We start from the raw sequence: 144,179 nt of genomic DNA on the forward strand, positions 1-144,179 counted from the left end.
GTCTTCTGTTTTTCTTAGAGACAAGGAGTTCAGGGTATTAAATAAGGGCTATTAAAAAGGTATTAAGGCTATTAAATAATTACTAAAGACTATTAAAGAGTATTAAAAAATATATCTACAAGGATGCCAAAAAGATGCCCCATCATTCAGCCTCAGGAGCCTTTGTAGTTCTAGGGTTCAAGAAGAATCGTAGCTCCAAGACAGGCTATTTCCGCAGCAAAATGAAAAGTCTTCACAGCTTATTTCCTTTAATTACATCATAAAACAAAATTAGAACATACAGGAAACAATAATAGTTACATAACAATTTACTTTATATATTTATATATAAAAAAACATTTTTCTTTTAGTCCAAAGATTTTAAAGCAAAAGGAATCCTTACTGCCACCTCGGATTTTATTTTAAATAACCCTCCCTCCCCCCATCCTCAAGCGCCAAAAGTACTGGGTGCAAACAGTCACTTGGACAGCTAATGGAACCTGGTGTTAAGTCACCAAGTAGGGAACTGTGTCAGCCGCACTGGGGCAGGCCCGGTGGAGAAACCAGCAGCAGCTCCTGCACACTGAAGCGCTCCAGGGTAGGCCGAATGGCTGCCCGAGGCTTAGGCCACAGCAATGTTTGGGATCAGATCCTGCCAGTCAACCATCCTCTGCCTTTTGTCCCCTCAGAGAGAGGTTTCAGAGGGGGTTATAGTGTAGGGATGGAACAACCTGGTTTGAAGGTAAAAATTTCTCCCGCAGCACCATTTACCCACCCATCTCTGTCCTCAGGCAGAGTCTGACAGGCAGGGATAGTCCTCACAGCTCTCTGAGCTCTGCACAGGTCTGTGCTCTCAGGGTCACCGGGAGGTGGGCAAGGGTGAGGAGAGCAGCTGGGAAATGCCTGAGGCAGGTTACCTGGAAACAATTCCTGGTAGGAAAAAGGAGGTGGCCAGGGTGGGAGGCAGCTGAAGGTTTAGTCTAAAACTTGGAGAAAGGCAAAATGCAGAAGGCCTTTCTCCCCCTCCAGTAACCCTTGAGCCTGGGCAGTCACAGATCCTCAGGGGCCAGCTCTGAGAGCTGCAGCACGGTAAGAAAACACACTAGTAGCTTCTGCTAAGCCCCACCCCACAGATCTTGTGCATGTTAGAGGTTAGCATGTAGTTTGGGGGTAAGGTGAGGAGGGGAGTAAGAGAAGAAATCTCAGGCTCGCCTCTTCCTGCACTTATTAGAAATTAACAGTCATCAGAGAAGCACAGGTAAGAAATTATTCTTAAGGGAAGGAAAAAACATGTAAACCCAGAAAAGTAGCAGCAAAGGTTTCACTTATTACAGATCTATTATATAGCACTAGGAAAGAAAGTCATTCACGTCTTTGGGGGTGGGGCAGGTAAAGTATTAATCAAACCATGCCAGTTAGAGACTCCTTCTCAAGTTAAGATTTTCTAAGACTTTCGGTTGTCGTTCGCTAGTGCCAGGGGAAAAAAGAAAAACAAAACAGTGACTTCAGGGGCTGAGAAGGGTTAGGCGAAGGTAAGAAACACGTGTGTGAGCAGCAGTGCGATACAGATTTGAATTAGTAAAAGTAAGTAGTAAGCAACAGTGACAAGTGAAACTTTGTGGGGCAAAGTTTTCTTCTTCCACTTTAATAAAATACACGTAACTTCAAAGATTTCCCTGCGTTCCTGGGGTATGCGTGTGAACACCTTTCTTCTCCCATCTCTTCTTAGGGTGGGGATTCTCAATTACTGGCTACCCACTCTCACCACGGTGAAAACCATGCCCAGAAGCACTGGAGGTTCTTTCAGGGATGCCAATCCCCATCTGGAGGACTCTGGTTAGGTGCGTGGAAAACAGAAGCCCTCCTTGCCAGTAAGAAGGGCATGGAGTTCATTGAATGGAGAGGAAAGTAAATCTACTCACATGTGTGAGGCAGGATAGATGCTTGTACCTGAAGCAAAGTGCCCCAGTTCCAGACCCGAATGAGTCTTATCTACCATTTTCCCACCCTAGTTCTTCAAAACAAGAAACTTTTTGAAAAACATAGAAAATAGAAAGAGTCAGTTGATAGTTTTGGTTGTTCATGGTTCTTTTTCCTAAAAGGGCAGTGAAACATCTTGGCTGAGGAAGCACAGAGACAACATTTTTGAACCAAACTCCACTAAGGGCTTATTCAAAAAAACATAAGGCAGAGATGGAATAAACACATTACAGAATTTCTCTTAATATCCTACATGTGAGGTTGTCCAACAAATTTTTTTCTGCTGAAAATTAAGTGTAACTCTGTTGGGCTCCAAAGATTTACTCAGACTCAGGTGAGAGGTTCTTACTGACTTTCCTAAGAAGGGTCAAAGCCTTCAGAGATGGAGAGCTGACGTCCTAAGAATAAAAATGGACAAACAGGTAGACTTGCCTTGTGAGGGGAGCTGCAGAAGCTCTTCATGCAGAAAACTCACTTGCCTCAAATGGTAGTTCCTGGCAGGGAGAGTTTGTATGAAGTGAGAGGGCAAACTTAGAGCGGCATGTTCTTTGCTGGAGAACCAGATGTTAAGTTAGGGCACCTGAATACAGCAGGTACAGCCAGATGTTATTCCCAAATTACCTGGGTTAATTATACCCTACTGATATGGTCTTACATAGTTTTCTCTATCTTCCAATATTACAATTAAAATTTAGGATAGAAATAAAGCTGAGGAAAGGCTTAGATTCCATATTTCCCCTCATCCTCCTATTGCTTTGAGAATCTTTGGTTCAAGATCATTGTAAGTGGGAGGGTTGCCTCCAGACCTCCAACCAAATATCCTTCACCTCTTCTCAAACAAGACTCCACTAACTCACACTGCCTGGGTTTGAGGTGATTAAAGATCCTAGAACTGGTGGGCAGACAGGAAGGCAATCTCTTAAAAAACTGTTCCATAAGCTCAAAGCATACCACTGAAAGAATCCGTCAGCCAGGATGCGCAATGGGGCTAGAAACCTAATCTTAAACCATGCACACAAGGAGGGAAAGGCAGAACAGACCCATTTCCTTTAAACCCCTCCTCTCTCACTGATAGCAATATGCAGTTTGAAACTTTCAGCACAATAAACATTAAATGGCCAAGGGTCAACCATGATCTACAAGTGTTCCTCTTCTCCAAAACCACAGTCACCCAAGGATATGCTGCCCACACAGGCAGGCAGGAAGTCCCCTCTTCCTTCCAATGCTACTCTCACACTTCCCTACAATTTCATACCTGGACAAGTTCCACTGCACACCTTGTTTAGTGCCCCCCACCCCCACCCCACCAGGGCATTAGTGGGCTATCAAACTGGTAACAATGTATTTTACAAGACAATTAGGAGAAATAAAAGAACTTGACTGCTGTAGTATTATAGCTGTATTGAACAGTTCAAATGGTTTGGAGAGCCCCAAATAAAGCATCATAAAAATATTTGCCAGGTTTCCCTCTAAAATATGTGATATAAGGAATATGTAAAATTTCTGACTTATAGGTCTGCTAAATCAACGTAATGAATGTGGAAATTTACAAAGACCATTTAAGAAATACTTTTACATCCGCTAAAGAGCAGACTAGGAGGAGACAACATTTTTTACAAAGAGCACCAATGTGCTTTCATATTCCAAATATTAGGGGAAAAAAAGATGAAGCCAGATCTCCTTAATTCCTCATATCCAACAGCTTGATTTCAAATTTGGTGAGCAAATGTCCGAGACAGCCCAGTGAAAAATGGCCTCAGGCACACGACAGTTACTGAATTCAAAGCTGCCCAGGAGACTTTGCCTAGATCAGGACAAGGACCCAAAGAGGAAGCTAGACTGGAGACAACTGAGGCTAAATCAGCAGCATCGTTGGGAATGAGATGGAGGCTTTAAATAGAAGGATGGGTATCAGAAGAAAATGGGAGAAGTCAAAGCAAAAAAAAAAAAAAAAAAAAAAAGGCTGGAATCAGGCAGACAGGAAGTCCCTTCTTGATGGAGCCAATGTAGAGGCTATAAAAGATATCGATGTAGCAAATAATGCTGGAAAAAGGGGGGAAAGGCTGCTTTAAAAAGAGATGATCTGGGTGTTTAATAATGTTAATAATGTTCTCCACATAGACAATGATTAATTCCTCCTGGCTACCTGCAGGTTTATGCAATAGCTTTGAGGGTACCTTCTGACTTATCCCAAATCTCTCCATTCACTCTGAATTTTTTTTCATCATAGAAAGCATAAAGTTCAGGGACTTGGGAGTCAGATAAATGGACCAATAAGCTGTTCCTAGGGAGAGGTTTTCCTATACCTCTGAAGCCTTACTAAATTTTCAAAAGTGTCCCTGATATTGAGACAGGAAGCACTATGTTCAGATGGCAGAACCGTTTCCACTTATCCAAAACTTACCATGTTCTGGATTCTCAAAGTCCTGGTACATTTCATCAGCTGGTATAGGTTGCAGACTGGCATAAAAAATATATTTCCTCCCAACCTTGATGGGCCTGAAGTTTTCTTGGAAAGGAACAAGGCCTGACCACATACAAGCCAGTGCTGCACACTCCTTTTTCCTCTCACTTGATTGTTCTTGGCCCAGACGGGTAGGGATCACCCATGCAAGTCCCCAGGGACTTGCACGTGGGTACACTTTTTGGGTTGAGAAACAGCATTTCCAAGCTGTTCATGTTTTGGTGAATAGGGTGTTTTAAACTTATGTACTTTTTAAGTAAAGAGGTATTAATAGTCTCAACTAGTGGGCACTTTAAATCCATACTCACTAATCAATCAGTGTTTTACGGTCAATTTGTTCAGGCAATACAAAAAAAACAAACAAACCATAATATGTTCGAGCAGATGGTCTCTAAATATTTTCCTTTTTACTTTTGTTTTGAATGAGTGACCTGGGGATCTGAATATTATTAACCATATCTGGAAGTGTGTGTGCATATGTGTGTATTTGTATGGATGGAGCATAACAATGAGTCTCATTTTAAAAAGTATATTCCTATGTTGACTACACTCAAATAAAAAAAAATTTCAAGTATATTCCTCATATGATAATTTGAAAAGAAGATAAAGGGAAGGGGAAATGAAGAAATCTGAGCCTTTAAAAGGGCATAACAAAGTAGGATTTAAATAAATTTAACATGCAGGAGCGTCTGGATGGCTCAGTTGGTTAAGCGTCCGACTCTTGATTTTGGCTCAGGACATGATCTCATGATTCATGAGACTGAGCCCAGGGTGAGGCTCTGTGCTGACAGCACAGAACCTGCTTGGGATTCTCTCTCTGCCTCTCCCAAAATAAATAAATAGACATTAAAAAATTTTTTAAATAAAATAAATTTAACATGCAAGATAATGGTGAATCATACAGATTTCTAGGACCCTTTCATCTGATTGCTTTTGGAGAAAGAAGTTCTACTTTATTCTTACATATGCTGGTAGAGCCAGCACCTGCAGCATTACAACAAGACTTATAACAGTCTAGGTCATGCAGAAGATGATCTAAGATCATGGCAGACTGCGCAATAATGTCCTAAAAGACCCCCCCACCAAAAAAAAAGTCCTATTAAAAAAATCACACAAGATGTTCAACCTTGGGGTTTAGAAATCTACTTCTCATACTTGAGAAACTCATCTTATTTCCCTCATCCTTTATGATTTTTTGAGGGGGAGGAAGGAAGAAGAAAGGAAGCCTCTTCTTTGAGTCATGGACACTGATTACCTGCCTTCGGCTCTGGTGACTATGCTGGGCAGAGACACTGAACCCCCTACTTCCTCTCAATGTTTTCTTTCTCCTGCCCCAAAGCCTTCACCTGGTTACCCCCCTATTTCATTCACAGGAAGTCTGGAGCACAAGAGAGATATGGTTGACAGGTTTTGAAGTGGTTCTGGCGCCAACATTTGAAATACACCACCAACACTGACATATAGTTGACCAGCTATTCTAGGGTCATTCTTGTGTCCCTGATAGGCTGAAATGGGGGGGTGGGGAGAGAAACTGACCAGCTAGACTGCACAGCAACTGTAGCAGCATTCGTACTAAAGCCAACAACTTCACAGACACAAATCAGGGATGATACCACTCACACCTCGATTTCAGTGAACATATGACATGTCTGAGTGTGGGTAGGGGGGCCTTCAGGCTCAATTTTGGGATTCACCATTCCATTCTTTACTAATAATGCATTTCTCTCTCCTTATTAAGTTAGTGGAGTTTGATGGAAGGAAAAGTGTGCAGGGGGATATTGGGTATATCATGCGTATTATTATATATCACAAGGTATAACAGAAACCAAAAGGCAAAGTTTGTTTTCGTCAAAATAGTTTTAGCTCAATTTCTTCTCATAACATTTCTTATTTTTGTTATAGTTTCTCTTCAGGTTGGCAAAGATTCAGGCAGGGTCCCCTAATGGTAAAATTTAGAATTAAAAAAATATTTATTGATACTGTCTTTTTAAAAAATGTTTGGTAACCCCAACTAATCATCCAAAATGCACACTGTAAACACAACAGCAAAAGAGTAACAATTGAGTGTGAGTAAGCAGACTATGAACAGGTGACAGACTGAGCAAGAGTGCAGGAGGGAGCAACAAAGAACGAAAGACAGGTGCACAAGTGTGCTACCGAGAGTGACAATTTGAGTGAGTAAGCACATTTGGACCACAGCGATTTCAGCGCAACCATTTAGGAAACCTCTGGGCCAAATACTTAAACACAGGAGGAGGAATGGATGAGCCTTCTTTGTGAGCATGCTCAGCATGTTGGCATGGGAACAAGGAAGCAGAGAAGCTCTGTAGTCATCTCACGATGGATGGCTATCATTTATAGGATGCAAAGAAATTTTCTTTCTGGTCCCTGGATATAACATATACTGTTTCTCTATGCTTTCCTTGACCCTGGAGGACTGCAGTTGCTGTTCCAAAATCACCAAAGAAACCCCTTAACAAAATGAAGAAACTGCAATAGCAATAACACTGGGTTTGCTGGAATGCCCCCTTCCCTCTACCTTGCCTATGATTTTCTTCTTGGCATGTCCAACAGGAATGGTTAAGTTTCACCAATCCACTTGATAAAGCCGGCATGGGCTTCAGTCCCCTGGTCACAGAACTAGAAGGTGGGGGTGAGGATGGGTGTGCATGTTATGTGTGCCTCAGGGATCTGGACGCTGCCCTCACTTTGTAACCCTTGCCCAGAACACTGGGGTTGCTTCCACTGGAGACTCCATTGTAACTCTAGAAGTGTCATTAAATACTCAGTTCACCAAGGTTGACCACCTCCATTGTCATAGGATGATGCAGCATCTGCAGAATCGCTGTCTGCTGCCCCCTACTGACGGGGGTGGAGTGACAGGTGCGAAGTAGGCGTGGACTTTAATATTGGGCAAATGGGTCTGAAACAAGACAGAAACATTACTAAGAGAGAGGGCTTAAACAGAAGGAGCAATGTTGCTTTTCAGAAAAAACGTTGAGGGGCTGAGTGAACATGAAAGCAAGGCAGAGGCTAAGTACCAGTCGGTCAGGATGTTGAGAGGCCTGGGTTCCGCTTTGTAGTATCCCATGTTATTCTAAATGACTAAACAGCTCACATAACCTTGGTACCCGTTTCCATAATAGTAAAACTGGGGAAAAACTTCATACTAATCTCTTAACCTGTCCCAAAGGGATTCCCAAAGTTGAAAGCAACTATATAAGCTTAAAATAATTTTTTTCTGGGGCGCCTGGGTGGCTTAGACGGTTAAGCGTCAGACTTCGGCTCAGGTCATGATCTTGTGGTTTGTGAGTTCTAGCCCCATGTCAGCCTATGTGCTGACAGTTCAGAGCCTGGCGCCTGCTTCTGATTCTGTGTCTCCCTCACTCTCTCTGCCCCTCCCTTACTCATACTCCATCTCTGTCTCTCAAAAATAAACATTAAAAAAATTTTTTAAAATAATTTTTTCTAAGTCATTGGAAGTTGATGGATGTTTCTTCTGATAAAACCTCACTATCCTCTTTTAACAAAACACTTCCAGTTTTTACTACATAAATAATTTCTGAATTGCTGCCATGTTCAAGATACTGTGCTAGTTAACATAAGAGGGATACAAAGATGGTCAACATGGAGATCCTGCTCCTAAGGAACTTAACAGTCTAGACATAAATAGCTAAATTAGGGGTGCCTGGGTGGCGCAGTCGGTTAAGCGTCCGACTTCAGCCAGGTCACGATCTCGCGGTCCGGGAGTTCGAGCCCCGCATCGGGCTCTGGGCTGATGGCTCAGAGCCTGGAGCCTGTTTCCGATTCTGTGTCTCCCTCTCTCTCTGCCCCTCCCCCGTTCATGCTCTGTCTCTCTCTGTCCCAAAAATAAATAAACGTTGAAAAAAAAATAGCAAAATTAAAGTACAAAAATGCTAAATGATGATTTGAAGAATAGACAAAAAAAGTCTTGAGAACTCAGAGATGGAAGAGATTTTGGACAGCCAGGCAGGTCTAGGAACCCTACTGTAGGGAGGCCATAAAAGAGGCTCTGGTTGGTCTGTGGCTCTCTCCTTGTGGTGTAGAAGGAATATGGCTGCCAAGGCCTCCCCATTGCGGTTATGCTCTCAGTCCTCTAGGTCTGAAGGGAGAGGAGGAACTAAGGCCAACTGGATCTCAAGATGAGGTTTGGTCTCCTTTATGTACTCAGATGCCATATGGCCAACATGGATGTTTTTAGACATTGGCTGTAAGGGCCTAACTAAGCACAGTGCCCTTCCCACAGCAGGTGTGAAACAGATGTTTCAATAAATGTCTGTTGAGCTGAATAATCTAACATATAGATTCATCCAGCCTTTTATAACCTCCTTGTTAGCAACTTGTCTTCCAGTCATTTGGCTATGCATGGGTCTCTTTATTATGGAGGATGGGGCTAAAAGAAAAGGTGAGAAAAAAAAACCTCTTAAATCCACTTGTCTTAAAAAATAAGAACACCAGAAAAAGGGTTTGATGTGAAAGAAAAATACAAATTAAATTCTTAAATCCCATCTAACTAAATATTTTATGTTATTCCTTTCTTTCCTGACTGTGGCACGTGTTTTTGACTCTGTATGTTATTGAGCCCTGGACATTATTGGAGAAACTATGCTGGGAGGAGACCTACTTTTTTATCCCTCAGTGGCTATTTTCCTACTAAATTTCCATCTAGAACAACAGGTAAAAACTATCTATCCTTGCATTTGCTCTCCATTTTTTTCCTCTTTGCTAAATGTCCAAGTAAATATAAAAATCACAGAAATCTAAATCTAGAACAAAAACAGAAAAGGAAATAAAGGAGGAAAAAAAAAAAAGAAACAAAAGAAGGAAAGGGTGCGGAGAGCACTAGAGCTGGAGAGTGTGCAGCCATCTTTACCCTGAGTCTCTTGATCCCAGCCCGTGTGATTTGCTGGCAGTCATAGAGTTCTATCCGCTCAAGGCTGTGACAACTCTTCAAGTGCTCCAGGGAAGCATCTGTGATTAGTGGGCAGTTGTCCAGTTCAATCACCTCCAGCTGGTCATGGGCGCAGGCTCCATTCCCCAGGTGACGAATTCCATCATCTGTGATCAGCTCACAGTGAGACAGACTCTGCAGCCAAATAGAGCAAGGAAGGTCACTGAAACATCTCATGGTGTTTTTCTAGCCATTGGCCTGTGCACAGTCGGGAAGGAAACCTTCTGGGTTGGATTTTGATGTATATGGAGCCATCACTAGATCCATGTGGTAAAATGAGAGCAAACTAGAGCTGCTGGGGTTCTGCTTTTCACAATCAATGACTGACATTTCTATGTGTGATTCTAAATACACTGTGTGAGTGCATGCAACGACTGTGAAATAGTTCATAAACAAAATAACATACGCACCCCCATACACAAATGAACACTTTTCTACAGAGGCAAAGGGGCCTCAAGCTTTTCTTGAATAAAATTTTCTGGAATTTGGACTAAACACTGAATATCTGATACAGGGGAATGCCCAAGCAGCTAATTAACTGAAGATGATTCGTACACCTGTTAGGTGTGGTCATCTCTTCACATAAGTCTCTTTACCAGTTTTCCTTAAATTCCTGGTTCCTCCATGTGAAACTCAGAACCCCTTATCCCAATTTTGGATAGTAATATGGCACTAAGTACACACAAAAATGAGCCTGGACACAAACTAGTCAAGCAGAATGCTTTCCCACAGTATTACTGGAAACAGTAGCACAGAACACCCCTAGTAAAGCCTTGATTGGTTCTGTTTTATACGACCTATTAGTCTCAAGTGAAGCAAATTGAATTTGGGGCCATTTTGTCCCCTGGATCTCTGAAATTTAGCCATCATTCAGGCTGAAGTATAATTCACGTGGGAGGCAGATTTCATACTCTTCATGTCACTTTTCAATCTCTAAGTACTGATAACATAATCCTTTGGTCCTCTGTAAGTTGGAAATTTGGAGAAATATGCTTTCCCACAATGGTAGCCAGACACCAAGAGTAAAGTAAGAGTTGGGTTTTGATTGAATCCAATGAACACAAAACTTTCGAAAAGTCAAACTCACCAATACTTGAAGTCGAGGACAGTGTATAGAAAGTTGGATTAATGTGCTATCTGTTATCTGAAAGAAACACAGAAGTTTATTATAGGTATAATTCCAAAAAAGCCTCATGGCTGTACCTCATTCTTGAGTACACTTGTATTCTAGACTGATACCCGCCCCCCCCCCCCCCCCCCCGGGCTTTTTTAAAGTAGGCTCCATGCCTAATGTGGGGCTTGAACTTGTGACCCTGAGATTAAGAGTCGCATGCTCTACTGACTGAGCCAGCCAGGTGCCCCTAGACTGATATCCTGATATTAATCATCAAATAACAGAACCTAAGGTTGAAATCCCATCAGCTACCTGAACCTGTTCTTTGAGAATCTATCCAGGCAGGTTTGAACACATCTAGTCATCTCTAATTTTCATCTTTGACTATTCAAATAGTCTATTGAAAATCCTTTGTCTCTGAAATGAATGAAAATCTGTCCCCTTGTAGTTTCTATCCATTGGACTTTGTTCTACCTCCTTAGAACAACCACAAAAAAGAATCAGAAGACACTGCTCCATAAAAAAATTTAATGTGGGAATATCCTCAAATTTTTAAGAATATATATTTGGCTTATTTTGTAAGTCATGCCATTAACTCTGAATTGATAAACTGGGTGTCAGGTATTTTCCCAAAGGTGGCAGAAGGGGGCTGCGGGACTCTGGGTTAGCTATGAACATTCAAGAAGCAGAACTCTTGAAGGAAGAACAGTCTTTTATAGTTATCTAAGGCTGGAAAGTAAATTAGTGCTTCTTTTCAAACGTCCTTCCAACTCTGAAGTGATGATGATGATGATAACATACAGAGCTTCACAGGGGTTAAGAAATGGTGGGGGGTGAAAGGTTGGGGAGGGCAGGCATGTGCACATCACTCAGAAGGAGCAACACTGGGGGGACACATGGGACACTCAGGCAAGTGCAAAAGATAGATGGATGTGAACAAGTTTTAGTTTAGTAAGAATAGCTGCTAAGTAGTGTCTGGATAACAAGTATTTTAGAAAAAACTGACTTCTATAATTACTGGAGTCTCTTTCCTTTATTTTTACTATAAAAAAATTTATTACTCTATCTTCTTTTTTAGGAGTAGGAGTGCCCCTTCAAAATTTCTCCCCAATCAATTAATAATCTCAAAGCTTTAAAAACTGGTAATAAAAGAAATTGTTCGTAAGGCAGTATCTGGTCAGTCTGTCTGCCCAATGGGTAGAGTCAGATTTCCAGGGCTAATGATGTAAGGGCTCCAGGGTCTCATTAAGCTTTTTTTTAAAAAAAAAAAAAAAAAAAAAGGCAGTGCTATATTGCCAATGTGATGGGAGCTTTAATTATTTACTAGAATTACAACCCTGTAGGTCTAAGGAAACATTTTAACATCTTTATGGCCTGAATACTTGGGTCTTCTTTCTTTCCACTGGTAACTATATTGATGGCATGTATTTTTCTAGTTCTTTACCACATATACCACAGTACCTCTGCCTGGTATGCCTAGAGGACACCACAATAAATGGAGAGTCAGCAATGCTGCAGGCACTCCATGACATTAGGGTAAGGAACTGAAAGTTCTGCTGTGCACATATTATGTAAGTTTCTATCATACTGCATTTCTGAGTAAAAATCCACATTCTTACCTGAACACACTCTTCCAGGTCCATCTTTTCGAGCTCATGGCAATTCTACAAAATACAAAACCAAACATTATAGCTCAAACATTTAAAACATGGGAAAATTTAAGGCCAGAAGTCGTATTAAATACACCGACAAAATCTTAACTTTCAGAGTTATTCCTATAACAACCTCCTATAACTCAGAGGTGTCATTCTAATGACACTTTCTGCCTTATTCCATTAATTACACATTTTAAAAGGCCTCGATCACAGTGAAATTTCTTAATTATTCTACATTTAAAGTATCTAACACCTTACAAGTCCACGGGAATAAATTCCCTGAACATTAATACCAAGCTAGTACAGAGCCTTCTAACCATAAATAATTTGATGAAAATTATTTTCTTTGGAAGACTGAAAGGTAAGCTTTATGTCCCGATTTAGTTATCCCATATGTTGCCCCCGACCAATTAATGTTCCATCAATCTGCCTGAAAGCAAAGGTCCTTCCCCATGTTCCATTATACTGGTTAAAGACAATATAATTTTAAATGCTATTATTATACATACAGTGATTTATAAACCATTCCAAGGATTAACATATTCTGGAGAACACAAAAAATCTTAAGCCACCTCCATTTAAAATTGGGCTTATCCATTTCTTTCAACAACACTCTCACCCACCAGTCGCATACCAAGTAACCAAGAATTTCTTTCATGAAGCATGAGAAAGTCCCTGCTTAGTTTACCATCTAATGAAAATGTGACAAATCAAGTCTCATGAAGGAGCATCATGTCCTCCAACGCACGTCTGTATTTCCAGAGCAGTTTGTATTCCACAGGCCTATAGCTGCAGCATGAGAATGCTCAGGAACACCAGCCACAGAGAAGTTCCCTCACATCCCACACCCTCAATTCTGCTGCCTTTCTTCTTTTCCCTCATTGTTCACTCCTCTGAAAGAAAAATCCCAAACCAAACCTACAGAACCTGGAGAAAATACTTACCCTAGCCAGAGTGGTAAAGCCTACGTCTGTTAATTGAGAACACCTTGCCACTTCTAATATTCTGTTATAAAAAAAAAAAAAAAAAAAAGTGAAAGTCAAGCCCTTGTTCCCTGAAAACTGGGTTTATTAAAAACAGCAAGAATTTAAGAAAACAACCTCCTATTCCCTAGGCACTGCATACTATAGTGACATTAACAGCTAAGCAAGTCTGTATACAGATCTTGCCACTCATTTTCATGGAGTCATCATAAAGTGGTCCTGTAAATACCACAATTCAGGGTGATGCAATCAGAAGAATATAATAGAAGCTTGTAGTTAATGCCAAAATGCATGAAAAACGCATTTAAAAGCCTTCTTGATGGCATACTGCTTACCCCCAGAGGGCAGCCTGCTCCTAGAAAACAAAGGAAATGGAGATAAATACTCTGTTTCAATTAATCTGTTGCTCAAGTAAATTATTCTCTTTCCCTATTTTACATGTAGGTTCACTCAGATTTAAATAGCTTTTAAAAATTCTATGAAGGGACTGGTTAATTACAGGCCTGTACCAAGTATGAAATTCCATACTTATGAAAAAATACCCTTAAGCTTCTTGCCTCCTCCCACAGGCTCCCGGGGAGGCCCAGAGGAGGGGGAAACTGAGCTGGCAGACAACTCTCCTACTCAGGAACTGCTAAACACCAACCTAAATGCCAACCACAGGACTGGGGAATCAAAAGTAGCTCCTTTCTGTGAAAACTTTGGTGGTGCCTGTGTGACCGTACCAAAGAATATTTTTATGTCTGCTTACAAATTACTTACTACATAAGTTGAAACAAATAAAGCCACAGTATAAGAAATCATTATCAAAAATCAATAAGAAATGAATGCTATATATATCTAATGGGAAAACATGATCTGACTGAACTTTTGATTATCATATTTGAGAGCTTTTCTATTCGAACAATAAAATAAGCCATGAAGTAATAAGGAGCTGAACAGTCCTCTCTTCAAATGAGAAAAAGGTAAAGTGTAAGATTTTTAGGGAGAAGTTTGGCTACCTCCTTAGCTCCAGGCCTCTGACATTATTAATTTTGACCAAGTCTATGATCTATCAAGGAATTTTGATAATCTAGGCAAATTTTCTTTCAATAATGATGGTCAGGCTCCTGGCCAGGTGACTACAAAAAGCTTTAATGAAGTTATATTGGTTTACAATGATTATTATATGTAAGACAAGAGGTTTTCTGGGTTCTGGAGCCAGGCTGCCTGGGTTTGAATCTTGCTCTTGAACTCACTAGCTGTGAGACCTTGAACAGGTTATCTGACCTCTCTGGGCTTCAGTTTTCTCATCTATATTATGGAGACAGTAACAGTGCTAATATGGTATTCTGTGGATTAAACGAATTAATATTTGTAAATCCCTTACAACAATGGTCAACATGTCTAACATATAAGTAAAATAAAAGTTTTGTTTTAAAAACAAAACAGGTATATGGGGATAATCCCTATTTATTATGAAACAGTGTGTTGTGGGCTTTTACAAAATCAATATGGGTTTGAAATCATGTGTATGCTAACAGCATTCTTAGTAAATATTCAGCCAATCCTATATTTTGGCAGAAAGGAGGAACCATAGAGAAATAAGCTTTGCTCTAAAAGATCTTGAGCACAAAGGAAGTTTTCCTGTAGGGCTTTTTTAAAAAATACTTTCTTCTATGTACTGGGCATCATTACCACAATACAAATAACCACAGGGGTAGGCCTTTAAAAACTTTCTTTAGAAATGAATTATATGAAAGTTTAATAAGACAAGTAATGAAATAAAATGTTTTTGTTTTTTTTTTCTAGTGTAGATAGCAAGAAGTAGGAAATGGGGACTATTACCCTTTGGTTTAGGCCAATTACATGTAATCGAATGAGGTACAAAGCAAGTAGCTGGGCATCTAAAAGGGTAGCCTTGTAGTATCTACCTTAAAAATCTCAAAGTTCCAAAGAAATAAATTTGGGTGAAGAAGGCCTTTGTTCCTTTCCCATGATTTTTTGAGCTAAACAAGAAATGTTTACCTAAGCCGTGGACAGTTCTGACCTAGAGCATTCAGGATGGCATCTGTGATGTTGGAGCAGCCGGAGGCACAGAGGGACTGTAACTTATGGCACCCTCTGCATATAGTAATGAGACCTTCATCTGTGATTTGCTAAAAAAATAAATAAATAAATAAATAAGAGCAAAAAAAATCCCATAGATATTAGTTATTTAGCAGAAGAAAAGGAAAAAAATGTTACCTCTGAAAATAAGCACCAAAAAGAAATAAAATAGAGCTTAATATTAATTAGGTAGTAGACCTAAAAGAAAATGAATACGTTTTGTTTCTCCTTCTCAGTTCCTTTTGATTTAGTTTGTGAGAGAATCTGTGCTCATTTTTTTCATTTTAATTTATTTTAAGTAGGCTCCATGCCCAACGTGGGGCTTGAACTCACGACCCCGCGATCAAGAGTTATATGCTCTACTGACTGAGCCAGCTAGGCGCCCCAGTGCTCATTTTTGGTGTAAAAGGAGGAAGCTATAATGGGATTCTTGTAACCTAACGGGATTGGGAACGGCATGAGGTACATCGTGGGGTAGATTCAATTACATGACTTTAAAACCTAGGAAACAGGCAAGCACAGCAGTATAAATGTATTTGTAAGTTCAAAATTGACACTGATACTAAGTTACTGAAAAAATAAAACAACCTATGGATGACAGTTGCAACTTCATATCAACCACAGATCCATTTATTTATGTATTTATTTTAGTTGTATAATATAAAGAATATACTCATTTATGGAGATAAACAGCTGTGATCAACCAAATGTAATTTTGTGTGTTTTAAATTATTCTAAAATAAAAAGGACACAGCAAGATGTTACACTAAAAAAAAAAAAAGATGCCATATATAAACATCTTAACATGTAGGATATGATTAGCACTTCAATTTGTCCTGTTAGTTTCACAAATTTTGTATAAGCCTCAGAATAAAGCTCTCCTGTCATCTCTGTTCAGTCAGTGTCCTTAGGTTGCCAGGACAACTGAAAAAAAAATCAAGCTTTAAATATTCACTGCTTAAATCAGTATATTCTCAATATTGCATAATTGAAACAAGATACAGATAAAAAATGGATGCTAAGGCAGATATAAGATTTATCTTGAGGATAAATTAATGAAGATCAACACATGTGGAAGTAACTTTCATACAAGTGTGATGTATGTTATTACTAAACAAGGATAATTGAAGTGTAAAGGGGAAACAGCAATCGATAAACATGCATATTTACCAGGCCAATGAGAACTTGTGTCATATAATATTAGGAAAGTTTTATAGGGCTGTGCTGCCTTTTCCTTCTTAACGTTTTAAAATCTATAAGGGGTTACTGAGGAAGAAAGTTGAGGAAAGTCATATGTACCAATACTTCAAATTTTAGAAAGAATAGAATTTACTAAACTTTTATGTTTTCAAATTAGTCCAGAAAAAGAGAATGGCTCAAGAATGTACTTTGGTCACTTCAACAGTTTTGGGCAGACACATGAAGTCTTAGGAATGAGAATCATTTCATCACATTCTACGGAAGGGATGACTTATGCCCTAAGACCTGGGTGAAGGGAAAGAGTAAAATAAACTGATGACAGAACTGGTTCTTTACGCTTACCACCTGCACTTTCTGCCTGCTGAAAGGATAAAGGAAGTGAAACTAAAACAGCAAATGGTAGGTAGGGTATGTATTTATATGGTTGTGTGAATGTGTGTGTAACATATATCCACACAAATATCTATGGAGTGTATCTCTGTGTATCTGTGTGTACAGAATCTGAAGATGCCTAAGAACAGTTTCTTCCTATCACTGTAAGGTGATGGTTTCATGTTTACAACAGTTGTATAAGCTCTTCTTGTCAGGCCAAATATTTTGGTTTCATAAATGAAATTAGGCAAATTCTATAGTAACTATGACAGTCAGAATTAAAAGGAAGGGGTGATCAGAATTAAAAGGAATGTCATTCCTTTAACTCAGTCTTCAGGAGCCTCCTGAGCAGATCATTATCAGAACCATCCCTTAAGGGCTTGAAAGGGGAGGTTGCTTCACTTGCACAAAATATGGCCCTTTATGTGTCACCTTTAAACTAAACAACCACTATGCTCTCAAGTTTCAGGTAATCAAACAAGAGAAGGGTATAATGAGAAGAAGTTTTAGTAAAAACAAGGAAAGCCCTCATCAACTCTTTTTCATTGCAACGAGAGGCTCTCATTCCAAGGCAACACATGTATGTAATTTTCCAGGCAAGAGAGAAAGGCTAAATATGTACTGTCAATGTTGTAGGAACCTGAGTGGTTTCAGCAAATTCTCTGAGCAAAATGCAGGGGGGTTTGGGGATAGACACAAAAAAAAGCTGATAGTCTAAACAAGCCAAATGTGAACTACGAATACTACTTGGAAATTAAAAATTTAAAGAGTACATTTTGCTTGTCATCTGTTTGGATCAGTGGTTCCCAATAGTTATGACCCAATGATAGATGTTAATTGATCTAACTGCAGTTAATTTACCAAAAATATTTTAAGTACTGAAGTTTGTGAATAATTCACTTTGAAAAGAAAAAAAGAAAAGGGGTGGAGTTACAGTTCGCTTATTTGGAAGTCTGCAAGAGCTACCTTCTATATTATCTCTGTTAAAACCCTCAGGAGTGACTATTGTTAAACATGCAAAGAATCATCTGTGTGTTTACAGTGTCCCCAGGATTGAAGTAGAATAACCACTGGTCTTGATGACTAAAGCTCTTACAATATTACTGATATGAATTACTAATACAAAAGAATTGTGGGAAGGACTGCTTACTAAACAAGTCTGCAAGTTCAAAGTCACCAGTTCAGGACAGTGTGCACCTATGTACTTGAGAGCTTCGTCTTCTAGCTAGAAAGATTAAAAAGAGAAAATATGATTACTAACATTATTTCAAGGGATAAAGATTTAGGAATGTATACATTCATTAATACATTCTAAATACAGCCAACCAAATTTCAAAGAACAATGAATCAGAAACAATGACCTGTGATCACAGAAAGGTGGACTTCATATCATTAGTATGGTTATCAGTATTTTTCATCAGTTCCAACCACATCAAATTCATATGATCACCAAATCAAGGAAAAGATAAAATAAACACTGCCTAATGTTTATGGATTTTTCTTCTGATAAATTAAATATGCCTCACAGCATTTTGTTCAGGGATTATGAAGCTAAAATAATTTTCACACTTCTATGCTTCCTATATAAAGTTTTTTAAAAACAAACTTTTTGGGAGCAGGAGCTGAGAAAGGAATCCGGTTTATCTGCTGCTGGAAGATCAGTGCCATGTGTACAGTGCTGAGAACAGATGGCAAGTAATTGATTATAATGTATAATGGTGCATTCCAATCAATATTTTCCAGGATTCCATAAATAACCAGAAGCTCAAGCTGTTGTTTTAAGGCAGTCTCACTTTCAAAGCGCTGTTTCAAACAATGGAACTCGTCCCATCACGGTCAAAGAGTAAGGGCACTTTTAACGGCATCCAAGGTATGGTTTCAGTAAGCATTAGTAAAATAATTTCTTAAGAGCCTAGCCCTACTTTGTCAATCACTTCTAAACTCACTTTTGATTATTTCCTTCCAGACACTGCCATGTCAATTCCTTATTTTTTTTCCACAGTAAAATATGAAGATAGCAAAAATTTTTAATGACAAAATATGTTGGGATTTGTAATGTGACTGGCAGGAAGTAAACATCAACACTATAAAACGTAGGTTCTGTATATTTGGCACATTTAACCTGGTAGTTAAACAACCAGCGAAATTGCTAACTAAGCTGGCTTCCTTGCCTCTCCAGTTTAAGGTCTCAGACAATGACAACATGGCAAGTTTCCTTTTCAGATTAAGTTGCAAGAGACCCTTCTTGCCTGAGGTGGATGTGTGGTGTGATTTTTTCTCCTCATCTTGCCTCCCCTCATAAATTTCTTTGGTCAGATGTTAATTCTTAGGTTTTTTTTACTCTAAGGAAAACATTTTAGTATTTGGTAAGTATGTATCTTTGGCCAATAATATACAACTACATGTTCCTCAAGCCAATATCTTTGGACTGCCTACAAAGTCCATGGTTCTTCTAACATTCACAAGCACTACATGGAGTATTACCTGTGTGCAGCCTTTTAAGAATAAGGCCTTGAGACCCCCACAGCCTCTCACTAGTGCTTGGATGCCATCCTTGGTTACTTGGTCACACCAGGAAATGTTTAATTGCTCCAACAGTGGACATCCCTCACTTAGGACAAAACAAAATGAAACAAACATATGACTAAACCCAATTCCAAAGGTACCAAAGTCTCATTTTATTGGCTATTTAGTCAGGGAATGGCTACAGTCCCATGTTCTCCCCTAAGAATATATTTACTTAACATAGACTTAGAATATAGTCAACCAACAACAACAACAACAACAACAACAACAACAAAAACAACAAAGCATATTTATCAACACTTGTGGTGTTCACGTGGGACTATATCACTACAGGGGCTCTCTTAAATCCAGCTAAACTAGTAAGCACAAAGCACAATATTGTTTTTCAGATATGTTAGACTGTTATGGAGGTTTATCCTTTCCAAACATATTCTTTTTGCACTTATCACATCTTTAAAAGATCTGGAAAGTAAATGGGAATTAAGTGACCTGTTCAAGTTAACAGAGTAATTAGTGAAGAGTTTAGATTCAGATTCTTTATCAAATAATTCTATCACTTATCAGAGTAATAATGAGGATATTTACATTTTTATGTAAAAAATACAAAAGATCTATAAATTTTCCTTATCTGTGAAGTATCTGGAGTACTGCTTCCACAGGCTGAATTTAGGATATGTTGTGTTCGATCTCTGCCTTATATCAAATATTAGTTTCGTCTTTCATTTCTCACTTGAACTATGGAAGAATCTCAACTTCTAGGACATTCTTAGGAAAATACTGCTTTAATTGTTTTATAAAACGAAGGCAGAGGATCTTGGTTCAAGTTCATTCCTCAGCATTAAATAGTGTGACTTCAGGCAAGTCACTTTAGGAAACCGGCCTGAACTCCTCTTAATCTAAGATCAGCCATAGCCCCTCCTATGTTCTCCTCAAATGGATGCACTCACTTCTATAACAGAACTTATCATACTGTTTATTTTTTCTCCCACTAGGCTCTGAGCAGCTTAAGGGCAGCAACGATACCTTATTTACTTACATCTTATGGTTAAATCACAGTACCTGGCATTAAAAAATGTTTTAAGACTTTCTTAACTATAAAGTGTGTGTCCTATCTGCCCCACAAGGTTTTGAAATAAATGAAATCATTTATGTGAAAATATTTTGTAAACTGTAAGTGTTGTTACATTATCCTATTTATCACTCTACATGGCAAATGGCTTTAAATGCATATATTCAATATTCATAAGGAAAACTCTAGAGGAAGTCATATTTTTAGATTACTTACACTCAACTAAATCTACATTTCTTTTAATAGCTTAATTTTTACTATTCATGAACATAACCAATACATGGGGCTATAATTATTTATAAAAGGCTGATAAAAAAGTAAAATTACAAAGAGAATGAGCATTTCACCTTCCTTTTAAGGTACATTTTCTGTAATGTACTTTAAAAATACATTAACATTAAAACAAAACTTATCAAGCGCTTACTGTATGCCAGAAACTCTGCTAAGCGCTTTATATATATTAGGTTGAACTATATGAGGCCGTCATTTTTATAAGACAAAAGTTGTTAAATACTGGCAACTTTTACACGATTTGGCCTAATACTATCAAATAATAATAATACTGTTTAATCCTAACAGCACTATGAGATAGAAAGGAACAACTCAGGAGGGTTATATTTGTTTGAAGTACTTGGTTAATCACCTGGCTCCAGAGTGCTGCTTTAATCACTAAGCCACTAAGCTATAATGATATGTGGCATTTGGGGGGGGGGGGCGGGAATCAAGCCCTCATAAAAATCAAATCATTCATGTAGAAGTTGTGCCAGTCTGTTCAGAAATCCTAGTTACCTCTAGTCATTTCACCTGGATGTGTCCTGTAATTTGGGCAAGTGATAAAACAAAAAATCTATTCTGAACTATAGTACATATCCATAAAACATAGTTTCCTTCAATTCCAATTTAATTCAGTTATTTGAAATAAAAAAATAAGTATATTTGTTCTGATTATTGGACATTCTTGGTAGAAGACATTTACCTCAGAGCTTTAAGAGACATGTTTGTTATTGATGTACAGGAAGCCAAGTCAAGGTGCCTGAGTTTGGAACAGAACTTGCTAAGGCTAGTACATGTACTGAAAAATGGAAAAAGGAGAAAATAATGAATAAATAGGAACGCATCTTTAGTAAATCATGCACGATTCTCATAAACATGTGTCTGTACATAAGAACTATAAAATTTCCATACCCCAAATAAAAGCAGCTGTAAATCCTGGGCTCTTTCATGCTGAGGAAGAGGCAGGTGCCATTCGCAAAGAAGAAAGGCTGTGCTGTGTATGAGCGTTTGCATGAGGGGATCATGGTGCTTGATTCTCATTTGGAAATGTTTAACAGCAAACTACTCTGTGCTGATAAGAGACCTATATGCATTTGGCAAATACAGAAATACCAGAAAGCTAGCTAGTACTTGCCAGCAAGTGGTGCAACATGAAGACTGAAAGCTGTGTCTCTGCTCTTTCACTTAAATCTCTGCTTAAGATAACCTTTTACATGGCAGTATGAAATGGTTGGATTTTTGCAACTGTAAAGGACCAGTATTGGGCTCAAACAAGCTAAGTTATGTAATATTATTACCTACTTGCCTTTATGTTTTTTTGAAAAAGTAATCTCTTCCCTCAATGTGGGGCTTGACCTCATGACCCTCAGATCAAGAGTCACATGTTCTACTGACTGACCAGCCAGGTGCCCCTTTATAAATTTCTTCCCCCCCCCCCGCTTTATGAATTTCTTAAAGGCTCTTTTTCCACAGTAGTCAAGTTCTCAGTTTAATTTTTCTAACTTCTTATGGAAAATTTCAAATATACACAAGAGTGAATACAGAATGCACTTGTACCATTGTTAAGCTTTGACATTTATTAACATTCTACTATTCCTATTTCATCTATTTTCCTCTGCTTTTTGTTTCAGTATTTTAAAGCAAATCCCAGGGGCACCTGGGTGGCCTAGTCGGTTAAGCAGTCCGACTTCGGCTCAGGTCATGATCTCATGGTCTGTGAGTTCGAGCCCCGCATCGGGCTCTGTGCTGACAGCTCAGAGACTGGAACCTGTTTGAGATTCTGTGTCTCCCTCTCTTTTTGACCCTTCCCTGTTCATGCTGTCTCTCTCTGTCTCAAAAATAAATAAACGTTAAAAAAAAAATTTAAAAATTAAAGCAAATCCCAGACTATTTCACCTGTAAATATTTCAGGACATCTTTCTAACGGATAATGACTTTAATTCCTTAATATCTGATAACCTGACTGTCCAAGTTTCCCTAATTGTCTTATAAATGCCTTCGTCAACGTGACCTGTTCAAATTAGGACCCAAATAAGAGTTGTACATTCTATTTGGCAGATATGTGTCTTAGGTCTTTGTATGGACCTGTGTTTCCATTTTTTCTGGGTAGATGCCTAGGATTAGCATTGCTAGGTCCTACACTATGTTTATGTTTGACTTTTTAAGAAACCACCACACTATTTTCCAAAGTGGCTGTACTATTTTACATTTCTACCAGCAATGCATGAATGCCCCAGTTTCTCCACATCTTTGCCAATACCTGGCACTCTCTTTTTCATTATAGTCATGTTAGGGGGTATGGATTGTAATCCCACTGTGGTTTTATTGTGCAATTGTGCAACAAACACCCTTTCCTGTGCTTATTAGCCATTCATCTCTTTCCTTGGTGAAAATCTACCCAAATGTGTAGCCCAATCTTTAACGGGATTGCCTTATTATTGATTGTAAGAGTTCTCTGTATACTTTTAATACAGGTGTTTAATTTCTTTCAGTAATGTTTTGCTGTTTTCAAGCACTTCTTTTAGAATTATGTTATCTGTGAATAAACACGGTTTACTTCTTTCCTGTCAGTTTTCTTTCCTTCCTTCCTTCCTTCCTTCCTTCCTCTCTCTCTCTCTCTTTCTTTCTTTTCTTTCTTTCTTGTTCTTTCAAGCTTACTGCATTGGCTAGAATCTCCAACAGAATGTTGGCAGAAATGGTGACATGGAACATCTTTACCTTGGTCTTGACCTTAGGGTAAAGTCTTTCATCATTAAGTATGATGTTAGCAGTAGGTTTTTCATAGATGGTTTTGATCAGATTGAGTAAACTCCCTTCTATTTCTAGTTTGTTGAGAATTTTTTTTATCACAAATAGGTGTTGGATTTGCCATGTATTTTTTTTCTGTATCCGATGATGTATTAATTATCTACGATTACTTAACAAATTACTCCCCAAACTGAGCAGCTTAAAACAACATTTATTATCGCATGGTTTTTGTGGGTCAGGAATACAGGCACAGGCAGCTTTAGCAGGGTGCCTCTGACTCAGGATGTCTCACAGGCTGCAATTAAGGTCTTGGTCACAGTTGCATTCATCTCAAAGGTTAACTGGGTGCAAATTCCCTTCCAAGCTTATTTTAGGTGGCTGTTGGCAGACCTCAGCAGATCCAATTCCAAGCTCACTCATTTGGTTTTTGATAGGTTTCAGGTCCTTGCTGGCTGCTGGCCACACCTTAAGTTCCTTGCTACATGGACCTCTCCACAGAGCTACTCACAACAGGGCAGGCTGCTTCCTCCAGAGCCACAGCCCTGAGAGAAAGCAGAGCAAGACAGAATCACAGTCTTTGGTACTTAACCTCCAAAGTGACATCCAATCTCTTTTGCAGTATTCTATTGTTAGAAATGAGTCACTAGGTCCAGTCCACGTTCATGGGGAAAGATTACATAAGGGTGTGAGTACTAGGAGTCAGGGGTTATTTGGGGGCCATTTTAGAGGCCACCACACACTGAGATGATCATGTAGTTCCTGTCCTTTATTCCAAGGGGCAGTAAATCTCACCAGCTGCCTGTTTTTATATGGCTCACAAGTCAAGAATGGTTTTGATGTTTTCAAAGGGTTGAAAAAAATTTTTTAAAGATCTTGTGACATGTGAAACTTGCATGAAATTCAAATCTCATTGTACAGAAATAATGCTTTATTGGAGCACACTTATGCTTAATTGTTTATGTATACTCTATGGCTGCCTTTGTAAAACATATTGGCAGGGTTGGGTGCTGTGACAGAGACTGTATGGCCAATGAAGCCCTAAAAATATTTCCTTATCTGGCCCTGTTCAGAAAGTCTACTGACCTCTACTTTATTCTACTAATTATTATGAGATATTATATCTAATTGATTTTCAGATATTAAGCCACACTTGTATTTCTGGGGTAAATCCTGCTTGGTTATGATTCCAAATCCTTTCTTATGTTGCTGGATTTAGTTTGCTAAAATTCTGTCAAGTATTTTTGTGGCTCTGTTTCTGAGAAAGAACAATTAGTAGATTTCCTTTTATTGTGATGTCTTTGGTATCAGAAAAATACTGGCCTCATAAAATGAGTTATGAAATATTTCCTATTTCATTTTATGAATCAGTTTGAAAACTGCTATTATTTCTTCTGTAAATATTTTTTAATGTTTATTTTTTTAAATTTATTTTGGGGGGTGGAGGAAGGAGAAGGAGAGAAGGAGAGAGGGAGAGAGAATCCCAAGCAGTCTCCACGATTAGCATGGAACCCAACGTGGGGCTAGATCTCACCACTGTGAGACCATGACCTAAGCCGAAATCAAGAATCAGATGCTTAACCAAATGAGCCATCCAGGTGCCCCTCTTCTTTAAATATTTGATGGAATTCACCAGTGAAGACATCTGGGCCTGGGCTTTTCTTTATGGGATTCTTTTCAATTATTCACTGAACTTACTTGTTACTGATCTATTCAGATTGTCTTAATCTGTCTTTTGGGTAAAATATTTAGTGCTCTCCTTGATAATCTAGGTCTTCTCTTTTATTTTCTTCGTCTGAGTCTGTCAATATGGGTTTTTTTTTCCCCCCAAGAAACCAGCTTTTGGTTTCAGTACTGTTTTTGTTTCCTATTTTGTTGATATCTCATCTAATTTTTTAAAAAGTAATCTCTGTACTCAACGTGAGGCTTGAACTCACCACCCCGAGGTCAAGAGTCACATGCTCTATCAGCTGAGCCAGCGATGAACCCCTAGATCCTCTATTTTAAACCTTTCTTTTCTAACATAAGCATTTGAAACTACATTTTTCTCTAAAGTATTGCCTTTGGAATAGCCCACAAGTTTCAAATATTATGTTTTAATTATCACACAGCAAAACATATTTTCTAGTTTTCTTTGTAATCTATTCTTGGACCCATGTTCTCTTTTTTTTTTTCCAATATATGAAATTTATTGTCAAATTGGTTTCCATACAACACCCAGTGCTCATCCCAAAAGGTGCCCTCCTCAATACCCATCACCCACCCTCCTCTCCCTCCCACCCCCCATCTACCCTCAGTTTGTTCTCAGTTTTTAAGAGTCTCTTATGCTTTGGCTCTCTCCCACTCTAACCTCTTTTTTTTTTCCTTCCCCTCCCCCATGGACTTCTGTTAAGTTTCTCAGGATCCACATAAGAGTGAAAACATATAGTATCTGTCTTTCTCTGTATGGCTTATTTCACTTAGCGTAACACTCTCCAGTTCCAACCACGTTGCTACAAAGGGCCATATTTCATTCTTTCTCATTGCCACATAGTACTCCATTGTGTATATAAACCTAAATGTCCATCAACTGATGAATGGATAAATTGTGGACCCATGTTATTCTGAAGGATAATATTTAACTTTCAAAATTTCAAGAAATGTTACTCATTTCTACTTTAATTCTGTTGAGGACATGGCACTACACTCACTATGATTTGAATCCTAAATTCACTGAAAAATTTTTTATGGTTCATTATTTGGTGTGTCTCACTAAATGTTCTAAGTGCACTTGAAAAGAACACTTACTCTGATGCTTTCTGGTATAGCATTCTGTTTAAGTGTCAATTAGGACAAGTTCATTGACAGTGTTGCTCAAGTCTTCTAGAGCTTTACTGTTTTTTGGTCTACTTGATTTGTCATTTACTTTCTAGTATCTTTTCCATCTACACTTTTCCTGAAGTTTACATCATCTCATGTTACTAACCATTCCAAGTTTCCTGTGATTAGTGATTGTAATAGTATATCCTCTCTCATCCTTTTACTTCAATCTCCATAATATCTTTAAGTTTTTGCACAAATTCTTGAGCATGTTTCTACTTGCTATTTTTAAACCCTTTTTATTGGTCAATTTTATAACCTCTGTCATTTCTGGACCTGTTACTATTGACTGGTTTTTCTTCTGGTATCATTTCATGCTTTTTTGCATGTCTTGTAATTTTCATTGAATGCTGAAAATTCTGTATGCTGAGTGTCTAGGCTTTGTTGTCTTTATTTTTAAAGTTTATTTATTTTGAGAGAGACAGAGGGAGAGAGGGAGAGAGGGAGAGAGCATTCCAATGCAGGGCTTGACCTCACAACCATGAGATCATGACCTGAGCCAAAATCAAGGGCTGGACACTTAACCACTGAGCTACCCAGGCACCCCATGCTATGTTGTCTTCTTTAAAAGAATGTTAACTTGGCAGGCAGCTAAATTAGGTATGGATCAATTTGACCCTGAATTTTTTCTTTTAACCTTTACTGGGACAGGTCCAGTCTAGCTTTACTACAAAGGCGTGACCTTTCTGAAGTCTCTATTAAATACCCCAAGGTATTCAATGAACATTCTTCATTTTGAACTTCTCTCAGCCTTACCTAAGCTCTGGCAATTTCTCAGTTTACAGTTTCCTGGTAATTGTTCCTTCCTTTTAGATGTTTTCTACCCAGCTTTGTGGGGTCTCAATATGTCCATTTATAGATTACTATTCAGCCAGATCAATGTAGATTTCTGTAGCCTTTTTGAGTAGTTCTCCCATCTTAAGATAAAAATTCCAGCCACTTTTGTGTTCCTGAACTCTGATCTCTTATTCTTCAAATCAGCCAGAACCTTGTTCTCTGTTTGGGTTCTTTCTCCTTATACCATCTGGAAAACACCACCAGGCAGAAAGCCAGGGTGGTCATAGGGCTCACCTAATTGCTCAGTCCTGTGCTGCATATTGTCCAACATCTGAAACTGGTTCTTTGGTATGGTTTGTACAGTTTTACAGTTGTTTATGGCAGGAGGGCATTTATTGTCATGGCAGAAGCAGAAGTCTCCATTTTTGCTTTTTAAAGTTTGTGTCTTTTTTCTTATATATGATGTTTAAAATATTGTGTTTCTGAAGTCACTAGAAGCAGCAAAAATCTGAACTGGCCAGTGGTTATTTGATGATTTTAAGATATTAAGTTTTTTTATAGGAGTGATAAAATTAACATGCTTATGTTAAAAGCTTTTATCTTTTAGAAATATATGCTTACAGATTAAAATAATATGATGTCTAGGACTTTTTTCAAAGTAAGAAAAATTTGGGGATATAGATGAAACAAGACTGACCATCAAGTGGTAATTTCTCAATTATCAATTTGAAGGTGGGTGATGTGTTCAGTACACTGTTTTGTCTACTTTGGTATATATTTAAAACTTTTCATAAGAAATAAAAGTCAGGGCGCTGGAGTGGCTCAATCGGTTAAGCATTTATCTGACTCTTGATTTTGGCTCAGGTCATGATTGTACAGTTCACTTTGTGGGTTTGAGCCCCGCATTGGGCTCTGCATGGAGTGTAGAGCCTGCTTGGGATTCTCTCTCTGTCTGCCCCTCTCCACTGTGCTCTCTTTGTCTCTCTCTCAAAATAAATAAATAAAACTTAAAAAAAAAAAAAAAAGAGGGGCGCCTGGGTGGCTCAATCAGTTAAGCATCCAACTTCAGCTCAGGTCATCTCATGGTTTGTGAGTTCAAGTGCCACTGTTGACACACAGACCATATGTCTCCCTCTTTCTCTGCCCCTCCCAGCTTGTGCACTCTCTCAAAAATAAATAAACATTAACAAAACAAAAAAACAAAAAAACAAAAAAAATTACTGCTTCTTGGCCTTTAGGCTAAAATCAAGTGTAAAAAAAAAAAAGAAATCAAAAGTCAGTAGAAGTAATTTCTCTCTGTGGTTATAGCTCCAACTTGATATGATTGGGTTCATGTGTTTTATTTTGGTTTCAATTTTTAGGGACTGCTTTGATTTCTTTTTGACTTAATTCATATTTTAATTATGTATGTAAAACATTTACATAGCTATTAAAGGAAAACTACAAAACCTGATACTTCAGAGTCTTCCTTTCATCCCTGTCTCTGTGTTTATTCTCTTACCCACAGGTCACCATTTTTACTCATTTTTATAATCTTTAAATTGTTTCTTTTTGAAAATATAAGTAAACATGGGTATTTACTGGCTCTGCAAAAAGTATCTTATACAAACTCCTCTGCAGTTTGCTTCCTTAATTTAAACAGTATGTCCTAGAGATCATTCCAGAATACTATATACTCTCCTCATTCCTTTGATTTAACGGTCCTCTACTGATTGACATTTGGGTTCTTTCCCATATTTTGCTATTGAAAATAATGTAGTATTGGTTATTACAAACAGTAAAAATAAATAGCTTTGCACATAAATTATACTACATTTTTGTCAGTTTATCTTTGGTATATAGAATAGATTCTTAGAAAATTATTCTTAGTGTAAATTATGTCACTTTTATTTTTACCAAAGTAGCCAAAATTTTAATCTCTGTAATATTAAGTATTCAAAAGAAAAAAATAAACAGGTAATTTATCTAAAGTAAATGGAGGGCTACTGGTATAAAGTCATGGTTGGGGGAGGAGTTAGATATGTTACTCATGTTAAAGGTCAAATCAATCCACAGAAATAATACTTGTTAGAATAACCACAGTAGAATAACCATAGTTTTTGTCTTTCAGACATTTTTTTTTAGTAAAAGTTAATAATGTTGTGACCTCAAAGAAAGTACTGAAATAAACAATCTGTACCCTCTGTTTCAATTCTAAAGATCCCATCTCTTTCATGAGGCCTTTCCGAACAGGAACATTCACTAAATAATCCTGGCCCCCCTCCCTGTACAAACATGTTTCCTCAATGGCTTCACTTCATCTCATAACAGGCAACAATTTCCCTATATAATATTTAAATGTTATTTGATACATATCACCAATAGATAACCTGGGACTGAATTGGGCAGGGCAGGGCAGGGGCTGAATGTTTTTTATGTCTACCTTCCACATCTATTAGGTCTGTGACAGTAAGCTCTCAAGGATGAACAACTGTTTTATTCCATTTATACTGTACCTGACACAGACATAGCACATTTAAAGGGTCATTTAACAAATGCTCTCAGTATTGATGATCACAAGTTGTTTCGTATGTATTTAAGATTTTCTATTTTTTTACAGAATTACTGGTTTACCCTGCCTTTTGAATGAAAGCTACTAGTATCTTCTTGAAACATAAGTAGTCCTAGTAATTTCTAGTATTAGTATCCCTACTGCATATACACGGACTCCAATTTTTAAGTTTCACTTTAAATATCAAGATAGGACTTGGGTCAGATTCCAAAACTAGTTTCTTATGCCATTTCTATTTTAATGTTTTCTCCTTTCAAAATATCTTTCCTCTGTAAGGTCAAAATGAAATTTGCTAAATATATTTAATAGCCCACATTTAAAGCTAGCATAGGCGGGAAACAAGGGGCTATGATTCACCCCTCTAAAACATAAAATACTTACGCATCTGTAGTCTTCGTACACCCATTTAGATTCAGTACTTCAATGTTCCTACAATTTTGTGCAAAGGTCCTTTACAGGGAAGAAAGTTAAAGGTTTGAAACAAAATAGCCACAATTTTAAGCATTACAAAAAATAATAAAAGATATTATTGGTAATATTGGATGTTGATACAAAAGTAACTCACAATTATGAAAATAAATTCATTTTCAACCACAAACTTTTATTTTTATCTTTTTAACATGAAATTTGTCAAATTGGTTTCCATACAACACCTAGTGCTCATCCCAAAAGGTGCCCTCCTCAAAACCCATCACCCACCCTCCCCTCCCTATCACCCCCCATCTACCCTCAGTTTGTTCTCAGTTTTTAAGAGTCTCTTATGCTTTGGCTCTCTCCCTCTCTAACCTCTTTTTTTTTTTTTCTGCCCCTCCCCCATGGACTTCTGTTAAGTTTCTCAGGCTCCACATAAGAGTGAAAACACATGGTATCTATCTCTCTCTGTATGACTTATTTCACTTAGCATAACACTCTCCAGTTCCATCCATGTTGCTACAAAAGGCCATATTTCATTCTTTCTCATTGCCGTGTAGTATTCCATTGTGTATATAAACCACAAATTCTTTATCCATTCGTCAGTTGATGTACATTTAGGCTCTTTCCACAATTTGGCTATTGTTGAGAGTGCTGCTATAAACACTGGGATACAAGTGTCCCTATGCATCAGCACTCCTGTATCCCTTGGGTAAATTCCTAGCAGTGCTATTGCTGGGTCATAGGGTAGCTCTATTTTTAATTTTTTGAGAAACCTCCACACTGTTTTCCAGAGTGGCTGCACCAGTTTGCATTCCCACCAACAGTTCAGGAGGCTTCCCATTTCTCCACATCCTCTCCAGCATCTATAGTCTCCTGATTTGTTCATTTTGGCCACTCTGACTGGCGTGAGGTGATATCTGAGTGTGGTTTTGATTTGTATTTCCCTGATGAGGAGCGACGCTGAGCATCTTTTCATGTGCCTGTTGGCCATCTGGATGTCTTCTCTAGAGAAGTGTCTATTCATGTTTTCTGCTCATTTCTTCACTGGATTATTTGTTTTTCGGGCAACCACAAACTTTTAAACATTGATCTTTTTGTTGACCAAGGTTACAATTACCCTACCTTTGAGTTAACAAATTAAGAACAATTTTTACTCAAGACTCCAAAAGAACCATTTATGATATGAGGAATCTGGCTTTTGGCAGGAGGTATTTGTTCTTGTTTTATTCTCAAAACCATACATCCCAGTACTGGACATTTTTGTGCTATAAATAATATGTGTATGTTTGGCTTCAGAATAGCTTAAGAATACACAAAATTATTTTAGCTTTTTCTGGGTGAGATGGTGCTATTCTTTACTTATTCAAGAAGATCAGTTAATCAATAATCATGTTCTTACCTTAATGCATTGTCTCCTACTCCAAGACACCCACGAAGACTTAACTTTCGTAAAAAGCCCCCACATCGTTTTGAAATATTCTCCACTACCCGGCCCTGTAAAGAAAAAACAGGTAAACAAAAATAAGCCACCACATTGTTTTTGAAGAGAACACATCATTTTTAATAATCTATAAACAAAGGCTTCTACTTGATTTAAAAACTTAATTCAATAAAGAAATGTCAACTTATTTGAGAAACCTTTCCTGATTAACTTATCTACCCCAAACAGGCTCAAACCCTATTTGTTTATTTTGTTCAATTTGTAAGGCACTCTCTAGTTGAGGAAATGGTTCTCTGTAGTTCTGTAGTTTTATGCCACTATGTTAATGTAGGCTGCTCTACTGGTCAAACTGCAGCTACTGAAGGACATTAGCTTCCTTGATTATTTCTGAATCCTCTCCAAAGTGTTACTAGAGTACTCTGAATACAGCAGAGACTCAATGGACACTTATCAAAAGCTTGCTGAATGATTCTCTGGGCCATGTTGCTTTAAACATTTATATCCATGAAGAGTAGACAACTGTGAAAAATATAAGAATCCTGCATAATGTCAGTGGCTATTATTTTAAAAGCACTTTCTGTAGAAATGGAACGTTCTGTGTGTAACGGTAAATTCATGTGAGGCTTTTTAAAAACTTTTTTTTTCTATTTTTTTTAAATGTTTATTTTTGAGAGACAGAGTGGGCAGGGCAGAGGGAGAGGGGGAGACACAGAATCCAAAGCAGGCTCCAGGCTCTGAGCTGTCAACACGGAGCTGTCAACACGGAGCCCAACGCAGGGCTTGAACTCATAAACCTTGATATCATGACCCGAGCTGAAGTCAGATGTTTAACTGACTAAGCCACCCAGGCACCCCTTTTTTCTATCTTTTTAAGTGCTTGCTTGCTTGCTTGCTTGCTTATTTATTTATTTATTTATTTATTTATTTATTGAGAGAGAGAGAGAGAGAGAGAGAGAGAGAGAAAGCTTGAATGGCAGAGGAAGAGGGAGAGAAAAGTACAGAGCCTGCTGTGGGACTCGATCATACAAACTGTGAGATCATGACCTGAGCTGAAAGCAAGAGTCGGACACTTAACTGACTGAGTCATTCAGGTGCCCCTAAAAACTTCTTATATGGATCCACAAGTTTCACTGCAACGTATAAAAAAAATTTTTTTTAATCTAAATCTAAATCTTATTTTATTCTTATAACAAATGAGGAAGCTATTATTTCTCCTGACAAGAAAACCAAGGACCACAGAGCTCAGGTTCATGTTAAGATAATCTTAAGCTTAAGCCATTATCCTTCTCCAGTTTAGAGATAATAGGCTATACTAAGATGAAATACAGGGGAAAAGTGAGAAGGGGAAAAGAAAAATCTCTTCCTAGCAAAAATAATTCATTAAATGATTTGGCTTTATTCTTTTTTTGTTCTCCACAAAACTGTCTGTAGGCTCCCAAAAAACCAAAATGCTCATCTCAAGAAGAATTTATGCAAATATCATCCCCCAACAAACTGTTAAGTCTACTCATTCTTCAATAAGAAAATATAAAAAGACTCCCTTACAATGAGCAAATGTGTTCACATTTCCACCACAAAAATAAAAGCAAAAAATTGTAGTCCTATTAATACTAAATAACTTAGTATTCTATAAGTAAAACAGTTCCGCTTATTCTCAAAAACTGAGCAAGCTGTTGGGAACATTGCAAGTTCCCATGAAGTTCAGATGCACTGAAATTAATAGTTTCTCTCTCCAGGGAAAGGAGATTTATATGGTTGGGGCTAATCTGTTCCATGCTGTAATTACATTCTAACATGAGAAATGGGGCCACACACCACATAATTATACCTCAATATCCCTCTGGAAATCAAACAGGTCAATTCGCTGCCAGTTACTGCCATCCAGAGCCAGAACATTCCAGGCCTGTTTTGAAGAAAAAGAGACAAAATGAGCAGAAGCTCAAGGGGGGAAATCAACAATAGGCAAGTTCACAATTCAAACTAATGATTGAAATTGACCAAAAACTTCTCAGCACCCCCCATCCCACGCCCACCACCATTAACTCCCAAAAGGTCTGTTTTATTTCTGATTCATAGTTTACCCAATTAGATTATCTCAAAAATGAGTGGGTATAGAAACTAGCAGCTGGGGTGGGGTGGGAGGTGGGGGGAAGCTGGGAAAGGACAGGTTGTGATAAGGATCCTAATCAGAAACTCTTTTCTAACTGGAAGATTTAGTTTCTAATTTGTGTGGATCATTCCGTATTTTAATGAGAAAGCCTTTAAAAGTTTTCCCTATTAAAGTATAAACAAAAGTCTTAGTATTGTTGAGTTATAAACTTAGCATATCACCTCTTACTGGAACACACTGAAACAGAGTCAATACTGAGATACAAGAAAGGAAACTGTGCATGACAGGTTCCTTTCTAGAGTCCCTTTTTTTTTTTTTAAGTTTATTTATTTATTTTGACAAAGCAAGTGAGCAGGGGAGGGGCAGAGGGAGGGAGAGAGAGAATCCTAAGCAGGCCTAAACAGGGCTAGATTCCATGATGGGGGAGGCGGGGGGCAGGGGAGGGAGAGGGCGACAGAGGATCCAAAGCAGCTTCTGCACTGACAGCAGAGAGCCTGCGGGGCTTGAACTCACGAACCATGAGATCATGACCTAAGCCAAAGTTGGAAGCTTAACTGACTGTGCCACTCAGGCACCCCTAGAATCTTTTTTTAAAAGAACAAATTCATTAACTACTTAAAGTACAGAGAACAACAGGATAACTACTGATGTGCCAAGTCTCCATTTAATGAAAATTGGTGTTGTGCTTTCCTTTAAGTTAAAACATAATAGGGAAGAGAAACCTACAAATGAAAACAATTAAAATTCACTCAAATCAACATTTGTGACATGAGACCCTGCAACGAAACATGTTTAGACACTGGCCTGGGTATTTTGTTTCTCAATGATGACCTCAGCTTCATACGGAGATATTAAGGAAACCCTATTCATTTGTACCAGCCATGTCTAAAGCAACCACTCAAGTACAGGGGACAAAAAAGTCATGAAGAGAAAACATCAGAATACTGCTGATGGTTTCCAAAGTAGCTGATACACAGATTTAGTAGGTTTTTATGATGCAGAATTACATTAAAGTTAGCAAGACACCGTGAATTTTTGATGGTAAGTTTTATGGGTTATTTTGAGGGAAGTAGTGTTGGTTATTTGAAAACCTGCACACACCTACAAAGATAAAAACCATACTTTATAATAGAACCGTGTTATATATCCAGCACCTAGGACTGTATCTGATACATAGTAGTTTCTCAGTGTTTATTAACCGAAAAAGCAAAAAGCCATTTCCAGCTTATAAAAAAAAGATGACTGCAGGTGTTCATTCATTTTAAGTTAATCATTATATATCTGTATCACAAAAGAGAGTTGAATGGTTCATAAAACAAATTTCCCATAACACAACACAGAATCCACTCTATATTAGTAGCAGCCGGTAAGATTATGACGTTTCAGTTTTGTCAAACAATGTCAATTAACAAAAATAGATAATTAAGTGAAATAAAAAACTTAGAGAATGCCCTATAGTTTTTTAATAAATTAATTTCTAGCTATTATCTTTTGATAATATGAGAAACTGAAAACAATTGATAATTGAAAGTAATATGGGGAAAAAAATGAGAATTAGATTCTCAAGAGCCTCTGTGTGTGGGATGTGTGTGTGTGTGTGTGTGTATAAAATGAATTAGGAAAACTTAATGAAACACTATTTTGTTATAATTCAGAGGAGAGCCTAACCTTTTGATTTGCACATATAATACTTTTTTCTTGAAAATGTTTCCTGTTTACATTAAACAAATAGTCAAGAGTTCCAAAAAACTGGGGAGCTTGGGTGGCTCACTTGGTTAAGTGTCTGACTCTTGATTTCAGCTCAGGTCACGATGTCAGAGTTGAGTTCAAGCCCCGCACTGAGCTCTACGCTAGCAGAGGGGAGCAGAGGGGAGATTTTCTCTCTCTCTCCCTCTCTCTCTGCCCTCCCTCCCGTCTCTCTCAGAAAAAACAAAACAAACAAACAAAAAAACAAAAAAATTGATAGAGACATATAGTAGAATCTTACTATAGAATTATATAGGTTTGGGAATGCCATGGATGAAATAACATTCTCTGAAACATACAACATCTGAAGTAAATGATCTGCCTACTACAGATCTCCCCCATAATCACATCAATCATTCTTACCCTGGAGACCTGAGCACAGCGACACAAGGTAACAACATCCAGAAAAGAAAATATCCTAAAAAGAGAGGGAGACAAGCTTTATTATATGATAAATGAGTTTCTCTTGATTTTTACCTATAAATAACTTGGCTATGTTAATACATGCACGAAAAGAGAGAAGTTCTTCTGAACAAACACAAAAGCTGGAGCAACTTACAACTTAATACTGCCCATATAAAACATTGGGCAATCTTTTACTTGAGAATGTACGTACAAGTACCATACAAGTTCAATTACTTACATCAAGGGATGATAAAATATTTCTAACTGATATAATTTGTTAAAAGCAAAAAAATAATTTTCACACTTCTGGCTATCCAAAAAAGGGCTAGGGGAGGGATAACTTTATAAAGAATTTTATGGTTATGAGGGAAAAAAGATTAAATAATAGAGTAACTCTTAAAAAATAGTGACTACAAAATGTTAAATCTCTAATTCTAATTTAGGAAATTATAAATCTCATTTACCACATTAATGTCAAGAAACACTGCCTAGAATTTTACTCAGTCTTACAGAGGTTAAATATTTATTTTGAAGCATTGTTTTTGGAAATAATTGATTTGCTTAAAGTGTGGTGACTCCCTACACTACACTAGAAGCGACCTGTAAAAACAGGTCAGAGCATCCTGGCAATAAATGCAAGGGTCGTGTCTTTTTAAAGCCCTCCTTACTCATGAGCACCTGTAAAGGTCATTTTAATCTGAATAATAAGCTAAACTCTTTTGCAAGTGGCAACAAGTGTAATATAGTATATGCTTTAAAGGTTTACGTAAATTAAAGTTAATTTTGCTTTAAGAATTTTATAAATTCTCTGGGCACCTGGGGGGGCTCTGTCGGCAATATTTCATGCATATCGTAATCTTATATGTAAATCAGTATGTCAGCTATAACGCTGGAATCCATTTTATTTTTATTTATTAAATTTGTCTCCAGAGTACTTGAGATGGCTTGGATCAGGAGCAAATAATAATAAATACAAACAAACTATGAGGACCATGAAAAATATTTTTTAAAGTAGAAAACCAAAGCCAGAAAGGAAACAGATGTACCCTTGGAAGAGTTTACATAGTTTCTATAGAGAAGTCTCACATTTAGTTTTAAATTTCTTGGTAGCATAAACAAAATAATATTCTTAACAGGAAAGAAGAAACATATACATTATACCATAAAATCAGAGCTCTTTCTAGCACTACTTTTTTTTTTTTTAAGAATTTTTTTAAATGTTTATTTAATTTTGTAAGAGACACAAAATGTGAGTGGGGGAGGAGCAGAGAGAGAGGGAGACACAGAATCCGAAGCAGGCTCCAGGCTCTGAGCTGTCAGCACAGAGCCTGATGTGGGGCTCTAACTCACCAACTGTGAATCATGACCTGAGCCAAATTCGGACACTTAACCAACTGAGTCTCCAGGCGCCTCTCTAGCACTACTTTCTAAGAGAAATTTCTCAAAGGAGTCTACTTAGATTTGGTGGATAAAGTCCCAAAGCAAATTCAGTCACAGATTTCATATGGTCACATCTTGTAGCACCTTTATAATAGTTAAAAACAGGGGCGCCTGGGTGGCGCAGTCGGTTAAGCGTCCGACTTCAGCCAGGTCACGATCTCGCGGTCCGGGAGTTCGAGCCCCGCGTCAGGCTCTGGGCTGATGGCTCAGAGCCTGGAGCCTGTTTCCGATTCTGTGTTTCCCTCTCTCTCTGCCCCTCCCCCGTTCATGCTCTGTCTCTCTCTGTCCCAAAAATAAATAAACGTTGAAAAAAAAATAATAGTATATAAAAATGCATGCTTCTGACAGTCCAATTGATCCAAGGTTGCTTTTGGCCACAAGTAATAGAAACCCTAACCGAGATGGGCTTAAACCGTAAGGGAGGTTATTTCATACAAAAGGAAATACAAAGAACAGGCTGCCTGCATCTCAAGGTTAATTGATTTAGGGGATCCACAATGTCATCAGCAATTTTCTGTTTATTCTGCTAGGAACAGCATCAGCTTGGTCCTAAAAGCTCTTTTCTTTATAGGCACAGGATGGATGCCAGCAAATACTGGATCAACATGTGTCTTTGTTCACTCTGAGGGGAGAGACGGGCAGGCATTTATACTGCAATAAAGCCTCTTCTCAGGTCTCATTAGCCTAAATTGGCGTAGGCCTTAACCAATCACTGTGACAGGTTTAAACTAATTAACTGGGCTGAAGTGGATGCTAGAAAGTCAATTACAGTGCCCACCACAGACAGAATATAGCATACTTAAAGGAATCATGAATGTCCTTCAGACAATCTTCTATAAATATCACTTCTCTTAAGTTTTCGTACGACTAGCACAAGGATTATATTTCTTATAAGGTCCTACAACTGAAATATCCTTAGTTGTGGATTGATGATTGATCCCTGTACTTCAAATCAGTGAACAAGTATATCTGTCATCCTTTGATGGAAAATAAAAAGGCCTAACCATGACTTCATCCCAATAAAGCACCACCCTAACTTTTGCACTGAGTTTTATTTCCTCAAGACAAAATTATAAGTTATTTCCAGCATGTCAACAAATGGTTAATGAATTGCTCAAAATTCTATACCACAGAGCATAGCTAAGATGACTTTTGTTTGGAAAATGTTCATAGAAGGTGATATGGCCTGTTGCTCAACATAGTAAAAAAAAAAAAAAAAAAAAAAAAAATCAGTCTCATTAACATTCCTATAGAGCTTTTCATTTAGAGAGACAGAACTTCCCTGGTCAACTTAGTCTAGCTAATAATTAAGCAGCTGATTACTTGTACACCTGAGGAACTCAATGGTTTAGTGTGCTACATGGGATTTCCAGATATGAGTAGATTAGGTTTGCATAATTTCTAATCAGTATAATCTTGGTTAGGTAACTGTAAGTAGTTGGATAAAAGACCAGTTGTCTGATGTGTCCTCTCCAGATCTGTAACAATAAAATCATTTCAAAAACACATGAGATACTTGTTTTTCTATTCTTTACGGCCAGGGGTATGCATCTGGCTTATTTAAGAGCAGTTTTGCATTGAGATTCAAGTCAAAAAGGAGACAGGGGCGCCTGGGTGGCGCAGTCGGTTAAGCGTCCAACTTCAGCCAGGTCAAGATCTCGCGGTCCGGGAGTTCGAGCCCCGCGTCAGGCTCTGGGCTGATGGCTCGGAGCCTGGAGCCTGTTTCCGATTCTGTGTCTCCCTCTCTCTCTGCCCCTCCCCCGTTCATGCTCTGTCTCTGTCCCAAAAATAAATAAAAACGTTAAAAAAAAAAATTTAAAATTCAAAAAGGAGACAAAAAGCACAGCCCTAATTTCAGATGCTGAAGATGATCCAATCTTGTGGAGGTTGTGTCTGCCAACTCTGACCCACTTATTAATGTGGAATGTATGGTCTTTACGTTCACATTAATAACCAAATATGTATAGAGAGCTCTTATAGTTTAATCCGTAACAGAATCTAAACCAAAGAGTCAAAGCTCTTGTCCATGATAGCTACAGGTAACATATATTGCTTTTAGCAGAATTCTTCACAAGATCATGAATAACCAAAATGTCCTAATTATACCTAAAGTCCTCTCACTTACAACAGGGGTAAAACCTGTATCTAGTAAACCTACATCTGTAGTTTGACAATAAAAGACACTAGCATACAGCTTTAATGAACCATTCCTGCAAACTGATGGTCTCTCGTGAGGAATAAGAAGGTTGCAATTTTGAAAATGTGGTGTAGTTTCCACCTGACAGTAGACAAGTATCAGAACTTTAAATTCGGAGCAGGCCTTAACACATCATGTAGCCAAAGATCTTCATCTTTGATGAAGAAAAAAAAACTTTTTTCTGAAGTTTTTTCCTTCAAAAACTTTTTTTGAAGAAAAACACTTTTTTTAAAAAATTTATTTATTTTGAGACAGGGGGAGAGAAAGAGAGAGAGAGAGAGAGCCAGGGAGGAAGGGAGACAGAGGATATGAAGCGGGCTCTGCATGGACAGCAGAGAGCCCGGTTGTGGGGCTCGAACTCATGAACCGTGAGATCATGACCTGAGCCGAAGGCAGACACTTAACCCACTGAGCCACCCAGGTGCCCCTAAAATTTTTTTATTTTTTTAAAGGTTTTATTTATTTTTGACAGGGAGAGAGACAGAGCACAAGTTGGGGAGGGTCAGAGAGAGAGGGAGACACAGAATTGGAAACAGGCTCCAGGCTCTGAACTGTCAGAACAGAGCCCAACGCAGGGCTCAAACTCATGAACTGTGTGATCATGACCTGAGCCGAAGTCAGATGCTTTACCAACTGAGCCATCCAGGTGCCCCCAAAACCTTTATTAACAAGGGGCGCCTGGGTGGCTCAGATGATTGACTGAGCGACTCTTGATATCATCTCAGGTCATGATCTCACAGTCCAGGACTATAGAGTCCTGTGTTGGGCTCTGAGCTGACAGCACAGAACCTGCTTAGGATTCTCTCTCCCTCTCTCTCAAAATAAATGATAAACTCAAAAAAAACAAAAACAAAACAAAACAAACACTTAGAAAAATACAGGGGCGCCTAGGTGGCTCAGTCAGTTAAGCCTCCGACTTCGGCTCAGGTCATGATCTCACGGTCCATGAGTTTGAGCCCCGCGTCGGGCTCTGTGCTGACGGCTCAGAGTCTGGAGCCTGTTTCGGATTCTGTGTCTCCCTCTCTCTCTGACCCTCCCCTGTTCATGCTCTGTCTCTGTCTCAAAAATAAATAAATGTTAAAAAAAAAAAAGAAAAAGAAAAATACAAAGTGGTAAACAAATGGCTTTCTTATCCCTGCTCTCTCAATACCCCCTGCCAAAAGCCTATTCTTCCCTCCAAAGGTAGCAGATGTAGGGGCGCCTGGGTGGCTCAGTCGGTTAAGTGTCTGACTTCGGCTCAGGTCATGATCTCGCAGTGTGTGGGTTCGGGCCCCGTGTCGGGCTCTGTGCTGACAGCTCAGAGCCTGGAGCCTGTTTCGGATTCTGTGTCTCCCTCTCTCTCTGCCCCTCCCCTGCTCATACTCTGTCTCTCTCTGTCTCTCAAAAATAAATAAATGTTAAAAACTGAAGAAGCAGGAAGAGTAAAAAAAAAAAAAAAAAAATTAAAAAAAATTAAAAAAAATTAAAAAAAACAAAGGTAGATGTATCTACTTATATCTAGATATATAATATGTACAGTACTTAGCACGTCTTCATGTATGTGTATTTTATATTTTTCAAAAATGAAAACATGATATAAATATGCTCCCACAACTTGTTTTTGTTTCTGTCATTTAATAATTTGACATCTTGGGGCACCTGGGTGGCTCAGTCATTTGACCATCTGACTCTGGATTTCGGCTCATGTCATGATCTCACAGTTCGTGGGTTCAAACCCCATGTCGGGCTCTGTGCTGACAGCTTGGAGCTTCCTTGGGATTCTCTCTCTCTGCCTCTCACCTGCTTGCACTCATGCGCACACTCTGTCTCTCTCAAGATAAATAAACTTAAAAAAATACATAATCATTGACATCTTTTTAGGTCAGCTCATGTAGCTCTACCTCATTCTTTATTTATTTTTAAGTTTTAGTGTTTATTTATTTTTGAAGAGCAGAGAGACAAAGCGTGAGCGGGGTGGGGCAGAGAGAGGGAGACACAGAATCCAAAGCAGACTCCAGGCTCTGAGCTGTCAGCATAGCACAGTTCAGGGCTCAAACTCATGAGTGGTAAGATCATGACCTGAGCTAAAGTCGGAAGTTTAACCGACTGTGCCACCCAGGCGTCCTCTTTACCTTATTCTTTTAAAAGGCAGCTAAGTACAATAAATAGTCCAATCACTGACTGAATATACCATAATTTATTTAAGCATTTTTACTTATGTATATTAAAACTGTTTCTAACTTTTCATAATTTCAAATAATGCTGCCATGAAAATTCTGCAAACCATTTTTACTCATATGTTTGCTTCTACCGGTTATAATATGTGTATCTCTTAAAGTACACTGTCAAATTACTCTCCAAAAAAGTTGTACCTATGGACATGCCCGTTGTATGACTTGAATTATCCAGTTATACCCTCTCCAGGACCACTCTGTTTTTTAACTTTTTTAATAAGAATTATGTTAAGAGGTGCTGTTCAAGAAGGTTTGGGATATTTGTCATAAGACTGAAGCCAAAGGAAGGTAGGAATAAATCCTTTTTACAGAACCATACTATAGGTAACCATATCCCAAAATCTACTTTCAGTATTGATTTTATCAGTCCCATGTTCTCTACCAGGGATTTAGTATTAAGGACTTGGGCTTTCTTTTTTTGTACCATAATGAGTTTTATGTATAATTAGACCCTATCTTCTTCCACATGATGTCTCAGTTGTCTTTTTGTCTCTCGGTATTCTTTATCAGGAGTGGGGAAGGTGAGGTCTACTTTGTTTAAACCTGGGCAGCCTTGGGGAGCCTGGGTGGCTCAGTCAGTTGAGCATCTGACTTTGGCTCAGGTCATGATCTTACAGTTGGTGAGTTTGAGCCCCACGTCGGGCTCTGGGCTGACAGCTCAGAGCCTGGAGCCTGCTTCAGATTCTGTGTGTGTGTCTCTCTCTCTCTGCTCCTCCTCCACATGCTGTCTCTGTCTCTCAAAAATAAAAGTTAAAAAAGTTTTTTTTTAATCTGGGTAGCCTAAAGCCAGGCCAGTTTTTCAACAGTCTATTGAGAAGAAATGGGGAAAGACTTTAATTGAAGCAATCAAGAAGATCCTTAGACAACAGCAGACCCTTCATTCCATCTCAGTCTTCCTATCTCTTTGATCTTAACCATTCTAGCTATCAGGGCATCTGGCTGGCCCAGTCTGTACAGCACACAACTCTTGATCTCAGGGTTGTGAGTTCAAGCCCCACACTAGGCGTGGAGCCTACTTAAAAAAAGAGTACAACACAGTGATTTGCATACATTATGAAATGCTCACCACAAAAGTGTTGTTATCAGGCGTCACTTAACCATTCTGGTTACAGACATGGGTATTTCAGAATGAGTTATGTAAAGCGTTAAAGTGTAGAGAAAAGGACCACTGTCAACATGATCTTAGGTACTTAGCCTGAAGATGATGAAAAACAGGAAGGTGCTAAGTATAATGTAGTTTATTATTCTGGCTTATTATAGAGATAACAATTTAATTTCCTCTTGATTTATGCTATAGATCTATATTTATAACTCCACTGGTTTTTTTTTTCAAAAAAACCAATATTTATTTTGAGAGGGGGAGAGACGATGAGAGTGAGAGAGGGGCAGAGAGAGGAAACAGAATCCCAAGCAGGCTCTGCATTGTCAATGCGGAGTCAGACACAGAGTTCGAACCTTGAACCCATCAACCATGAGCTCATGACTTGAGCTCAAAGCAAGAGTTGGATGCCCAACTGACTGAGCTACCCAGGCTCCCTGATGTTTTAATTTAAGTTAATGTTATGATATTTGGACAAGTAAATGCTTATTGTGAGCTCACCCCCCAACAAAAAAACACTGCTCTCACTAAAACCTAGAAGCCCATCCCATCAATCTTTATATTGGGTTTCTAAAGATAATTATCTTCATTGTCAAGTACGTAGAATAAATAGAAGTCAAAATTTACAAAATAATAGTAGATATTTGGATGGACTACATATGGAGTGGAAGAAGAGATTTAAGCCCTGACATAGATCACATTCATCTTACTAGGGAGCCAAATCAGGACTGGAAAGACCAAGCTCTTATATTTGTCTTCTCTCTTTCTTTCTTTTTAATGTACTGTAATGTTAAAATCCAGGTGAAAAGCTAACTCATTTGGGATCTTGATATTCAGAACCCCAGTCAGTACATTCTAACAATGGAATTAGGATTGTTGAGACACATGCTTCAGAGTCTCCTAGGTCTGCATTTGGCCTCCAGCCATGTCTGTCTATAGTGCTTTCTTTTGTGGAGAAAAGGTTACTAAAGTCTAACTAGGATCATTATCTATAAAGTTTCTCACCTATGCCCCCCTAGGCGTAATATTATATTTATACAAATTGCTCAGGGATTAGTGATGTGTTTGCAGAAACATGATCTTTCAATTATGAAACTCCACATAAAGGTACTATACAGTAGATGATAGGAAAAAGCAGGGGCATTTTAGCAATTCAAAAATGTTTGTTGCATTAAATAAACTTATTGTTTTAGGAATTGAGGTACATAAGTTGGGGGTATCTATATTTATTTGGGAGTGGTTAGTAATCTGTACTGAAGAAGATGGGAGATTTATATCCACAGTGTTGTGCAGCCATAATCACTAATTTCAGAACATTTCATCATTCCCAAAAGAAACCCTGTGCCCACTAGCAGTCACTCCCCATCATCCCTCACCACAGACCCTGGCAACTTCTAACTCCATGGATCTGTCTATCCTAGATATTTCATATAAGTGGAATTATACAGTATGTGGCCTTTATGTCTGTCTTCCATGGAGAAAAACTCCAACAAAAAAAAATGTAAACCATAAGACGGTGCAGCTAATTACCAAAGGATTAATTTCCCTGAATCTTAGTAAGTCTTTAAGTAAACTACTATAGTACAATGTAATGCCAGTATTTAAAACATTGAAGTATGTCTTAGTGTACTCAGTTTATAATAATAGTAAAGAATATAACCCATTTAGGGGCACCTGGGTGGCTCAGTTGGTTAAGCGGCCAATTTTGGCTCAGGTCAGGATCTTACGGTTTGTGAGTTCAGGCCCCGTGTTGGGCTCTGTGCTGACAGCTCAGAGCCTGGAGCCTGCTTCTGATTTTGTGCCTCCCTCTTTTTCTGCCCACTCCCCAACTCTGTCTCTCAAAACTGAATAAACGCTAAAAAAAATTTTTTTAAAAAAGAATATAACCCATTTAAAAATATTTTTCTTTAAGATGGTGCCATTATAATTTTGCTAAAATTTGAGGGATACTCAAGATATCTAGGATACATCTCCAACAGTTCTGAGTAGCTTAGCACGTATTGCTATTATTTCAACTATAGTCAACCTGCATGTATGAATGCATTGCTTCCATGGAAAAATCCATTCCAAGTTCAATTCAGTTATTTTTTCTTAGTATCTCCATTGTATAAAGTATTACATAAAGATTTAGAAGAATACAGTCCCCGCTTGCAAAGTAGTGAAGGAGTCAGACGTGCAAATCCTTAGAAATGCCAGGAATACTTTTCTTTATCAGCAACAGGGCAAGATTATTTTCCATCGTGAGCATGGATTGGGCTGGTTATGAGCTAGACTGTGGCAGCAGCTCAGACCAAGAAATAGATGTTCCAGTACAACTTGTTAACTTCCAACATTTGCAAAAGGGAATGTACCTTTCTTTCTTTAAAAAAAAATTTTTTTAAATTTATTCTTGAAGGAGAGAGAGAGAGAGAGAATGAGTGGGGGAGGAACAGAGAGAGAGAGAGACAGAGACAGAGACAGAGTTTGAAGCAGGCTCCAGGCTCTAAGCTGTCAGCACAGAGCCCGATGTGGGGCTCGAACTCACAAACTGTGAGATCATGACCTAAGCCAAAGTCAGACGCTTAACAGACTGAGCCACCCAGCCACCCCTAAAATGTACCTTTCTTTCTAAGTCACGATATTCAACATAAGTGAACAAAGAATGGGATGATTAAGTACCCAAATAATGGGCACTGAAAACAACTCCCCTAGTTTTTTCCTAGGTGATTCGTAGGTCAGATGCATGTAAATTAGGGGTTTTGTGTTTTATGTTGTGGGTGATCCCAAATGTAATTTCTAGAGAACTAACTAAAAATAAGGAGGGTAAAATTATAACTGTAATAGAAGGAAAGAGTTTAAAATCACTTTTACCTTTTTATCTTTAAAATAAAGGTCTGTAACTCTTCTTTACAGTACCTCAATATACGTAATATTTTGTTGCAAATACAAGTTACTTCATGGTCATATATGACTTTAGGAATAAGAAGTGGGGGCAAGGGATGGATCAGAATCACTTCAAAAAATCAGCACTGGGGGGGCGCCTGGGTGGCGCAGTCGGTTAAGCGTCCGACTTCAGCCAGGTCACGATCTCGCGGTCCGGGAGTTCGAGCCCCGCGTCAGGCTCTGGGCTGATGGCTCAGAGCCTGGAGCCTGCTTCCGATTCTGTGTCTCCCTCTCTCTCTGCCCCTCCCCCGTTCATGCTCTGTCTCTCTCTGTCCCAAAAATAAATAAACGTTGAAAAAAAAAATTTTTTTTTTTTAAATAAAAAAAAAAAAATCAGCACTGGGGTACCTGGGTGGCTCAGTAGGTTAAGTGTCCGACTTTGGCTCAGGTCACCTCATGGTTGGTGGGTTCCAGCCCTGCATCGGGCTCTGTGCTGACAGCTGGGAGACTGGAGCCTGCTTTGGATTCTGTGTCTCCCTCTCTCTGCCCACCCCCCTGCCCCCCACTCCCCGCTCATACTCTGTCTCTCTCTCAAAAATAAACATTTAGGGGCGCCTGGGTGGCGCAGTCGGTTAAGCGTCCGACTTCAGCCAGGTCACGATCTCGCAGTCCGGGAGTTCGAGCCCCGCGTCAGGCTCTGGGCTGATGGCTCAGAGCCTGGAGCCTGTTTCCGATTCTGTGTCTCCCTCTCTCTCTGCCCCTCCCACGTTCATGCTCTGTTTCTCTCTGTCCCCAAAATAAATAAAAACGTTGAAAAAAAAATTAAAAATAAATAAATAAATAAATAAATAAATAAACATTTAAAAAAGATGAGCACTATAATAAAATAAAATGTATTATCTCCTTCACATTCTATCTAAGAATAGGGCAAAAAAACCCCAAGTAAACAAAATCATATATAAGTACAAATCAGGAGAGAACTGTTACTAAACATTTAAAATTTTGATTCATATCTAGAAAACAGAGTTAAGATTAACAAAACAACCAATAAATTTACAAATTCAGATAATCAGATCCTATACATACATGAAAATTATCAACAAGTCTAAAAATTTTTAAAGAGACAATATGACACACACACAACCAAACTAAAATCAGCATTCAGACTTACCGTAATAGGAGTTCTTTGGGAAGTTTTTTATTGATTACAGCTTCATCACTATTTGAGAACATCTGCAAAAACAAAATCAGTTAGTGTTACTTAACATTTTATTATGTTCAACTCAAAGTTTAGAGGCAATCCTCTAAAGAGAGGGGTGGGTAAGTATAGTGGGTATAATAAGCTAAAGTCATATTTTCAGAGACTCTTTAGCCTGAAAAACATCTGAGACATTTAATTTGTTCCTTGTCTGTAGAAAAAATTAATAACAATCAGAGGGATGACATTATGTGGCAGTTATTATTTTAAGTGTTTTTCATGTATTAATGTACTGAATCTTCATATTATCCTTAATCTTCATTTTCCACACAAGGAAACCAAATTGCAAAAGGTCTCATTGCTTAAAATCACATTACTGTACAGTGACCATTTAAAAGTGCCATTAGGGGCGCCTGGGTGGCTTAGTCGGTTAAGCGTCCGACTTCAGCTCAGGTCACTATTTCGCGGTCCGTGAGTTCAAGCCCCGCATCGGGCTCTGGGCTGATGGCTCAGAGCCTGGAGCCTGCTTCGGATTCTGTGTCTCCCTCTCTCTCTGCCCCTCCCCCATTCATGCTCTGTCTCTCTCTGTCTCAAAAATAAATAAACGTTAAAAAAAAAAATTAAAAAAATAAAAAATAAAAGCGCCATTAAGAGGAGTGCCTGGGTAGCTCAGTCAGTTGGGTGTCCAACTTCGGCTCAGGTCATGATCTCGCAGTCTGTGGAGTTCGAACCCCGTGTCAGGCTCTGTGCTGACAGCTCAGAACCTGGAGTCTGCTTCGGATTCTGTGTTTCCCTCTCTCTCTGCCCCTCCCCTGTTCAGACTCTGTCTCTCAGTCTCAAAAATAAGTTAAAAAAACAACCAAAAAAACAACAAACCATTAAAAAATAAAATAAAAATGCCTTGCTACCAATCCAAAGTTTAATTTCCTTATGTTTCTCTTCTCTACAGGATTGTTTCAAATTTCTAGCTTGATATACAAGTCTCCTTCATGACCAAACCCCACTATCCACGTAACAGTTCATTCATTAGATTTATTGAGTTCCTACCATGTATCGGGCTCTGTGCTGATAAGGTAATTCTCCAAATCTAAGTCACATTTACTTGTTTAAGCAGATGATCAGAAACTGGGATAGGGAACATTCTCTTCTGAGTTTTATGTAACATGCAGAAAATCGGTAATGCTTCATAACCACATGCAATTTTGATGCACACAACTGATCATTTAACAAATTAATCAAATAACCCACAATGGATACTTTTTAAAAAATGTTTTATTTATTTTTGAGAGAGAGAGAGAGAGAGAGCAAGCGAGGAAGGGGCAAAGAGAGGGAGACAGAAAAGCCAAAGCAGTGAGCTAGATGCAGGGCTCGAACTCACGAACTGCAAGATCACGACCTGAACCAAAGTCAGATGCTCAACCAATTGAGCTATCCAGGCGCCGTCCACAATGGGTACTTTTTTTTTTTTTTTTATGAAATTTATTGACAAATTGGTTTCCATACAACACCCAGTGCTCATCCCAAAAGGTGCCCTCCTCAATACCCATCACCCACCCTCTCCTCCCTCCCACCCCCCATCAACCCTCAGTTTGTTCTCAGTTTTTAACAGTCTCTTATGCTTTGGCTCTCTCCCATTCTAACCTCCTTTTTTTTTTTTTCCTTCCCCTCCCCCATGGGTTCCTGTTAAGTTTCTCAGGATCCACATAAGAGTGAAACCATATGGTATCTGTCTTTCTCTGTATGGCTTATTTCACTTAGCATCACACTCTCCAGTTCCATCCACATTGCTACAAAAGGCCATATTTCATTTTTTCTCACACAATGGGTACTTTTAAACAGAGCCACCATTTCTTCCACAAAGGAGATCAAGACTGTAAGCTTGTGCAGTAAGCCACATAAAAAACCAAACACCTATACTCAATAAAAAGCAGAGTAAAAACAGCAAACACATGTCACTGAGGCTGAAATATGTACAGTCCCTGCTATTAAGTATTACACAGATGTCTCCTGACTTCAGGCAATGAACATCTACTGAACACCCTGTCAAATCAGGCACTTTTCAGCGCAACGAGATCCAAGGAAAAGGAGACGTTATCTCTGTAATTCAGGAGCTCTGGCTCTACAACGAACACAGAAATAAGTAAATACTTTATTAATTATTAGAGATAAATGACAAGAGGTATCTGAGAGCAAGGGAAAAAATAACTAATTCTGCCCACAGAGGACATCTAAACTGGGTCTTAAAGGAAGGCCAGAAGTTAATTAGGAAAAAGGGGGAGATAAGATGTATGAAAGCATGAAGGCCTTAGCATTTCATGATTCAAAGTAGAAAAAGTAATGGAAGGGAAGTAAAGAGGTAGGGTAAAGTAGTGGAAAGAATCCCAGACATCCAGAGTAATTACAATAAATATTTTCTGGTAACTCTAACAACCTATCTTCTAGCTAAATAAATGGAAAGCTCCATGAGGGTAGGGGCCATGGCTTTCACATTTGCTCATGATATTTCCAGGATTGAGCACAGAGCCTGATACATGGTAGGAACTCAATAAATCTAATGAATGAACTGTTACGTGGATAGTGGGGTTTGGTCATGAAGGAAACTTGTATATCAAGCTAGAAATTTGAAACAATCCTGTACAGAAGAGAAACGTAAGGAAATTAAACTTTGGATTGATAGCAAGGACATAAACTAATAATATATTGAAATTATAGTTCAAATAAAAGATGATGAAGGTGTCTGTGATATTACAGGGCTGGTGGAAATTAAAAAAAAAAAGACACCGGAGAAAAGAAGGATTTTTGAAGAAGCAAAAAGACTTGGTGATGGAAAGTTGGACTATCAAGTTTCAGTGTAACAGATAATCTTATAATAAGAGCAATGCTATTAACTGACAATAACATGTTTTAGGAAATTATCTGACATCAAAGAATAATCTACTTCCTCATAATTTCTACCCATTAGTGGAAGCTATTAAAAAATCATCTTTCTTCTATAAGGCAATCTTTCAAATGAAGCCATCATATTCCCTCCTAAACAAGTTTAAGTTCTTCTCAAATGATACAACTTCTAAAACGCTATGTCATTATGATCATTCCTCTCTGGGTACTTTCATAGAGAAGAATGCATGAAGGAGTTATAATGCATTTAAAAACTGGAATAATCAAGGGTTGATGACATAAATAACAATGTCATGCAAAGAAAGCTAAAGTATAAATGGAGACCTGGGAGCCTTTTCAGAGTAAGCACACAACATATATCTTAAGCTTAAGATCTTTGGGGAAAAAAAGCTTTTAAGTACAAAACAGACTCACTAAACACCCAATCTACTATACTCTGCCCAACTCAAATCCACAAAAAGACAAACATTTATATATTAAAAATGCTAAACTCTTTATCTTGTGTACTCTAAGTGTTTATTAAATGCTACATATCTCACTTAGTAAAGCATTTTGCTCTCTTGAATATACACAATAAAATTGACTAAAAAAACCCCATACACCTGCCATATGTTATTCACAGGACTTCTAGAACTCTAGATATAAAAAGGAACAAAAAATCACACCCAGCAGTAATTTCTTTCCTTGCATCAGTTTATATAGACTGAATGGTGTTGTCTCTGTGGGAGCATGAAGGTAAGCAAAGGGAAAAAAGAATACAGTGTCCTGGGAGGATTTGGGAAACACCAGGCTTAGAGGACATCTGTCCAGATTTACATATTCCTCCTCTTCCTTCTGTACATATATATTCTACCTCAAGTTTGCAAGAAAGGATAAAATCAGTGGTTCACAACCTGTGGTCATCTGACCAGTAGCATCAACATCAACTGGGACTTTGTTAGAAAGGTAAATTCTTGCGCTTTACCCCAAACCTATAGTAACAGAAATGGGGTGAAGAGGAGATGGAGAAAAATAAGGGTAGCTGTATTTTTTATTATAATTTTTTTAAGTTTATTTATTTTGAGAGAGAGAGAGAGAGAGAGAGCATGAACAGGGGAGGGGCAGAGAGAGGGAGAGAGGATCCCATGCATGCTCCAGGCTCAGAGCTGTTAGCACAAACTCATGAACCATAAGATCATGACCTGAGCATAAACCAAGAGTTAGAGGCTTAACTGACTGAGCCATCCAGCCGCCCCAGGGCAATTCATATTTTAGAAGCCCTTCAGGTGACACCAATGCTTCCTAAAGTATGAGAACCAATGGACCAGATGAAGCAGATTGCTGATCTCAGGACTTAAGAAATTACAGCTCTATAAGATCTATATAACACAATCAGGATATTTTATTATTTGAAGTGACACAGCAGGAGCTTAAAAAATAATCCTAGAGGTAAACATAATAATTTTAGATGTTTTCTAGGAAACCCAAATGCCTTTTCCTCCAGTTCATGGCACTGCTGGTAAAATGTTTCATACAAATGACAGAATATATGTTTTAGATATTTTACTATTAGCTGAATCTAAACTTAAGGTTTCTCATGTAAAATATAAAGGTTGTCAAAACAAGTTAGATCCAGGGCATATAATGAATTACAACAAATTTGTGAAGAATTTTAGATATAATTGTTGTAGGGGAAGTGACTGATCAAATGTTTGACACTCTTAGGTAATCTGGTTTTTAACATGGGAATATAGCATTATGTATTTTTAACAAGGGAATGTATCATTATGGATTTTTTCTAATCTATCCGCAAACAATTACAAGGATGTGGTCATGGGGAAAACATGAAAACAACTAGTTTGTTCTCTATTAATTGTTTTAAGGTAGAACATCATCCCCTGAACAAACAGACACTGCAAAAGCATTTATCTAGACATAGGACATTCTTAAATATTCAGGTTTTAAAAAATCTAAGTGACATGGTTTGTCATACACTGGCATTTATTGTTGCTGTGTATGAAGCTATAATTGTTTTTTTATAAATTATATAGTTGAGAAATATAATGGCAGATAGGTTTAACAAAGTAAATAGTAAAGAAACTACTTGCTCAACAGTGACCCCTGCTGACTAAATTAGAGTATGGTTACCATCTCCAAAAAAGGAAATCTAAAAGATCTGATTCAGCTTTATAGAAGGAATACAAAATTTAATGACTATTTTGGTAGAGAATATTACTTATCCATTCTCTTCTTTTAGAGTAACAGAATTCCCAATTTTTAGCTAGTACATGGCTATATGGAAAGAAGATTTTATTTCCCTTGCAGCTAGATAAAGCCAGCTTACTAAGTTCTGGCCAATGGGTAGGAAGAAAAAGTGATGGGTGCAATTTCAGGAATGTCCTTAAAAGAGAGAAGGTATGCCCCTTCTTACTCCTTCTTTAATTTTGCTGCTTGGAATCTGGTTATGATGACCGAACTCCATTTTGTATCACGAAGTTGAAGGCCACAATTTTAAAGATAAGCAAAAAATTAGAAAAAGTCTGTAAATGACTTACAGAGACACCATGCCTCTGGACTTTATATGACAGAAAAATAAAATTTTATCATATTTAGGCCACTTTTAATTTGGGTCTCTGATACATGCACCTAAATTTACTTATTTTAGATTTTAATTTTTTTTATTACATTTATTTATTTTTGAGAGATAGAGACTGAATGCGAGCGGGGAGAGGCAGAGAGGGGAGATACAGAATCTAAAGCAGGATCCAGGCTCTGAGCAAGCTGTCAGCACAGAGCCGGACACGGGGCTCAAACCTACCAACCGTAGATCATGACCTGAGCTGAAGCTGGACACTCAACCGACTGAGCCACCCAGGCGCCTCTACTTGCTTTAGATTTTAAAAGGCATCTTTTGGGGTGCCTGGGTGGCTCAGTTGGTTAAGTGTCCGATTCTTGATCTCATCTCAGGTCCTGATCTCAGGGTTATGAGTTCAAGCCCCATGCTGGGCTCTGTGCTGGGCATGAAGCCTACTAACTACAAACAAACAAACAAACAAACAAACAAAGTGACATCTCTTGTTTTGCAAGATGAAGAGTCCTAGAGATTAATTACACAAACACTGTTGAGTGTATTGTACACTTAAAAATGATTAAGATGGCAAATTTTAAGTTATATGTATTTTTCCAATTAAAAAAATTAAAGTTTTTTTTAAATAAAAATTTAACATTTCTGAATTTAGGACAATTAAAATTATTTCATTTTTAGAAATTTTTAATGTTTATTTTCTTTTAAGAGACAGAGAACGAGAAGGGGAGGGGCAGAGAGAGAGGGAAACACAGAATCTGAAGCAGGCTCCAGGCTCTGAACTGTCAGCACAGAGCCCGATGTGGGGCTCAAACCAATGAACCATGAGATCATGACCTGAGCCAAACTCAGGCGCTCAACTGACTGAGCCACCCAGACACCCCTAATTTTTGATTTACAATTAAATCAAAAGCATCTTTTGTGCTTTATAAAATAATGTTACATTTTTTTTTCAACGTTTATTTATTTTTCGGACAGAGAGAGACAGAGCATGAACGGGGGAGGGGCAGAGAGAGAGGGAGACACAGAGTCGGAAACAGGCTCCAGGCTCTGAGCCATCAGCCCAGAGCCTGATGCGGGGCTCGAACTCCCGGACCGCGAGATCGTGACCTGGCTGAAGTCGGACGCTTAACCGAATGCGCCACCCAGGCGCCCCAATGTTACATTTTTTAATCCAGAGCAAGTTTTAACTAAATATAGTAAAGTATAACCAATGGAGGAAAACAAATAAAATAGAACTTAAGGACCATTTGCTTCTCTTCAAGCAGGCTCTGTGCTGTTGTTTATACTATTTTCTCTAAAGCACTTGTGCAACCAAACTTGCCTATTCTATCAGCAGAAACAGACTGACATCCACTGGACATGCATAGGCCATGAAGCCTTTCCCAATCTCCCTAACAGGATCTAACTGTTTCTTCCCCTACAAAACCACAAAGCACTCCAAAGTTCAGAACACCAGTTCTGAGCTAATGTAGCACTCCTTATATCAGACTATAAAATCTGAGAGGAAAGGGGCCTTTCCTCTACATAGGGGCCACTGTATAGTCAGCAACCAACACACAGTGCCTAGAAACAGGTGAACCAGTGAATGTTATACTGTAGGGATCTGTTAATACTCCTCTGACTATAAATTCCCAGCAGGTTTCCATGATTTTATCACTTTGTATCTTTATGGTAGAGTGCCTTGCCCCCAATTTTTTAAGTAAAAATATTTAATAAATTGAATGTGACCCGAAACTTGGTAATTAAAACACATATGACATCAGCACAGTAACAAACTGATAATCATTACAACAAACGACTTAACAACTGAAATATCTGGGGAAAAAACAAAATATCTGAAGAAACAAAAGTTTGGAGACTCGGCTTATGGCCCATTTATTTCAAGGAATATGAGCTACATTAAATTTCTTGTTTAAAAAAAGTTGTTAATTACTGTTTTCACGATTATGCAATTTTATATGTATATAGTATTTATTAACAGCTTTAAATAATTCACATACCATAAAATTCACTGGTTTTAAGTGTACATTCAATAATTTTTAGTAAATCTGTAAAGCTGTGCAACGATCACATTTTCTATGAATTTCCATCATCCCCCCAAATATCCCTCATGCTTATTTGCAATCCATTCATTTGCTGATATCCAACCTCAAGCAACCACTAATTAGCTGTCTCTTTAGATTTTCCTTTTCTGGACATTCAAAAACAATGGAAACAAAAAACATCTCACTTTTGCATCTGGCTTCCTTTATTCTGCATTTCTGAAGCTCATCCATGTTGTAGCATGCACCAATAGTTCATTCCAGTATAAAAATACTGTTGAATACTACTTCAGTTTGTGAAATGCCATATTTTGTTTATCCATTTCAGCTGACAAACATCAAGATTGCTATAAATTTAATATATTTTTTTAAAAAGTTTATTTATTTTGATAAAGAGAGTGCAAGTGGGGAAGGGGCAGAGAGAGAGAGAGAGAGAGAGAGAGAGAGAGAGAGAAGGAAGGAGAGAGAGAAAATCCCAAGCAGGCTCTGCACCACCAGTGCAGAGTTCCATGTGGGGCTAGAACTCACAAACCAGGAGATCCTGACCCAAGCTGAAGTGGGACGCTTAAATGACTGAGCCATCACTCAGGTACCCCTGCTACAATTTTTTTTTTTAATGATCATGAATAATGCTTCTATGATTATTCTAAGTCTTTGGGTTGATATATGTTTTAATTTCTTATGTATAGAATCTAAGATGGAGAACTGCTGGGTTGTAGTCTATGTTGTTTGTTTAAAACAAAATTTTTTTAACATTTATTTATTTTCAAGAGACTGAGCATGGGAGGGGGAGGAGCAGAAAGAGAAAGAGACACAGAATCTGAAGCAGGATCCAGGCTCTGAGCTGTCAGCACAAAGCCTAATGCAGGGCTTGAACCCACCAACTGTGAGATCATGACCTGAGCCAAAGTCAGATGCTTAACCGACTGAGCTACTCAGCAGTGCCCCAAGTTTAAACTTAAAAAATTTTTAAGACCTGATTTTGAGAGCATGAGCGAGTAGGGGAGGGACAGAAGGGGAGAGGAAAGAGAGAGAGAGAGAGAGAAAGGGAGAGAGAGGGAGGGAGGGTGGGTGGGGGGAGAAAAAATCTCAAGTAGGCTCCACGCTCAGTGTGGAGTCTGATGCAGGGCTCTATCCCAAGACCCTGGGATCATGACCTGAGCAAAAATTAAGAGTCTAATGCTCAAATGACTGAGCCACCCAGGTGCCCCTTAAGATTTCCCCCCCCTCCCCCACTAAAGCTCTCTTTCTCAAAAATAAACTAAAAAAAAAAAAAAAAAAAAAGACATTTTTTTAAAGTAATCTCTAAACCCAACATGGGGCTCACTCACAACCCCGAGATCAAGAGTCACATGCTCACCAACTGAGCCAGCCAAGTGCCTCAGTTTATTTTAAACTTTTAAAGAAATGGGGGCGCCTGGGTGGCTCAGTCAGTTAAGCATCTGACTTCAGCTCAGGTCACTCACGATCTCGCAGTCCGTGAGTTCGAGCCCCACGTCAGGTTCTGTGCTGACTGCTCAGAGCCTGGAGCCTGTTTCAGATTCTGTGTCTCCCTCTCTCTCTGACCCTCCCCCACTCATGCTCTGTCTCTCTCTGTCTCAAAAATAAATAAACGTTAAAAAATTTTTTTTTAAATAAAAAAAAAAGAAATGGGTGATGGGCATTGAGGAGGGCACTTGCTGGGATGAATATAGGGTGTTGTATGTAAGTGATGAATCACGGGAATCTACCCTCCAAAACCAAGAGCACACTCGTATACACTGTATGTTAGCCAGCCTGACAATAAATTATATTTAAAAAAAAACTTTTAAAGAAAGCGATAAATTATTTTCCAAAGTGGCTACACCATTTTACCTTCTCATCAGTAATGTATGAGGGTTCCAGTGTGTCCACATTTTTTTTTGTTTTTTGTTTTTTGTCAATATATGAAATTTATTGTCAAATTGGTTTCCATACAACACCCAGTGCCCATCCCAAAAGGTGCCCTCCTCAATACCCATCACCCAGTGTGTCCATATTTTTGCTATCACTTGTTCTTATCTATCTTTTAAACTTTAGCCAGTTGGTATATCAAGGTTTCAATTTGCTTTTCCCTAACTACTAATGCATCTTTTCATGTTAGCCAAATGACTTCTTTGGTGAAATATGTATTCAAATCATTTGATTGATATATATATTTATTAAAGCTTATTTATTTATTTTAGCAATCTCTACACCCAACGTTAGGCTTGAACTCACAACCCCAAGATCAAGAGTCACATGCTCTTCAGATTGAGCCAGCCAGGCACCCCAAGTGTTCTTTATATATTTAAGGATTCTGTATATATAATGGGCCTATATATATATATATATATATATATATATATATATATACATACAGACCCTTTACCGACTCTATGGTCTGCAAATATTTTCTCCCATTCTGTGGGTTGTGTTTTCTATTTCTTGATGGTATCTTCTGAAGGACAAATGTTTCTAATTTTGATAAAGTCCAATTTACCTTTTTTTTTTTTTAATTTTTTTTTTCAATGTTTATTTATTTTTGGGACAGAGAGAGACAGAGCATGAACGGGGGAGGGGCAGAGAGAGAGGGAGACACAGAATCGGAAACAGGCTCCAGGCTCTGAGCCATCAGCCCAGAGCCCGACGCGGGGCTCGAACTCACGGACCGCGAGATCGTGACCTGGCTGAAGTCGGACGCTTAACCGACTGCGCCACCCAGGCGCCCCCAATTTACCTTTTTTTAATGGATCATGCTTTTTTTGATGTCACATATAAGAATTCCCTACTTTTTGAAAGTCTGTTATGTGACTTTGCTTTTATGAAAGACCTACATTTGTAGCTGTTTTTAACTAAAAAACTGGTATCATCTTTTTTTTTTTTTTCAACGTTTATTTATTTTTGGGACAGAGAGAGACAGAGCATGAACGGGGGAGGGGCAGAGAGAGAGGGAGACACAGAGTCGGAAACAGGCTCCAGGCTCTGAGCCATCAGCCCAGAGCCTGACGCGGGGCTCGAACTCCCGGACCGCGAGATCGTGACCTGGCTGAAGTCGGATGCTTAACCGACTGCGCCACCCAGGTGCCCCCTGATATCATCTCTTAACTGATAACCAAGATAACTGAAGAGGACTTTCGCTTTTATGAAAAAAGTCAAAAAGTGAAAAGAGTGTTCAGCGTTTGTTTTACGTGAGCCATTACATAGATAGTGTGCGCCTAGAGCAGTGAGAGTGGTGCTGCCAAGCTCCTTCCCCAAGAACTGCAGTCAGCATCTCAGTGTCAAGGTGCTACAACTTTGACCTGTGTCTGTGAGCCTCTGTGCTCTATCTAGATTTATTTTGTGCATCTATTAGAAAGATGTATCCTAAGACATCAGAAAAACTGAAGAGATTTTTTTGGGGGGCGGGGGTCTAGGAACACTCAATAAATTTCCCATATAGATTAATAATAATTGCTTCTTCACTTTGCACCATTTCAGTTTACAAAAGATTTCACAGGAACACTCTACTTTCAGATGGCAGAGGAAAACTGTATATGAACTCTGCCTAACCAAAGGTCATAAATATTATCTGCCATGTTTTTTTCTAGAAGTTTTATAATTTTAGTTCTTACATTTAAGTGTATGATCCATTTTGAGTTATTTCTGGTATACAGTTGGAGGCGCAGTTGTATATCTTTTATCATGAAGATATCCAATTGTTTCAATACCATTTGTTTAAAACACTATTCTTTTCCCATTAAATTGCCTTTATTGAAAATCAACTGACCACAAATGTAAGCATTTATTTTTGGATTCTCTATACTGTTACATTAATCTATAGGTATATCTTTATGCAATAACTCACTGGCTTGATTAACATAGCTTTATATCACTTTGAAATCAGAAGTGTAACTCCTCTTATTGTGTTCTTCATTTTGCATTTCCATAAAAATTTTAGAACCAGCTTGCCAATTTCTGCAAAAAAGCCTGCTGGGATTTTGATAGAGACTACACTGATTCTACGGATCAATTTGGAGAAAACTGCCATCTTAACAATACTGAGTCTTCTTTTTTTTTTTTTTAATTTTTTTAAATGTTTATTTATTTTTGAGACAGAGAGAGACAGAGCATGAAGGGGGGAGGGGCAGAGAGAGAGGGAGACACAGAATCGGAAGCAGGCTCCAGGCTCCGAGCCATCGGCCCAGAGCCTGACGGGGGGCTCGAACTCACGGACCGCGAGATCCGTGACCTGAGTCGAAGTCAGACGCTTAACCGACTGAGCCACCCAGGCGCCCCAGTACTGAGTCGTCTAAACTGTGAACTTGGAATGTCTTTTTTTTTTTTAACGTCTTCTTTAGTTTTTCTTGGCAATGTTTTATAATTTTCAGTGTCAGCGCACCTGGCTGGCTCAGTTGGTAGAGCATGGAACTCCTGATGTCAGGGTCATGAGTTCAAGCCCCATGCTGGGTTTGCAGCCTACTTAATTATAATTTTCAGTGTATTAAGTCTTTTGTTACATTTATTGCCAAGTATTTTACACTTCTTGATGCTACTGTGAATCAAATTGTATTTTTTTTATGTTTATTCATTTTTGAGAGACAGAGCATGAGTAGGGAAGGGGCAGAGAGAGAGACACAGAATCTGAAGCAGGCTCCAGGCTCTGAGCTGTCAGCACAGAGCCCGACATGGGGCTTAAACTCACGAACTGTGAGATCATGACCTGAGCCGAAGTCGGACGCTCAACCAACTAAGCCACCCAGGCACCCCCAAACTGGGGGTTCATTCTAGGATTAAGGCTAGTATGTAGTACATCTTCTATTCATTTATGTTCAACCTATCTGTGGCTTTGAATCTAAAGTGTGCCTCTTCTACACAGCATAAAGTTCAATCTTTTTTTTTTTAAATCCAGTCTGACAATCTATGCCTTTTAAGTATGTAACTCATTCACATTTAATGTAATTATTTGATTTAGTTGGATATGTCTCTCATTTTGCTATTTGTTTTCTATATGTCTCATGTCTTTTGTTCTTCTGTTTCTCTTTTACTGTTTTCTTTTAAGTAGGTATTTTCTAGAGTATCATTGTAATTTTTTTGTTGTTTAGAAAAAGTATCTTATCACAATTTTAGATTATTACTTATTTAATTCTGGCAAAATATAGGAACTTTGTTCCAACAGAAATCCATTTCATCCCTCCTCCTTTTTGCTATTATCATATGTTACATACTTATCTTAAAATCCCAATAACACAGTTTTATAATTATTGTCTTACACAACGGTCTTTTAATTCAGTTGAACTAATATAAGAGAAAAAACTATTTATAATCTTCTATATTTATTCCTGTAATTAACTTTTACAGTGCTTTTCCTTCAAGTTACCATCTGGAATCATATCTTTTCAGCTTGAAGGACTTGCTTTAGTATTTCATGTAAAGCAGTATTTCATGTCTGTTAACAACAAATTCTCGTGTTTGCTATTCTGAGAATGTCTTTATTTTGCCTGTATTTTTCAATAATAGCTCTGCTGGATATAGAATTCACTTAAATTATTTTTGAAAGGAAATTCACATAGATTACACAATTCAATGCCATTTAGTGTTTACAATGCTGTGCAACTGCCATGTCTCTCTAATTTCAAAGTTTTCATTCCCCCAGAACACCCAGTCTTCATTAAGTAATCAATCCCAAGGCCTACCACCCCATATCCTCCCACTCCCAGGACCTAGCCAACTACTATTCTATCACTATAGATTTCCTTACTCTATTTTTTTTAAGTGTTTATTTTTGAGATAGAGGCAGAGCATGAGCAGGGGAGGGGCAAAGAGAAAGGGAAACACAGAATCTGAAGCAGACTCCAGGCTCTGAGCTGTCAGCACAGAGCCTGATGCAGAGCTCAAACTCACGAACTGTGAGATCATGACCTGAAGTCGGAAGCTTATCCAACTGAGCCACCCAGGTGCCCCCAGATTTCCCTATTCTAGATATTTCACATAAATGGAATCATTCAGCATGTGATCTTTTATATCTGGCTTATTTCATTTTTATAACATTTTTGATGTTTATCCATATAGTACTATATCTCAGTGATCCATTCCATTTTATGGCTGAGCAATATTCCATTGTATGGATATACCAAATGTTGCTTATTCATTCACCTGTCAATGCAGTTAGATTGTTTCAACCTTTTGGCCTTTGTGAATACTGCTGCTGTGAACTTGTGCACTTGTGCACAAGTACTTTTATGAGTATTTGCTTTCAACTACTTTGGTATCTACCTAGGAGTTAAATTTCTAGATTGTAAAGGAACTGCCAAACTGTTTTTCACAGTAACTGCACCAATTTACATTGCCACCGACAAGGTAAAAAGTTTTAAATTTCTCCACATCGGGGGCACCTGGCTGGCTAGTCAGTGAGAGCATGCAACTCTTGATCTCGAGGTCATGAGTTCGAGTCCGTTGGGCAGAGTTTACTTAAAAGAAAAAAAAAAACAAATTTCTCCACATTCTAGCCAATACTTCTTATTTTCCTATTTTTTTCTACTTTTAATTATACCCATCCTAGTGGATATAACGTGGTATTTTGTTATGGTCTTGCTTTGCCTGTCCCTAATGACAAATGATGTTGAGCATATTTTCATGCGTTTGTTGGCCCGTTGTATATCTCTTTGAGGAAATGTCTACTCAAGTCCTTGAGTAAAACTGGGTTGTTTTGTTTTAACTGATTTGTAAGTTTTTTTTTTTTAATATTCTGGATATAAGACCCTTATCAGATATATGATTTACAAATAATTTCTCCCATTCTTTAGGTTGTTTTTTTCATTTTCTTGATTTGTGAATCTACAATTCTTAATTGGCAAATTTTACTTTCTACACTTTAATGGTTATCCAAGAGCTTTCTGGCTTCTGTTGTTTCTGGTGAAAAAGTCAGCTGTCAATCATATTGCTGTTCCCTTATATATCATGAAGTCTTTTTGTCTTGCTTTCCGTATTTTTTTTGTATTTGGATTTAAACAATTCAATAAGAACGTACCCAGGTGTAGACCGCTTTGTGTTAATCCTACTCACTCATATTTTTGTATGCATAGATATATGGTTTTCATCAAATTTGGAAAATTTCAGCTATTATTTCTTCAAATATTTTTTTCTCTTTCTCCCACCTCGATCTGAGACTTTACTGTATGTATTGTTGGCACAGCTGATGTCTCACAGATTTGAGTTCTGCTCATTTTGTTTCATTCTTTTCTTCAAATTGGATAATTTCTATTGTTCTGTCTTCAAGTTCATGGATTCTCTCTCTCTCTGTGTGACCTCCAATTTGATTTTTTGAGTTCCTCCTTTGGTAACCTTTTCAGTTGTTCTACTTTTCAACTTCAGAATTTCCATTTGATTCTTTTTTTTTTATATAATTTCTATTTCTTTATTGACATTCTCTAAGCCACTGTCATCATATTCCTCTTAAATTATTTAAATCTGATTTCCTTTAGTCATTAAACGTGTTTATATCAGCTGCTTTCAAAGTGGTAATTCATCTTTTAGCTGCATATGATAAAGGATGGTAAGAAATACACTAAAGAGGGAACTGTAGAGCTTGCAAAAAAAAAATTAGTAGAAGAAATATAGCGGGCCTAGAACTTGGCACACTGGAAAATAAAACTATTCTTTATCTGTCTCTCAAGCCCTAAGATTCTCAAAATAAGAACTACCCACAGGATAAATATCAGATCAAAGATGTGACTACAAGCTCCTTTTAAAAACCTCAGAAAATTTTATAAAAATATTATTTTTTTTTACCTTGAGAGAGGCTGAGACAGTGCGAGTGGGGGAGGGGCAGAAAGAGAGAGAGAGAGAGAGACAGACAGACAGACAGAATCCCAAGCAGGGTCCATGCTGCCAGTGCAGAGCCCAATGCAGGGCTCGAACTCACAAAACCATGAGATCATGACCTGAGCTGAAACCAAGACACTTAACCGACTGAGCCACCCAGGTGCCCCAAACTTCAGAAAATTTTAAAGCCGTGACTACTTGACTCTCTCAACTAGACAAAAAGTCCTCTAAGAAGCTTAAGGGAATTATGCTACAACAGCCTGACACAACCAAAGTAGAGAAAGGCCTGTCTTAAAAAATGAGTTCTAATGTTGTAGCTTTGGGGGACATAGTAGAACACAAATCAGATTCATAGAAAATCCTAGAAATTAAAAATTTTTTTTAATGTTTATTTATTTTTGAAGGAAGAAGAGACAGAGCGTGAGAGGGGGAGGAGCAGAGAAAGAGGGAGACACAGAATCTGAAGCAGGCTCCAGGCTTTGAGCTGTCAGCACAGAGCCCGAGGCGGGGCTCGAGCCCACAAACCGTGAGATCATGACCTGAGCTGAAGTTGGGTTCTCAACTGACTGAGCCACCCAGGCGACCCTGAAAATCCTACAAATTTTAAAGGAAGATGTACCAGCTGGATTAAAAGGGACAGAGACTATTCAAAATGAAAAGAGGACTGTGGGATTCCAATTTTCTATAGGAAGGAAGTATGCTGAGAAAGCTATTCAGCTTCATAAGACATTTCTTATGTAGAAGGAGAGACTTCTTAGAAAGCAGCATTAAGAGTCCAGAATGTGGTACCAAGAACCACAGAGAACAATGGATTAGGGAACCATTCTCATGAAGTTCCCTAGTCACATTTCCCAGTCAAGGCACATTTCCTGCTCTTGGAGTAGATGACCCAGACAATATGTGCCCAGCTAGATTTCAGAACTGATATGAACCAACAACTGCTATGTGCCACGTGCTATGTGTTATCTCCCCCTTTTTAGGGGAATGTCTATTGCCATTATTCTATTCCTGTGACAACAGTGTATACTGTGTATATGGGGCAGATAAATTTTCTTTTTAGTTCCTAGGTCTCTGGATCAAGAGGAACTGCACATGAGGACTGGGAGGGGATGTTTTGCATGTGACATACTGGAGCCAGAGGGAGACCATAGTAGAAACTCATAATAACAGCTTTCAGTAAATCTTATTTCCTTGTGGCAATGCCCTTTTGCAATGGGATTTTACTGCACCTCCCTTCAAAAGGTACAGTCTGTTTTCCCACTCTCTGTATCTGAGTTGACATGGTGACTTGATCTAACCAAAACAATGTGGTGGAAGTAACACTGTTACTTCCAAAGCTAAGCCTTAAAAGACACTGAAGCTTTACCTTCTTGAAACATTCATGCCACCATGTAAGAAAATGTCCAGGCTTTCTGAATGATGAGAGACCATGTGGAAAAGAGTACCAGCTGACAGTGATACCCAGGTGTCAGACTGTTAAGAAGCTATCTTAGACGACTCAAGTCCCAGTCAAGTCACTAGATAACTGCAGCTTCATGAATGACTTTTCCAGTGACCAACACAAGTCCTGCTAGGTGTAATTAAATGTTTTAAGCCACTAAGTTTTAGTGGTTGTTAACACCAAAAACGATTAAAAACAGGCTCTGTGTTTAAAGCTTATGACTCTTGAACTTGAGTAAAACTTGAGACATACAAGGGTAGTCCAACATGGGTCAAATATTTTGGTTGGAGGAAAATTTCAGTAAGAGAGTAAGAATGAAATTTCAGGGGGCACCTGGGTGGCTCAATCAGTTAAGTGTCCGACTCTTGATCTTGGCTCAGGTCATGATCTCACCATTTGTGAGATCGAGCCCCACACTAGGCTCTACACTGACATGCAGAACGTGCTTGGGATTCTCTCTCTCCCTCTCTCCCTACCCTGCACACGTATGCTCTGTCTCTCTCAAAATTAATAAATAAACTTGAAAAAATAAATAGAAAACAAGGGTCTTTCATGTTTAAAATAAAAAAAGAATAAAATTTTAGGATGCCGGTTGGCTCAGTCAGTAGAGCATGTGACTCTTGATCTCAGGGTCATGAGTTTGAGCCTTATGTTGGGTGTAGAGATTACTTAAAAATAATTAATTAAAATAAAATAATAAAGAGCTCTTCCTCCCCTTAAAATAATTTTCCGGGGTGCCTAGGTGGCTCAGCCGGTTAAGTGTCTGACTTCAGCTCAGGTCATGATCTTGTGATTTGTGACTTTGGGCCCCACATCAGGCTCTGTGCTGATAGCTCAGAGCCTGGAGCCTGCTTCAGATTCTGTGTCTCTCTTTCTCTCTCTCTCCTCTCTCTGCCCCTCCCCCACTCATGCTCTGTCTCTCGCTCTCTCTCAAAAATAGATTTTTAAAAATTTAAGAAATACGGGCACCTGGGTGGCTCAGTTGGTTGGGTGTCCAACTGTGGCTCAGGTCATGATCTTGCGGTTCGCGAGTTCCAGCCCCAGGTGGGGCTCTGTGCTGATAGCTTGGAGCCTGGAGCCTGCTTCCGATTCTGTGTCTCCCTCTCTTTCTGCCCCTCTCCTGCTCATACTCTCTCTTTCTTAAAAATAAACATTAAAGATTTTTATTAAAAAATAAAACAAAATAATTTTCATAAAGAAACCAAGAGTTAAAGCTACATAAGCTTTTTACTATTTTTTTCCTATAAGTAATTTTTACTGATTATGACATTCCTTCATTCAACTAACACCAGATGTTTTTCCGATTGGCTGATTTTCTTGCCAGAATCTAAAAGGAAAAACATTTTTGTATGGCTAAATAAACCTAAAACAAAGTAAGTTTGTAATTCCTCTGCCTAACATCTTGTTCCTAGTAGAAATACAATTTCATAAAACAAAACAAAACAAAACAAAACTATGGCCAATACATTACCATCTCATGAGTAAATTTATCATAAGAAAAGAAATTCCTAGATTAAAAATGCCATGGAAGGGATACACGTAGAAAACAGACACATTACTTAATAGGTCAAACTTTCTGCTTTGGACACCTTTTAACATCTGACTCAACATTCTGAGCTTTCTTTCATCCTGACTTCTGTCCTGTTTACTAACCAAAATCTATATCCACTACCACTGCTCCAGTATTCATTGCTCTCAGTATAAAATAAGTATACACTTTCATTCTGTTTCCTGTTGGTTATTTCTTTCACTTACTCGGTTTTAACTATCCCCAGCAACATTCTAGGGCCCTGAGGACTCCGTGAACTTTTGATGGACTACTGGGTATGACTGGAGCTCATTTTGGGTGCTGCTAAATCCAGGAAATCTTCCATGCCCTACCGAAAACTTCTTTCCAGGTCATGACGCGAAAGGAAAGAACGGAAAATTCAAAGTAGCAACATAATTACTTGTGCTTCTCTCTCCTCCTCCTTCACTTCCCTTAGCCCCACCCCACCTATATACACACTACAGAACTAAGAGTAGATACAGCCAGGCAATAATGGGATTTGACTCAGGATTAGCAAGTATTTAACCTCTAATCTCATATTCCAAAATGTCACAGGGGTTGGTAAATCAAGGGAAAGTAGAGTTTGATTTCCTCATGTACAAATTCTAGTCAATGTGCCAGAAATTGAAAACTGGCAGAAGCTGTGGAATTTTCCAAGACATATGTCAGATAGTAATTTTACAATTCACTGACAAACACACGTTCTAAATCATCTCACTGTTATGGAAATATTTCCAAAGCAATAGTATTTTAACATAGCCACGGTATATATTTGTAGTAAAAGCATTCCCCTGTTTTAGATAACATAGAAACAAATAAAGTACACAGCACCCTAGATATCCTAACTGCATGCCAGAAATTATATTTAAATTTAAAAAGAACCAAGAGAAACAATGTTAAATTAGAACAAAGATTTTTTAAAGAAGAAGTGAAGAAATAACTTTGCGAGAAAGTCATTAAGGGAAAGGGATACCAAGTTAATAGACCAAGGAAATGTATTAGACTTCTTAGGCCATGATATGAGCTAGACAATGGTCCTATTATGAACAAGACAGCTAAACAAAGGATGAATGATATAGCTAGATTATCTGGCTGGTATTAATTAACTGATAAATATCTGAAAAGAGGTCTCTACAATATGCCATACAATTTCACCGAACTTTTTAAATTTTTTATTAAAAATATTTTTTTAATGTTTATTTATTTTTGAGAGAGAGAGAGAGAGAGAGTGAGTACAAGCGAGCAGGGGAGGGGCAGAGAGAGAGGAAGACACAGAATCTGAAGCAGGCTCCAGGCTCTGAGCTGTCAGCACAGAGCCTGATGCAGGGCTCAAACTCACAAACTGTGAGATCATGAGCTGAGCTGAAGTCGGATGCTAAACCAACTGAGCCACCCAGGTGCCCCCGCTGAATTTTTATATAAAAAATCAACCAAGACAAATGGACTCTGGAAAAACAGCAAACTCTTCCCTATCCGTACATCTTCTAGGAATCTTCTAGGAGGTTCTTCTGGTATTTGTCTTTTTCTAAATATGCTTGATTTATCAAATTTAGATGTTATCTACTGACATCCTGCCATGGAATATAAGTATTCAGCTTCAACTTCTACCTCCCCCTCCATATTCACTGTAATTTTATCACAGTCTTTGTTTAAATGAAGAGTCAGTGTGACTATGATTATAGAGAGATACTAGTCCAAGTATTGCTAGGCCAAGTAGAACAATAAGACAATGCAATGTACTTCTGTCTACAAATTGACGTCTACCTCATTTGTTTCTACTTTCTCTATATACAGATTTTTAATGTTTATTTATTTTGAGAGAGAGAGAGAACAAACATGAGCAGGGGAGGGGCAGAGAGAGAGCGAGACAGAATCCCAAGCAGATGCCATGCTGTCAGCGCAGAACCCAATGTGGGGCTCGATCCTTCGAACTGTGAGATCATGCGTACCTTCGCTGAAATCAAGAGTCGAGCTACCCAGGCATCCCTCTATATATTTTTAACTTTTCCTCAAAAGCTCCAACATTTGTCACATGTCTATCAATATTTTCCATAAGCTCAAACACATCAGATACTGTTTTCTCCTGCAGCTGTACTTTCCCAAAACCCTTTGCTCTTTCTTCTTTTTTACTCTGTTGGGGAATTCTTCGGACTGGCTACAAAGTTGTCACCTTGGGCTCTTCCTTAGCTCTTCTCTTTGAATTCTGCTTCTTGAATCTGATTTCTTTTTCATTGCTATGTAATAAGGGCAACTTGTAAACAAAAAAAGCTCATGAGAACTGAAGTTTTGGGTGGCTCAGCTGGTTAAGCGTCCAACTCTTGATTTCAGCTTAGGTCATGATCTCACATTTCAAGAGTTTGAACAGTGTGAAGCCTGCTTGGGATTCTCTCTCCCCTTTCTCTCTGCCCCTCCCCCATGCATGCATGTTCTTGTTCTCTCAAAATAAATAAATAAATGTTAAAGATAAAGAACTGAAATTTTGGAGCCACTTGTATGTCTAAAAATATCTTTATTCTAGACTCACATTTGATTGACAATTTGGCTGGGAATAAAATTCTAGGTAGGAAATCTTTCCCACTGAAGACATGAAGACACAGCTTGATGAATTTCTTTTTTTTAAATTTTTTTTTTTAACGTTTATTTATTTTTGAGACAGAGAGAGAGCATGAACGGGGGAGGGTCAGAGAGAGAGGGAGACACAGAATCTGAAACAGGCTCCAGGCTCTGAGTGGTCAGCACAGAGTCCAACACGGGGCTTGAACTCACAGACCGCAAGATCATGACCTGAGCCAAAGTCGGACGCTTAACCGACTGAGCCACCCAGGCACCCCAGCATTTCTATCTTTCTATATTACTACTGGGATATGTAACGCCATTCTGATTGGTCCTTTGAATGTAACCTCTAGATACTCTTTCCAGAAGCTTTTAGTAAAGTCTCTCTATCCCCAGTTTACTGAAATTTCATGATCAAGTCTCTTGGTCTTTGTCTTTTTACTATTCTTTCAGCTTTTTCAATTTGCAAATCTATGACTTGGAAAATGCTTTGGATATTTTTTGGGTATCATTTCTTACTATTTTCTCTGTCCTCTCATATTTGTATTTCTATTAGTCTAATATTGAACCTCCTGGTCTATCTTTAATTTTAAAAATTAGTTTTCTCCTATTTCCCTCATTTAATCTTTTTGTTCTAATTCCTAGGAAATTGCTTCAATTTTACCTACAATCCTTCCACTATTTTGGGTGGGGGAGATTAGAATACTTTTTATTTTTAAAGGTTATTTCTTGTTGAAAGATTTTCAAAATAACATCCTGTTTCTTTTGAAGATGCAACATTCAATCTTAGAGATTAAAACACTTTTTGCCATCCACCCCAGTTTTCTCCCCTTTGCTCTCTGCCTTGTCTCTTTTATTTGTTTGGCCTCTCATTTTAGAGGCTTTCCTTAACAATCTGGTTATTCTTTGGCTGTACATTCCTATTAATGGCATTAAGAAGCTAAATGGAAGCTCATTGTGATTTCGAAGACCCACCAGTCTGTATGCAGATTTTCATTTAATTCCTTGGCTCCAAACCCCTATCCTCTTCATGCATCTGATGTTCCTGGGTCCAGAACCCTCAGCTTCCATTTTCTTGGAGAAAAAAATCCCCAGTTTCCTAGAGGGGGAAGAAGTAGTTTGCATGATTCAACCACTTCATATAAAACTTTCAAATATTACCTACTTTTTTTTTTTTTTTTAAACATTACCTACTTTTAATCTCAAGCCTCATCCTTGTCTTTTTGGAGACATTTTGTTACCAATGTTGAGTCTCTGGGGAGGTTGTGCTGGGTAAACTCACTTGCTTGTCTCTGCAGAAAACCCGGGGTGTAACTTCTTCCATTTGGCTAAATTACTTAACACTCTTCTATCCATTTTGTATCTTCTAAAAAATAGATAAAATTTCTCAACTATGGTGGTTTCTTCTTCCACTCATTTTTGTCCCTGGGGTCTTATGCCTCTTTTTATTCCTTTATTGTAAATTTAGTACTATTTGAAGAGGAAAAGAAATACATGTACTCAGTCAAACTACCATGTTTGATAAAAATTCTAGTTTGGGATGTCTAGCATAAAATCATTAAGCACATTTACTAAACTTGTGGAGACCAAAAAACCCATCAGGATAAATAAGACCTTAGAATTACGATTCAATATGATTTCTAAAGGACAGTGTCAAGAGGAAATTAAATAGGGGTAAGTTAAAAAATCTTGCATTTAGATTAGGCAATTACCAGTTACATAAATACAAAACAGGAAACCTGACTTCACAAAAAACTTAGTTTCGGTTTATTATGAGTCATTTATGTAACTTACTGTGACAAATTTTAAAAGAAAGACTGTATCTTAGGACATTAATGGGAAGCATAAGGACTATATCAAGCTAGAAAACCACCCTACTCTTTATTTTGAATGGTTATCAATAACTCTAATGTCACATTTGAGAAAGGAAACTAATTATCATTTAGAAGATGGATCCCAGGATACTGAGAGGTTCTAAAACTAAGTCTTAGGGAAAATGGTAAAAATGAGATGAATACTCAAAATCTTGAATGGAAGAACATTTACAGTTGCTATCAAATATCTTGAAGAACTGTCCCTTGGAATCAAGTAGTTCTAGATTATTCCAGATAGCCAACCTAGAAGAATGAAGGCAATTTGTATTAAGACAAACAAAGCTTAAGTAAATTTACAAAGCTATGAGCTCTCTCCATTACTGGTCAGCCCGCCTTCCCAATTTCAAGGATGTGTCACAGAGTAGATTCTCTCATTGAGAAGGAGCCACTAAAAGAACAGTAGAATTAAAGAAACTAAGAGATGAGGAAGGTCATTATACAATGATAAAGGAGTCAATTCATTAACAGGATATAACAATTGTAAATTTTTATGCACCTAAATATATAAAGCAAACAGTAACAGAAAGGGAGCAATAAACAGCAATATTCCTACTCTCACTAACAGACAGAACTGCCAGGCAGGGAATCAATAAGGAAACAGAAGATCTGACAACACTATAGACCAAATCGATCTTAGAGACATATACAGAACATTCCATCTAACAGCAGAATACACATTCTTCCCAAGCGCATACAAAACATTATCCAGGACAGAACGTGTTAGAGCACAAAACAAATACAAATTCAATTAAGAAGGACGTTATATCAAGTATCTTCCTTGATCACAATTGTATTCTGATGTGTGTTTTCCAACACTATCAAGCAATTCTCCAATCCTAGTAAACACTAACTGGGTATCCTACAAATTTAACTCAATTCTGACACTATCAGGAGATAGCATCAAATCCCACAGGTTAAGGGCTTAGTCCTATAAGACACCCCACTTCAGATGCCAACTGCGGACCTAGATTGTTACCTGTGCTCCGGACCAACTGGCTATAAATTGGTGGTCCCCATGATCCCCTCTTTAGGCTCAATTAATTTGCTAGAAAGGCTCACAGAACCCAAAGAAACATTAACTTACATTTGCCAGTTTATTATAAAGGACACAGATGAACAGCCAGATGAAGAGGTATATAGGATGAGGTCCAAAGGGTCCCGAGCACATTAAGAACTGGGGTGTGCAACGCTCTCTAAACCTCATGAGTTTTGAGTTTTTACGGAAGCTTCATTACATGGGCATGACTGATTACATCACTGGCCATCTGTGAGTGATTCAACTCCCAGTCCCTCTCTCCTCCTCATAGGTGGGGCTGGGAGAATAGACGGATGGGATTGAAAGTTCCAACCCTCTAGTCATGATTGGTTTCTTTGGCAACCAGCCTCCATCCTTAAAGGCTTACTAGAGGCTTTCCAAAAGTCACCTTATTAACATAAACTCAGGTGTGGTTGAAATGGGCTTGTTATGAATAACAACATGCCATTTCACCTTTATGGCTCTAAACTGAAGAAAAAAATCAAATATTATAAAAAAAAGATGTTTCCATTGCTCTTATCATTTAGGAAATTCTAAGGGCTTGGGGAGTTGTGAGCCAGGAATTGTGGGCAAAGATCACAACACTTATTCATTATAAATCATAATATAACAAGAATGAAACTACAAATCAGTCACAGCAGGAAAATTGGAAATTTCACAAATGCATGCAAATTAAACAACATACTACTGAACAACCAATGGATCAAAGAAGAGATCAAAAAGGAAGTCAAAAAATATTTTGATACAAACAGAAATGGAAACACAACATAACAAAAGTATGGAACATAGTAAAAACAGTTTTAAGATGAAAGTTTATAATGATAACTACCTATATTAAGAAAAAAAAGGGGTGCCTGGGTGGCTCAGTTGGTTAAACGTCCAACTCTTGGTTTCAGCTCAGGTCATGATCTCACAGTTCGTGAGTTCAAGCCCCACATCGGGCTCTGTGCTGACAGCGTGGAACTTGCTTGGGATTCTCTCTTTCCCTCTCTCTCTGCCCCTCCCCAGCTTGCTCTCTCTCAAAAAAATAAACATCTCAAAAAAAAATCTCAAGTAAGCAAGCAAAGATTATACCTGAAGAAACCAGAAAAAGAAAAAACTAAGCCCAAAGTTAGTAGAGGGAAATAATAAAAATTAGAGCAGAAATACATGAAATAAAACAAACCAATAAGGGTGTCTGGGTGGCTTAGACAGTTAAGCGTCCGACTCTATTCAGCTCAGGTCATGATCTCAGTTTGTGAGTTTGAGCCCTGTATCGGATTAAGGATTCTGTCTCTCTCTCTGTCCCTCCCCTGCTTGCAAGCAACTTAAAAAAAAAAAAAAGAAAAGATAAACAAAACTAAGAGCTGGTTCTTTGAAAGGATAAACAAAACTGACAAACCTAGACTAACCAAGGGGAAAAAAGAGGACTCAAATAAATAAAATTATAAACGAAAGAGGAAACATTACAAACGATACCAAAGGAATACAAAGGACCACAAGAGACCACTATGAACAATTATACCCTGACAAACTGGAATACCTAAAAGAAATGGATAAATTCCTAGAAACATGACAACCTCAACTGTTAAAGTAATTAAACAAGAAGGCCATTAGACTGAGGTGGCTCTAATGCCTTGGTATGGAAACCAAAACCTCTGTAGCCTCTGCATGCAAACCTGAAGCCAGAGTCAATGCACTGGAATCTGGAAAAAAAAAAAAAAATCAAACATAAGAACAATCTCAAATAAGGCAACCATTTAAGAGATAGCCAAATAATTTCTTTAATTTCCTTCTACATCTTATCTATAAAAACCTTTCCCCTGGTCCTATGGGTGGAGCACACCTAAAACATCATCTGGGTTGGCACTGTGCGATTTGAAGCAATGTTTGCTCAAATAAATTATTCAAAATTTTAATGTGCGTCAGTTTATTTGTTTTAACACTTCCATGACTAAATCAAGAAAAAGTAGAAAATCTGAACATACTAGTAACTACTAAGGAGACTGAATGAGTATCTAAAAACCTCCACCAAAATAAAAGCCCAAGACCAGATGATTTCCAGGAAGCATTTAAAGAAGAACCAATGCCAATCCTTTTCAAACTCTTCCCAACAAATTGAAGAAGAAAAAAGAATCACCCAAACCATCTCATGAAGTCAATACTACCTGGTTATCAAAGCCAGAAAACTATAGGCTAATATCCGCGATGAATCTAGATACAAAAATTCTCATCAAAATAATAGCAAACCAAGTTCAATAGCACATTAAAAGAATCATGCACAATGATCAAGTGGGATTTATCCCTGGGACGCAATGATAGTCCAGCACACCATCAGTCAGTGTGAGATACCACACTAATATGCCACATTAATTAAAGATAAAAATATCAATCTCATAGGGCACCTGGGTGGCTCAGTCAGTTGAGCATCCAACTTCGGCTCAGGTCACGATCTCACGGCTCGTGAGTTCAAGCCCTGCATCGGGCTCTGTGCTGACAGCTTGGAGCCTAGAGCCTGCTTCATATTCTGGGTCTCCCTCTCTCGCTCTCTGCTCTCTCCTGCTCATGCTATCTCTCTCTGTCTCTCAAAAATAAATAAAATAGGGGCGCCTGGGTGGCGCAGTCGGTTAAGCGTCCGACTTCAGCCAGGTCACGATCTCGCGGTCCGTGAGTTCGAGCCCCGCGTCGGGCTCTGGGCTGATGGCTCAGAGCCTGGAGCCTGTTTCCGATTCTGTGTCTCCCTCTCTCTCTGCCCCTCCCCCATTCATGCTCTGTCTCTCTCTGTCCCAAACATAAATAAACGTTGAAAAAAAAAAATGTTAAAAAAATAAATAAATAAATAAAATAAACATTAAAAAAATTAAAAAAAATCAATCTCAACAAATACAGAAAAAAATATTTGATAAAATTTAACATCCTTTCATTATAAAAACTGTCGACAAATTGGATATAGAAGAAATATACTTCAACATAATAAAGGCCATATATGACAAGCCCAGAGCTAACATCACACTCAACACTGAACAACTGAAAGCTTTTCCTCTAAAATAAAAAACAAGGGGTGCCTGGGTGACTGTCAGTTAAGCGTCTGACTTTGGCTCAGGTTATCACCTCACAGTTTGTGGGTTCAAGTCCCACATCTGTTGTCAGCACAGAGCCTGCTTCGGATTCTCTACTCCCCGCCATTTGTTCTCTCTTGAAATAAATAATACATAAAACTTTAAAAAATAATAAAATAAAAAACAAGACAAGGGTGACCATTCTCATCACTCCTATTCAGCACAGTATTAGAAGTCCTAACCAGAGCAATTAAGAAAAAGAAATAAAAGGCATACAAATCAGAAGGAAGAAGTAAGTGTCTGCTTGCAGATGACATGATCCTATATATAGAAAATCTTAAAAATTCCACCAAAAAACGATTAGAACTAAATAAATAAATTCACTGAAGTTGCAGGTTACAAAATCAATATACAAAAATCAACTGCATTTTTTAAATAAGTTCAGTTATTTGGAGAGAGAGAGAGCACACATGAGGGTGAGTAGGGGAGGGGCAGAAAGAGAGGGAGAGACTTGGGGCTGGATCTCACAAACCATGAGATCATGACCCGAGCCAAAACCAAGAGTTGAATGCTTAACTGACTGAGCCACCCAGGTTCCTCAATTGCATTTCTATACACTAACAACAAACTACCTGAAAAATAAAGAAAACAACCCCATTTACAACATCAAAAATGATATTTAGCAATAAATTTAATCAAGGAGGTAAAAGATCTATCTGTACACTAAAAACTATAAGACATTGATGAAAAAAACTGAAGCCACAGATAGAAAGATGTCCCCTGTTCATGTACTGTAAGAATTAATCATATTAAAATGTCCATACTACCAAAGTGTTCCATAGATTCAGTGCAATCCCTGTCAAAATTGCAATGGCATTCCCTCACAGAACTAGAAAAAAATAATCCTAAAATTCATATGGGACTATAAAAGACCCCAAACAGCCAATGCAATCTTGAGAAAGAACAAAGCTGGAGTCATCACACTTCCTGATTTGAAACTGCATTACAAAGTTACACTAATCAAAACAGCATGCTATTGGCATAAAAACAGACACATACACCAACAGAACAGATCAAGACCCCAGAAATAAACCCACGCATATATGGTCAACTAACATTTGAAAAGGGACCCAAAAATACTTGGGGAAAAGATAGTCTCTTCAATAAATGGTGCTGGGAAAACTGGATGTTCATATGCAAAAGAATGAATGAAGCTGGACATGTATCTTACACCCGTAAGAAAAATTAACTCAAAATGGACTAAAGACTGAAATAAACCTAACACCCAAAACTGTGAAACTCCTAGAAGAAAATATAGTGAAAATACTCCTTGACATTGGATCTTGGCAATGATTTTTTTGATATGACACCAGAAGTACAAGCAAGGAAGGTAAAAATTAACAAGTGGGACTACATCAAACTAAAAAGCTTCCAAGGGCATCTGACTAGTTCAGTCGGTAGATCATGTGACTCTTGATCTCAGGGTCATGAGTTCAAGTCCTACCTTGGGCTGGCATAGAGCTTACTTAATAAAAAAATTTTTTTAATAAAAAAATAGCTTCTATATGGCAAAGGAAATGATCAGCAAAATGAAAAAGCAAACTACAGAATGGGAAAAATTTCTGCAAACCATCTATCTGATAAAAGGGCTAATATCCCAAATATATACTCATACAACAATAGCCAAAAGCCAAGTAACCCAATTAAAAAATGGGCAAAGGACCCGAATAGACATTTTTCCAAAGAAGATATATAAATGGCCAGCAGGTACATTAAAAGGTGTTCAACATCACTAATGATCAAGAAAATGCAAATCAAAACCACAATGAGAGATCTCTCATACTTGTTTCAATGGCTATTATTAAAAAGACATGAGACAGTAAGTGCTGGTGAGGGTGTGGAAAAAAGGAAATCCTTGTGTACTCTTGGTGGAAATGTAAACTGGTACAGCCACTATGGAAAACAGTATGGAGGTTCCTCGAAAACTTGAAAATAAAACTACCCTATAATCTTTAATCCTACTTCTGGGTGTGTGTGCGTGCACACACACGCACACACACAGGAATATTATTCAGCCATAAAAAGGAAATCCTGCCTTTTTAACAACATGGATGAGCATGTTAAGTAAAATGAGTCAGAGAAAGATAAATACTGTATAATCTACTTATATGTGGTGGTTGCCAGGGTCTTGAAGAGTGGGGGAAATTGGTAAAGGTGATCAAGGGTTACAAATTTCCTTACAAGATAAGTTCTGTAAATCTAATGTATAGCATGTTATATAGTTAACATTACTGTACTGTATACTTGAAAGTCGTTAAGAGAGTAGATCTTAAATGTTTTCACCACACACAAAAATTAACTCTGTGAGGTGATGGATGTGTTAACTAACCTTATTGTTGTAATCATTCTGCAATATATACATATACCAAATCATCACACTGTAGGCCTGAAACTTACACATTTACATGTCAACTTTATCTCAATAAAGCTGGAAATTAAAAAAAAAAGAAACAAAAAGAGAACCAACAGAAATAAAGAAATGTAATTTACCTAAGGATTACAGAATGTACTAAAATATAGGTTTATATTTATGGTTATTTTTCCTAAGCATAAATGAAGAATCAAAATTAAAATCAATGACAGGCCAGTATCATTACTATATGTATGATCAAAGTAGGACTTAACCTAGATCATAAGCTTGATGACTCTGTTCTTTGGCAGTATGCTTGATCCTATCTCCCCAAACCAGTGGTGATTCCAAGGCAAAATGAAGAAAGTGAGGATGAGATTTTCCACAAATCTACATGCATTCCATTGTTAAATGTTGGGATATCCTTCATATTTTTTAAAGACATTGCTTTTTTTTAAATATTTTATTTCTGAGAGAGAGATAGAGTGCAAGCAGGGGAGGGGCAGAGAAAGAGGAAGACACAGAATCCAAAGCAGGCTCCAGGCTCTGAGATGTCAGCACGGAGCCCGATGCAGGGCTCAAACTCACAAACAATGAGATCATGACCTGAGCCTAAGTCGGTTGCTTAACTGACTGAGCCACCCAGGCACCCCTTAAGAAATTTCTTTTTAAGTTTATTTATTTATTTTGAGAGAGACAGAGATAGCGCAAGTGGGGGAGGGGGGGAGAGAGAGGGGGAGAGAGGGAGAGAGGGAGAGAAGGAGAGAGAGAGAGAGAGAGAGAGAGAGAGAGAGAGAGGGAGGGAGGGAGGGAGGGAGGGAGAGAATCCCAGCAGGCTCCACTCAGTCAGTGTGGACCACCCAAGCGCCCCTCTATGGAACAGTTCTAGGAATAGTTTGGTCGTGAATGACTTTATGAGGTTGCTTGACATCAACCACAAAGAACAAAAACATGCTTATAGATTTTTTTTTTTTAATCAACACTGATAGGCATGAGCCTGTTGATAATGTAAGCAAAATTATTAAATTCAGCTATCTTTTCTTTGGGGCCATTCTTTTAATAGGAGGAAGATTCTCTAACCCTTTACCTATTTCACAGAATTCTGGAACTAGGTGAGGGAAGGAGATTGGGAACTTCCAATATTCAATGTGGCAGATTAGTCCGATCCTCCTCTGGGTTTGGGGTCCTAGGTCCTGAACTTCTCAAATTCAATTCCTTCAAAGAACAATCTCCTGACTTCTGCAAGGCAAAGAAGTAGTCTAATTTGCCTTGCCTAGTTTCCCAACTGCTCCGGGAGAAGGGGATAAGCACTGGGAGGAGGGAAGGGAGCGGAGAGGGGTCAATTTCTCATTACAGACTTTCAGACACCCCCCCTGTTCTCAGTCTCCATCTGTGGTATACGGTACTTCCATGCTCTGAGTTTTTGAGGCAGGTGTTCTGCAGACAAATCATGATCTGCCTCTTGCCACTATTCTCCTCTGTAGATACTTGGGTTTGACCTTCCTCTCCTCTGCTACGTCACTCTTTTCTGCTTTTTCTCTTTCCATACAAGTAGGATTACAGATGTCTCAGAGTTTAAAACGTAGAGTTTATGTTCCTGTTTTTAATGTGATTTTCAAAAGAGCCTGGAAATAATTTTACTTTGCTGTCTTAAAACCAGAAAGAGGTGGGGCGCCTGGGTGGCTCAGTTGGTTAAGCGTCCGACTTCAGCTCAGGTCACAATCTCGCGGTCCGTGAGTTCGAGCCCCGCGTCAGGCTCTGGGCTGATGGCTCAGAGCCTGGAGCCTGCTTCCGATTCTGTGTCTCCCTGTCTCTCTGCCCCTCCCCCGTTCATGCTCTGTCTCTCTCTGTCTCAAAAATAAATAAAAACATTTTAAAAAATTTAAAAAAAACCAGAAAGAGGTGATTTTTATAATCTTCCAAGTCAAGTAACCTTGAAAATGAGCCAACTACTGTTCAAGTGCTAAATGTTTATGTTTGATAATTAACTCCCAAAGGATAACACAATTGAAATCAAGAATTCAAATGCTCGGTTAAATTAGACTACTACTTGTTTTCAAACAGAGCCTGTATTTTCTCATCTCTATGGTTTTTCATCTTCAACCTAGAAATCTATCCATTTTTAATGCTCTGCTCTATTCACATCCTTCATGAAACCTTCTCTGATCGTCTCTGTTCCATAGAAATTTCTCTTTCCTACTTCAGGTTTTCATGAGGAAGAACTTTTTTTTTTTTTTTTTTAACATTTACTTATTTTTGAGACCGAGCATGAACGGGGGAGGGTCAGAGAGAGGGAGACACAGAATCCGAAGCAGGCTCCAGGCTCTGAGCTGTCAGCACAGAGCCCGACACAGGGCTCGAACTCACGGAGCGTGAGATCATGACCTGAGCCAAAGTCAGCCGCTTAACCGACTGAGCCACCCAGGCGCCGCCGAGGAAGAACTTTTTTAAATGCACTCCTGGCTTCTCTATACTTCTTTACTGATAGAGATGGAGTAATTTATCTGAATCTACCTCACTAGTTAATCTTAGAAGAATGGAGAGTAAACTTGGTTCATCTCTGTGTTTCTACTTTTTTAAGGTCTGGAGTAAACATTCTCAACTGCTTTAGGGTCAGACTCTCCTCTGTGTAGGAAGGCTCAATCCAGTACAGCACTACTTAGAACCCAAGAGGGCCTACTTAAAGAACTTAAGTTAAAAGGCAAAATCTGAGGGAAGCCAGGTGGCTCAGTCAGTGAGCGTCCTACTCTTGATTTTGGCCCAAGTCATCATCTCACAGTTCGTGGGTTCGAGCCCCCACATCGGGCTCTGTGCTGACAGTGTGGAGCCTGCTTGGGATATTCTCTCCCCCCCACCCCACGCTCGCTCTCTCTTGCTCTCTTTCTCAAAATAAATAAACCAAAAAAAATGAAAGGAAAATTTGATTCACACACTGAAAGCTGTGTCCTCTAACCTGGTCTCTATTAACAATAGAAGTGATATTTTGGGCTCTATCTGCCAATCCTGTTTTCTCCATTTGTTTAGAACTTTGGCAAGGATAAGAGGGATGTTTATTTGAGACTTCTTCAGAAATCCCAATATTCTTTAAGTAGATAAATTCTCTTGCTTCCCTATAATCCATAGCACATTTCTGATAGTTCTACTATAGGGCTTAAATTTTGCTTACTGTGTTGACGGTCTTCTAACGCACTAGGCTGTATAAGCTTTTAGAAGGGAGATTAACCCAAAAAATAAATATTTGTTGAACCGACTAAAGGGGTAAATGTTTCTTTAAACTAAAAGTAAAGATGATTTTACGGTTCTTTCTATTTCAGTTTATATTCATTCTAAAGTCATAGCTAACAAACACCAGTATTGCTAGATTATAACTAATCTTATACGATTTTGATTTTCTTTGCCAAATTTTCTCTACAATATGTTGGGTCATTATCACTGTTTCTGGTTTTTTGTCTGTATTCTCTAGGATTTTTAAAAGTTAATTATACATCCTATAAACCTAAAACTAAAAATAATTCAGTTTATATTGAAGAGAGAAATTCAAATGAAATGGATGGAATCTAAGTCGCTATCACAAGTCACCTTTCTATAATACAAGACAAAGACAATAATCACCTGAATTCACTGTCTTAATATATCATCACCAGTGGCTTTAGTATTAAAAAGTAAGTAGTACATAAAAATGATTAGGAGAAGGGGCCCCTGGGTGGCTCAGTCAGTGAAGCGTCCAACTTTGGCTCAGGTCATGATCTCACAGTTTTTGAGTTCAAGCCCCACATTGGGCTCTGTGCTGACAGAGAGCTGCCTGCTTCGGCTTCTGTGTTTCCCTCTCTCTCTGCCCCTCCCCTGCTTGCACTCTGTTCCTCTCTCTCAAAAATAAATGAACATTAAAAAAATTTATTTAATGATTAGAAGACATAGCCAAACTAGCAGTTGTAGTCACTCTTCTGCAAAATAAAAATTAGAAATTGAGAAAGCACATTTTTAGTATAATTGGAGTATTTCAAAATTAGGGAGCCAGGATAGGGTCCTTTCAAAAACCTGAGATCAGGGGTGCCTGGGTGGCTCAGTGATGATATCATGGTGAGTTTGAGCCCCGTGTCAGGCTCTGTGCTGACAGCTCAGAGCCTGGAGCCTGCTTTGGACTCTATGTCTCCCTCTCTCTCTGCCCCTTCCCAGCTTGCGCCCTCTTGCTCTCTCTCTCAAAAATAAATAATCGTTGAAAGAAAACCACCTCAGATCACAAGTGTACTCAGAGGCAAGATCAGAGCCTATGGTGAATAAGGAATTTAAAAATCCCATCTCTCCATAAACATAACCAAAAAACTGGCAAAACAAATTATTTTTGAACTTTGGAAATTAACTAAAGGTATGCAACAACCCAAGGAGTGTACATGTAAGAAAAAAGGCTGAATCTCAGTAAGAACAGAGTTTTGTGTTATTTTAACTTATCCCAATCCCCAGATCAGCAGTACCTTTGAAAATAACAGTTTGCATTGTTGGTTAATGAAGAACCAGAACAGACTTCACTTTCAATGTGTTGTAATTATTTGTCTTGACCTGTCTGGTTGCTTCCTGAAAGACTGGCTCAAAAGGTTTGTCTTTATTTTGCTGGACTCAAAAGAAGCCTAGTTAGTACTAAAGAAACTACCCTACTTTGTCCAAAACTTTACAAGGCAAATGTTTTAGTCACTGCTGTCCAAGAGACAGATAACAGAGCAAACAGCAGACTAACCAAAGAGCTAAGGAGGAAAGGGTCAGAGAAAGAGATGTCCATAAGGGTGTTGAAAGCTCCAAAGTATTCCTGGAAATCTAAAGGTCCCACACATGCCCAGTGTTGTACACATGCTCAAGAAAGACCTGGGAAGTTCCTAAACTGTCCCTTCTGGCTGATCTTAAGGGTCTGCAGAAGCAGGAAGTAAAGGGTAAGGCATAACCATAAACTGTCTCAGTGTTGAAGGCATGTCCCAACATGTACAAACAGCACCTCAGCAAAAACTAAGAATTTTTGGTTGCAGGTATTTTAAGGAAATCTCTGTAATATCATTAGCTGACTACTAAACTAATGGCTACACGCGCAAAGAATACAAACTACAGAATTCGTTCAGAAAAGACACTACACAAACAATCCTACAAAAATAAGCAGGACCAACAAACCCTGGAGGGGAAAGAATGTTATTTCTAAAAGTGCCACATTTTAATATTCAAAATGTCCTGTTTTTAACCAAAAACTACGAAGCATGCAAAGAAATTATTTGTAAATCATACATATGATAAAGGTCTAACATCCAAAATAGAGAATTCTTACAACTCAACAATAAAAATATAAATAACCCAATTAAAAAATGTACAAATAGGGGCCTGGATGGCTCAGTGGGTTAAGTGTCTGACTTCGGCTCAGGTCATGATCTCACAGTTCATGAGTTCGAGCCCCACGTCGGGCCCTGTGCTGTCAGCACAGAGGCCGCTTTGGATCCTCTGTCCCCCTCTCTGCACCTCTCCGGCTTGTACTCTCTCCCCCTCTCTCAAAATAAATAAGCTTAAAAAAATGTTTGCACATTTTTTTGCACAGGGGTGCCTTGGTGGTTTAGTCGGTTGAGCGTCCGACTTCAGTTCAGGTCGTGATCTCATAGCTTGTGGGTTCAAGCACCGCATCAAGCTCTGACTGAGCCTGTTTCAAAGTCTGCGTCTCCCTCTCTCTCTGCCCCTCCCCCGGCTCACACTCTGTCTCAGAACTAAAATAAACATAAAAAAAAATATGTGCCAATAATTTGAACAGATGTTTCTCCAATGATATACAAATGGTCAAAAGTACATGAAAACATGATCAACATCATTAGTCATTAGGGAAATACAAAACAAAAACACCATGAGATAGCACCTCACACCCACTAGGATGCTGTAATTTAAAAAAGGCCAGGGGGTGGGGGGAGGGAAAAAAAAGAACTGGAACAACTGTTACTAAGGACATGGAGAAATCTGAACCCCTGTACATTGTTGGTGGGAATGGAAAACGGTACAGCTGCTGTGGATAACAGTCCAGCAGCTCCTATTTATGTTAAACATAGAATTACCACACCTTCCACTCCTATACACCCATAAGAATTGACAACAGGTTTCAAACACATATTTGTTCATATGAATATTCATTGTGGCAATTTACAATAACCAAAAGGTGGAAACAACCCAAATATCTGTCAGTGCATGAATGGATAAACAAAATGTGGTATATCAATACAATTAATTATTCTGTCATAAAAAGGAATGAAGTACCAATACACGCTACACATGCAACATGGATTAACCTTGAAAGCTACTGCTAAGAAGCCAATCACAAAAGACTACATACTAGATGATTCAATTCATTTGAAAGTCCAGAAAAGAGAACTCTACAGAGACAGAAAGTAGATCAGTGGTTGCTTAGAACAAAGGGGTTGTGGGGGATAGTGGGTAATAAAGGGTACAAGTTTCTTCCTCAAGTATAGAATATATTCCAGAATTAACTGTGGTGATGGTTTGCACATATCTGTAAATATACTAAAAGCCACTGCATTGTACATTAGAAAAGGGGAAATATATTTATGTGAATATCTCAATAAAAAATTAAAATGTGGGGGTGTCTGGGTGACTCAGTCAGTTAAGTTCTGACTCTTCATTTTGGCTCAGGTCTTGTGGTTCGTGGGTTCAAGCCCCTTGTTGGGCTCTGTGCTGACAGCTCGGAGTCTGCTTGGGATTCTCTCTCTCCTCTCTGTTGCTCCCCACCCCCTCTATCTCGAGCTTGCTCTCTCTCTCAAATAAACTTAAAAAAAGAAAGAAAGAAAAGAAAAGAAAGATAACAGGAGTGTCTTAAGGGTACTGAGGGAAAATAACTATAACTGAGACTACAACCTATAGTCCTATAAATATAACCTATAACTATAACCTAAGGTGACCCCAGCAATGAGGAGAAAAGAAAGATGTTCCCACATACTGAGTAACTAGGAGAGTTCGTCACCCATAAGTCCACAGTAAAAGAACTTTTAAAAAGGATCTACTTTCAGGGGCACCTGGGTGGCTCAGTCAGTTGAGCATTGGACTTTTGGTTTTGGCTTAGGTCATGATCTCTCGGTTGTGGGATCAAACCCTGTGTAGGGCTTCATGTGCTCCATGCTGAGTATGGAGCCTGCCTGGGATTCTCTCTCCCTCTCTTTCTGCCCCTCCCCCATGTGGGCATAGGCATATGCACAAGCGCTTTCTCTCTCCAAATAAATAAACAATAAAAAAAAGGATCTACTTTTAGAAGAAGCAAAGTATACCAGATACTTCTGCTTCTTTTTACAGTACTGATGGACCAGATTATTCTCACTCAACCTTCCTACGAAGGGCCATTAAAAAGTCAGATGCTGGGGCGCCTGGGTGGCGCAGTAGGCTAAGCGTCCGACTTCAGCCAGGTCACGATCTCGCGGTCCGTGAGTTCGAGCCCCGCGTCAGGCTCTGGGCTGATGGCTCGGAGCCTGGGGCCTGTTTCCGATTCTGTGTCTCCCTCTCTCTCTCTGCCCCTTCCCCGTTCATGCTCTGTCTCTCTCTGTCCCAAAAATAAATAAACGTTGGGAAAAAAAAAAAAGTCAGATGCAATATTAAAAATGACAGTAATAATAATAGACTTTCTTAAAGCAGAGATCAGCAAAAAAAAAAAAAAAAAAAAAAAAAAAATAGTATAAAGAATTATCAACCCAAAACCTACAATGTGAGAGCCCAAAGAAGTAAGCCCAGTTTCAAGAATGAAATTCTGTATCAGTATTATTAGATAAAATTTAATTCAAGGACAAAATCATTAAGAGTCAAAAGGGTTTTTCTTCTAAGGGCACTTGGGTGGTTCAGTCAGTTAAGCATCTGACTTCAGCTCAGGTCATGATCTTGTGGTTGGTGGGTTCCAGCCCCACATGAGGCTCTGCACTGACAGCTCAGAAATCCAGTAGCCTGCTTTAGATTCTGTGTCTCCTCCTCCCTCTGCCCCTCCCCCACTCACGCTCTGTCTCTGTCTCTCAAAAATGAATAAACATTTAAAAAAAAAATTTTTTTTTTTAAATTTTTTTTCAACATTTATTTATTTTTGGGACAGAGAGAGACAGAGCATGAACAGGGGAGGGGCAGAGAGAGAGGGAGACACAGAATCGGAAGCAGGCTCCAGGCTCTGAGCCATCAGCCCAGAGCCTGACGCGGGGCTCGAACTCACGGACCGCGAGATCGTGACCTGGCTGAAGTTGGACGCTTAACCGACTGCGCCACCCAGGCGCCCCTAAAAAAATTTTTTAATAAAAATTTTTTTTTTAAAGTTTTCTTCTAAACAGTGTGAAGGTTCCTCAAAAAATTAAAAATAGACCTACCCTATGACCCAGCAGTAGCACTGCTAGGAATTTACCCAAGGGATACAGGAGTACTGATGCATAAGGGCACTTGTACCCCAATGTTTATAGCAGCACTCTCAACAATAGCCTAATTATGGAAAGAGCCTAAATGTCCATCAACTGATGAATGGATAAAGAAATTGTGGTTTATATACACAATGGAGTACTATGTGGCAATGAGAAAGAATGAAATATGGCCCTTTGTAGCAACATGGATGGAACTGGACAGTGTGATGCTAAGTGAAATAAGCCATACAGAGAAAGACAGATACCATATGTTTCCACTCTTATGTGGATCCTGAGAAACTTAACAGGAACCCATGGGGGAGGGGAAGGAAAAAAAAAAAAGAGAGAGAGAGGTTAGAGTGGGAGACAGCCAAAGCATAAGAGACTCTTTAAAAATGAGAACAGGGGCGCCTGGGTGGCGCAGTCGGTTAAGCGTCCGACTTCAGCCAGGTCACGATCTCGCGGTCCGTGAGTTCGAGCCCCGCGTCGGGCTCTGGGCTGATGGCTCAGAGCCTGGAGCCTGTTTCCGATTCTGTGTCTCCCTCTCTCTCTGCCCCTCCCCCGTTCATGCTCTGTCTCTCTCTGTCCCAAAAATAAATAAACGTTGAAAAAAAAAATTTTTTTTTAAATAAAAATAAAAATGAGAACAAACTGATGGCTGATGGGGGGTGGGAGGGAGAGGAGGGTGGGTGATGGGTACTGAAGTGGGCACCTTTTGGGATGAGCACTGGGTGTTGTATGGAAACCAATTTGACAATAAATTTCATATATTTTAAAAAAATTTAAAAAAATAAAATAAAAAGTTTTCTTCTAGATATAGAAACAATTCACAAAGAAAATGTAACATTTGTTAAAGTTTATATGTCTAACGACAGAGCTTCAAAATGTATGAAGAACTGCACTATACAAAGAAACAAATTTAGACATGCCTGAAAATTTTTAATATTCTTTTTTTTAATGTTTATTTATTTTGAGAGAAAGAGAGAGAGCAGGGAAGGAGCAGAGAGAGAGAGGGAGAGAGAGAATCCCAAGCAGACTCCATACTGTCAATGCAGAGCCCCCCTCAGGGCTTGAACCCATGACCTGTGAGATCATGACCTACGCTGAAATCCAGAATTGGACACTTAACTGACTGAGACACCCAGATACCCCAAAAAATTTTAATATTGTTAAAACAAAGAGACAAATAGGCAAAAGACCTATAGGAGGATTTAAATAACATATATAACAGGCTTGATCAAACAGATGTTTAATGAACTGAGTCAAATAACAACAACTTGAACTTACTGATGCACATTATGCACCTGGCACCCTTATAAGCACTTTTTATATGTTACATCATTTAACTTTTACAACAACTCTGGAAACAAGGATTCTATGGCTAACTGCATTTCATAAATAAGAAAACTGAGGTGCAGAGATTAAATGTAGTCCAAGGTCACACAACTTTAAACAGTGATCTCAGCCAAAATATGAACTGATGAAAAAATCAGCTTTACCATTATTAGTGTACTGCATGTCAGCAATTAGAAAATAAGATCTTAAGAAAATAATGGATCCTTAACGTTTTATTGGACAAACACTATGATCCTTTACATAACTACCATCAGCCCTAAGTTTAAAGACTTTAAAAATTTTTTTAAGTTCAAAATACAAGGTCTACTTTCCCCTACCCTAGGAAGGACAATAGTAGGCTTTTCCTCCTCCACGTAAAAATCTTTTGTTTCCTCTACTTAAGGGTCCTGAGACCTTCTTTTTTGCTGATCCATCACAATTTCAAAGTCAGATATGAACAGAAAAACTGCAATTTTGAGATGTTAAGAAAATGGAGTATTCTGGTCTCCAGCCTCTGACTGGTAAGCATTTCTTCCTTTCTGCAATGCAGTCCTTTAAAAAGGCAGTCTCATTGTAAAATTTTGTGTCTGTGATCTTTCCACATCAAACCCAAGCATTCAATAAACAGAAAATCCTACTTTCTTCCAACATAGAATATTTACAAAAACTGATGATGTTCTTGGCCACAAAGAAATTCCAAACACCTATTGTAACTAATATACATATATGATGCATAATACAATAAAATTAGAAATGACCCCACCCACCCACCCACCCACCCCCACACACACACACACACAATCAGCCCGCTAAGGTCAATATACCTGAAATTTTAAAATACAGACAGCATGGGTGCCTGGGTGGCTCAGTCAGTTAAGCGTCCGACTTCAGCTCAGGTCATGATCTCATGATTTGTGGGTTTGAGCCTCACATGGGGCTCTGTGCTGACAGCTCAGAGTCTGGAGCCTTTGGACTCTGTGTGTGTGTGTGTGTGTGTGTCTCTCTCTCTGCCCTTCCCCCACTCTCTCTCTCTCTCTCTTTCTCAAAAATAAAATAAAACATTTAAAAAAATTAAAATACAGGGGCGCCTGGGTGGCACAGTCGGTTAAGCGTCCGGCTTCAGCCAGGTCACGATCTCGCGGTCCGTGAGTTCGAGCCCCGCGTCGGGCTCTGGGCTGATGGCTCAGGGCCTGGAGCCTGTTTCCGATTCTGTGTCTCCCTCTCTCTCTGCCCCTCCCCCGTTCATGCTCTGTCTCTCTCTGTCCCAAAAAGAAATAAACGTTGAAAAAAAAAAAAAATTAAAAAAAAAAAAATTAAAATACAGACAGAAAACAGCAGAGCTGAGATATGAATCCAGGTAGTCTGATTCCACAGTTTTGCTCAAACACTGAACACTAAATTATTGTCCAAATTATTATGCTCCAAGTCAGTGTTATCCAAAGTGTGGTACTCATTTAGACATCACCTTTATTATTTCCTAGAAATGCAATTTTATGGGCCCAGGTGATCTGCTGGTTTTCCAGGTTATTGTTAAGCAAACTGAAGTTTGAAAACCCCCTTTCTCTAAACCATGGTTCTTAATCCTGGAAAAAGCACTGCTGTGGATTCCTTATAATGTGAGATAACAATCACTTTATTGTTTAAGCTACTAGACAAGTTTTCTATTACTTGTAGCTGAGAGCATTCTAACTGGATACAAAAATAAATACACAAAAATCAACAAACTTTACAGCTTTCTAATGACAGTAAATCGTATCAGCTCTGCTTTCAGAATACATCCAGAGTCCAATTACTTCTTACACCTCCACCACAATCCACTTCTTGCAAGATACAACTATTACTTTTCTGAATTACTGCAAGAAACTTAACACAGCAGTTATACACTACTTCTCCAAAGCAACAACGATCCTTTCAAAACGTGAATTATATCATGTTCCTCTACTGCCCCCAAATCCTTCTGGCTTCCCTTGTCAGATTAAAATTCAGAGCTTAAAATGGCCGATGAGGCCATTCATGATCTGCCCTGCTCTCCATCAACCGTCTCCCCATTCTCACTCCTCCCCATTCTCACTCCTAACTCTCTGACTTCCCTCCCTCCTCCCTCCTGCAGCTACACAACTTCATCATGATCTTGCCACATGGTGGCCAATGATGGCCATTCCTAGAATACATCATATACATTCTCACCTTCATTTTTGCATTCCTTTGCCTGTATGCTCTTTCCTTGCTCCATCATTTTTTTCTTTTTTTTTTTTTAAAGATTTTTAAGTAATCTCTATACCCAATATGGGGTTCAAACTTACAACCCCAAGATCAAGAGTAGCATGCTCCACTAAGTCAGCCAGGTGCCACTGCTCCATCATTTCTTTAAGTCTGCTCACATGTTAACTTTAACAGTGAAGTCTTCCTTAACCATTCTATGTAAATTATAAACCATGCCCAGCTCCCTTCCTCTTTTCCCTGTCCTTCATTTTTGTCCACAGTACTTACCAGCATCAGACATATTATGTAAGTACTTCTTTATCTGTTTCATGTCAAATTCTCTTCACTAAATTTTAAACTCCCTTAGAGCAGGATTTTGTGTTTTGTCCACTTTTATACCCTCAGCATTAACAGCAATATCAGGCATGTAGAAAGTACTCAACAAATATCTGCTGACTGAATTGGTGATTAGAAATGTAATTAAAAAAAAAAATCCTGGGGCGCCTGGGTGGCTCAGTCGGTTGAGCGTCCGACTTCAGCTCGGGTCATGATCTCACAGTCTGTGAGTTCGAGCCCCGCGTCGGGCTCTGTGCTGACAGCTCAGAGCCCGGGGCCTGTTTCAGATTCTGTGTCTCCCTCTCTCTCTGACCCTCCCCCGTTCATCTCTGTCTCTCTCTGTCTCAAAAATAAACGTTAAAAAAAAAATAATTAAAAAAAAAATCCTTCCGTTTGTAATAATATCAAAAACGATAAAGTATGTAAAAATCAAACTAACAAAAACTGTAAGATCTTCAAGGAAGAACTCTACAAATCTGCTGATAAAAGCTAAATATATATAACGTTCATGAACAGGAAGAGAAATATTATAAAGTTATGAATTCCTCCAAATTAATGTGTAAAGCCAATTAACTAAAATTCTGGTACTGGCAATAAAGAATAGATGGAAGAAACAGAACACAGTTTAAAATCAGACCTCTGAATTCATTTAATTGGTTAAATGTTAGAAATGGCATTTCAAATGGGGAAGGGCACCTGGGTGGCTCAGTCAGTTAAGCATCAGACCCCTGATTTCAGACCAGGTCAGGATCTCAAGGTTGGGGAGTTCAAGCTCCATATCCCTCTGTGCTCACAAGAGTGGAGACTGCTTGGCATTCTCTCCCTGTCCCTCTTTCTCTTCCCTTTCCCCATTCACACTCTCCCTCCCTGTCTCTCTCTTAAAATAAATAAATAAACTTAAAAACACAGAATATGTGCTACATGTGTGTATATATATATATAATAAATATAATATATAAAATTATATATAAATATAAGTTTATATAAATATATATATTTACATATATAAATGAGTATTACTCAGCCATCAAAAAGAATGAAATCTTGCCAATTGAAATGATGTGAATGAAGCTAGAATATATTAATGCTAAGAGAAACAAGTCAATCAGAGAAAAGACAAATAGCATATGATTTCACTCATATGTGGAATTTAAGAATTAAAACAGATGAACACATGGGAAGAGGGGGGATGAGAAGAGAGGGAAACAAACGACAAGAGACTCTTAACAATAAAGAACAAACTGGGGGTTGATGGAGGGAGGTGGGTGGGAGATGGGCTAGATGGGTGATGGGTATTAAAAAGGGCATTTGTTGTGATGAGCACTAGGTGTTATATGTAAGTGATGAATCACTGAGTTCTACTCCTAAAACCAAAATTGCACTGTATGTTAACTAACTAAAGTTTAAATTAAGAAAAGAAAACCATATACAATAAAAGATACATAATTTGTAAAAGTATATATAATAACCAGTTAACAATGATTAACCTCTGAAGATTGGGGGAGGGGGATGGAGGAATTACTTTTCACTCAAAACTCACTTTAAGATAAACAGAATATGGGGCGCCTGGGTGGCGCAGTCGGTTGAGCGTCCGACTTCAGCCAGGTCACGATCTCGCGGTCCGTGAGTTCGAGCCCCGCGTCGGCTCTGGGCTGATGGCTCAGAGCCTGGAGCCTGTTTCCGATTCTGTGTCTCCCTCTCTCTCTGCCCCTCCCCCGTTCATGCTCTGTCTCCCTCTGTCCCAAAAATAAATAAACGTTAAAAAATTAAAAAAAAAAAAAAAAAAAAAGATAAACAGAATATTATACTTTTGTTTCACTTCCAAGAATAAATATTAAAGCAACAATTTAACCTCCATTTGCAGTCCCAAATTAGACCACAAGCCTATAAGATAGAAGTGGGCAGAAGACATGTCCCTGAAACACATTAAACTGAGGGACCTGAAGTTAGTTTAGGACTGCCAAAGGGATTGATGTTAGTTTCCCTTGGCTAAAATAATGGGAACATTTCACATTTCACTTAATCAGCCATAGTCCAACTCAGCCATAGTAAATAAAAGCTACAAGAAAGTTTACTGAGCTACTTTTGGTTAAGTTTTACTTAGACTTCCATCTGATCATTTACTTTTTTAAGAACACTACTGGCATTAAGCATAACAACTACCTACAAATACTCTTTGACTGGCTGTACCTTCAACCTGGATGTGTATCCAGGCTTAATTCCACAGAAGAAAAACACTGAGTCCAATTAAGATAATGTGGAGCATAGATATTCTCCCCTAGTTCCCAGCCTAATGTTGCACTGAATCCAGTGGTCGATCATTCTGGTGTTAATTCAACTCTGAAACGATATTGTTAATGGCAATACCGACAAAACTCCAGCCACTTGACAAGAACCACAACATGTAAAACATAAAATACTAAAACTGGATCCTAGGTAGGTATATAGTACTGTCAAGACTAAACAGGGATGGGGGCGCCTGGGTGGCTCAGTTGGTTAAGCGTCAGACTTGGGCTCAGGTCATGATCTCACAGTCCATGAGTTTGAGCCCCACATCGGGCTCTGTGCTGACAGCTCAGAGCCTGGAGCCTGCTTCGGATTCTGTGTCTCCCTCTCTGTCTGACCCTCCCCAGTTCATGCTCTGATTTCTCTCTGTCTCAAAAATAAATAAACGTTAAAAAAATTTTAAAAGAAACGACCAATAAAAAAAACATTTTCAAAAAAAGACTAAACAGGGATGGGGTGCTTGGCTGGCTCAATCAGTTAGACCATGCAACAAGATCATGACTTCAAGCCCCACGCTGGGTGGAGACTTGAAAAAAACAAAACAAAAAAAAGACTAAAAAGGTACTGTAATGACTTAATTACACATTTCATTTTAACATATATTTGATAATGGTTAGAAGGGTCAGATAGATCTTGGCTATAATCCTAGAACAGCTTATATTTTATGGATGAGGTCACTTTTAATGCAAATTTTACATTATTGAAACAAATAATGTAAACATTCTAGGAAATGAGTTTCTTAGTACTCTTTATCATATTAAAAACAATTTGAGGGGCGCCTGGGTGGCTTGGTTGGATAAGCGTCCGACTTCGGCTCAGGTCATGATCTCACTGTCCGTGAGTTCGAGCCCCACGTCGGGCTCTGTGCTGACGGCTCAGAGCCTGGAGCCTGTTTCAGATTCTGTGTCTCCCTCTCTCTCTGCCCCTCCCCTGTTCATTCTCTGTCTCTCTCTGTCTCAAAAATAAATAAATGTTAAAAAAAAAAATTAAAAAAAAAAAAACAATTTGATTTACTAGACCTACTTGATCTTTTATCTAGAAATGTCTGTTCATAAAATACTATATCCAAAATTTTTATTATTTTAACTCAATAGTAGCATATTGCTACTTTTTTTGCTACTTTTCATCTATAATAATTCATTACGTGAAATTGAGGAAAATGTTGCCCAGACTTTGTAAGTCAAAAACCTAAGAACAAAACTTGCAAAAGGCTTTACAAACTTATTTTCAAGGTTCTACAAACACTTGTTAGACTGTTTTAATATCTCATTCCTAGTCTTCGTGAAGAATTATAGTAAATCAGGTTGGGGTTTTTTTTTTGTTTGTTTGTTTGTTTGTTTTTTGGGACAGAGAGAGAGACAGAGCATGAACGGGGGAGGGGCAGAGAGAGAGGGAGACACAGAATCGGAAACAGGCTCCAGGCTCTGAGCCATCAGCCCAGAGCCCGACGTGGGGCTCGAACTCCCAGACCGCGAGATCGTGACCTGGATGAAGTCAGATGCTTAACCGACTGCGCCACCCAGGCGCCCCAGGTTGGGTTTTTTTTAATGTTTTTATTTATTTTTGAGAGAGCGTGACCGGGGAAGGTGCAGAGATGGGGCAGGAGACAGAGAATCCAAAGCGTGCTCCGCACTGACAGCAGAAAGCCCAATGTGGGATCTCACAAACTGTGAGATCGTGACCTGAGCTGAAGTCTGACACTCAACCGACTGAGCCACCCAGAAGCCCAGATCAGTTTTATTAGATGTATGGATTATATACTAACAGTTTTTGGTCCAACTGTAATTACACAGGTATCTTCGTATTATTTACACAGAATATTTGTTCATGGCTGTTTAGGAGAGTCATGGCTAAGAGGCTAGTAAGTATGGCTAATAAGCCAAAGTACAGGTTCAATTCTCATTCTTTGCAATCCCCCACACAATTACTTTGCTCAATTCTATGGCCACAAACTCAAGTGTTAAAATCAGTTCTAACCAACATCTTATAAATGCCTGTTATGGATCAAAAGAAGAATAATGAATAAATTGTTCAAAACAGCCCATTCTTAGCATACGCTAGAGACAAGTATAACAGACTTCATGTAACTGGATTAAAGTTCTGGCTTTTATACTTAGCTATCTAATGTTGGGAAAATAACAGCCTTTCAGAGCATCTGCTTTCTTATCTATAAAATAGCAGAGAAATATTCTCTGTCTAACACATAAGATTTTTTTGAAGTTCAAATGAAAAATTAAAGAACATGTTCTTTAATATATAAAATACTATATTAATTTGCTACTTGAGAAATTCAAATATCTCTTTCTGAAGGGGGAGAGATGCCCTACACATATGAGGGTCAGCATTATGCAGAATCATTCATGAATTCCTTAACAAGACTTATTTATTGCCTGAAAACAAATGGAGCACCAGTGTATAACTACATACCATATAATGAATTCCTGGAACTACTGGTGAAAGAGTTACTTTCCTGTTACTCTTTTTCTAACCCTGTTTAACTTCAGTTTAAATCTCTGAGGAATGTCTGGCTTTAGAGAGAAGCAATTACTCTGATTATTTGTACCATTTAGTGGTGCTACTGTTTTGTTTCCCTTAAAGATGTATCAGCAAACTCAAAGAAATTACTAATAAAAGCCTGCCTATCTTTCCCCTTGGTCTTCTCTTACAAATATAGAGAGAATATTACAGAGGAGGATAAGTAGTTACTTGTATTTTTAAAATTTTACACCTGACAGTGTAAATATTTTTAAAAGTGCTCATATCTTGAAAAGGCAGGGTCAGTGGATTTTGTTTTCTTTTAAAAAACACTGTGGGGGCGCCTGGGTGGCGCCGTCGGTTAAGTGTCCGACTTCAGCCAGGTCACGATCTCGCGGTCCGTGAGTTCGAGCCCCGCGTCAGGCTCTGGGCTGATGGCTCAGAGCCTGGAGCCTGTTTCCGATTCTGTGTCTCCCTCTCTCTCTGCCCCTCCCCCGCTCATGCTCTGTCTCTCTCTGTCCCAAAAATTAAAAAAAAAAAAAAAAAAAAAGTTGAAAAAAAGAAAAAAAAACACTGTGAATGCTTTTCATGAAATTGGTTCTTATCACTCTCCCATACCTCTAACACTGCATTTACCAGAACGCACTAATTATCTTTCTTCCTAACTAGATTACAAACTCCCTGAGGCAGAGACAATGTTTTAGAGCTGCTCTGTACCTGTAACACAACACATAGTTGGTCGCTAAGTAAATTTTGAATAGTATTGAACTCCAATAGTATACCTTGGTTTTCTATACTGAGATTTTCTAATCCCTGGACAAGGTCAAATAAGCTTTCCTGAGCTCTCTGATGTTCTCCATAGCTTGAGAGGCTATATAATGTGTCTGGAGGTTTCATCGTGAAACTGAACGTATCTGATCATGTAAAACATACAAATTATAAAATGACTATATTTTAGATGCCATATATTAGATACTGCACCTTGTTTCTAGGGCTAAAAACATCTAGGATAGGATAGAAACCTGAGAGAAGGTGTACTGATTTTAAGATGTCAAATTCATGGTAGGTAAGTCTCTTTTTCCATGGAATTCAGGTTGCAAATACAAGTTACCTTTGTATCCCTTATCCCAGTGTTTCTTTAACAGAAATTTGTATCATTATCTCTAAGGAACTTCTAGGAAACTTGCATGCCAGAGGGGATGGCTTCAAGGGATCAGTATTGGAAAAAACTTCACTGGTGATTCTGACATTCAGGTTGTTCCTTATTTAGCTCTACTGTGACATTCAGTTGCTATAAACGAAATTTAGTTTCACTTATTCCTCCTTAATAATGTCCATTTAACTCAAGGAATACTATTAGAATGAGTTTTAGGTTTAATTTTTTTTTAATTGAGCTATAACTGACATACAACATTATATTAGGTTTCATCTTTAACATTGATCTAGTTTGTATTAAGTTAGGGAAATACATATTGGAAATCTTATTTTAGAGCTCTAAAGACAAAGAGAGGTAAGTGGATTTTCCCAGGGCTCACTGGGATCCCTTGAGATCTTGATTCCTATATTTGGCCAAACTTTTCTGTCTGGACCAGAGACTGATGAGCTCAGATGAAATTTATGTCACACAGGGCCTATAATCCACCCTTTGAGGCAAATAATCTAAATACAATTGTTCTTTCTTAAGGAATGTTTTGACCTCAGTGAGACTGCATTTTTTTTGTTGTAGAGATCTAGATTTGGGAAAATTCTTTTGTGTACCCCAGTCAGCTGTGACTAAGAATAACGAGTATTAAGTCCATTATCTTCCTGAAGTCACCATTCTGGGTAATACGTTATGAAAATTATAGTATTAAATAAATGTTTTAACTTATCCAAGAAGAATTCTGATATACGTCAGATTTCTTTCCTACGAATGCACTGCAGAAATAAGTTATGTGATTTTTTTTCAACATGGGCTTCTTTACATGCAGGACATGTAAACAATCTTCAAAAAGCTGATAAGGATGAGTGTGGGGAAAGGGTATTAGCAATGCAGAGTTCTTTTTCAAAAATAAATGCATCTCTACTTGTCCAGGTTCAGTCACACCATAGCTTTATTTTCTACAAATCAGTGAAGAAAGAATGACCAGTTTCTGGGTAAAAGCTGACTGATCTAGTGTTTTAAATGTCAACTTACAATTTGGTGCCAAATTCTCATCTTAGGAGACATTTATCCACATTTGCCTAACAACGAATACAATAACAGTTGCAGTATCAACTCCAGATTGAAACACTGCTAAATTACTACTCTTCAACTAGACTGGTTAAAATTCATAGGTGTTCCTGTTTAATAAACCCAGTATATAAGCTGAATCAGATGAATAAAGAGATAGTTACATTCTTTCCTTTATAATAGAATTTTCCCTTTAAATAGTAAATTCCTTTAAAGCATTTAAAATAATGATTTACAAAAAGTCTAATTAAAAACACCCTACTCCACAAAGTAATATAATAAGAGTCGTCATTTACTGAGTGCTTATTGTGTGGTAGACTCCACAGAGTAATACAATAATAGGCATCATTTATTGAGCCCTTATTGTTCAGTAGACAACTTGCTAAATGCCACATAAACATTATAGAATTAAATCCTTACAATCCAGTGAGGTAGGCATTATACACATTTTAGATATTGAAAATTTGAGACTCACAGAGATTACATAACTTGCCCAAGGTCACATAGATGGTAAGTGGCAAAGCCAGGGTTCAAACTCAGACTTCAAAGCTAATACTCGTAGATTCTCTCTATATAAATATATAAATACCATACATCCTAAGAAAATGAATCACAGCACACTATACTCCAGGATATCACACAGTCATTATAGCCATTCCTCCTTGCCCTCTTGGCAAAGGTAATTATTTGGACAGATAAACCAGTTTGGGGTTTTTTTGTTTTTTTCTCCCTTCCAGTGTCTACCTCTACTTTTATCAGAATTCAGGGCAAAAACAAGCAGGAATCCAAAGCAGAACATGGGTGGGGCACCTGACTGGCTCAATTGGTAAAGCATGCGACTCTTGATCTCAGGGTCATGAATTTGAGCCCCACACTGGGTATAGAGATTTAAAAAATTTAAAAATCTAAAAAAGCAAACAAACAAAAAACCCACAAAGCAGAATATGGGTTAAGATCACACAGGCTGTTTTGTCTCTACTAACAATTGGAAACAAACAAATGCAAGAACACTGACAATAAACTGAATATCTAATCTCTAACCTAGAGCAAGTTGGGGGATTTATTTACAATCACAGAATTTCCATGCCAGAAAGAACCCTACAGCTGCAATAATGGAGGTCCAGAAAGGACACACAGATACCAGTAAACACATATACACTATTATATACATATTATATACACACAGAACACATATTTATAAAATATAGGTATGTGAGCACTTATTTCATAGTTCAGAACTGTATTATTTCCATTTATAAAATCCTTAAGACATCACCTTAAGACTTTCATTCTCTTTCTACTCAAATTAATTTCAAAATAGAACATTAAAATATATAAATGATCTGGTTCAAAAAATAAGGCAACAAAGAATGATTTAAAAAAAAAAATAAGATGACAAAAAGAAAAGGATGACATTCTAACAGAGAACTCTAGAAAACTTTGCAACTAACACTTACAGTTAACATTAAATTGTTTATTTGTAGGCAACTGCAAATCCGTTTTCTTTTTCTGCTCCCCACCCACCTTGAAAGAGGAAAAAAGAAAACAAAAAAAAAAAACAAACAAAACTGCCTCTTGGTTGGTAAACTGCAATTCAGTATACACAAGAGTTGGGAATGACCTTCCCAGGGCCTAAACTGTCAACCAAGGGTGACATATACATAAGAATAGGTACTTCATATTTAAAAACCTGCCCTAATCTAGAGATTTTACTGTTTTCTTTTTGCCTGTCTTTCCTGCCACATAAATTCCCTTGTTCTGCAGATTGTGAAGTAAACACTGAAGCACCCAGAATAGGTACACCTATGACTTCTTATTGCAAATTGTAAGTACAACTGAAAATGCTTTTCCACTTTTTTCCTTAGAAACGATTGTTTAATTATATCTGTCCACATCCTCTAGTTGGTCAGGAAATCACAGTAACCAACAAATACCATAAATAGTTGGTATATCTGATTATATAAAATTGGGCAGGCATTTGCTATGTTTCTAACCTTCACCTTATTGTTAGATATGACTTCTGTCTTAGCACCACAGTAATGCATAAGATCAGTTTGTTACTTCCTTTCACGGTATTCTATTTCCCTTTTTTAGTTTTTACTAGAAATTCCTGGGATCAAGGACAAAAATGACAGAAAACATTGTCAATACATGTTTCAAAACTGGCTAAACTTTTTTTTTTTTTTTTGCTAAATTCTTATCTAACATGATTTAATTGTAACTTTAACCTCACAGCATCTTAAAAGACTGAGCAACAATGACTGAGATAAATGACATTTCCACCTGATTACAACTGTCAGATGAGGCTTATTAAATCCAAGAGAATACCATAAAATCAAATTCGAGGAAAAATGACTAGGGAATAGATGTTACTTAACCTACAGATATCACTCATATGCCTGCTAAGTAGTTATCAGATGTGTGCCGAAAATACCCAGCAAAGTCATTCTTTTAACAGAAAGTCTTCAAAAGCTAATGCAAATACGTTTTGGATCTATTTCCATTTGAATACATATCTTCGTTTTTAAAAGTTATATAATTAAGCAAGATGAATCAAGCACAAATACCTTTGCACAGTTCAATACCACCACCTATTGTTAGTTGCTATTAAGTTAAAATCTTTTTCAAATGGGTCCAAGTGCACTAAGACATGAAACTATAAAACTGACCTGTATGCCTTTATTTTTTTGAGTCCGTTTTTGGTAGGGGTCTAAGAATTCACCAAGTCGGGAAGACCAAATAGGAAAACAGTGTAAAGACAACTACGCACAAGCAGCTAAATTTGGTCAGCTTAAGGGCATTCTTTCTTCTTCCTCCCTCCCTTGGATTTTCCTGGTGTAACGGAATATTTTATTTTGAACATCTAAAAATACTCTTCCAAAACCACAGTACTAGTTAGATTACTAAAAATTTTAATTCAGTTCCCAGTCTGTCACCAATTGGGAAACGGTAATCTAAGGCCTGGGAATGGAATTCTTGGCCTGTAACAAAAGTACTTAATAATTTGCAAGAAAAACTCAACCGAGATTTGAAAAGAGACACTCAGGATAAAAACAGAAGGATTTTAGAAATTAGGCTTTAAAAAGTGACAATAACACTAACAGCTAAAACTGACAAATAACCTAAAACATAAGAATTTAAAAGTGTAAATACTTCTAAACACTTCTAATACTGATTTTTTTTTTTTAATTTTTTTTTTCAACGTTTTTGTTTTTTATTTTTGGGACAGAGAGAGACAGAGCATGAACGGGGGAGGGGCAGAGAGAGAGGGAGACACAGAATCGGAAACAGGCTCCAGGCTCTGAGCCATCAGCCCAGAGCCCGACGCGGGGCTCGAACTCCCGGACTGCGAGATCGTGACCTGGCTGAAGTCGGACGCTTAACCGACTGCGCCACCCAGGCGCCCCTGATACTGATTTAATGAATGAAAATCTTCAATATACATCTAAGAATGTATGACTTAAATATCAAGAATACACTCTGTAGGGGCCCCTGGGTGGCTCAGTTGGTTAAGTATCTGACTGTGGCTCAGGTCGTGATCTCACAGCTCTGGAGTTTGAGCCCTGCATCGGGCTCTACACTGACAGTGCAGAGCCTGCTTGGGATTCTCTCTCTCTCTCAAAATAAATAAATAAACTTAAAAAAAAAAAAAAAGAATACACTTTGTAAGGTTTTTGCAAAGCTAAATATTTTTAACAACTTAATGGAAAACATAATTTTCAAAGTGTAATGGTTTATGTAGACTGTACAAAGAAACATCTTGATTTTTAAATAATGAATGACTACAATATAAGTACATGATTAATGTGCCATGTTTCAAAGGTAAAAAGGACCCATAATTATACAATAAACATCAATAACACTATAAAAAAAAAAAAAAGATTGTCTGAATGGGCCCCAAAACCCTAAACCTCTAATTTGGACTTTGTATAATGTTAGATAACTGCTTGCAGACAAATCTCAAAAGTGTTATAACAAACAAACAAACCTTACTGTTACTAGTACTCTTTCCCATTGCAAGCCTTTTCAAATAGAATGAAACAAATGGCTGTCACCCACTGGACAAATGTGTGACATTTTCCACGTGCACCAATTTGGAAAATATGGTTATTTACTACGCAGAATGTTCTTTAGATTAGAAGATAAATCCTTATGGGAGAAAAAGGTAATTACTGCAGCCTTAGCAGTACTGTGCAACTCTGCTTCCAAACTTTAACAATATACTGGAGTAACTGTTTTATTTTATTTTTTTATGTATATTTTACTTTTGAGAGAGAGAAAGAGAGAGAGAGAGCGAGAGCAGGGAAGGGGCAGAGAGAGAGGGAGACACAGAATCTGAAGCAGGCTTCAGGCTTCGAGCTGTCAGCACAGAGCTCAATGCAGGGCTCAAACCCACGAACCTGTGAGATCATGACCTGAGCTGAAGTCGGACACCCAGCCCAGCCAACTAAGCCACCCAGGTGCCCCTGGAGTGGCTGGTTTAGAAGAAACAGCCAACGAAATATGGTCCTCTGCTTTTATTAAAAAGTTACAGATTCATAGGATTCTAGAACAAAAGGAACCTTAGTAATTGATTCTAACTTCCTTGTTTTGCAAAGAAGGGAAATGACCAAACCGGAGAAGCGAAAAGAAATGACTAAAGTTATAGTTAGCTGGTGGCAAACATCAAGATTAACTAACATTATCAGTCCTCTCGACTCATAATGCAGTATGTTCTTTCTGCCATACCACATTTTATGATTTTTCTTATTTTGGACAAAATGATTTGATAAAACGAAGCAGGCAAATAAGTACTACAATCTAACCTTACAGACTAAAATATTATACATTTATCAAAGCAGCAGTGAGGAATAATAAAAAACAATAGTGAACAGGGATTCAAAGTACTCAAATTGGAGCTTATCAATTCCTAACTATGTGAATCTTAACATTTCCAGGCACTGATTAAACAGTAAATTGTATCTGTGATGTCGGTTAATGTTTTCAATGTAGATAATGCTAGACTTTTTTTTTTTTTTTTTAAATTTTTTTTCAACGTTTATTTATTTTTGGGACAGAGAGAGACAGAGCATGAACGGGGGAGGGGCAGAGAGACAGGGAGACACAGAATCGGAAACAGGCTCCAGGCTCCGAGCCATCAGCCCAGAGCCTGACGCGGGGCTCGAACTCACGGACCGCGAGATCGTGACCTGGCTGAAGTCGGACGCTTAACCGACTGCGCCACCCAGGCGCCCCGATAATGCTAGACTTTTTAATAAACTCAAATAAGATAAAAATTTTCCTCTAATAGTACTATAACCTTATAATGGAGCTACTAAGAGAATGACAAAATAGACAGGTTTTACCGAAAAAATCTAAACTTAGATTCAAGGGCTAGCTTATTTACACACGTCTGTCACTAATCTCACTGAGTGTTAAGATAACATGTTATAATACTTAAAATGAAGGACAACTTCATTCTTGATAGCAAAGACAAAATGAAATATACTGAGTGAAGAAATTTAGGAAAGTTCTTTTCCATACTTTTTATGGGCTTTGATGCTATGTTATGCTAAAAACAGAGCAGAATGACAGAGTGAAGTTTAAAAAATGCAGATTGGAATCTTGGCTCCCCCCCCCCCCCCCTTACTAGCTGTGCAACTTGAACACTTCTTAGGCCCTAACTTTCCTCAACTGTGAAACAGAACCATGAGAATTGGAAGTTACTGAAGTAGGGGCACCCGGCTGGCTCAGTAGGTAGAGCATGTGACTCTTAATCTCAGGGTTGTGAGTTCAAGACTCATGGTGGGGGTGGATCCTACTTAAAATAAAAATTAAGAAGTAAACAAAAAATAAAAAAACTGAAGTAAAACATCTAGCTCAGTGTCTGGCATGCAGGATGCAATAACTATTATTAAGTTACAAAGACAATTTATCAAAATTTGCCACAAAACAATGTGCACTGTAAGTTATGCAATAAAAAGTATTTAGATGAAGACTTTCAACTGAGAGACACATTATTCAGAGTGCATTATGCTAGCTTTTCGGGTTATTTTGTAGAAATTTAATGCCAAAGTGATACAGCAAAGAACAACAATAATTTTCACATCTCTGTATCTTTTTAACTTCTACCCAGCTGTCATCTACTCTGGCTGTTTCACAGCTACATATCTAACAAGTACTCTTATCTCTTCATTTTAACTTAAAAATTTTTTCTACACCTATAGCCCTGAACATCAGATTTAAAGTGTGTGGTCTGCAGTTACAACATCCAAAAGAATAATAATCAGAATATTCCTTAAAGAAAGATTTTAATGAATCAACTATAAAAAAATAAACTTCAGTTATCTTTCACCCAGAAAAAAATGCAGCTAAGAAAAAGAAAACAGTCTTTCACTTTCTGTATTAATCATAATTAATCTGAAATTAGTTATTATTTGCTACAAAAATGTCCTCAGGGATTGGCTATCTGCTTACAATCATAAAATTATCAGTCCTTTAAAAACCATTCTGTAATTTTGAGAATTAAAACAATAATTTGAGGGTTGCCTGGGTGGCTCAGTCAGTTAAGCATCTGACTTCTGCTCAGGTCATGATCTCTCAGTTCACAAGTTCGAGCCCTGTGTGGGGCTGTGTGCTGACAGCTCAGAGTCCGGAGCCTGCTTTGGATTGTCTCTCTCTCTCTCTACTCCACCCTTGCTTGTGCTCTCTCTCTCTCAAAAATAAAAATTTTCTTAAAACATAAAAATAACATGATGTCATGTTTTAGATACGAAGAGACTGTTTTACCTTGTCTGCATCTTTTATCCATTGGAACTAAATATTTAAAATGTTTTCAATGAATTAGCAATAAGTTTACTACTTCATGAGACCATTTTATTGTTTTACTGCTTGTAAATTAGCTTAGTAAAGAGGTAAATGGGGAAAAGAAGAGGTAAATGGGGAAAAGAAGAGGTAAATGACTTTATGAAATATTCAGATAATGAAACTCATTAGCACATATCATTTCCACCCCTTCCCATTTGTATTCTGGCATGTGACCACTTCACATCATAATAAAGGACTAAAATGTTTTCTTATAAACCAAAAGCGAATCACAAATACTGTACAAGGAGGTTTTTTTTTTCCCTTATTTAAAAAAAATTTTTTCATGTTTATTTATTTTTGAGAGAGAGAGAGAGAGAGAGGGAGTGTGAGGTGAGGGAGGGGCAGAGAGAGAGGGAGACACAGAATCCAAAGCAGGCTCCAGGCTCTGAGCTGTCAGCACAGAGCCCCACATGGGGCTGGAACCTGTGAAGTGAGAGATCATGACCTGAGCCTAAGTCCAATGCTTAAAAGACAGCCATCAAGGCGTGCCCCCCTCCTTTTTAAAAAAATCTTATCAAATACCTTTAGAAAGCTTCAGTTGCTTTAGTTCAAGGTAATAGATATACTTAATAAGGCAATATTTTTATTATAGTATCAAGACTACAGGTAAACTACAAATTAAAATATAAGCTAAGGGGAGCCTGGGTGGCTCAGTCGGTTAAGCGTCCGACTTCGGCTCAGGTCATGATCTCACGGTCCGTGAGTTCGAGCCCCGCGTCAGGCTCTGTACTGACAGCTTACAGCCTGGAGCCTGTTTCAGATTCTGTGTCTCCCTCTCTCTCTGACCCTCCCCCGTTCATGCTCTGTCTCTCTCTATCTCAAAAATAAACAAACGTTAAAATTTTTTTTTAATAAAATATAAGTATAAAAATAAGATATAGCAATGCAATTTTAAAACACATACTACAAAAAACTCCTTCCAACAATAATTCATGCAGTCTAGAAGAAAACAAAATGATAAAGAGCAGACTTCAGTGGCAAACGGCTATCCTCCACTCAGATCTTTGGTATTTGGGTTTCTCTTTCAGGATTCCTGTTAACTGCTAAAAGTCTATTCAGTAATTTTAAGGATGGTCTTGACTTTTACAGTAGTACTGAATGTACAAATCACCAAAAATTAAGCTTATTGGGTCTCTCTACATTAAGGCAAACTAAAGTTCTATTAAAGTAAACACCAAATCATATCTACTATGATACTTCCTTCCCATGATTAAGTTAAATATGAAAATTCTAAGGAGGCCAATTCCTTGATTTTCTCCATTCCTAAACTGCAACAGTAATATTGTAGAGCAAACCAAGGAATAGACTAAACTGAAGACCCTCAGGTAACAATTTCACCCTCTGCACCTAGCTGGCAAGTTTCCTGAAACTTTTGTCTGTCTTACAATTTCATCCTTCAAATGGAAATGAAGAAACACACCAAGTGAGATGTACACTGAGCTCTGAGTGATCCCAGGTCAGTTTGATTCTCTGCCAGAAAGGGCCAGGTAACATTTACTCATTTACTCTTCTTGTTGTAGCAGTTTCTTTCTCTTATCAATAAACCCCAGTAAACCTTGTGGTATATTACCACACTACTGCAATTCGTCAGTACTTAGAATATACTTCACTTCCAAAGGAATCACTTCCCTAACACGGACTTCCCTTCGCTAAAGACACTTTCAGATGTTTTCCTATTTCCTCATCCAGTCGTCCATTCCACAGCTATAAACCTCTCGCCAGAGGAGGAAGAGTTCTTAAAGAATGGATTTTCTGAAGTCTCTCAGGCCTTCATCCCAATCTCAAAGCCTGTACACATCTGAGAGTTCCCAGAAACAATGAGCTACAAAAGTACAGACTAAACGGGAAAGAAGAGGAAGTATCAGAACAATACCCAAACCAAACACAGCACCAAAAACCCGTGGCAGTCTCTATCATCCCAGTCTACCAACCCCCACTTCCCTAGAGTAACCAAACAAGGGCTCTCAAACTCGGAGAAATGGCCCCCTGGCCCATAATTTCCCTCTCGTTTCACGAAGAAGGTGGCAGAAAGAAAAGAAGCAAGCCGGTAGATCGGAGCTGTGATGCTTTTTCTGCCGAGAGGAGGGAGGCAAGCCAAGGGTTGTGTAAAGAATGGAAAGCTGAGTGATACTGGGGGGAGGGGGGAATTAGGGCGCCAGAGCTAATCCCTTGCCGGGGCCCGCTGGTGAAACAGGCTGGAGGCAACCAGCCGGGAAGACCAGGGAAGCTGGGCTGCTGCATTGGGCTTTCGGGTCGAGAGAAAGGGGAAAGAAGTCTGGCAGCCCCAGCGGTCGGTGGATGACGGCGCCAGGCAAGGGAGGCGGCTCTGTGCGGAGCGAAATTTTCGGGACACAAGAGCGGGAATCGTTTTGTTCACGCCGCCCCAACCCCCCCCCCCCCCTCCCAGGCTCACACCTCAAACCTGCTCTTGGTCACTCCGTTCACGTCCCTCCTCATGGGGTCGGCGGGTGCGGCCGGGGCCGGGTGCTACGGCGTGCGGAGTGCAAAGACTGGGGGCCCCGGGCAGGCCCGGGAGTTCCGGGACCGGGAGGAGGTGGAGGAGCGGCGGGCAGGGGCCGTCAGCGAGGAGCAGAAACCTCTCGGCTCCGGCGGGGCCTCCTCCACCTCCCGCAGAGCCGGCGGCTGCGACGACTGCCTGTCGCTAGCTCTTCTCTCCCCTCAGCCTCAACTTCAACCCAAAACAAAAACACTCCCCACCTGCCAGCAACGCCGTTCCTCATTGGGCAGAGCCGCCTGGGCCTCGGAACGGCGTGGGGAGGGGAGGAGGAGGAGCGCGCGGCGGCGGCGGCGGCGGCGGCGGCGGCGGCGGCGCGGGACCACCCCTCCCCCACTCCCGGGCGCAGCCCGCGACGGTCCGCCCGGGAGCAGCCGGAGTGCGGCGGCGGCGGCGGCGGCGCGAGCCCGCTCTTGCCTCCAAGGCACGCAAGCCCACCGCGAGAAGCAGAGGCAGGGAAGTGCCTATCTGTCTGTGTGTATTTGTGTATGGGAGGGGCTGTGGGGAGGGTGCGAGTGCGCGCGTGCTCGCGGACTCGCGAGTGAGGAAAGCAGGACAACTGCAGATAGTACCGGAGCCCATCTGATCCCCTTCGCGGGCAAACAGCACGCACCAACCCAGCAAGCACTTGAGCTTTCTGCCTAGTCCTCCCAGTCCCCTAAGACTTGTCTCTTCTTCCCCAGTAGCCTGTGCATCCACACACGTCCTTCCCGGCCACCCAACTCCCTTCCCCTATCACTCACTGTCGCCTTGAACCCAAAGTGCAGCAGGCGGTCCCTGCTCGGAGCCATTTTCCTCCTTTCTGGTTGTCTCTAGGTTGAGGCAGTGCTGCTGCTGCCGCCGCCGCCGTCGCCTTTGCTGTCGCTGCCGCCGCCTCCCCCGCCCCCGTGGATTGCATTACCGGGTGTTGCAGGGAGGCCTGGGGGGCCGCCGCAGGGCGTGGGTCTCCCTGTGCATGGATCAGCAGGACGGGGATGGGGGGTGGGTAATTGCGCTACCCTCTGCTCCAGGAATATGCAGCGAGGCCCCACCTCGCGTCTTGGGGTCAGGGCGTTCAGTGCAGGAGCTGGGCGACCCTTCCTTTTAGCTGGGGGAGGGGCGCGCTTTGGTGTGGGGGGGGGGGGTTGCCTGGCGAGGCTGAAGGGCCTTTGGCTTCCCCCGCCCCTCCGCCACCAGACGCCGCTGCCACCCAATGGGCTCTAGTGCCTGCCCGTCCTCCAATCGGGGCTCTGTTTGGTGAGAACCTGATCCTGACGCCACTTTGGCGGGAGAAACAAGCGTGTTTTAGCGAGTAGGCGGGCGCGCTGGCCGAGTGGAAATTGCGACATTCAGCTGACTCCTTGGTTCCTATAAAAGCTAGTTTGTGTCATCATATTATTAAACTTTAGCAACACCAGCCCTCAGGATCTCGAAATTTATGATCGAATTTCTATGGATTAGGGAATACGTTTACTCTTTTAGAGCGACAGACTACAGAATCATGCACCGAAGATGAAATAATAGAAACTATTGTAAATTCGAGCAGTCCTGGCAACATCATCTCCCCTAATTGTATTACAAAGTATGTGTTTGTCTTCATATCGCTTTTAAATCGCAGTTTTAGTGACTGGATTGTTACCAATGTGATTTGAGAGAGTGTATTTAAGAGCAACTTGTGCTGGAGATCTTTTTAAAATAGGGATATTCATGCTTGAAGCTTTATTACCCAACTCTTTTTTTTTTTTTTTTAACTTTTTCGTGTTTATCCTAGAAAGGGCTTCCTGAGCAAGGAACCAAGCTTTGGAAAGTCATTCTCAGGCCCACAAACTCAGTAATCTAGAGGTTATATTCTTTTCCCTGATACTTTTAATGTTACTGCTTCTCTTCAGCCATATAAAAATAGTTTAGTTCCATGTATCTAAGAGCAGTTTTCTCCCGACTATTGATGAATTTGATGACTAAGGCCTGCAAACAAGAGTCAAACTGGCTCAGATAAATGAAGAAAATTTTCACAAGTCTGTTTCCTTTTTTCAATTATCCTTTCCAGTTAACCTATTTGAGTAATTATCAGGGAAGACTTTTACTTCCTGATTGAATTTTTTTTCTGAATGGTGTATTTTTAAAAAGCTGAATGAAAATCACTCAAAGGTTAAAAATTAACTGCACAGGGGCCCTGGGTGGCTCAGTCGGTTTGGCATCAGACTTTGGCTCAGTTCATGATCTCCTGGTTTGTGGGTTTGAGCCCAGTATTGGGCTCTCTCCTATCACCACAAAGCCAGCTTTGGATCCTGTCCCCCCACCCTACCCCTGCTCTTCCCCTGCTCACTATCAAAAACAAATAAACATTAAAAAAATTACTACACAAAGGTATATTACTTTTTATCAAAGAAATTTATTTTAATGTAAATAAACAGGTTTTTTTTAATGTTTTGGGGAAAAAAATCCCACAGATTTTGTCTACTTTCAAAAAAATGAAAAACCCCAAAGTATTTACAGAACGGCCATACACACAGAAAATCAAATTTGAAAGATTTTTTTTTAGAAAAGACCCTCCCCAGCTGCTCCTGATGTACATTTCTAAAACACAAAATTTATAAAGCCCAGCTTTTACAGCTGAGCATGTTTCCCAACCTAGCATCTGAGATGTTAAGTACTTCCTACCCCTCAAAAAACTAACTCCAGGGTAGAAATAAGGGGGCAGGGAGATTGAAAAGAGGAAAAAAAAGGGGGGGGGAATGAATTGCCCAGGGATTGTGAATGAGTTTCCTATACTGGCATCTGCTTCAAGTGACTTGACTGGATACTGTATGACTCACTGGCTCCCTTGAAAGGGTTGCTTCTGAGAATTCATGGTATTGCTGCACTAAGTTTTCAGACCTAAGCCTTAAGGAAAATCTTCCCAAGAGTCACCAACCTCAAGGCCAGTTTTGGCAATTATATCCTGCTTCGTTTCTCCCTCCTCCCTTCTTTAAAATACCGGTTTTAAAACACATAGATTTTGAACCTGAAATCTTCATGTACATCAGAGCAGGTTTTGACCAAGAACCCCTAACATGGAGCCAAAAGACAGAAGAGGAATCAGGTCAAACTAAAAATACACAAGACACCAGCAGCAGAAGATAGGTGGAAGTTGACTTCATGTCCTTGCAGTCCTTTGAAACAGGAGAGTGAGTACACCTAGACAGGAGGGAGGTGTCCCAGGCTTGGTTTATTCTGCCTCTTCTCCTCCACCCTGTGAAGAAATGCAGTGCTCCCTGGTTCTCAGGCAGGGTGAAGCAGGTTAGCCCCGGCTCCCTGTTAAGCAAGTTCAGATGCTGGGTCAGTGTGTGGGGTGTGCCCATCGACAATTCAGGGGCTTATCCTTCATCCAGATCCTAACTCGGGATTCTTTGATCTGGGATGAAGACAGAAAGAGAGAAAAAGCTTCCCAGTTTACTCATTTTGGTATCTGTTGGCTCTGCTTGGGGAAGCTGAGCCCCTGATATGTAGTACATTCCCCATAAGATTTTCCCCACCCAGAACAAACTTAAAACCGTGTAACTTTTTTTTTTTTTTTTCTCTGCAGAAACCAATGGGATAGGATTCAAAACTAGGTGAGAAACTTGTGAGAAATCCAACCTGGTTATATGTCTGAGAGGCTGCTACTGTATCAGCATCACAAGATAAAGCACTCTGGTATCACCTTGCCCATGTCCTCCTTAGTGTCACCCAAGACATTTGACTCTGATACGGTAACCGATAACTTTTCTTGCTCCACTTTGCAATGTTTCGTTTCCTACTTCTTATTACCTTGGGACACAAAAGTGGCAGAGTTGTTGAGAGCTGATGACCAGAAAAGGGAGAACACTAGAGGAAATCAGAGACAGTCAGGAAAGAACGCCAAAGCTGATTTTCCAACTCTATGCTAACTCCAACCTGCAGAAAGAGCTGAATATAGAAATCTTCTTCATTATCTGATGAAGTCACTCCGTTTATCACACACACACACAAATGAATCACCTGGCTTTTTTTTTTTTCTTTTTTAATCCAGAAGAGTTGTGCTGGGGACCGTGCCCCGTCCTGCTGATACAGATCCTGAATGGAATCATCAGGAATGGCACAGTGCAGGTGTCAAAATCAAAGTAAGGCCGCAGAATTTTGAGAGGACCCTCCAAATACTGAGAACTTGTGTTGCACTTCATGTGGTCTCCTGGATTTCTATATTTATGAGAAGGGCTTCTTATTGATGTCCCCCAGAATCCAGACTCAGACCTATTCCTCCAAAAAGGTCCAATTTTGTTGCTACATAGTAGCAAGGGTTTATCTTCATGCCCACCTAGCATTCCAGGCCCCCATTACTTTCAAGTGAGCTTGAAATTGTTTTAAGTGAACTATGGCTGCAAATTTTTTCTGTTTTATCTAAGGGAGCATACAGTGGAGTGATTAAAGTCTGGACTCCTTCTCCTTATGATAAAGAGAAACAAGGAGCCCAGCTCTCAGGAATGGCATCAGTTCTCCAACAAACAAAATGCTGGGATGTGGACTTTTGGCACATTGTGGAAATAGGAGAACTATTAATTCTGTAATGGTTTTCATGCCACTGGGTCAGGGAGGCTGTACCACATTAAACCTTACTACATCTGAAAACATGTTTATATCCCAAAAAACCAGCCCAGCCTTTTTTAAAGAAAAACAAGACTATAAATGAATACCTCCACAGGGAGGTAATTCCTAATATTCCTATGATGTCTGAACCCTATGATAAATCTCCTAAAACAAAAATACCATTTTGGTTTTTTCTACTTAACTCCAAAGGTGGGCTCTAATCTGCATGGGCTTGATGGTACAGTACCAGCACAAGCTACAGGCTCCCTACCACCAAATAAGCCTTGCTTTTCCACCTCCCCTCACTTTGAACCCTGAACCTTATAGAATTAGAAACACTGTATAAAGACAAACAGATAAAGGATTAAAATATTATGAATAAATAGCTAAAATTATCTTCCCTCCCCCAATCACTCCTAAGAAACAGACACCAAACATTACTTAAGTGTCCAAAATGACCAAAGTCCTTCATTTGCCCATGCCTCAAATGGACAACTACCCAAACAAAGTGAACAACCTTCATGCAAATGCATCAAGGAATGTATTGCTTTTTCATTTGCTGCCCAGCCCTTCAAATACATGCACTAAAATGAGTTAAAACATGGCCTAAAAATGGAAAAAGGGGAAAAAAAAATATATGAATATTTCCCACAAAACTCTTTCCCACCCTTCCCTCTCCTTATGCCCCACCCACCCCCTCCCTTTCATAAGCAAGTATTTTAACTTTTTTTTTTCCTTTTATCTGGCAAAAGAAAAAGTGATTCTTGGTAACCAGAATCAAACCCTATGGTCTCTTTAGTTGGGTCTGGCTATGCCTTTCTAAATTCACCCAGCTCGGTGTCAAAACCATGCCATTTAAGATTCTTAAACACAAAATCAGACCTGCCTAACTCACCCCTTATGGTGGTTTGCCTATAAACTTAGTTTTTCTCTGGCCACTTTTGTCTTAAAAAGGTTCCTAATTGCCAATCAGGGCCACATCCATAAGATCGTCATCTTCCTCCCCAATCATAAAGTCAGGGCTGAGCCTTGAGGGCCTGTCTGTAGATAAAATTGTGTTACTTGTCATAGACAAGGACTGGTCTGAAGAGATGGGTGATTTAGACCAACTCTCTGGCTTGAGACTATGAGATTTTTTCTTGTCTCGGTCTTTGTCCCGGTCCCGGTCTCGATCTTTGTCTTTTACTTTCTTCTTTTCTTTTTTGTGCTTCTTATGCTTTTCTGTGCTGTATTCTGGAAGTGGTCGGATACCATCATCTGAGCTGGGACTGTTCTGATAAGATTTCTCCGCTATGGAAGAGCCTGACTCACTTTCACTGTCCAGATTCTGGGGAGTATATGCTGGTGACTTACTATGGCTAGGAGAGCCACGCTCATGCTTTGGAGTGGAACCACTGATGAGTGGAGAGCCATAGTTTTTGGAAGAGGCCATCTGAGGCCTGAGCCCCTCTCCACTACTTTCCCCAGGTTTCTGCAAAGTCACTTTGGCTTTAATGCTGGGGGAACCCCCATCATGCTTGCTGATGATAATTTTTGCCACACCTGTGCTCCCCACATTTTTTGACTCTGAGGTCTTCTTAGACGAATCCACTGAGCCCCCCGAGGTGGAAACCTTGGATTTTTCTTTATCACTTTTCTCACGCTTACCCTGGAACTCTCCTCCTGACATGTTATGTTTGGAGGACATAGGATGGCTAGAAGAATTTGTGCTCACCCCCATCTGGCCATCCATTGGGTCTTCACCTCCAGGGCCACTCGTGACAACCCCATGCTTCAGTTTATCTATGACAGCTGTTAAGGACGGCTTCTTATTTCTGCTGGGGGATTTCCCTTTGGAACTCCCATGCTGGTTCTGAGAGGAGGACATGGAAGAGCCACTTGAAGAAAAGGAAGAGGAAGATGCTGTACAAGAATTAGATGATGGGGGAGTTTTCTGAGACAATGAGCCTGAGGATCCTAACCCTGAAGATGACTTCATGCCAGTGCCTGAACTAGTTCCAGACAAATGAGAACCACCAGAACCTGAACTGATGGGGGACTTGGCTTTAGAAGATGGGGGAGTCCCAGGGACAGGCTTCATTGGAGAGGCAAGCTTATCAGAGCCTCCAGGTGGCCTTGAATGAGAAGGGGATATGTTTGGTTTACTTAAAGAGGGATTCATAAGTGAAGATGGCTTCCCTTGAGGTTTCATTTTAGTGCTGCTGGAGCCACTGCTCAGTCCATGCTTGGTAATGGGAGAGGAGCCTGGCTTGCCCCCAGACTGGGATGAATTTTTAGACTGGCTAGATCCAGTAGACCCTTGGCTAGAATATACACTGCTACTTAACTTGGAACTTGAAGAACCTTCTGATTTACTGCTTTTCATCTTGCCTGAGTTGGAAGCAGAAGATGAGGAAGAAGAGGAGGAAGAATGGCTATGGTGGCTTTTACTGCCTGAGGAAGACACAGAGCCACTGCTGGTATACTGACTATGGGAGGAGGGCTTGCCCACCATCACGGTACCTTTAGGAATCTGAATAGTGATCTTGGGAATAGGTGGTGTGGCAACACCTGGGGGAGTCTGCGATCTTCCTGAACTGCCTGGAGATTTGGATCCACCTGTACTGGTAGGTGGGGTGAAAGGTCGGTTAGAAGAACTGTGAGATGGAGACTTTCCCTCAGTGTCTGCCTTCTTTCGCTTTGGAGGCTTATCTTTGCTTTTACCATCGTTAGAAGGGGTCCGGCTGCGCTTCCCTGGTTTGCTATCTAATCCTGGCCCTGACAGACTACTATTACTGCTGCCATTGCCTTCCTTTACTCGCTTTTGAGTCTTTTCTTTCCCTAAGTCCCCAGTAGTCAATAAAGGACTCTGGCTACCACTGTGATGCTCCATGAGATCTGTAGGACCCAAAGCCTTACCAGCCACTGCTATAATACTGAAATCAACTGTGTCAGCTTGGCTATTGCCTTTAAACTTAGTCTCCCCATTATCACCTCCAAGCATTGGCACCCCCAAAGTATTTAGTGCCTGAGATGCAAATCCTTTGAAGTCATCATTATCTCCGCTTTGGCTACTTTCGTCAAAATATTCTTCTCCAAAACCACTTTGGCTCTGGCTGTTCAACAAATCAGGATTAAAATCTACTCCATCAGGAAAAAAATGATTGGTAGGAGAGTCACTACTGGGGCTTCCAGCAGCATCTGCAATTAGGTCAGCTGGATCTGTGTATGGATTTTCATTATTATTGGTTTGAAAGACATCAGGGTCAAAGAGGGCACTCTGAGAATGCCCAGAGCTTGAAGAATCTCGAACAGGGGTGCCAATGGGTGGGCAATCGTCACTAGTGCTGGGAAGCTTAGAGGCTTCTTCCGCAATGTCTGAAAGGATATCAGTTACATCTGGGCCAATGCTGTCTGAACTGGATAGCCGGACCATCCTTTGAATACTGGGCTGGGGGTGAGGTACTGGTTGTGGGTAAGTTGTTGGGGGAGTACTGCACTGGCTTGGAGCTGGAGTGATGTGTGGTGTATCCAGCGTGTCTGCTGTCATGTTGACATCAAAGATAGGGTTCTGTGAGTCAACATCCATTGAAAATAGCTCCCTCTGAAAGTCATCTTCAGTCTGGTGCTTGGGTTTGTCAGGTGGTAATCTTGATGACTTCTTCTTCTTTGCCTTGTTGCTTCCCGGGCATATTTCCATCCGGGGTGAGCCGGAAGAAGAGTTCTGCCTTTCTAAAGGGCTGCTTCCATAAAGGGTTGAGAAATCCTGGGCAGGATTATCTTTAAGAAGGTTCATGAGCATCGGGTGGTTCTTGGTGTTGCCGGCCATCGAAGAGACAGGTGGCGGCGTGTGATGAGGAGGGGTCGGACTCGAGCCAATGGTAGACCCCCCGTTCCCTGTGATTTGCAACAAACTGGTAAGAATTGGGTTCTGAGACACCTTGCTGAAGTCCTCCCCATGGCCCACCGACTCATGCCGATCTTTGATGCTCATGCTCATATTAAACAAGGTGGTAATGGGACCCCCCGGAAAGGTGTTGGTTGGTGTAGTGGTACCACTCATTGGGTTGTTGCCTGTGGTCATGCCATACCCTGGGCTGCTAGCCGGGGGCAGGTTCTTTTTCACCATGTCTTCAACTGTCTCTGCAATGAGGGACAGTGCTGGGGTGTCGGCCTGAATGGTTTCAGCTTTCCTCCGAATAGCCCTCATCGTCACAGGGATGGACATACATCTGTAAGAAAAGATGGAAAAAACAAAGTTACCAATGTACTAGCTGCTGAATGAAAACAATTTTTATTTGGGAGAACAGGCTTTAATTCTGCCTGAGTTTCAGACATGCCATCAAAAGTTTCCATTAAGCAATTTTCAGGTAAGGCAAGTAACCCAAAAGGCAGGAGTAGTTCTATAAAATGCCAGAGCTTTGAGCAAATTCATTCTAAAAAGAATCTGGGGGCGCCTGGGTGGCTCAGTCGGTGAGGCATCCAACTCTTGATTTCGGCTCAGGTCATGACCTCACAGTTCATGAGACTGAGCCCCACAATGGGCTCTGCACTGACTGCACATAGCCTGCTTAAGATTTTCTCTCTCTGCCCCTCCCCCACTCGCACGCACACCCTTTCTCAAAAAAATAAACTTGATAAAATAAGAACCTGTATTAGTAAGCAATCTCAACCTCTTCTGAAGCACTACCAAAACCAACCAACCATAAACAGAGTCCAAATTAGATATCATACTGAACTAAAAGAAAACTGATAATGAACTTGGTAAGAAAATGCCCTCCTTTTGGGGCTTCACATGTGACTAATGAGATTGCTATTTATCTTAATGAACCACTAGAAAAATTTCTTGACCCATCAAGTTCTAAGCTTTAATGGCTTAGATCATCCCAACACTATACTGTGAAAAATGCTATTATTGGTATAAAATCTTGTTTATTTTATAAACATATTTTTGAAAACACTTTGCTCCAGAACATTGTAACAACCTTTCTTAAAAGACCAGATAGTAATATTTTAGGCTTTTGAAGATCATATGGTTTCTGTCCAGCTGTTCTGCCATCTGAACTTAAAAGGCACCACAGACAATACGTAAATGAACAGACATGGCTGCGTTCCAATAAGATTTACTTACAAAATAGGCCACAAGTACCTACTCCAGAAAAATCTCAAAATTACATACTAATGTTTCTGGGAAGCTGACTGCCTTAAGTATCTTCCCACATGCCACCATTTAACATATTACATATGTTAAAAAGTGAAACAAAAGGTAAGTGAAAAAAAAAATCTACATCTTATTTCAGCTCTCCCCCTCCTAAAAGAACCCTAACACTGGGCCTAAAGTTACCTACCTTACTTCCTATTACTCTCATAATATTTAAAACACCAAAGCTCACATTGCTTTTGAATCCTAAAGCAGAGGAAGGTGAATTCAAAGCAGTGACTATATGCTCTCCTCCTAAATTTCCAGTTCAATCTAATACTGAAAACAGCACTCCTTATACTCCTCTTAATGGGACTCTGAAGGAAAAGGGCCAGTGCTACCTTTGAACAACTTTGGCAATGAAGTCATCTGTGCAGATGAGTGCATCTGACAGCCCCTTGTACAGTTTACAGCTCACATGTGTTGAGTCCTGTACATCCATAACCACTGAAAGACAAAATACATAGGAGGTATTTGAGAGAGACTCAGCTTCTGATTTTTCAAAAAGAAAATAAAGGGACCAAACCACTGCCCTAAGAGAAGTGCTAGCCCCCTCACAACTCACCACACACCAGGGAGTCATTCACAGGGTGCTGAAAAGATACGCTGAAACGGGACTCTGAGAGGGGACACACTTCAAATTGGAGGAGCCCAGGAGAATCTAAAAAGCAAAGAAAAGGATCATAAAATAATCAACCAAATATTAGATACAAGTAAATACTAATCCCTAAGTATACAGAAATTCTGTCTCCTTAGAAACTAAATCCCACACATTTTTTAACACACAAAACTTACTACATCATTCAGAGGTGATAGAAGGAATCAGATTCCAAGGACTATGCCAGCTTATGTTATAAATACTCCAAAACAAGCAACTAAACTTCCATTTTCTAAAATGAAAGCCATTTGATCCCTAAATTACTGGAGACCTTGACAGATATAAACACCTTGCCTTGAAAGTGAATTCTGAAAAGAAACTGGCCAAGAAGAGTTTTTCATTCTTTGTGATAAGCAGATATCCAGAACCACTATAATAAACCCTGCTATCAGTGTTTGCAGATGTTAGCTATGCAACCCATAGTTTGGTAAGCAGGGATCTAGGGGCTATCATGTAAAGTGATAGTTATGCCAAATACACGTATGTAACTATCATCATAGGTTCTTAAGCCAAACACGCTGGCAGCCCAGAGATAAGGATCATGTACTTTCTTGGAAAAAAGCATATGCATCTCTGCGGGACTAACTTTGTAACTATCTTATGAAAACTAATATCCAGATGTCCTGAAACCATCTGGAGAATTCTCCCAGATTCAAATACATGACATAGAAGGGTCATAAGCACACTTGCATGTGGTCAGTGCCATTACTCTAAAATTTCTCATTTTAAACCAGTTCTTATTCTCAAAAATGCTATCTCCTGATTTAACTTCCCTGTTTCTTTTTGCCTACCACTTGCACTGATACATTTCTATTTGTGAAGTGCTTTACAACTAAGGTAAAAAATTAACTGTGGTTAACTAGAGCAGCCAAAATTCTTTTCAGGGATAGCAGGATGCAGTTTTCTAATAGCAAACTGCATTTGAAAAATATCAGCATTCAGAATCCTGGGAGAAAAAGCAAAGGGCACAGGTCTTACCCCCTTTTAAGCTTAAGTTCCCCAAAGAATGGGGAGATGAAATATACTCAGGCAGGACTAAAAGCTGGGAAGCACTGTCCTAAACAACCTTGATTTAGATATCAAGAAATCGTCTCTGGGATGCCTGGCAGCACATGCGACTCTTGATTTCAGGGTTGTGAATTAAAGCCCCATATGGAGTGTAGAGATTACTTTAATAAAGGGGTGGGGAGGAAGAAGTCATCTCTTCCTACAGTGTCCCAAGTTCTACCTTACATATCTGCTATAAGATTCAGGCTCGTAGGTACCCAATTATATCACTGTATGCAGAGAAAGAATAAATTCATTACAAACAACTAGTGGTTTCCAAATGCCAATTTATTGATGAGTTCTATCATAACTATTTGTGGAGCTTAAACTAGATTCCCAACTCCTACCACTGAGGTTCTATATCAATTTACTTGGGAACGGAAACCAGTTTTAAAAGTTCTACAGGGAATATAATAGGCCACCAATTTAGAGAACCACAAGAGTAATCAAGTTTCCATTTGCCAGTAACTATATCAAAAGGAAAAGTAGTACCTTCTTTCAGAATAGTTCTTTTGACACAACTTCCTATTAGGGTGTTATAGGCCACTTGATGTCTGATCAGATTTAGGATCAGAGGAACTCGGCCAGGGTGCTGAAAGGTGATTTTGCTAACTAAGGTTCCCTGTAGACTTCTGCCATCTGGAAGAGGAGCATCCTTGTTGAGGAAATAGCAGTGCTGCTGACCTGGAAGAGCCTGGGCAAAAAGAACAAAAGAAATGAATGCTATTTATTCATCCATCATGCTTCAACCACAGAAGCATGGGGGGGGGGGGGGGGGACAACCCACTTCTCAAAAATCAGCCGCAATTCCTTAGTGAATAATAAAACTCCACAGTGAATTATTTGGTCAGCTGATGTTATCAATTACTTGGCTGAAAAGACCTCTTTTTTGTAAATGTTCTGCTAGTGGTTTCCTAACCTAGCTAAAAAAAATTACCTCAGAAATCTGTTTAAAAAAGGTTCCTGAATTCTAAGTGCAAAATCTATATTTTAAATAAAACACCTTATATAATGTAATGCAGTCAGAATTTGGGAACTACTACTTTAGTCTAGACTATCATCAAACATTCAAATAAATTCAAGTCCAGATGAGGTTTTGGAACCTTCCTTAATTTATTCATTCCAGGACTTCTTTGCATGTACTTGAAGGATCTTTTCAGGTCATGACACTTGAAAGAATTAAACATTAAGAATTGTTAACATCTGGGGTGCCTGGGTGGCTCAGTTGGTTAAGTGACTGACTTCAGTCTAGGACATGATCTCACGGTTGATGGATTTGGAGCCCCATATTGGGCTCTGTGCTGACAAGCACAGAGCCTGCTTGGGATTCTCTCTCCCTCTCTGCCCCTCCCCCACTTGCACATACTTGCTGTCTCTCTAAATAAATTAAAAAGAAAAAAATTCTTAACATCTACTTAAAAGCTTGTAAAAGTTCAGGATACCATTATGAGACTTTCATCTGAAATTTTGGCCATGAAATGTACAGTTATATCCTGACTTGGAAGCTCATGCTCTCTTTCTTCAGTATGTTTCAGAAATTTCTGTGATTTCCTGCCTGAATGAGGAACTAGAAAATGGCCCAGTAGTCCAAAAGATATGTTTCTGACCTCAGTATTCCTATAAAGGAAGATTCTGATCCTGGGTTCAAATATAACCTACAACAATCTATAAGCCTTACTTACAGCATAAAATCGCATGTTGTGATTCAAAGGTATGGGGTCAGGGTCCTTTGACAGCTCAAATTGAGTGATTAATTCATAGAGGGGTACATAAGTTGGTTGAGTTTCAAACAATGGAATTCCTGGAAAAACAAGAATATAATGATCACAATAACATCAAATGGTGACAGCTCTGTTTTCCCTTTGTGACTTCTATTTCATTCATCCATTCATTGAAAAAGTACTTACTAATAAGCATTTACTAATACACAGCACCATGACATTTATACCCATCAGTACTTTTTTGAGACCTGCAAGACTGAAAGAAGTCTAAAATAATCTGAATTTGAAGTTTGTTTTTTACACTTTTAACAAGTATTACCTCCTGATGCTTAAAACTCACCTGTGCAGTTCTGAAGTTTCTGAACAAATGCTCTAGATACTGGGATTGGCTGGGGAAATTTCAAGAAGAAACAGGCAGGAAGATCAACACTGTTGGCACTGGTGATTAAGGAGAAGGAGGGAGTCCTTCAAAAAAAAAAGGGGGGGGGGATGGTTGGATTTTGACTTGATACAAAAATAAAAAATCTAAACATTTGTTCTTAGACATGTCCATATCATTTAACAAAAGCCTATCAAAAAAGTTCACTCTTTCAGGGGATGCCTGGGTGGATCAGTCAGGTAACTGTCAGACTTTGGCTCAGGTCATGATCTCACAGTTCATGACTGAGCCTTGCATCAGGCTCTCTGCTGACAGTGCGGAGCCAGCTTGGGACTCTCTCTCTCTCCTCTCTTTCTCTGTCCTTCCCCTGCTATTCTCTCTCTCTCTCAAAAATAAACAAATAAATATTTTTTAATTTTACTCTTTTGGGGACACCTGCCTCAGTCAGAAGAGCATGCGACTCTTGATCTTGGGGTCCTGAGTTTGAGCCCCACATTGGGTGTAGAGATTAGTTAAAATTAAAAAATAAATAAGATGTTAAAAAAAATAATAGTTCACTCTTTCAACTTTCTTTCCCCAGTTCCAAAACATCCTATTCATTAACCCTTACGTACTTAATCAAACATCTATCCTGAGACAGGCTCTCTAGTTATTACTCCAATATGACTCCAAAACAATATAAATCCCATGATAACCTAAAAAACTGAAGCAATCATTAAACCAAGGGAATTAGTACAGTTCTCCTCCTTCTCTGTCAGGATAGACAATGTGTTCTATAAGCAGACTTCAGACAGGAACATTCAAATAGATATTGAAAAGAGGAATTAAAAAGAGAAAATAAAAAGCCAATCTCTAGAAAGTTAAGTGAGAGAAGAGCCAAGTGAAAGTATTACTTATTTCATACCAGGCTTGAAGTTGGAAAAAATAAACTTTGCTACCCTGGAAGTATATTTAACTTACCATTTGTTGTCAACTGGATGTGACCCCATAATTAATGGTGCAATTGGAAGTTTATACATAGCAGATGTTCCTTCTATTGTCACTGATGCGTTCATGCCCAATGATCGAGGAACTGAGAATAGGAAAGAAAAGGGGTATTCTCCAAAGTAACACAAATTACAAGGATCTTAACACTTAAAAACAAAAAAACAAACTACCTTCTGCATAATTTGCTAACCCTAATTTGTCAGATAATATAATACCTGTATGACTTAGAAGTTTGAGAAGCTGCCTTCTAATAACCAGTATTTCTGTCAGTAAATAAAACAAAATACAGGAAACCATATACTCCAAAGAAAAAAAATTTAAAAAAAATTTTTTTAATGTTTATTTCTGAGAAAGAGAGAGAGAGAGCATGAGTGTGCACGCAAGCACAGGGGAGGGGCAGAGAGAGAGGGAGACACAGAATTTGAAGCAGGCTCCAGGTTCTGAGTGGTCAGCACAGAGCCCAATGCAGGGCTCAAATTCATTTACAGAGAGATCATGATCTGAGCTGAAGTCAGATGCTTAATGGACTGAGCCACCCAGGTGTCCCAATTTTTTATTTTATTTTTTTTATTTGAGAGAGTGCAAGTGGGGGAGAGAAGTGGGACAGAGGGAGGAGAGGGGAGAGAGAGAAAATTTTAAGCAGGTTCCCACGCTCAGTGCAGAGCCCGACATGGGGCTCAATCCCATCACCCTGGGACCAGGACCTAAGCTGAAATCAAGAGTTGGATGCTCAACCGACTAAGCCACCCAGGAGCCCCTTAAAGGCACATTATCGACATTTACTTATTTTCTCCAACTCCAGAATGCTTTTAAATAGAATTATGATTATAGGATAATCAATGACTAAAGTTATAAGGGAACCAAATGAGGGATTAGGCCATTTCTCATTTTGTTTTAGTATATTAAAAAGCAAATAGAGGGGCACCTGGGTGGCTCAGTCAGTTAAGTGTCTGACTCTTGGTTTTGGCTCAGGTCATGATCTCACATGTTTGTGAGTTGGGAGGTCTGCACTGTCGGTGCAGAGCCTGCTTAGGATTCTCTCCCCGCAGGCACATGCTCTCTCTTTCACTCTGTCTCAAAAAACATGAATAAACTTAAAAAAAAACAAAAAACAAAAAAAACCATCTATTATTGTAATTCTTTAGTAAGCTGGGTAATTTTTTCACCTTTAATGTTTAAAGGGGATTATTTCAAGACAAATGGTTTATATCTTTTCATTCATTCACCTACTTGTTCATAAGCACCTATTAAGTTTGTACTATTATGTATGTATGTATGTATGTATATACGTACATATGTATATACTTATGAGCATGTGTGTGTTACAGATGCAAACTGAGAGAAACAGCAAACTTTGGTAGGGATGGCAAACCAGGAAATACACACAGGCTTGGGCGTTCAATTATTTTAAATATTTTTTAAACACTGAACAAAACCTTCAGTTGCTTTACAGTTAAAGCCTTACCATTATTCTCATGCAAAATGATGGGAGATGTAGTCTTATCATCCAGCAGATCAGAAGGAGAGGCATAGTACTTCAAGTTCATTAAATGACCTATGAAAAATAACACTTATCACTATATATTTATCAGGTAAATTAGAAATATAGAAAAACATTCCCATTTCTACAAAACTACATGAGAAAATAGTTTCATAAATAAGAGGATTCATGCTCCAAAGCAACTTATAAAATATAATGGCACCAGAAGTATTAATTCTAGTGCCAACAATTTACTTCACAATTTAAAAATGTAAATGGGGGAGGGCAAGAAGCATTGACACCTTGGAAACCATCTAATAATACACAAGTGACTGCTAATTTTCTCCCTGTGCTTGTAATCCCAAAGTGAAATTTAAGTAATGACCCCTTAACTAAAACTAAACAATTTTCTAAATAAGCAACGTAGGATCACATACCCCCACTTCTTGGAGTAAGATAGCCAACACTTCCATGAAGAATCTTATCCAGGGGACCAGCATTGGTTGCTTTCCTGTGAGAAAAATGATCTATGTTTGCTTGTATTTTAGCCCTGAAGGTATTAGTGCACAATGTATTAATGAATTCAGCTGTTAAAAGTCTTAGAATACTAACTTAATGACTCTTATAACTGGGCATAGAGCAATTGTATTTTACTTTCGAAGAGATCACTTACAAGTATAAACCAGTATGTAATACAGTGAACAAAAATTATAAGTAGACTATTATTTATAAGACCAGAGGCCAGGTTTGACAAGTCTTCAAATAAAATTGATGGAATACCAACGAACAACTTGGACATACCAATACTCAGAAAATGGAATGTGATCATTTGGGAAGTAAAATGAGATAGACAAGATATATGATAGAGGACCCTAGTAACACCCTAGATGAAAAGCTTTAAGAACAAAGTACCCAGAAGGTACAATTCAACAGAATTGACACCTTAGCCAGTCTTACCAATACATAACTGCCATTTTAGATAGATCCTGTTCTAAGGATTGGAGAGCCAAGTACATTTTAGTCTTCAGTTTGCTAGAAAGTAGATGAAGAGAACAAGAGTTAAAGAGTTGAAAAACATACACACACACACACACACACACACACACACACACATACACACACACACACACACATTAACATTCCCTTGAAGGCAATTCTATTTGAAAGACCCAAGCTAGTTAACAGAACCCCAGGTAGGTTAAAAATAAAAATGATGAGCAAGTTCAACAACAACTAATTTCTTTTCAGCCTAAAAATCATGTTGGGGCACCTGGGTGGCTCAGTTGGTCTAGCATTCGACTTTCGTTTAGGTCATGATCTCACAGTTCATGAGCTGGAGTCCCACATCTGTCAGTACAGAGCCTGCTTGGGATTCTCTCCCCTGCCCCACTCTCTGCCCCTCCCCCACTTGCAGTCTCTTTCTCTCTCTCAAAATAAATAAACCTAAAAAAAATCAACATGTTGAAGACATCTCAAAGATTATAATGTCTTTTAGCATTATATCCATTAATGCAGATATTATTTATTTAAAATACCTTCAAAAGATATAAAATTGGAAGCTATAGGTTGTCAGTAGGAGAAGAAATCACAAATAAGATAGGGCAGAAGACTCGGCAAGTTTTTAAGCACAAGTATATTTATACGAATTTTTCCAACAAAAGCAAAAAAATAAAGAAATACTTACTTGTCCCCTGGAAGGTTATAAAGATTAACAAGACCCTTAAGGTGCTTAGAAAATTCATCAAAATTTTTTTCCCTATAAGGAGTTCAGGAAAGAAGGAGGAGAATAAAACACAATTACTACTCAATCTTAATGCAAAGTACCAAAAAATCATGGCTATATAAAACTAATTTTAATAATTTGCTTTACTCTTTTTCCCCCCAGCCAAAGTTTTCTAGCATCAATCAAAAGTAGCAAAAGAAGGGGCACCTGGGAGGCTCAGTCAGTTAAGCATTCAACTCTTGATTTCAGCTCAGGTCATGATCTCACAGTTTTTGAGTTCGAGCCCTGCATTGGGCAGAGTCTGCTTGGGATTCTGTCTTTCCTTCTCTCTCTGCCCCTTCCCAGCACGCGCGCACACACACACGCGTGCTCTCTCTCAAAATAACTAAGGTTAAAAAAGAAAAAAAAAAGTAGCAAAAAAAAAATGTTTCCCTTTCTCCTTCCCATTTTTCTGGAGAAGGTACTTGTAAGCAGTACAAAAGAGTCAAAAAGACCTAATAGTTCATATATTACAGTAATTTGCTCCTACATAATGAGACTTGATTTAAATAAATCACTTTCTGGGGCGCCTGGGTGGCTCAGTCGGTTGGGTGTCTGACTTCAGCTCTGGTCATGATCTCACAGTTTGTGGGTTCGGGCCCCACATCGGGCTCTGTGCTGACAGCTCAGAGCCTGGAGCCTGTTTCGGATTCTGTGTCTCCCTCCCTCTCTCTCTGCCCCTCCCTGGCTCGCACTCTCTCTCTCAAAAATAAACAAACATTAAAAAATTAATAAGTAATAAATAAATAAATAAATAAATAAATAAATAAATAAATCACTTTCTTTTCCTCTTAATATGTAACTGAGATGATTGAATGTTGTGAGGGAAAAAAAAACTTTTGATTGGAGGAAATGGAAGTCAAATAAATTTGGAAAATAGAATACTTGCATGCATATGGCAATCTAAGGGTAGAGAGGAAAATGAACACTAGGAGAGAGATGAGAGGCCTGGAGAAAAGGAGATGAGCACTATGGAGGCAAGCCACATATTCGAGAATGTTCCTATGACGAGATCTGCCCCAGAAAAAAGAAAACTACTACCTAGACCCCTTGCTTCCTAGAACCCAATATTCGGGTTTGGATTCTTAGTCAATTAGGCTCTGTGGGCAGGCTCAGGAATCCAACACAACTCAACAACTCTAATTCTCTGTATCTTATTTCAAACTTAAAAGAAAAAAAAAGTTTCTTGAAAGCTAAATTGCCCTACCAATGTCAGATATTTGGTCAGGCATTTATTGAGCAAATATGAGCACTTACTACCCAAAATGCCATGAAGACAGTAAAAAGAAACAAGAACAGCAGCAAAATAAACCCTCTACCTTAAAATTATCACCTATACAAAGTGACTAAAAATTGCACACAAGGGCTAATATTCTTTCTGAAGTTCCCATTTCAAAACATGCTTACAAATTAACTTTAGAACACCACCAGTTAGTTCATAAATTGGTGCAGTCTCCTACTCCAGGATTAGAACCAGAAGTATTGGCTTTCTGGACTATTCTGGTAACACACCTGTTGCTAGACTTATAAAAAGGTTTTTATGTTGCATTGCAATTTTTAAAAGGTGGTTCAAACTTGGCACATTTGGCTAGAAACACATTAAAATGATTACTGCAAAGGCCGACTGTAAAACTTATTTCCTCACTATTAACACCTTAAGACATTTCCACGTAGTATCTGAGAACTTTGCTATATTTAAAACATAAAATTGATGTAATGACTTTTTCAAAATCCCAGAAAGTAAATTTCCACTCAATTTAAAGGGAAAGGATAATCCAGAAGGAAATGCCATTAACTGCTAAGAAACTCTTCAAGCCTAGTGCTTTTCCTATGATGGGAGTTTATCACACATACACCTTAAATGTAAGACAGTTTTTCTCAAAATTAAAGTGAAAATAAGTGCTTTTCATGACATAGACTCAATTCTCTCAAGCCTTCTCTCATTCAATAATTAGTTTCTATTTATTTTTGTTGCACACAGAATTTTTGAGGCTAGATCAGTTTTCAACCAGGAGTGATTTTGCCCACCAGGGAACATTTAACAATATCTAGAGATATTTTTTATTGTCACAGGTCAGGAGATAGATACTAGGGGGGCAAGAATGTGGTTAAACATCCTACATTGCACAAGGCAGTCCCCTATAGCAAAGAATTTTCCAATCCAAACTGTCAATACTGCCAAGGTTGCAAAATCCTGGGATAGACTAAGTTGAGAAACCAAGCTAAGTCCATACTGAAAGTGAACAAACATAGACTGAAAAATCTTGACCTAAGAAAATAAGTATGTTCCTCAGGAGAGTAAATTTTTTCTTTTCTTTTGATAAAGATAATAACTTCTGACCAGCCTCAACACCCAACTATAAAGAACAGCATTGTCTGCCAGTATCAGGGAACATAAACATCATTTGCTTACCTTAGTTGCTGTACAAGTTCTGGACAGCTCTGAAATTAAACAAATCATGTTAAAACTTTAAACTACTTTAAGGCCTTTGAAGACATCAAAAGTTTTTCTCTTTTATTAATAGCACATGCTTTATAACAACAACATTAAAACTACAGATGATCCTTATATTAAGATATCAAAAAGCAGCTTCTTTCTACTTGGTAAACCATGGGGTTGGGGTGGGAAATTCAAGATCAAAGTATATGAACTAGTTTATAATGGAATCAACTTTCAGTAGTTTGTTTAAAACAGTAGGACCTCTCTTTAATGCCATCCTTGGAGTCCACATTCAACTGTCTTGGTTACACACATTAAACATTCATCTCTATTACAAGATTTTTCAGAGACATTAGTTATGTACAAGATTATCTGTCCTTTTTGATTATTAGCTCTTTGAGGATAAGAACTTTAAGTTATTTATCTCCATATCCCCAGCACCTATTGTTCAATTGCGGCTCATGTTTGTTGATATGAAATGGAAAGGGTTCCTCTAGCGTCTCCACTTGTCAAAGCCTTTGGATGATGTCAGAGATGGACCCATGTTATTCTAAATTCCATTCTAGAGCTATTGACATTACATTACAGCCCATCACATCATCTCTACAGTGGCTCATGAAAAAACCTAAGCCCAAGCTATTTCAAACCCCAACAATTCATCTTAAAATTAATGTCCCTAAGTAAACCCCACAGATTCCAGTGAAATATCAACAGCACATACCACAGGATTCTCCCCATGGTGAGCCACTTTTACATCACAAAGCTGTCCTGCAGGATCTAACTGCACTTCCACATAGAACATATCTGACGTGATGTAACATTCAGTGCCACTGGCACTGAGATGAGAGCCCAGTCTAGCAGGAACAAATCAAAACAAAAATTAATAGAAGACACATAAATAAAGCCACCCAAAGTCAACACTAAGTTAAATACTTCTGCCTAAGATAGACTACTTACCCATTCTGTCTTGCTATAGACTCCAAACGGTCAGTCATTGCTGGTAAAGATGTTACTAGGAAAGGGTAAAAAAAAAAAAAAAAAGGAAATCACAAAATCCTCCAAATAACTTAAATTTTATTCTTCAAAAACCAAAACATCCTAAGGAGTATATCCATACATTCAAGCCATTACATCCAACAGTTCAAATGCTTAGAATTTTTGTATGTTCATAAGTTAAGACTTAGCTGTGACCTAAATAGTAAGGGTCAAAAAAAAAGACCTACTTGAGGAGCACTTGGCTGACTCAGTTGGTGGAACATGCGACTCTTAATCTTGGGGTTGTGATTTTGAGCCCCAGTTGGGCACAGAGCTCACTTTAAAAAGATCTATTTGAGGGGCTCCAGGATGGCTCAGTCAGTTAAGCATCAACTCTTGGTTTCGGCTCAGGTCATGATCCCACGTTTGTGGGTTCAAGCCCCACGTCAGGCTCTGTGCTGACATCTCGGAGCCTGGAGGCTGCTTCGGATTCTGTGTCTCCCTCTCTCTCTACCCCTCACCCACTCGTGCTCTGTCTCACTCTTTCTCAAAAATAAACATTTAAAAAAAAATTAAAAAGATCTATTTTGGGGGCACCTGTGTGGCTCAGTTCAGTTAAGCCTCTGACTTCAGTTCAGGTCATGATCTCATAGTTGGTGAGTTCAAGACTCAAGTCAGTTTCTGTGCTGACAGCTCGGAGCCTGGAGTTGGCTTCGGATTCTGTGTCTCCCTCTCTCTCTGCCTCTCCCCTGCTCACTCTCTCTCTCTCTCTCTCTCTCTCTCAACAATGAATAAATGTTAAAAAAAAAAAAATTTAGAAAAGATCTATTTGGAGCGCCTGGGTGACTTAGTTTACCATTCAGATTCAGTTCAGGTTATGATCTTGCAGCGTGTGGATTCAAGCCCCATATCGGGCTCTGTGCTGACAGCTCAGAGCCTGGAACCTGCTTCAGATTCTGTCTCCCTCTCTTTCTGCCCTTCCCCTGCTCTTGCTCTGTCTCTCTCTCTCTCAAAAATAAATAAACATTAAAAAAAAAAAAGATCTATTTGAAAAAATTATCGGACCTTTTTCCTCTCCCTTTTGCATTACTCATTTGGGACAAGTTATCTTTAACTTCAAAAAGACACATGTATCTGCTAATGCTAGAATAAGGAAGATTAACATCAAAACTAAAACCAACATAAAGAAATATTCAATATTCATAGCACCATTATTCACTACAGCCAAAAGGTGGAAACCCAAATGTCCATTCATGAATGGAGGAATAAAAATGTGGTATACACATGCAAAATATTACTTAGCTTTTTAAAAAAATGTTTATGAATATATTTTGAGAGAGCTGGAATATAGGATCAGAGAAAGAAGGAGAGAGAGAATCCCAAGGAGGTTTTGCACTATCAGTGCAGAGCCTGACCCGGGGCTCATTCCTATGAACTGTAAGATCATGACCTGAGCTGAAATCAAGAGTCGGATGCTTAACTGACTGATCCATTCAGGCACCACTATTTAGCTTTTTTTAACAGAGAGGTAATTCTGATACATGCTACAAAATGGATGAACCTTGAAGACATTATGCTAAGTGAAAAGTCAGTCACATAAGGACAAATACTGTTTCATTCCACTAACATGAGGTATCTAGAGTAGACAAATTCTTACAGAGAGAAACTAGAATGATGGTTACAAGGAGTTGAGGAGAGGGAGAAAGGAGAAATTACTGTTTAATGAATACAGGATTTCAGCTCGGGAAGATGAAAAAGTCCTGAAGATGGACAATGGTAGTGATGGTTATGTAGCAATGTGAATGTACTTAATGCCACTCAACTATAATTTTAAATGGTTCAAAGGGTAAATGTTATGTTATGTATATTTTACCACAGTTAAAAAGTTAACAGCCTCTGCCTCTACGTACCATAGTATTTCCACAGATTGGGAAGGGCTACCAGTTTCTTAACATTGAGACTCTACGTTGAGCTGGAAGAAGCAAAGTGGGATTCTCTACATTTTGATGAACAAGGATTCTTAACCATCAGAAAAGGAAACATTAGAAGGGGCGATGAAGGTTGTAGGCACCTACTCTCAGACTTGAGATGTCAAAGAAAACCCAAGGGGTGGAGGTGGGGGGGAACTATTCAGCTGAATCAAGTTCATTTGTGATGGATCAGAGTAAAATCTGTTTTTTACTTTCATTTCTCCCCCAAAATACACAGAAGTAGTAATTATAATCATAAATATTCAAGCTCATGATTTAAATTTTATTTGCTTTCCTGAAAACACTGTCCATAACAATGTAAAAATCCTTTAGAGTCAAAATGTCCATTTTCTTATTGCAAGTTAATTAGAAGAGAACATCTGAAGAAGAGTGCCTGGATGGCTCAATCAGTTAAGGATCTGACTTCAGTTCAGGTCATGATCTCACGGTTCAAGAATTCAAGTCCCATGTTGGGCTCTGTGTTGACAGCTCAGAGCCTGGAGCCTGCTTTGGATTCTGTGTCTCCCTCCCTCTCTCTGCCCCTCCCCTACTTGTGCTCTGTCTCTTTCACTCTCAAAAATAAATAATAAAACATTATAAAAAGAAACTGGGGGCGCCTAGGTGGCTCAGTCAGTTAAAAGTCTGACTTTGACTCGGGTCATGATCTCACAATTTGTTTGTTCAAGCCTCGCATTGGGCTCTGTGCTGACAGCTCAGAGCCTGAAGCCTGCTTTGGATTCTGTGTTTCCCTCTGTCCCTCCCCCCACTTGCACGGTCTCTCTCTCCCAAAAATAAACATTAAAAAAAAAGACAGAGAGAACATGTGAAGAAAAAGAACTTTCCCTTGCTACCTTATAGTTACCCTCCATCAACTATCTTTTGAGTCTCTACCAGTCTCCCAAATAGGATCAAAAATAAATGTTTCAAAAATTCAGGTGAGATCTCATCTTGGGGTGCCTGGGTGGCTCAGTCAGTCGGTTAAGCATCTGACTCTTGATTTCAGCTCACGTCATGATCTCACAGTTCATGAGTTCGAGTCCCACATCTGGCTCTGCTCTAACAGTGCAGAGCCTGGTTGAGATTACCTTTCTCCCTCTCTCTCTGCCCCTCCCCTGTTCTATCTCTCTGAAAAAATTAACTAAAAAAAAAAAAAATTAAGAGGTGGTCTCAACTCCATAGTGAAAACAAGAACATCACCTAGCAAAGAAAGTTTATCTATCTCAATTTATATTTCTCATGTAAGTATAAAATAGTCTTTATAAAAACTGGGCATTTTAAGAAAGCATATTTCAGGGGCACTTGGGTGGTTCAGTTGGTTGAGCTTCTGCCTTCAGCTCAGGTCATCATCTCCCAGTTTGTGAGTTCAAGCCCCACATTGGGCTCTCTGCTGTCAGTGCAGAGCCCACTTGGGATCCTGTCTCCCTCTCTCTGCCCCTCTCCCTCTTGCTCTCTCTCAAAGATAAACCTTAAAAAAAAAAAAAAAAGCATATTTCAAACATGTTTACAAACCTTTGAGAGCTTTCTGCAATGTCTCCAGACAGCTGACCAAATGTTGGTGCCCTCCAGAACTCATCACAACCCTCTTCTCCTATAATAAGTAGGAAAACATTCAAGATAGAAATTAACCAAGCCAACAGTGTTTCAGGTCAATGGACTTATCCTAGTAGTAATATTTCAGGATAATCCTCAGACTATATGCTATAGGTCTATATACTCTATATTCTCTACATACTCTGATAATCTATAGACTCCTGTTACTCTGTCCATCCTTCCACAGGAGGAAAAGTTCATAAACATGGATACATCCATATCCACATACATGAAGGTAGAAAAAAAGTATGCCCAGATCTTATTTTAGATTAGGAAGAATCAAATACAATAAATGAGATCAGCTTCCCGCAGAAGTAACTACATCCTAAATTTAGTCAGTTAAATAGGGTGGCTCAGGAGATCTGGCAATTCCCAAACCTAACAAGGTGATTTCTGTGTAATCTAAGAAATATAACCAGACCTTAGTAAAATTAGAGTAACTCTAAAAAACAGAACGTGTAGTCCAGAAAAAGGGACTCCCAAAGAACAAAAGATCTGACATAGTTTTTCTAACTCTATCCAAAGAAGAAGTTCCTCTCTGCACAACATTCTATTCTCTAGAAATGTGAACAGCTTTATGATACAAAGATAGTTTTTCAGGCCTTTCCATGTCTTAAATCTCTCTTTGTTCTAAGAAACAAACAAACATCTGATTAATAATCTGGCTTCCCTTGTATCTTGAATAGATAAGGGGTTGCTCTGCACAATGGTAACCAATATTCTGGTAACTGGAAAGATAAACTCTCTGTGGTAGATTAATAAATTGGAATTCTGATTTACATTTAGTCTACTGAGATTTTGTTACTATGTCAGTTGTTGAAAACTCTTCAAAGTCTTAATACACCAACAAAATTAGGTTTCTGAATCTGCAGAGTGAGAAGTAGACAGTAGAAGCTATGGTGCCCCAAAACCAAGACACTGGTACCCCATGAGAGGGTCTTAGTAGCCATCTCGAATTCCTCTATCTCATGATGTCTAATGACAATATCATTTACAGAGCATGTTTCCAACTAGAATATGACTACCTTGTAGTATAAAAATGACAACCTCTGAATCCTCAGACAGGAAAAATAGCCATTCTTCTTTTTAAAACATTAAAATATACATATATATTTTATGTACATAATCTTCAGCCAAAGGATATACATATATTTCTCGAATTTAGTTACATAAATCTTTAAGCAACACCACACTTTAATATCCATTATCTCACTCAATCCTCAAAATAAAACTATGTGGAAAAGCAAACTGGTATTGTGTGCCTCTATTTCCAAATAAGAAAACTGAGACCCAGTAAATAATTTTTTCAAAGTCACATAGCTACTAAGAACTTCAAATATAGGTCTTTTGACAGCAAATTTAGTTCTTTTGCTGGAGCTATACTGATATGATCACATTAAACACTAATAAATCTATTAAACTGAACTTACTATGGACCCAAATTAAGACTTGGTGGGGAGGAGGGGGTACTTTCACTGAAGTATATAACATATATACAGAAAAGTATATGAATCTAAGTGAAGAGATCCATGAATGAATTACCAAAGTGAACCCCCGCCGCCCGCCCCCCCCCCCCCCCCCCGCCCCATCATTACCCAGGTCAAATCACAGAAGTAAAGTTTTCCTACATCATTTGACTACCACTGGAATCACGTGAATGAACTTTTAACATCCAGTCACTACCACTTATCTTCTACTTAACTTCCATTTAAGGGCTCCCCATACTGATAAATGACTCAAGAAGTAGTAGTTGACAGAGTGAACAGGTGAAGCTTATTAAGAATTAATCGCAAACTCTACTAGCAGTGTAAATACATGAAAATACTATCACATTAGACTCAAGGAGCGGGGCGCCTGGGTGGCGCAGTCGGTTAAGTGTCCGACTTCAGCCAGGTCACGATCTCGCGGTCCATGAGTTCGAGCCCCACGTCAGGCTCTGGGCTGATGGCTCAGAGCCTGGAGCCTGCTTCTGATTCTGTGTCTCCCTCTCTCTCTGCCCCTCCCCCGTTCATGCTCTCTCTCTGTCCCAAAACTAAATAAAAGTTGAAAAAAAAAAATTAAAAAAAAAAAATAGACTCAAGGAGCTTAATAGCAAGTGAAGAAGAAAGGTCTCCCTACATCAGTCTATCATATGTGTCTCTCCTAGGTGTATTTCTAAGCACCTTTGCCTGAAGTACCCCAGTGTACTATAGCTCGATTAACATAATTTTATAAACAGAACTTCTTGGGTAGACTCAAGTTGATGTGCACCATGTACTCAGGTGTTTTGTGATAAATAAGACTGAGGACACACTATAATAATTGGTTTGAAAAAGTCTACATGGGGAGCTTAGCTTATTAAGTAATTATCTAAGCACAACACTTTATCCACCACCATAATCCTCACCATGACTTGACGCACAAGCTTAATGGTTTCACTCCAAGGTCTATTTTGGTTAAATTTTGCATGTAGCCGTTCCAAGAGAGAACTCATCTTACTCAGCTTCTCCGACTCTATGATACAAATTAGAAAACATCATTAGAAACTCTTTCAAGACATTTCAATTCTTCTTGCAAAAGAAACCCCCATACCTCATCCTTGGTAAGAACTCAGTTAAAATATTTTTCAATATCATTTACTTCAAAACATACAAATAATTTATTTTTAACGAGACAACACAGAAATTGGGGTCTAAGGAACTCCTTAAAACATAACTGGTTTCTATTCAGTCTTTTAATGAAAACCAAAACAAGAATCACCTCTAATCATGTTTCAGGATCAGGACTACAATTTAGTGACAAAATCATTTCATGATATATGTAGAGCATACATTTGAACATGGCCTTACTATGGTTAGTTGGTTTTCAATGTGAAATACAGGCTTTTTAAATTTTTTGATGTAACTCTAATAGATCAATATATATGTATTATCAAGAAAACATGCTGTATTTGTCATTTTGATTTTTCAAACTAAACCTATATGGATAGGAAATATGTCAACAACTAAAGGATAAATTTCCGGTAGAGGTAAGAGAAAGGTAGAAAAGACCTCGGTTTCTGTCCTGCGAGTGAACAAAGCTCTTATGCTCTCCAACCCCTTTAATTTTTATTACTGAATTATAATTTTCATTATTGAAATTTAGTTGATTTTTATTTTTGAAATGTTATTACATTTATTATTGAATGATAGTTTTTTATTTTATTATTGAAATATAGTTTTTATTTATATTTTCATTAAATTTTTACTTTTGAAATATAGCTGACCCTTCCTCTAATTCGTGTACTTCTAGTATGAGCAAGGACCTGTATTAGAGACCACTGGCAATACAAAAACTTGCAATATGGAGTGCCTGGGCGGCTCAGTCCGTTAAGCGTCCAACTCTTGATTTCAGCTCAGGTCATGATCTCATGGTTTGTGAGACTGAGTCCCACATCTGGCTCTGTGCTGACAATGGAGCCTGCTTGAGATTCTCTGCCTCTCTCTCATGCACTCTCAAAAAAAAAAAAAATGAATAAACTTAAAAAACGCACACACGCAATATGTCTGAGATGACATCTGTGAGGGTTTTTAAAAATTATTATTACTGAAATATAATACGAGCAAGGACATGTGCTAGAGACTGCTGGCAATGCAAAACACACAATACGACTAAGATGACATCTGTGAGGGGGTGTACCTAAGTTAAAGTGGAAATAACCATGACACAGAGCAAAATGAGATATGCTGTTAAAAACAGAAACACATTACTACTCAAATGCAAAAAAGGAAAAGTTCATTATTAGTTGTGGAGATATTACAAAAAAAGTGACAGTTGATGTTGACATTGAAAGTTGAATACAATGTCAGCAATCAGAGTTAAGGCAGTGGCATTTTCTAAATCAAGATTCAAACTCCTTCCAATGTCCTCATATCCTGGAAAACTGGTTTGAGAACTGTTTCAGCCAGTTTATATAGTTTTGAACACATTGTTGGCAATTCCCACTTCCAAGATTCACTCATTCGAGCATTATTTTATGTGCTGGAGATACATTAGTGAGCAAACTACATGAAATTCCTGTCTCGAGTTTCCCTTTTACACTCATCAGTCCTCTGCACCAAGACTTGGATATACTTTTCTTCTTCCTCTTCTTTAAAATACACTCTCCACCCCCCTTTTCCTTAAGAAGCCTGATGATAAGTACTTTATACGAATGCTCAAATCAAACGCTCATATCAAACACGTTCTGGGTCAGGGACTACACAACCATGAGTAAGGCAAGGCCGCTGATCTAACAAAGCTCAAAGTGGAAAAGATGGATAAACACTGATACAGTGATTCTTATTAACAGAACTATATCCAAAATACTAAGGAAGCCGTTAAGAGTGTAAAACTTTATAGATTCTAAGATTCCAACAGAAAAGTTGTTTTTCAGCAGTTGTTAATCTAGCCATTGAAACGATAAATTCAACGCATTTTACAAATATACAATAGTACAAGGTTTGACCACTGTGACATTCTATAGAACTACTGGCTTTTAAAATCTTAAGGTCCTATCATTTCACTCACGCCGAAACATCCTCCAATATTTGACACACAGCTTTATATCATTATAATAATATAATTATATTTTTAAACGTCATTATTCAAACGTCCCTTCTAAAACAAGGTGTAAGCAAATTATAGATTCACTCGCCTGGTCTTCCATTAACTCTAGGTTAAAAACGTCCTGAGGCCCAAATGATTGCCCCTAGCTAAGCAGGAAACCTTCACATAAGTTGGGAGCCCGCATCACCCCAAAGTCAGAGTCCTTCACCGCCAAAGAAGGCACAGTCAGAATCTAAAACTGACACCTATCCCGCCTCCTGGACTCCACGACCTCGGGAGCGTAGGCCCCCCAGCTTCTTCCACAGATTGGCTCCCCAAAGCTGTGTCCCGCCCCCTGCTTTCCCCCTCAAGTCACTCACCCTCGGTTTCCCCCTGAGCCTTCATCCTGACGGTGGGGAGGTCCTGAGTCCTACACAAGAGGATAAGCCCTCCCCCACCACTAACGAGGGAACCAAGTTGGTTCGGGCTTTCGGAACGCAGGGCACCAGCCGTCCCCACTCTTCCCAAGAAGGCTCAGTCTGAAGTCCCCGGCGGCAAGAAGAGAAGGGTGCTCCCGGCCGCCGCCATTTTCCCCACGGAACTTCCCAAATATCGCGAGATTAACCGTGATCCTGCGAGACTAGGAAAAGGGTTGGGCACGAAAATATCGCGAAAAATAGTGAATGTGGTACTTCTCGCGAGAATCACCCAATCAAGCTTTCCCTTAGTTCTCGGTCGTATCAAGAGTTATTGCTCCCAGGTATGGTGTTTGCTGTTTGGTAGCGCTTGGCTCTGCTTGCAAATGGCAAAGAAGTTCGTAAATCAAAATCCCGGAATCTCTTTACTGAAAGACTGGTTCTTCAAAGAATATTGGTATTAAAGATAATACGCTTTCTTGAGATACTAGATGGAAAAATTATCCTATAAAAATTATATTGGCTCTTTGTAACATGACGTTCCCAGCCGGTCCAATTCACTTAATTCCCATTTCCTAACTTTTTCTCAAATTTAAGAAATATTTCTCACGCAATTCCAATTTTTTTGAAGATCTGGGAGATTTTGAATTAAAGTAAACTTGTAGAGGTCAGAACATCGGATGCTATTATATTTAGGGCACCAAGGTGTATCACAATTGGTAGTGTTCCTATTTTGTAATCATAGTAAAAACTGGCAGTTTAGCTTGTACTCGACACAAAGAATGTGTGTCCTATCTCTTCCATAAGTAAATCCTCACAACGAGAAATTTGGAGTAATGCTGAGAAGTTTGTGGCCACTGGAACTGAAGAACTAGGCTAAAATACAATGCATTCGGTGAAAATTCTTAACATAGTTATGGCTTTTTTTTAATGTTCTTTTTGCAAACACGTCTTTGAAAATAACTGCTGTAAAGTTGGAGGTTACGGAGTTCGCTGCAAGGATACTAATGGTGGATTTCTGCTGGCTCTTCAGTCTCAGACTGTCCACATTTCAGAAATGCTATTCAAACATCCAACAAGGCCATTCCAGCAGATAACTATAGGCACAGCACTTAGACTTAATAAAAACAAATCTTGGAAGTGTCTGAAAACATGTCTATTACCACAAAGGTATCTATAACCATGCTCTTTGAAAGTAGAATTCAAATTCCATTTCTTACCTACTCTTTATCCTCTTTTCCTTTGAGTTATTACATAGTGAGTTTCTTGGCGCTGGATTTGGCTCTCATTTCTTTTTTTTTTTTTTGATGTACTTATTTTTTTTTTTACTTTTTTATTTTTTTTAATTTTTTTTTCAACGTTTTATTTTTTTTTTTTAATTTTTTTTTCAACATTTATTTATTTTTGGGACAGAGAGAGACAGAGCATGAACGGGGGAGGGGCAGAGAGAGAGGGAGACACAGAATCAAAGCAGGCTCCAGGCTCTGAGCCATCAGCCCAGAGCCCGACGCGGGGCTCGAACTCACGGACTGCGAGATCGTGACCTGGCTGAAGTCGGACGCTTAACCAACTGCGCCACCCAGGCGCCCCTACTTTTTTATTTTTGAGAGAGAGAGAGAGAGAGAGAGAGAGAAAGAGAATGAGCGGGGGAGGGGCAGAGAGGGGGACAGAGGATCTGAAGCGGGTTCTGCGCTCACTGATAGCAGCAAGCCTGATGTGGGGCTCCATCTCACAAACTGGGAGATCATGACTTGAGTTGAAGTCTGACACTCAACCAACTAAGCCACCCAGATGCCCCTGGCCCTCATTTCTTAATTCCCACTACCTAGCACTGTACTTGGATTCAGTAGGCAAATGTTTTATTGGGCCTACAAAACCATGCGAGACCCAATTCTCCCTTGCCAATCCCCAGCCTTGCTGGCCTTTTTTCTCATGCAGAAAATTCCCCCACTCTTTCCTCTTCCAAGATCCTTGAACAGGTCTTTTTAACTGCTGGGAGTGGCCTTCCTTTGCCTGACCCCTTCACCTCACTAGGGCCCTCTTACTTGGATGTCAATTTAATTGTCCTCCTCTAGGCTAGAGAAGCCTTTTCTTTTTTTTTTTTTTTTTTTCCAACGTTTTTTATTTTTGAGACAGAGAGAGACAGAGCATGAACGGGGGACGGGCAGAGAGAGAGGGAGACACAGAATCGGAAACAGGCTCCAGGCTCCTAGCCATCAGCTCAGAGGCTGACGCGGGGCTCGAACTCACGGACTGCGAGATTGTGACCTGGCTGAAGACGGACACTTAACCGACTGCGCCACCCAGGCGCCCCTAGAGAAATCTTTTCTAACTCCTGACTTGATCAGGTCCACTGTTACATTATTTCAAACATCTCTTTAATAGCATTTTCACCATTGAAATTAATTGTTCATTAATTGTAATTAATTAATGGTTCAATGTCTGTCTTCCCTGTTATATAGTTATTGCCAGAAAGGCTGCACTGGGTCTACTTCTTTCACTACTGTCTAGTGACATTGCTTGGCCAAATCCCTGACACACATCAGAGACTCAGTGCATATCGTTGGGATAAATTAATAGGGTTGCCAGATAAAATACAGAACAGTCAGGGAGGTGCCTGGGTGTCTCAGTTAAGCATCCGACTTTGGCTCATGTCATGATCTTATGGTTAGCAAGTTTGAACCCCACGTGGAGCTCTGTGCTGACAGCTCAGAGCCTGGAGCCTGCTTTGGATTCTGTGTCTCCCTCACACTCTGCCCCTCCCCCACTTGCACTCTGTCTTTCTCAAAAATAAATAAACATTAAAATATATATATACAGAGGGGCGCCTGGGTGGCTCAGTCAGTTGAGCGCCCAACTTCGGCTCAGGTCATGATCTTGCAGTCTGTGAGTTCGAGCCCCAAGTCAGGCTCTGTGCTGACAGCTCAGAGCCTGGAGCCTGCTTTGATTCTGTGTCTCCCTCTCTCTCTGCCCCTCCCCCGCTCATGCTCTGTCTCTCTCTGTCAAAAATAAATAAACATTAATTTTTTTAAAATATATACATATACAGAGCATTCAGTTAAATTTGAATTTCAGATAATCACTGGATATTCTTTAGCACAAAAGTATGTTCCAAATATTCTATAATGTAAATCTAGCAACTTAAAATTGATGAGGTACAGAGAGTATTTTGTCCAAGTGAGAATATTCAAAGATAATGCAAACTTAAAATGCTATTTCCAGGGAGACTGGGTGACATAGTTGGTTAAGCATCTGACTTGATATCAGCTCAGGTCATGAGCTCACAGTTCCTTGGTTTAAGTCCCCTGTAGGGCTGCAAGCTGACAGTGTGGAACCTCCTGGGGATTCTCTCTCCCTCTCTCTGCTCCTCCCCTGTGTGTGGTTTGCTTGCTCTCTCTTTCTAAAAATAAATAAATAAACTTAATAATAATAAAATAAAGTGCTGCTTCCAATAAATAAGATAAAATGCTGTTTCCTGCTATCAAAGTGTTCTTCATTCAACAAGCATCTGTGGAGTCCTAATTCTTGTATACTAGGTAGGAGCTCATAATATAAATATGAAAACACAGCTCTTGGAATGCCTGGGTGGCTCAGTCGATCAAGCATCTGGTTTTGGATTTCTGCTCACGTCATGATCCCAGAGTTGTGGGATCAAGCCCCACATCGGCTACACACTGAGCATGGAGCCTGCTTAAGATTCTCTCTCTCCCTCCCTCTGACTCTCTTCCCGCCTCACACATTCTCCTCCTCCTCTCTCTAAAAAGTAAAATAAAATAATAAATAAATAAATAAATAAATAAATAAAAATAAAAAACACAGCCCCAACACTTGATGGATTCATCTGACTTAAGAGTTCTGAAACTATGATTGGTCACAATAACCAGTTACTCAAAAATGTCTGTTAATTTATCACTGTTCCCAAAACACCAATATTAGATATACAACTATATTTTCTCATGGAAACTTTACACAATGTCTATACCAAGTGTAGCTATGGAATTTTAAACCTTATAAGCTTGAAAATAAAGTAAACTATACCAAATTTTGGTCACAGAATAGAATAGGAAGTTATAATTTCTCATTTTAAAATACAGATAAAATGACATTTGTTAAAAAATTTGTACTCCAGACGTAAAGATAGGAGAGACATGTCATTAAACAAGAAAATCATTCAAAGTGTACATAGGAGCAGTCTTTGTATATGGCAAGAAGAAGACAAGGGTGAAATTTTAAATGACTAAGCTTTGAGGGAGATTTCAGAGGACTCTTTAAACCTAAAATCTAAACTAATAAATTGATCTAGGGTGGGGAGGAGCAGTTATTGACTTTAGTTAAATATTTCCTCTTGGATACAGCCTAAAGAGAAGCTTTCTGACTTGCTCTGGGTGATTTACAGGGAAAGTATAGTCTTCATCTGACTGATTACCTTGAGGTTCACAAAGTTGCCCTGACTCCCTGCCCTGGGAGGTCATGCAAATAAAGCAAACTGTGCAGTCCTGGAATTTCTGAGTTCAAAGTTTTTCTGTAGAGTGAAGCAACCCTTATTTTATAAAAGCTCTATTCTCACCAACTGTTGGACAGATTTCTGCAGTTTACACTGATTTTGTATTTAAACACTATAACAAAATATATTTCCTAGATTAGAATCTTTTCCAGCTTTATTGAGATATTATTAACATTAGAGTAGCATTGTACCCACCAAAAAGAGACAGCGTATTGAAATAGAAAGAATACTGGTCTAAGATTGAATAAAAAGCTGTCCCTGCTCCTGGTACTTCCTACACTTAATGTAAAACATACTACAACTCCCGGGTCTCAGTTTCAACCTTTAGTAGATGCATCCTGGCCACCTCACCAGGTTTTTTGTTCAACTGATATCTACTGACAGACTTAAAAGAGTTCTGTGGAAAACTGAACAGTGCTCTAGAAATATAAGATATTATAAAAATTTCGTAAAATCTTCATTCATTCATTCATTCATTCATTCACTAGGAGTTTCTAGTCTTCAGTAGGCAATCAACAGATAATTAAGAAAGTTTCAGCTACTGTTTATGTGATGAATTTTATTTAAGATTTTATTTGACACATCACAATAATTTCTTCTACTGTCTACACTTTTCCATTTTACCATGAGTGCGGACGCATCCTGGGTCAGAAACTTAATCTCATTTAAAAGATATAAAAAATCTGAGTGATTTTGCCTAACTCATGCCAGTGTTTGATAAAGTGGGTCAGTCATTTCATCTAATTGGCCGTTAAGTCTCATGCTATCTGCCGTTATGTTAGATACTGGTGGGGACTTTTACATCCAGGCTTTCTCGCAGCAATGAATAAGGAGTTATCATACCTGAGTTCCAGTACTTAATTCTATGCTTTGTTTTTCTTGATGACATTAAATTTTCTTCCATGGTTAAAGTTTATCTTTTTTATTTTTAGCAAACATTTATGGATTTAAACATTTAGGTAAAAAATTTTCTTTTTAGTACCCATGTGACCAAAAGCAAAAAGAACATTTTCAGAGAGTGATTTTGAGAGCGGATTCTTTTGCCTTCATTCAGGATGTTTTCTGGCCCCTAATATACAAATCCTATTTAATCTTCCTGGCTCAACTCAAATGCCCTACATTTATAAAACTTTTTCTTTTCTTTCTTTCTTTCTTTCTTTCTTTCTTTCTTTCTTTCTTTCTTTCTTTCTTTCTTTCTTTAATGTTTATTTATTTTTTGAGAGAGAGATCGACAGAGTGTGAGCAGGGGAAGGGCAGAGAGAGAGAGGAAGACACAGAATCTGAAGCAGGCTCCAGGCTCTGAGCTGTCAGCACAGAGTCCGACGGGGCTCAAACCCAGGAACCATGAGATCATGACCTGACCCAAAGTCTGACGCTTAACCGACTGAGCCACACAGGCGCCCCATAAAACTTTTTAACACTCCCAGCCTCCTTTTGAATTTCTGGAGCGTTCTGTATCATTCTTATGACATTTATCACCTCATATCTTGTGGTATGAATATTTTCCCCATGTCTTGCTTGATGGCCGTATGAGGGTAGACGCTATTATCACAGAGAAGGGCCTTAAAGTCTCACAGATAAATTTGATGAAGAATGAAGAAATTTGGAAAAGTCATTTAACTTCTCAGTACCTTAGTTTCCTCACATATACAACCTTATTTCAGATGATTGTTGTGAAGATGTAATGAGTTAATGTGTTCAAAGTTTGAAAAGTAGAAAATGAAGGGCAGGGTAAGATATTTTTTTTTCCTCACGCATGAATACCATGTTTTACTTGTTCATAATTATAATCTTCCATGTGAAGAGAACAGGCTAAATGATTCCAGAAAAGCCACAGATGATCCCAAGAGGTGATGAATTTTCAGGTTCAGATTTTAAACAGAGTGGAAAGAGGAAGTGGCACAGTATACAAGAGCTGTGCTTTAGTGTTAGACTTGAATTTGAATCTCATCTTTGGCACTTGCTGGACTAGCTTTGTTACCTTGAGTAAGCTATTTAACTTCGGTGACTATTAGTTTCGTTATCTGTAGAATGGGGATGAGGGTATCGTGATTTGCGAGGTAGTAGGAGACACAGGGACAATACGCCTAGTATACGTACATAAGCGGAGAGCATTGTTAATGCTTAGGAACTTGGGTTGAAATGTCCCCACAACCGCCCTTTGTCCTGTTGATAATATTTTCATCCTGGTAGTTAAAAGAGTTGTTATAAACTGTGCAAAACGAGTCTTGCGCCGGGGCCTGGGAGTTATTTCTCCGAGAGTTACCAATAAAGCTTTGAATTAAAAAAAAAAAGAAAAAAAATCCCCCAACGCCGTTTCAATAAAGCTTTGCTCAAATGGAGGGCGGGGAGTTTATCGCGAGACTCTGCCGGAACGCGTTTCCTGTTCGGGACGCTCTCTCGCGTTATGTGAGCAAGAAGCGCTGAGAGGTGAAAGGGAAGCACGAAATACCGCGAGAACCCACAGGATTCTCGCGGTATTTCCTCGGTTTGCCCCCTCCCCCCCCTTCCCCAAGTGCCGTTTCGGTTTAACCTAGTGTGTGACTGAGTCTGTGTGAGGGAGCGAATGAGTGTGTGAGGTATTGAGGTGAGGCGGAGGCAAGAAAAGGGTCTCCCTCAGGAGCGAGGGACAAAGGGGGCGTGAGGCACCTAGGCCGCGGGACCCCAGCGACAGGAAGCCGCCCCGAGACGGGCTACCGGGTAGGGGAAGGGCCCGCGCAGTCTTCACAGGGCCCCAGAGCCGGAGTCGGCCCCACAGCCCCCGGGCCGTCGGCTTCCTACTTCCTCGACCTCCCCGGCGTCCGGGCCTGAGGACTGGCTCGGCGAGGGGAGGACGGGAAATAGACTTGGGCAGCTACCCGTTGTCTCGCAACTCCACCGCCGAGGAACTCTCATTTCTTTCCTGGCTCCTTCACCCCCCACCTCATGTAGGAGGGTGCTGAGGAGTCGGGAGGGAGGAGGAGCCTGGGCTACAGTCCCTTCCCTCCCCACCCCCTTCTAGGGGCGCTTTGGTAGGCGTGGGGTTGGGGGGTGGGTGGGGGTTACTTTTCGGAGTGCTGGGGAACTTTTTCCCCGTTTTGAGGGTAGGGGAAAGGGAATGCCCAATCCAGAGAGACATGGGGGCAAGAAGGACGGGAGTGGAGGAGCTTCTGGAACTTTGCAGCCGTCATCGGGAGGTGGCAGCTCCAACAGCAGAGAGCGTCACCGCTTGGTGTCGAAGCACAAGCGGCATAAATCCAAGCACTCCAAAGACATGGGGTTGGTGACCCCCGAAGCAGCACCTTTAGGTACAATTATCAAACCTTTGGTGGAGTATGATGACATCAGTTCTGATTCAGATACCTTCTCTGACGATATGGCCTTCAAACTAGACAGGAGGGAGAATGATGAGCGTCGTGGAACTGATCGGAGTGACCGCCTGCACAAACATCGTCACCACCAGCACAGACGTTCCCGGGACTTACTAAAAACTAAACAGACAGAAAAAGAAAAAAACCAGGAAGTCTCCAGCAAATCGGGATCTATGAAGGACCGGATATCAGGAAGTTCAAAGCGTTCAAATGAGGAGAATGAGGACTATGGGAAGGCACAGATATCCAAAAGCAGCAGCAACAAGGAATCCAGGTCATCCAAACTACATAAGGAGAAGACCCGGAAAGAACGTGAGTTGAAGTCTGGGCACAAAGACCGGAGTAAAAGTCATCGGAAAAGGGAAACACCCAAAAGCTACAAGACGGTGGACAGCCCCAAACGGAGATCCAGGAGTCCCCATAGGAAATGGTCTGACAGCCCCAAGCAAGATGATAGCCCCTCAGGAGCTTCTTATGGCCAAGATTATGACCTTAGTCCTCCAAGATCTCACACCTCTAGCAATTATGACTCCTACAAGAAGAGTCCTGGAAGTACCTCAAGAAGGCAGTCAATTAGTCCTCCCTACAAGGAGCCCTCGGCCTACCAGTCCAGCACCCGATCACCCAGTCCTTACAGTAGACGACAAAGGTCTGTGAGTCCCTATGGCCGGAGACGTTCTTCCAGCTATGAAAGGAGTGGCTCTTACAGTGGGAGATCACCCAGTCCCTATGGTCGAAGACGGTCCAGCAGCCCTTTCATGAGCAAACGGTCTCTGAGTCGGAGTCCACTCCCCAGGTGAGCTATTTCTCCAGCAGCCTTTTCTTACTTAGGGTGGGTTATGAGGAACTGGCAATTAGTCATGTTAACATTTTGTTGAAACCCCTGGTCTTCCTCATTGACTTTGCTATTGGCTAGTGAATTCAAGTAGGTGAATCTGGTTTTCTCTCAACCCAGAATTCAAGAAGTGGAGAGCTCACATGCCTAAAACTTCTAAAGGTAGGTACTCCCTGTGGCGAGATACTCAGTTGGAAGCTCCTGTGAGAAAAATCATAAATTTGTGCTTATTGAGTGCACAGAGTTGATAACTGAGCTTATCCCAGAGCTGATGTAGCGATTTCTGTTGCTTTGTCTTAAATACTTTAAAATCACCTTGGTGTTAGTGCTTTAGACCTCACTGGACCTGATTGGAGATCTAAGAAATTATAAATTTTCATTTGTATTATCTTGAGGTATTTGCCCAAGTCATCTATCACTTGTGTGTGGGCTGTCCCCTGGGTCTCCGAAGCTGTAAGTTTATTTCCTAATTGACGATGTTTTGATAATTCCTGTCTTTTAACTGATGTTTTTAGTGGAAATTCAGCTGTTTAGTCCTTTTTCTTTTTGTTGGTATATAGCCTAGCAGAAATTGGTTCCAAGGATAATTTGATTATCAGCATCACCATTGACCTACCCTGTGACCACTGGCAATTTTCAAAATCTTTAAACAAGTGGTATTAGTGCCTTCATCATGATATGTTAGCAAGAAAGGCATGTTGGGTTTGAAATTTAATTGTTGAAATGAATTACTATTGAAAACTGTGTTCTTATTCCTAGATGATAAGATGTGTCTCCCTTTTGTGGACTCACTTTTGTCCAAAAAAGAACATGGGCTATGAAGTTATACTTGAGTGGTATCCTAATTTTGCTTTGTGAACTTTGGCAAATAATTTAGTTTCTCCCTGCCCGTATTTCTTTATGTGTAAAGTGGGAATAATAACTATCTTATTTCTAGAGTAATTGTGAGGATTAAATTAGCTAGTAAATGTGAACTGCATAGCTCAGTGCTTGGTACCTGGAGCAAGTCAGTAAATTCTATGAGTGAGGAAATATTGTTGAATGCTAGTGGAGAAATTATGCTAATTTTTAAAAATCCGTGCGTGTCTTTTATATGTCAATATGAGTAATTTTTACTGACTTAAAGTTACAATTATTCATAAACTAGTTTGAATTGATCAAGCTGCAGAATTCAGGCTGTCAGGGTCTGAAGTTCCTTAGTCCCCCTCTCCGTCATTTTATCACAATTTTTCAAACACGGAA

The 144,179-nt window shown here is 39.1% G+C and overlaps 3 protein-coding genes across 18 annotated transcripts in view; 1 reads left to right on the forward strand and 2 right to left on the reverse strand.

Moving 5' to 3' along the window:
- Positions 1-231: 231 nt before the first annotated feature.
- On the reverse strand, positions 232-105,725 carry FBXL20 (F-box and leucine rich repeat protein 20). 2 transcript variants are annotated; one of them, XM_043584292.1, is made up of 15 exons: positions 105,280-105,725; positions 46,706-46,767; positions 35,682-35,736; positions 33,291-33,365; positions 31,421-31,515; positions 29,989-30,057; positions 21,379-21,474; positions 19,292-19,418; positions 17,958-18,032; positions 15,155-15,285; positions 13,109-13,169; positions 12,129-12,173; positions 10,483-10,539; positions 9,318-9,530; positions 232-7,346 (listed from the first exon to the last, which is right to left on the reverse strand). In XM_043584292.1, exons 1-15 carry the CDS (start codon positions 105,325-105,327, stop codon positions 7,239-7,241), a joined length of 1,317 nt encoding a protein of 438 aa, XP_043440227.1. In that variant the 5' UTR covers positions 105,328-105,725; the 3' UTR covers positions 232-7,238. The 2 variants fall into 2 exon arrangements, with proteins under 2 accessions (XP_043440227.1, XP_043440228.1); XM_043584293.1 differs by having other exon boundaries at positions 104,437-105,706.
- A 3,815-nt stretch (positions 105,726-109,540) lies between these two features.
- On the reverse strand, positions 109,541-134,454 carry MED1 (mediator complex subunit 1). 3 transcript variants are annotated; one of them, XM_043584289.1, is made up of 17 exons: positions 134,213-134,454; positions 131,674-131,780; positions 129,207-129,285; positions 125,710-125,764; positions 125,474-125,606; positions 124,726-124,754; positions 122,235-122,306; positions 121,508-121,582; positions 120,988-121,061; positions 120,536-120,625; positions 119,044-119,155; positions 118,045-118,169; positions 117,666-117,784; positions 116,476-116,677; positions 114,844-114,939; positions 114,620-114,725; positions 109,541-113,310 (listed from the first exon to the last, which is right to left on the reverse strand). In XM_043584289.1, exons 1-17 carry the CDS (start codon positions 134,235-134,237, stop codon positions 110,058-110,060), a joined length of 4,752 nt encoding a protein of 1,583 aa, XP_043440224.1. In that variant the 5' UTR covers positions 134,238-134,454; the 3' UTR covers positions 109,541-110,057. The 3 variants fall into 3 exon arrangements, with proteins under 3 accessions (XP_043440224.1, XP_043440225.1, XP_043440226.1); XM_043584290.1 differs by lacking the exons at positions 125,474-125,606; positions 131,674-131,780; positions 134,213-134,454 and having other exon boundaries at positions 129,207-129,268; XM_043584291.1 differs by lacking the exons at positions 125,474-125,606; positions 125,710-125,764; positions 129,207-129,285; positions 131,674-131,780; positions 134,213-134,454 and adding an exon at positions 125,194-125,443.
- Positions 134,455-141,232: 6,778 nt separating this feature from the next.
- Positions 141,233-144,179, forward strand: part of CDK12 (cyclin dependent kinase 12) — a 77,676-nt gene continuing 74,729 nt past the window's right edge. For all 13 annotated transcript variants that reach the window (XR_006297869.1, XR_006297872.1, XR_006297870.1 and 10 more), the window contains exon 1: positions 141,233-142,898. Coding sequence is in view for 4 of the 13 variants with exons in the window: in XM_043584294.1 (XP_043440229.1) it covers positions 141,850-142,898 (1,049 nt within the window). In the remaining 9 variants the exon portion in view is untranslated. The remainder of the gene's footprint in view (positions 142,899-144,179) is intronic.

Source organism: Prionailurus bengalensis, chromosome E1, assembly GCF_016509475.1.
Source record: "Prionailurus bengalensis isolate Pbe53 chromosome E1, Fcat_Pben_1.1_paternal_pri, whole genome shotgun sequence".
Classification (NCBI taxonomy): Eukaryota; Metazoa; Chordata; class Mammalia; order Carnivora; family Felidae; genus Prionailurus; species Prionailurus bengalensis.

Excerpts from the sequence above, each read along its gene's own strand:
- FBXL20 (XM_043584292.1), bottom strand. The coding sequence starts at position 105,327 with ATGGCTCCGAGCAGGGACCGCCTGCTGCACTTTGGGTTCAAGGCGACA. Across the intron at positions 31,516-33,290 it reads ATTTCCAGAGGGATATTGAG|GGCCGGGTAGTGGAGAATAT; the intron begins GTATAATTATGT and ends TTTTCTTTACAG. Across the intron at positions 18,033-19,291 it reads TCTTAAAAGGCTGCACACAG|CTAGAAGACGAAGCTCTCAA; the intron begins GTAATACTCCAT and ends TAATCTTTCTAG.
- MED1 (XM_043584289.1), bottom strand. The coding sequence starts at position 134,237 with ATGAAGGCTCAGGGGGAAACCGAGG. Across the intron at positions 122,307-124,725 it reads GAACTTGTACAGCAACTAAG|GGAAAAAAATTTTGATGAAT; the intron begins GTAAGCAAATGA and ends AACTCCTTATAG. Across the intron at positions 119,156-120,535 it reads CATTTTGCATGAGAATAATG|TTCCTCGATCATTGGGCATG; the intron begins GTAAGGCTTTAA and ends TCCTATTCTCAG.